This window comes from Sceloporus occidentalis, unplaced genomic scaffold (assembly GCF_023333645.1).
Source record: "Sceloporus occidentalis isolate IW3139 unplaced genomic scaffold, rSceOcc1.0.p SCAF_49, whole genome shotgun sequence".
Classification (NCBI taxonomy): domain Eukaryota; kingdom Metazoa; phylum Chordata; class Lepidosauria; order Squamata; family Phrynosomatidae; genus Sceloporus; species Sceloporus occidentalis.
Genome location: NW_028317029.1, coordinates 3,198,154 through 3,342,332, shown reverse-complemented (window position 1 = coordinate 3,342,332; position 144,179 = coordinate 3,198,154). Strand labels below are relative to the sequence as shown.

General features: G+C 40.5%; 2 protein-coding genes across 2 annotated transcripts; both read left to right on the top strand.

Moving 5' to 3' along the window:
- Window positions 1-10,020: 10,020 nt before the first annotated feature.
- LOC149288911 (tRNA (carboxymethyluridine(34)-5-O)-methyltransferase alkbh8-like) lies at window positions 10,021-27,346 on the top strand. The gene is made up of 11 exons (XM_089491177.1): window positions 10,021-10,149; window positions 11,059-11,299; window positions 11,867-11,989; window positions 13,270-13,365; window positions 13,689-13,793; window positions 15,586-15,656; window positions 21,549-21,655; window positions 23,684-23,835; window positions 24,509-24,768; window positions 26,412-26,561; window positions 26,894-27,346. Exons 1-11 carry the CDS (start codon window positions 10,021-10,023, stop codon window positions 27,344-27,346), a joined length of 1,887 nt encoding a protein of 628 aa, XP_089347303.1.
- A 16,225-nt stretch (window positions 27,347-43,571) lies between these two features.
- On the top strand, window positions 43,572-114,155 carry LOC149288910 (pre-mRNA splicing factor cwf19l2-like). The gene is made up of 18 exons (XM_089491176.1): window positions 43,572-43,664; window positions 44,263-44,373; window positions 45,242-45,355; window positions 45,619-45,726; window positions 54,264-54,383; window positions 57,938-58,031; window positions 59,078-59,193; window positions 59,984-60,588; window positions 66,581-66,680; window positions 71,711-71,812; window positions 81,645-81,770; window positions 88,909-89,046; window positions 99,984-100,196; window positions 107,209-107,325; window positions 110,351-110,506; window positions 111,679-111,759; window positions 113,516-113,617; window positions 114,021-114,155. The coding sequence occupies exons 1-18, from the start codon at window positions 43,572-43,574 to the stop codon at window positions 114,153-114,155; spliced, it is 2,631 nt and encodes an 876-aa protein (XP_089347302.1).
- The last annotated feature ends 30,024 nt before the right edge of the window (window positions 114,156-144,179 follow it).

Below are 144,179 nucleotides of genomic sequence, written 5' to 3'. Positions count from 1 at the left end.
AGGTGCCAGATGACACAGACTTTCATTTTTATAAAGATTGACAGATTAAAAAGTCTCACTTAGGACTGAAATTGCCAACCACTCAGACGGCCACTTTCATGAGCAAAGTGATTGAAGCTACTTAGTTCTACGCAATATTTCAGGGCACCTCATTCTTCCCATTATTAATTTAGGCATCTAAAATGTCCTTCTTCTCTGTTGCTAAGATAAGTTTAATCTCCTTTGTATTAAAGTGGGTTTTCTTTTTTTCTTATGCTCACAAAATGTGTAATTTTTTTCAAGGAATCGTGAATATCAATATTTGAGCACATATTTTAGTGTTTTTTTTTTTTTATAGATCCTCTGTGTAAAAAGAATTTAAGAGTAAAGCAGGTTTTATTCACTGAACAGAACTGCCACCTCCCGGGCCAGTCCAAAATTCTTCAACAAGCATTGGTCCAACTTGGACCGGCCCACTGACAGAAGGGTTACAGGGTGGGAGTAAGATAGTAAGAGTGTAAGGTGGCTAGTGGTTAAGAAGGGAGTGTGTGTGTGTATGGTAGAGTGAGTGTGTATGTATTAGCATGTATTAGCATGAATGTATAAGTGTGAGTGTGTGTTAAAATGCGTGTATGTGTGTGTTAGTGTAAGTGTGTAAGTTTGTGTGTCAGTATGTGTAAATATGTGTCCAAGTGCGCATGTTAAGTTACCAAAGGTCGAATGAGGCCACTTGCCTTTACCTGCTACCCATGCCAGAAGGTGTTAGCTCTCCACTGCCATGTGAATTTCTGCCTTACAAAGGGCATATTGCATTGTTTAATCCTCAGAATCATCTTACTGATTTATCTAAACATAATGCAGCGCCGGTTCTGTGCTTTTTGCAGGAGAAGCTTACTGTGGGTGGCATAGGTCTCTCCTCTAAAAACAGGGATGCTGCCTTTGAATCTGTACATTAGCAAGCAAATTAACTTGGTTGATGTATAGCTAAAACAGCTGTTTGCTATAAGGCTTTTTGAGTTGTTTTAAACATAATGTGGACCACAATTAAGCAGTAGTGCGTACCAACTGTTTTCCTAAATGTAAGAATGAGTTAAATCATTCTGCACATGGCAACACTCATCTTCCTTAATGGTCTCTATGGAGACTAGGTACGAGATCCTTTAATGTCTATGTTGGATTCAGTGGAAAGATTTTTTACGCTAGACAGGATTTGTATCTCACCTTGTATTCAGCGCCTTTGTCAAAGATGCTCGTAATTAGGCACATAATGGTTCATGACTAGATAAAAATACACATCGCATTATTATATGAGAATGACTTTATGTTTTGAGTACAGTTGTTGAAAATAAGCAAGTGTGTCCAAAAAATATATGTAAAGTAGGGTTTAGGAAAGGACACAGCAAAAAGAAAGAGGGCTGTCTAACGTAACCTTTCCAATTTCAGCTTTCGGTTGGAAAGGGACAGATGGAAAATTGCCTAGAACATACCTTTTGAACAATCAAATCAATGGCTGACAATGTATTCCCTAGATGCTATTCTTATTTCTTAGGATATAAATCTTTTACTAAGACAGTTGTATTTATGTATCAGGTGCGCATGTGTACAGATGTGGCAACACTTTGAAAAAATATTTTCCAGCAGATTGTGTTGCTCCTGTTGAGAGTACATTTTTTGTTAAGCCACTGCCCTAGAATGCTCATGGACAGAAGGTCAAGATCAGAACCAACAGCAAAGCGATAGATAGAAGTTAAGGATTAATACAGGAATTTTAATAATTTTGCTGTTTTTATCTGATTTGAAGAATATATTGTTTGTTTTTTTCATTAAATGGGCTTGTAAAGAATCATAAAATTACCAATTAAATTATTTTTACCTACCTAACATTAACCATCCTTTCCCATGTGTTTCAAATAAGGGAAAATACCACCCAATAAGCTTAATCAATGCAACAACCACTTCTGCCCTTTTAATGAAACAACTGACGGGTTTTCAACGTTTATATAAAACTTTAAGATATTGCAGAATGTATATGTCAATGTATGCAGTACAAATTAAATTTAACATTTAACGCGTTGCACCTATTAGGTGGCTTTGATATAAATGGGAACTTGACTTGGGGAACCTAGGGTCATTTTAAATATGCTCTTACCTGGAAACTGCTGGTTTGAGGGGTCTTATTCCTCAGCACTGGAGCTTAAGCTTCTCATAAAGGTAAGTTACTTTAACAAGTTGAAGAATGCATAATAAAGTACTTACACAATACTTTCAAATACATTCCTTGTTGCCCAGATTGTATGGGCTGCTAGAGTGTCCTTTAAGTTATCTCTTTCTGTTATGGTCTGGCTGCCTTTCTGCATTTCTATAAAGAAAACCTCTAGTCTTGACGGGCCTCTCTTGGGGAAAGATTTCCATCATTACAGAGGCACTCATTGACTCTCGGGCAGCGGGTCTCTTTTTCGAAAGCACCTTCACCCAAAAGCACTCTATTCCATTGTAGCTTTGTACCGCCCCACTTGCCATTGAGGCGATTGATGAGGTGACCCACGAAACAGCTCCTTTGTCTATGGCTCTCCATCATGAAACCATACAACTCCACTCTCCTCATTATCCTGTGATCTTGGGATATCCGTGGTTCTGCAAACACAATCCCATGTTTGATTGGGTAAGGGCCAAGGTCATGGCATGGTCGCCCAACTGTTCCAAGACATGCCTAATGAAAGTGGTGAAGGTGCTAACCGCTTCTCCGGTATCTTCGCTGCCCAAAGAGTACCGGGAGTTTTGAGATTTATTCGATAAGGGCTGGGGAGCTCCTGCATCACTGTCCTTACAATTGCACCACTGAGCTGCAACCTGGTGCCATACCTCCTCGAAGTCGAGTCTACCCTCTATCTGTCGCAGAGAATAAGGCCATGGAGGAGTATTTGCAGATGCCCTGTCCCGGGGGTTCATCCGTAAGTCCTCCTCCCATGCCAGGGCCAGATTCTTCTTCGTGAAGAAAAAGAGCTGAGACCGAGCTATTCGATCTCTTGAAAGGGTCCGAGGTGTTTACTAAGCTCGACTTGCGAGGGGCGTACAATTTGGGAAGGATAAAGGAGGGCCACAAATGGAAAACCACCTTTAACACTATTAGTGGGCACTACGAATACCTTTGTTATGCCCATCGATCTCTGCAATGCTCCCATGGTTTTCCAGGAACTTATAAATAATGTCTCCCGGGACATGCTCCAACAATGCGTGGTGGTATACCTACGACTACATTCTGATCCATTCTGCTTCCATAGAAAGCCATCACACAGATGTTGCCCGAGTCCTGCAAAGGTTACGAGATAATATTCTATTTTGCAAATTGGGGAAGTGTGAGTTTCACCGTAAACAGGCCACCTTCTTGGGGTACATTATTTCAGAGGTCGGTTTCGCTATGGACCCTGAAAAACTCTTGGCTGTTCTCAAGTTGTTCTGTGAACTCTGTGGCCTATGCCCCAGACCTTTCTTCCAATATGTCCACCCACAATGTGTTCCATGTCTCGCTGATAAGACCCCTGGTTTGTAATCATTTCACTACAGACGGCGTCCATTGACAACCATGAGGAGTTTGAGATCCGCTCCATGGTTGACTCTTGTTGGATTCATGGGAAGCTTCAATATTTGGTCCATTGGAAGGCTCCGGCCCGGAAGAGATATCTTGGGTACCAGCCCCAGATGTCCATGCGCTCACCTTCCTCCACGACTTTCACACATGTTTCCCCCCAAAAAACCCAGCCCTGACCCAAGGGGGGGTTGTTGAGGAGGGGGTACTGTTATGGTCTAACTGTCTTTCTGCATACTGCCAGAGTTCCTCTGCCGAAGGCTAATTAACAGCCTGTCAGAGTTACCACGGCTACTCTCCTTTGGACCAGCCCATTATCCAGCCCACAGACAGCCCCTTCAGGCTATTTAAGCAGCAAAGGTTCACTTCCTCCATGCCCTTGTGTTGTTTCCGGCTGCAAGTGCATTATTTTGTGTCCCTGAATACCTGTGCATGACTTGGGTTTCCTTGACATCGGCCAACATCATGGGACTGCCCACCGATGTCAGCTGCAGTCCTGGCCGCTTCTTGCATGGGAAGGCTCCGGGTAGCTGAAGCTCAGAAGTTCCCAGGTATGCTCCTGGCTTGTTCCTGACTTCGCTGATCTCCATTTTCCTGATCCAGGCTTGTCTGAGTACCTGTCTTGGTTCCTGACCCTGGCTTGTCTTTTGGTTTTGTTCGCTTGGTTTTTACCAAGGCTGGTTGTGTCCATCTGGTTCCTGGTCCCTAACACTTTCCTTTTGTTGTTGATTGTTTATTGGTTCAGACAATGTTTGAAAGGGTATGGGAGAAGAGGAAGAGAACTTTAGAACCGGATATTGAAAGGATAATGCTGAGTTCCGCTAGGGTGGATGTTAAAAACTATTTTTTAATAAAAGCTGTCATGGTCATAGTTACCTTTAAGACTTCGGTGTCCCTCACCCCAGGGACACAGTTGAATACATCAAACAGTTTTGGCAATGACACTGTGCTGTTACCAGCCTATATTCTGCACATCTGGAGATGCTTAACTTATCTGCTGTCCATTGTCCACCTGTAGTTGGCTGAGGAGTTCTTGGAGGCCACAAAAATGGGATGTATGCTCTCCAATTATTTTATAACGTTCTTCTACGTTGCACTCCCAGTTTGCTTTTATTGTGTTGGGATTTTATTTCCCCAAAAGAAAAAACTGTATTTTGCTTATTTGTAATATTTTAAAAGCACTGCACACCTGGAGTTTTTAACTTCTTGTCCTAGCAACATGGTTCCATAAATATCCTGTGTCTATTCTAGTCCTGTAGTCTGTACTTTAGTTCTCACCCTTTCGTGCTCTGTTAATTTGTATCTATCCTACACAAACTCCTCTGACAGTAAACATTGTGCTATCTTTATCCAGCATTAGCTCTGTGTGGGGAGCATTCAGATAAATATCACCAGTGGAAGTCAGATAAATATCACAAGAGACGATCAAAGTGGAACCTTTTGCTAATATGTTAAGGCTAATAAAAAAATATTACGATAACTGAAAAATCCTGCTATAGCCATTGCTAGTTCAGCTTGCCAGAAACTAGAGGAATTACTAATAAATGTAATGTATGTAATAACCCTATAATTCCTACCTTATATTAAGTATAAAAACAGACTTCACACTTCTCACTTTCTACAATGAAATCAATATTATTTTACATCATAAATTTAGATTTCACAATCAATATTACACATTTGGTGTAATACCGTCTGAGTGGCAAAGAGGTCACTGACAATGTGTTTGAGCCCAAAAATAGCACTGGCAAGCTGGCACTGGTAAGTTTTTTGGTACAAAATGGCTCTAGTAAGATGTTTGGGGGCAAAACTGGCACTGTGGGAATTGAGTGACGTGTTACATAGTGAAGTCAGGGGCCCCAAAGAGGTGGAGTGGTCGCCATAGAAAATGGGTGTGGTTAGGGGGTTATATCAGTTAAGGAGAGGGGTTAAAAATATAGCCACACCCACCTGGGGGGCACAAAATTGTATCCAGGCATTAGTAAACCTAGACTCGACCCTGCTTGCATGACGTACATGAACATGATTAGCACACTCAGGAAGTAAAGCCAGGAGAGAGAGAGAGAGATAGCTATAATTATTAGCCATTTGGAAGCACCGTCATATCTTCCACTTGATACATATGGGATATATCTTCCCATTTCAGGACATGGTTATGCATGATACCACCCATAATGCATCATGTCAGGCTCCACCCACATTACCTAATTTTTCATTTTCCAATCTTGAGACTGTTGGCAGCTATATAAGGGTGGTGTTTAACTGAAGATAAAATATGAATTAGAATTTCTTAAATACATAAACCTTAGCATGATAGTGTAATATCTAAATTAAATATATCCATTTAATTAATTAAAACTTGCTTTTATCTGAACACAAGAGATGTTTCTTAATTAAATATGATTCCATATTGTTTGTGACTGTAAGGCAATGTGAGATAAAAATTATTTCACGTGTCTAAATGTCATTGTGAGAACACATTTATCAAGATTAGAGACATTACAATTGGTGAACACTTATTTTATGACCTACAATTTTTCTCTAAGGTTAACAAACCATAGATGTCCCAAAAGCTTTAAAATTAAAGATGAAACATAGCACGCTTTCTCTGAAAATTGTGGATTAAATGAAAAGTGCTTCTGAAACTATAACAGGGCTGCATGGATTAATTGTACCTGATGTGAATGAATTATTTGGGGCAGAAGATATCCCAACATCCCCAATAACATCGTTATTTAAAAGAAAAAATGTTCAAAATTGTAATATCACTTTTCTGCTTTTATTATGATTTACCCTGTTTACCCTAATCTCTGTATCCCGGTGCAAGGCAAGTACCCATCCCTGGGAAATTTGTAAATGAGCCCATCTTGAGGCTACCAATGAGAAAGGCACCACTTGTTTAGAAGTCATTAACTCTTTTAGTGCCAACAAATCTCTAAATCTAAAATTCATTTCAGAAAACCGTGTCTTGTAGTGCAGATGAGCTGCCAAGTAGCTTCTGAGCCAACTAGCAGCTGCTTCCCCACTCTTGGGTGATGTCTCACGTGTTTACGTATGCATCTACGCCAACTATAAGAAAAAATTCCATAGTTACGATAATATTCTTTTCCTAGCTAAGAACCATGGTAACATATGGGTAGCTCCTCCCCCCTCAGATGATAGGACGGCATGCACTGTCATGCTGGAATAGAAAAGGGTCTTCTCCAAACTGTTCCCACAAAGTTGGAAGCATAGCATTGTCCAAAATGCCTTGGTATGTCCCCTTCAGCACACCAATGACAAGGCTATGTCTCCAGCTTTGTGGGAACAGTTTAGGGAAGACCCTTTTCTATTTCAGCATGACTGTGCCCCAGCGCACAAATCAAGGTCCATAAAGACATTGTTGGATCAGTTTAGTGTGGAAGAACTTGACCGGCTACACAGAGCCCTGACCTCAACCCCATCAAATACCTTTGGGATGAACTGGAATGGAGAATGCTCCACTGGGTGAATGGGGTCAAATTCCCACAGAAACACTAAAACTCCAAAAATCTTGTGGAAATCATTCCCAGAAGAAAGGAAGTTGTTATGGCTGCAAAGGGTGGACCAACTACATATTAATGTCTATGTATTTAGAATGCAATGTCATAAAAGTCCCTATTGGTGTAATGGTCAGGTGTGCCAATAGGAAACACAAAACTGGACAGCTACAGATAACAATTCCTTATGATGCAAGTTCAATTGGTACACAGCACCGCCTGCTGGTTAAAAAGCATATCGCATATAGAGACAGGCATAAAATCCTGGATAGAGGTTTCGTATGCGCATAGCACCCAAGAATCAATTCCCCTTTACTCCACAAAGTCCCTTATTTCTAGGACCTCAAAAAAATTAAGTGACAATAATCTAATAATCTTCCAATAATAATGTAATGATTGATAATAAATAAAATTAATAAGGTAATATATAAATAACAGGAGATGTTGTAAATAGGAAACATTCTTTTTCCAAATGCTGTTGTTGCTTAAATGCACCTGTCAATGGGTCTCAGATTCCGTATACTTTTGGTAAGTAGAAAAGGTGACAAAAGCCTTGCACGTCTGAAACAACTCTGCTCTGAATTACAATATGTAATTTCCAACAGATTTTAAGCATATCAGTATCTTTCTGATCCCTAAACCCGCTGCTAAACCGGGAGCTCATGGAACAGCGGGTCTGGAACCGTAAAGTATCCTTAGCTTCATCTATTCTAGAATCCTCAAACAAGCGCGTTCCATCTAAAGAAGAGCAACAAGTGACACGCGTTTGGGAATTAAATCTCAGAAATAAATCAAAAGAAAAAAAAAGGACAGGAGAAAAAGAAAATACATTAATAAATAAAAAAGAAATTAAAGTAAATTGTAAGCAGTCAGTTCATATAGTTTGAATGTGACGAGCAGTTTTGATTCTCGGTTTAATGCTGGTGGCATTTAAATAATGAGAAGCCGCGCTTAGCTGGTGCACGGGGACCCGGAAGGCTCATTGCAGGACGCTTTCTCGCTTGGAATCACGGGAGATGTAGTCCTGCGCTTCCCAGTAATGGCGGGCTGCAGTGAGGTAACGTGAGTTGGGCTGTGTTTCTCAGCTGTCATTTACGTTTTAGATACTAACGTCTTCAGTACCTGATCCTGTGCAGTAAAATGTTTGAATTGCGACATTAATTTATCATTTTGTAAGCAGTATCGCTTGTGTTTTTATATATATATTTCATACAGTGCGTTTGGTAACAGGCACCAGATAAGTGTAAACGGCATTTGAGGCCCGCAAACAGTTGTCTGTGCAGTATGTGTCATTAAATAACATGTTTGTTAAAACATTTTAATGGAACACTGCAGTACATATCTGCACATGGGAATTATCAGGGTTTTTACCCCTATCTCTGGGTGAAGGAGGAGGTTCTCTGGATCTTGGAGTGAAGGAGCAGATTCTCTGGGTCTTGGGGCGAAGGAGCAGATTCTCTGGGTGAAGGGGCAGATTCTCTGGGTCTTGGGGTGAAGGAGCACATTCTCTGGGTGAAGGGGCAGATTCTCTGGATCTTGGGGTGAAGGAGCAGATTCTCTGGGTCTTGGGGTGAAGGAGCAGATTCTCTGGGTCTTGGGGTGAAGGAGCAGATTCTCTGGGTCTTGGGGTGAAGGAGCACATTCTCTGGGTGAAGGGGCAGATTCTCTGGATCTTGGGGTGAAGGAGCAGATTCTCTGGGTCTTGGGGCGAAGGAGCAGATTCTCTGGGTCTTGGGGTGAAGGAGCAGATTCTCTGGGTGAAGGGGCAGATTCTCTGGGTCTTGGGGTGAAGGAGCACATTCTCTGGGTGAAGGGGCAGATTCTCTGGATCTTGGGGTGAAGGAGCAGATTCTCTGGGTCTTGGGGCGAAGGAGCAGATTCTCTGGGTGAAGGGGCAGATTCTCTGGGTCTTGGGGTGAAGGAGCACATTCTCTGGGTGAAGGGGCAGATTCTCTGGGTCTTGGGGTGAAGGAGCACATTCTCTGGGTGAAGGGGCAGATTCTCTGGATCTTGGGGTGAAGGAGCACATTCTCTGGGTGAAGGGGCAGATTCTCTGGGTCTTGGGGTGAAGGAGCAGATTCTCTGGGTCTTGGGGTGAAGGAGCACATTCTCTGGGTGAAGGGGCAGATTCTCTGGATCTTGGGGTGAAGGAGCACATTCTCTGGGTGAAGGGGCAGATTCTCTGGGTCTTGGGGTGAAGGAGCAGATTCTCTGGGTCTTGGGGTGAAGGAGCAGATTCTCTGGGTCTTGGGGTGAAGGAGCAGATTCTCTGGGTCTTGGGGTGAAGGAGCAGATTCTCTGGGTCTTGGGGTGAAGGAGCAGATTCTCTGGGTCTTGGGGTGAAGGGGCAGATTCTCTGGGTCTTGGGGCGAAGGAGCAGATTCTCTGGGTAAGGGGCAGATTCTCTGGGTCTTGGGGCGAAGGAGCAGATTCTCTGGGTGAAGGGGCAGATTGTCTGGGTCTTGGAGTGAAGGAGCAGATTCTCTGGGTCTTGGGGTGAAGGAGCAGATTCTCTGGGTGAAGGGGCAGATTCTTGGGGTCACATGCTCTGGAGCTGACTCCTTCCTATTCTTCGCCGCTGTCATTTTCAGTATCTTTGCTGCCAGTATGTTATGGTTGATATCCCTGCTTGAATGCAGGTGCCCCAATTAAGTGTATCTTCAAATAATAAGTCAAGGTTTCTTTGAGGATTGGCATTACAGCAATTTGATTAACACTTCTGTCAGGCATCTACATAGAATCATCACGATGGGCTATTAAAGAGCTAACATTTCAAGATCACAATGTACTTTGCCTTCTTTAGACACTTTGTGTTCCGTAAATGCCGCTAATTGCCACGTTCGTTGGCTGCTCGGGAGATGTTGTATCTTTTGGTGCTTGTTTCTAATGTGGTGTGTTTGGGATTCTTTTATATAGTGTCCACAATTACCTGCGAGGATGGATGGCATCTGTGAACCAAAGCAGAAGATGACCAAAGAGGAGAAGAAACTAATTAAAAAGCAGGCAAAGGTCAAGCATATATTGCTGAGACATGAAGGGGTTGAAACGGTGTCCCACCCTTCAAAGGTATGGAGAACGGTCACTCGAGGCATAGATACAATGACAGCATGAGATTGTGTATAGCCTAAAAACATCTTCATCGCCTGAGATTCATCATGTGTTCATAAATGCAATACAGTAACCCACTAGATATTTCTGAAGCAAGAGAGGGAAGTGTTATGGTGAGTTTGCAGGTGTAATAAAGCACTACTACTCACACTTTAGAAGGCATTATAAGGGGCAACCAGGGCCGGCCCGACAATGGAGCCGAGTGGGGCAGCCGCTCCAGGCGGCACTTTTGAAGGGGCGGCACTTCGCCGCTCCAAGCCCTTTTTTTTCTTTCTTTCTTTCTAAAGCGAAAGAGAGAGAAAGGGGCGCCGAGTGGTTTTCGCTTACCAAGCTGTCAGTACCCGCTCGGCGCCCCTCTCTCTCTCCTCTGCGGCGAGTCTTCCTGTTCAGTCTCGGTGCCGGCTTGTAATGCTGAGTGCCGGAAGATTTCAAGCCGGCACCGAGACTGAACAGGAAGATTCGCCGCAGGACTGCTGAAAGGTAAGTACAAGGGGGGGGGAAGGGTAGATAATATGGGGGGGGGCGGCAGGGACGGAGGGAGAGGAAGGGTAAAAAAAGGGGGGGGGGCATTTTAAAATTCGCCCCAGGCGGCATTTTGCCTTGGGCCGACCCTGGGGGCAACCCTGACAATTTGAACTTGCAAGTAGGGCCAAGCAGGTCCTTGTCAATACCTAGTTAAAGACTGAGTGTTCTTCAGAATTTTCACTTTACATTGTGCAAGACCAAATTGGCCCTTCCTTTACTCGTTAGCCCTTCAAAATGAATACAGAAGTCAGATAACACATGTTGTCTGCAACTCATAGTTTAGTAAATAAAGCATGATGGCTGTGGAATGGTTCTCTGTGATTTCTCTCCTCTGATATGTAGAGCCTAGTGATTGCCAACGGAGGACTTGGGAATGGAGCGAACAGACAGCAGCTGCTCACTGTCCTGGAGCAATGCGGAGAGGTGGAATCTTTAGTGATGCCCCCCAACAAGCCATATGCATTTGTTACTTACACCTCTATGCAAGAGGCTGCAAATGCCTATAATTCATTAAGCGGTCAAGATATACCATCATCTGACTCAGAAGTGAAAATAACTCTGTACTTCAGCTTTGTGGAAAAGGGTATGTGCTTTTCTTCCTTAATAAGTAACAAATGCCTAATGTATGAGCACTACTGTTTTTATGAAAACTACCATTGTCAGAGGAAACCAAATGTACATCACAGATAATTCTAAGCTTAATTTTTATTTCATACATGGCACTCTTGAAGATGTACCAGGCTAATTAAAAAAGTAACTTGTTTGTAATATACAGTGCCTTGAAAAAGTATTCACCCCCTTTGGCATTTTTCCTATTTTGATGCATTACAACCCGGAATTAAAATGGATTTGTTGGGGGTTTGTAGCATTTGATTGACACAACATGCCTACCACTTTAAAAATGCAAAATATGTTTTATTGTGGAAAAAAAACAAGAGATAAAGCAAAAAAACACAAAACTCGAGCATGTGCGTAACTATTTAGAAGTGTAGGGTTTGCACCAGACATAGTGTTTTCCTTGATGCACCAAAACTTCAATTGTAGTCTCATTTGACCAGAGTATCTTCTTCCATATGTTTGGCAAATAACCTGTGTGACCTGCGTGACATTCCCTTTACATTGGTTCTTCCAATTTTATATTAATCTGCAGTGGAAATAAAAGAGGCTTCACCACCATCATTGCCCCCTGGTCTAGTAGTGGTAGAAGACTTTGTAACACCAGAAGAAGAAGCTACTATGTTAGTAGGCATCAGTTGGGAAACTGAGAGGTCTAGTAAGTATTTTAAACCTCTGATGTGACAAATGTTCTGTCAGTATGGGATGCTTGTTAATGAAAACAACCTTCTGAGCACTTAACAATGTAATATTGTGGTTTTCTGTTTCTCTGGTCTTTGCACATTGTTTTCAGACAGCTCTATATAAGCCATTTAAGGCTCTAGCTCTGTTATCTAAGCTTAGCCTACTACACAAACCCCCTGTCTCCTTATTATCGGTGTAGACGGTAGAATGACTCATTCTTAGTCACCCAGCCAGACAATCTGACTAGTTAAAGTCTATGGAAGAGCTGACTTATTTAGCATTGCCATAAAGAGTCAGGTCAGTGTGGTGCTTGAGCAGGGGAAGTGACCCAAATATCACATGACTCACATAACAATGGCAGCCTTCAGGTCTGCATATAGAGGATTAGAACAGAATGGAAAAAATATTTTATCTTGTCAATGCTAACCTACATTACTGTATACAGCACAAGATTTTATGCTCAATGAGAAAAATATTTTTCCCAAAAGACTTCCCTTTAAGGAGCTTGGGTTTTCTTGTGAAGATCTTAGAAAGAGCCATATTACATATATTTGACAGGGGTCACATGCATACCCCAATGAGTATGATTTGCAGTCAGCATTGGAAGGACTCATAGAGGAAGTATCAAAAAAAATATTAGTATTTATTGATTTAAAATAATATTAAACCCAAAAGGTTTTTAAAGCTGCCCCAGACAGTCATATAAATAATGTATTAAAATGCATGCATGTGCATTAACTTTTGTAAGTTCTTTATTATGCATTCTTTAAGCTTGAAAGAAAAATAAAATTATTACATACATTTTAGTAGAAGCTGCAGCTTCTCACTTCATCCATGGTCCAAGGATTTGTGTCCCGTTCAAAATCAGCGGGAGTCATTACTTTGCATGTGCACAGAGGGGGCCTCGTTGGACCCCCTCGCAGCTAAATGTTGGCGTGTACATCACACGCGTCAGGAGATGTAGGATGATACAGCAGAATGACTTTGCAAGGGGGACACATATATTTAGAGGGGTCGCACAGCTGTCATACGAATTAAAGTGGAGTGTCCCTTTAAGCTCACTTTTCTTAATATAGAAATAGACCAAATTGCAAGGAACCATTTACGCTGGCTGCTGCTAATCTGATGTACTTTAAATGTAAGTGTAAAAATTTTCATATCACAGTGGTATAACAATATATATATATCTTATTCTGATACTTAAATACCACTACATAGGTTTATTTAGTGGTCTTAGCATATCATTTTTTACAGGTCAAAAGTCACTAAAACACAGACGGGTGAAACATTATGGGTATGAGTTCCGATACGACAACAACAATGTAGACAAAGATCAGCCTTTGCCTGGAGGTAGAGTCTTTTTGTTTGCTTACCTTTGCTGTTACAGGTGGTTGTATGTGTGATATCAGCCATTAATACAAGAAGCTTTCCTCTAACACGAGGGCTTCTGGAACGGATGCTAGTTGTCATGGTTTTTGCTGTATCATTGCCACTTCCAGGCTGCCGCAAAAGATAAAAGAATCGATTTATATTAAATATTCATTATATTACTTTTATTTTAGCAAATATGCATACTTGTCATATTAATGTTATGCTATTTGTATAATGTAATACTTTGTACTAGAATAGCTTTTTCTTAGAGGTGTTAATGTTTTGCCTTTGTGTGTTTGCAGGTCTCCCTGAGTTTTGTACTCCTGTGCTGAATAGATGCTGGCAGCAAAAACTGATAAAACATAAACCTGATCAGCTGACAATTAATCAGTATGAGCCGGGCCAGGGTAAGAAAGGAGTAATTGTATTTTCAGAAATGTCCACAGGCCTGGACTGTCTGCACAGGCAAATTGGCCGAACTATACTGTAGGTTTCACAGCTCTGGCAGTCTTGTCCATCTCATAAGTTTATTTCCTTATGTGCATTTCTTAGACATGTTCATTTAAGTGAAGGCAGGTGGCCATAGAACAAGTGGGTTGGGCAAACTTTAACCAACCCTCTAACCTCGATGTATCCTGAAAACGTTCATTACAAGGGGAGGAAATTCTGCAATAGACAGTTGCTTCAGCTGCAAAGATTGATCATCTCAGAGAATACTATGAACTGTATCCAAGCACTAGCTGGCAGTGTCAGGAGGGTGCGCTCCAAGTTATTTTCATTTTATACTTCACTTTTTTAAAAGTCACTCCAAACTATAGCTTGTAAGAATGAAGTCGGTAGGATTCATAGAGGTGCTTAATAAGTATTGAACATGTCCATTGCTATGGCCAAGAATACCTTCAATTGATTTCATAGCATGGAGTGGTTTTGCAGCATCTAATATAGTCTACACAGTAGATGTAAATTCCTGCCCAATGAATACTCCTACGATTTTATTCTTGCAGAGGATCTCCCAGCTCCTGTAAGGTCTTGCGGTGGCTGGACTCAAAAGTGCAGCTCGTAGACGTGCCCTCTGCATTTCACTGCGACTAGCTGTGGTTTAAAGCTAACGAGTACCTGCACAGCTCTTTCAAACCTAGTACCGTATTTGCTCGATTATAAGACAAATGCTCTGAAAAATACCCCTCGTCTTATAATCGGGCCGTCTTATAATCAGACCTCAAATAGGTCTGACTATGAGACGACTAAGATCCAGATCCAGTGCGGCACCGGCACCGGTGCGGGGAACTCTGATCTCTGACAGCCGGGGAAGGTCTGCGCGATGGACGCAGACAACCCCCGCTGCTAGCCACACCTCCTTCCGGCTGCAGCGTAAGTTGTCTACGTTAATTGCGTAGACATCTACACGCTGCCCCGGCTGCATGACAGGGGAGTCAGAAGCACCGGTAAGTTTGGAGGGGGGGGGGGGAGTGTTAAATGGGGGGCATAAGGCATTTCTGGAGGCAGAGTGTTCTATGAAATCCCTTTTAACCCCCTTAATGCCACTCTGCCTCCAGAAATGCCTTTTTAACTCTCTATACGCCACTCTGGCATATAGGGAGGTGTGAGGCATTTCAGGAGGCAGAGTGGCGTATAGAGAGTTAAAAATGCATTTCAGGAGGCAGAGTGGCATTAAGGGGGTTAAAAGGCATATTATGGGGAAGAGTGGCATATAGGGAGGTGTGAGGCATTTCAGGAGGCACTCTTCCCCATAATATGCCTTTTAACCCCCTTAATGCCAGAGTGGCATATAGGGGTATAAGGCATTTCTGGAGGCAGAGTGGCACATAGGGGGTCAAAAGGAATATCATGGGGCACAGTGGCATTTAGAGGGTTAAAAGGCATATCATGGGGCACAGTGGCATATAGGGGGTATAAGGCATTTCTGGGGCAGATGTGCATAACTGGGGGGGCAGGTTCGAAAATAGAAGGAAATAAAAACCAAAATATTTTTCTCAATCATAGCTTTTATTAAAAAAATTGTTTACATGAATTAACATTTACTGGTAACTTTTTTCCTATAGGGTCGGCTTTTTCTTTTTTTCCTAAATTAATATTCAGATTTGGGGGGTCGTCTTATAATCGAGCAAATACGGTAATATTTTTTGTAGAATGTTTAGCTATTTTAGTTAGATTGACAGTTTTTTGTTTGATTCCTAGGAATCCCTCCACATATTGACACCCATTCTGCTTTTGAAGATGAGATTATCTCTCTCAGTTTGGGAGCAGAGGTAAGATTTAAAAGTATACAAAATAATCAAGGGGGGAAAAAGCCAGGTGGATGCTGGTAAAGTATAAGGAACGTTAGCAGAAATGTGCTGTTTAAAAATACTGTATATGTTTTTAAAATATGTAGTTTATCTTATTTAATGTAAAACCTTAACGTTTAACTCTTTGGAATTACCTGGTTTTCTGCATTAATTGTTCATAAAATCTAATCTGATGTACACCAGTACAGACAAATACATTGTGCTTAAGACAAACCGTGATAATTGTTTGAATACACTCATTAAACGTTCACAGTGCTGGTGGAAAAGGTAAGTGAACCCTTGGATATAAGAACTGGTCGAACCTCCTTTGGCAGCAATAACCTCAAACAAGCGCTTCCGGTAGCTGCGGATCAGATCTGCGCAATATTCAGGAGGAATTTTAGACCGTTCTTTCTTACAGAGCTGCTTAAGTTCAGCCATATTCCTAGAATGTCTGGTGTGAACGGCTCTCTTGAGGTCATTTCAAAACCACCCTAACATTGTCCTGTTTGACACCTTGATCAATTTGGGAAGCAGCTTCAAATCATGATGCTCCCTCCACCGTTGTGATGATGTTTTCATGCGAGTGTGCCCTTTTTACATCATACGTAGTGCTGCATGTTCTTCACAAACAATTAAGCCTTAGTTTAAGTTAACAAAACGTTTGCTTAGTAGCATTGTGGCGTATCAAGGTGCTCTTCGGGCACAAAGCAATGTTTTTTAGAAGAGCAGCGGCTTCCTCTGTGGTGTCCTGCCATGGACTCCGTGGCTGTTCAGTGTTTTGCGTACGGTAGACTCATGAACTGAAATGTTAACCAGTTCCAATGATTCCTTCAAGGATTAAGCTCTTACCTTAGTCCTGTTTGCCCTTGGAGTCATGTTGGCTGGGTGCCCACTCCTAGGGAGCGTAGCCTCAGTACTAAATCATCTCCATTTATAAGCAAATTGTCTAACTGTGGACTGATGAATATGCAAACTCTTTATTACTTTGTAACCCTTGCCAGCTTTATGCAAGTCAACAATTTTTTGTTTGTAGGTCTTCTGAGATTTCATTGTTGTTAGACATGGTTCACATCAGCAGATGCTTCTAGAAAACGGCGAACTCAAAATGAGCGTTTTGATAAGTCAAAGTAGCTCTAAAACACATCTCCAATCCTGTTTCATTGATTGGACTTCAGGTTTTCTAACTCCTGACTCCAATTGTTTTTTGTTGAAGTGATTAGCCTAGGGGTTCACATACATTTTCCAACTCGCACTATGAATGCTTGGACAAGAACAATGCAATAATTTGTGTTATTAGTTAAAGCAGATTATGTTTGTTCATTATTGTAACTTAGATGACGATCGTATATATTTTAAGACACATTTATACATAAATGCTGGTAATTCCAGAAAGTTCACTTACTTTTTCGCCACTGCATATACCCACTCGCTAGACACTCACATACATATACATTTATTTTTCTACAATATAAAGTTCCCTATATCACATTTCATATTCTTAGTATTGGCATTGAGATAAGCGTTACATCTGAACCGGTAAACTGTTAAAATTTACATTTCAGGGTATTGGTCCCTAAAATGCATTCAAAAATGTGCATAAGAAAGCGAAACAGGAAAATAGTCTGCATGTAGTTTTTATTTATTATTTCTAAACAGTTATATTTTATCTTAATAAATGATCAAAAAGTATTTAAAGTTTATTTTTGACATGATGTGATGCCAATATATGCAAATAAATTTGATAATTTGCATACAGGACCTAAAGCATACTTTCGTGATGGTGTAGGATAACTCTTCTATAATATGTAAGGACTCTGCTTCCCCAAAAAATGAAATAAAATTAAAAAAATAAAGGATGAATAGCGTTAGGGGAATAAAATTTTAGAAGCTTTGATCTTAAGGTCACTTTTTAACCTCCAATGAGTTTCTTGATTTATTTGGATGGAAGTTTCTAATCAATAATAAGGTTTTCTCCACATCACGTCTTGATTTGGATCCAGTTTGAAGTTTTAATCAATTTGTATGCCCCAGTAAGCACACTTTTCACTGCCAACATGCAAATTAAAGACTAGTGCTGCCTTTGCCAAGTAATTTAAATATTTTAGTAAATACTGCAAAAAAAAAAGCTCAGGAAAACACCAAATATAATTGCAATTCCTCACTTTATGATTACTTATTAAAAATAATTATCATTTATCTAAACTAAAAAGTGTTGGAGTTGCTTGTGGTGTTTAGGGATTAGTATGGATGCTCCTGATAATTCAGATGCACTGATTTCATGCAAATGCACTGACGGGGCTGTATTTGTTGACTATTAGGGCTATTAAAGGTGTATTCGTTTACAACAAATTGTGGTATCGATAAACTTTTTAGAATATTTGAAAAATTTGGATATTTTTCAAGGAATTTTGCTTAACATCTGTGCTGTTTAAGAGAGGGGATCCTAACTAAAAGGGGGATTAAAGCGCCCGTCACTTCAGGAAATCAGAAAAAAAAAGATTGCTGTTTGTGCTGCTGCAGCCAATGAGCTGAGGAACGCACCGATGACCTCAGCATGCGCCGCCATCTTGGTTTGGCAGCCTTGGGAAATACTTTGTGTCTCAGTAGGTAGCCAGCTTTCTTAAAACACTACTGGCTTCTTAAAGGGAAAGCAAACGGGAAGTACTTTATGATTACTCGACGGGAGTGCTCTCCATGCATTCAGTGTATCATTAGACCCCAGCGATGCTTTCCAAGCCGCTGCTTAAACTGACTGCTGGTAAGTATATCACAAGCGAGGAGATGTCTTCTGCAGAAAATAACTGGGGTGGGCAAAGGGGCAAATGCATAGGGAGGGGGATTCTGCAGAATCTCCCATGTGTTGGCAGGGGGGACACACTGGAAGTATAAAGGTAGCACCATATGCATTAAAACACATACGATGGCCGGAGTGTCACTTTGAAATGTCTTCTAGATGAGGAGTTCTCTTTAAACTTTAGTTTAGTCTAGTTTTTGAGGCATGTAAATCCACAGGTGACCACTTGTGATAAGAGAAGGCGCTGTGTGCAGCCTACCTGATGCTATTATAATCCAGTGCTATGGAAGTAATAACTTGCTGTTATGTTGCCCACCTATAGACTGCAAACAAAATGTATATTAATCGATTTAGATCAGTAAAACGTTGTTACCTTTGTACTTTGGACTATATATATATAGAGCTGCTAGTTTGGTCGCACTTTTATACATGTAACTACAAGAAACAATAGTGGAATCTGCTTTGATTTACTGAGGGATTTTCTTGGTCTGTTCCATCTGTTGGAGATGTTTCAAAAGTTATTGTTGTTTCAAAAGCTAAACTCTGTAGCTTTTTCTCTGCTTCTATATTTGATACACTAGAGGGCATCGTAAGCCTCTTATCGGTGACGTTAATAGGTTTTGTGTCCTGCACGACCCAGGAGGCGATGAAGCCTCTACTGCCGGTACTTTAGGGAAAACTCTTCTGTTTGCGGCAGTAAAGCTGTGTTTTTTTGGGGGGGGGGTTGGTTGTTTTTGTTTTTTTTCTCACTTTTTGTTCTAAGTTTTTTTCATTAATTTGTTCGTTTAGTCAACCTTTGTTGTACTCCTCCAAGCTGTGCAACATGGCTAGAGATCACCTTGAGTGAGCAGTATTGGCTAGAGATATGGCTAGTGATCGCCTTGAGTGAGCAGTATTTCTTCTGCGCCCCCACCAGGTAACTAACACACACTCTCACCTAGAAAATTCCATGTAACACCCACTAACTCCTAGGTTTACTCCAGACACGCTATAACCATATGCCGAAACACACAATGCACTGTTTGCACGCAAACTAACACCATACACTAGCACACACACTCTAATGCCTACAGTAGTATGCACTCACACCATACTGACACCATATGCTCACACACACATACGAACACATGCACACTGTACCATTATACAGTAACACACTCACACTAAATTCATATGCTAAATCTATATATATATATATATATAATATATATATACACCTATATATCGAGTTCATCCGATGTCATCAACATTTCATATAAAATTCCTGGTTTATGTTGCAAGGACCTTCCATTTTCTAAAATGGCTCATATTTGACCAGAACGTAGAAGACAGCCGAACACCCTAATTTGCACAATGTTGAATTGCCGAGGGCAGCGTGTTTATCCATTTCTGGAAGACTTTTTTTTTTTTTCTCTGTTTCTAGCTATTTGTGGAAAGTGAACTCGATAAGTGAATATAAAGAAGCTTCCATCCCTTGTCACATTAACAAGGAACAAAATGAACCTTGGGGCATTCTTCAGCCTTTATCTTCCACTTTCCAGCATCAGGGATTCAGTAGAGAATTTAATTTGATCTAAGCCTTGACGTCGGTGTCTGTTGTTGTAAATCTGCCTGCGCTGTGTACGTTCGGGATTAGTTTGCAAGGAAATAACTGAGGATATTCCGGAGTGCGGAAGACGCAGACCCTCAATCTATTTCTGCACAGTGAATGGCTCTGTTGAGGTGAGAAACTGTCCATTGGAAGAAGAGACATCTGCCGACTCAAAGGGACATTTTAGTGTCCCGCGCAGCCCCGTCAATAAAAATGCATATTAAACAACTTTTGTACATTCTGTAATATGCATTTTTTTTCCTGAAGAAAAGAACGTTAGTTTTAAGTGTCAGTGCCTGCGTTTTTAAGTCGCTGACTTTTTATTTGGATTTTAAACTTGTCTATATGGGGCCTGGTGGTTTAGTGATTCGGAGTGATTTTTGTTAGGGACATTAGGTGTTCCTGCCGGTGCATATTTCTTGTTTATATGAAGCACCGGGGAGGGGGTTTTTATTCCTACCTTAGGGTTCGGTTTCCATGTATGATTAGACTCCGCTCCTCTTTCTCATCCTAGTCTTTTTCAGGTTTAGATTGGAGCTGGCCCTGATTTGTATAATGTGTGTTATTAAAGCCATGTTTTCCCCATCTTACTGGTTCGCTACTAATGTTTCAGAGGGTTTTGAGACTTTTTTTTTTTTGTGTGTGTGTGGGTGAATACGTTACTTGGTCACACGCGGATAACTACTTATATAAACCATTATTTAGAAGAATAATGGGACCAAAATCCGAGCCGGTTCTCCTAATCCAGGACATGGAATAGAAATGTCAAGTTTCAGGCTACACAGTATACTTCCCAAGAGCTCGTAATCGCCAGTTTCCAGACGTTACCCATGTAGCAGATATCCGAACCTCCTCTACAGAGAAAGAATAGGCAAAAATGCCAAATCTGTATCAAAATACAGAAGATCAAAATCTTCTTGCATCATCATTAATTAATGGTTGCCGTACTTTTTTAATATATTATGTAGCCCTGTATATTACAAGCAGTGCATCACATAACTGTTTGGACATTCAGAAACAGAAGGTGTGAGCTTACAGGAATAATGCCAGGCCTCTGCTATTTGTATCTACTTGCACCAGACACCAGGTAAAGTCTTGTTCATAGGGTCTTGTTACCAACCATAACTCCCTTTACAATACGCAAGACCGACATGTGATCTTCAAAGTGTCTGCTACCCTAGAGAATAAAGAAATTGGTAAAAACATGATTACCTGGAAATATCTCTCGAACTAAAACTGTCACAAAGGGGGTTGATTTTGCCGTGATATAGTAGCTTCAAAACTGCGAAAAGCATAATGCCATTATACTTCAAAACAATTAGGAGGAGACTATATCATTTTTTCCCCTTATATTTTATACTAATATGTGCTGTAACATTTGTACAGCTGATCTGAAGAATCGGCACTACAACGAACGTGACTTCAACTCGGTCCCGTTTTTTACTTTCTTTCAAATCGTGAACCATAACCAGGTTTTTAATTGTAGATCGTGATGGATTTCAAGCACCCTGATGGCACTAGTGTCCCGGTGATGCTTCCTCGAAGAAGCCTACTGGTAATGAGTGGAGAAGCAAGATATCTCTGGACGCATGGGTAAGTCTCTCAGAAGTAGACTTTCACAATGGTATCCCAGCACCAGGCCTTATTTACCATTGTAGACTGCTTTGGGAATATGTAAATCAATAATAATCTCACAAAATATGGTGCTCTATAGCAGGGCTTGACAAATTTGTTGTGAATCTAGGCGCCAGGTAAAAAAGTTAGGAGCCAGGATTTTTTTAAGCTAACAGTTGGTCAGGCGTGATCGGATCATCATCAGCCCACTTACTAAACTCACAGCATTTGACCTGGAAGCACCCTGGACTTTCAGGTCAGTGCTGTTTTTTTTGTTTTGTTTTTTTTTTTACTCTTTCGATGCTGATGTTCCACTGGAGCACAGCATTGACTGATATTTAGTCCCCACAAGCTTGTGGGGACAAATGTTAACCCCTGCAATGCCACGAATGTGTCATACACAATTGTGGCATTGAAGGGGTTAACGCTGCACTGTCGCTCTCATGGAGCGATCAGGCAGCAGGGGGGTGTTGGGGCTCCACACTCATGTGGAGACCAAAGAACCCTCTCCCCTGTCCCTGAAGCTGCCTCTGGCAGCTGGGAAGCAATTGCTGGTCTATAGAGCAGCCACTGCAGGGGGGAGTCTCTTTGATGACAACTGTAGGCTTCCATGCCTACAGGAATCATCAAAGGGCTTGTGGGGGCTCGTTTTTGCTGTTGCTGGTCTGCCTGGGCTTCCAGGCAGACCACCAGCAGCAGAGTCCCGTACAAAACGGGAATTAACCCCTAAATGCCGCGATCGCGGCATTGAAGGGGTTAACGCTGCACTGTCGCTCTCATGGAGCGATCAGGCAGCAGGGGGGTGTTGGGTCAGGTCCCCGCACTTGTGTGGGGACCCAATCAACACACAACCCCCTTCCCTGAAGCTGCCTGTGGCAGCTGAAAACACGATTGCTGGTTTTGGAGCAACCGTGTTTTCAGCCTACAGGATCACTCCGTGGGAGGGATCTCAGGCTCGGGGTCGGGCTCTGAGTGGCTGTGCTGTCTGCCCAGACTCCTGGGCAGGCAGCAGCAGCGCCCCCGTGTGGTGACTCAGCCTCTTACATCCACAATTATTTCTGGATGTAAGAGGCAAAACCTAGGCGCCTGGGATTTGTCGAGCCCTGCTCTATAGTATGTATCGTCCTGTGTGCCAGGTGACAATATGGGCTTTAGGATTCTAGTTTTTAATAAATGCTTTCATACATGTTATTTGCTAAAAATGCATTGTAAAAGGGTTAGATTTACATTACATTTTGAGCATCTTATATTCATTTATGTCACTTATGGTAAAAAAAAAAAAAAAAGAAATTCGTAAATGGGATAATATTGGGGGAAGGCAAAGTAGCCAACTGCTTGCTTTAACATTACAAATACATGAAGTTGTCTTTTAGGAAGTATGAAATTTTACGTGAAAGTGTATATTATTTGAGCAGTATGACCCAGACACACCCCAACTACTATACAAAAGGAAAAAAGGACAAAGAGGGGTTACCTAGACTGGTATTTAGGAAGGATAATGTCATTGAGGGCTGGGTGGAGGAAAGAAAAGGAAAGGGTAAGTATAAGCGTGGCAACGCAATAGTAGAGTAAGTAAGGGAATAAAATGCCAGAATATTAACATACGATACCTTCACGCAGGTTTCACAAGATTCTGCGAGTGAATCAAGCTTTTCATTATCTGTAACCAGACTCCCAATTTTTGTGAAAAGATCGAGTACCAAAAGAACCCATCCAAAAATCATTATGTGTTGAAGGACACGTCGAGGCTTAAAGTATGGGTTCTTCTATATATTCAGCCCCCGAACTGCGGAATATATTTCTTAGCTGTTGAATGTTTGCACTTAATTTGCTTTTTTCAGCAAAGGAAACCTTCTTTTAGATTAGACCTTTTTAGATAATAGCCATGTTCTTCACTGACAGCTCAACGACTCTAAATGTCTAAAGTATTTCGCTTGGGCACTCCATATCTATTGTTTGAAACCATTTCAATATCTTTCTTACCGTGTGCCATGTAATTATTTTCAGCATCACGCCAAGAAAGTTTGATATAGTTCAAGCCTCAGAGGGACAGAAAGTTGGAACTATCAGCGGGAATGCTGAGGATTTAACCTTAAACAAGAGGGGTACAAGGACTTCGTTCACATTTAGGAAAGTAAGAAGAAGCGCATGTGATTGTGGTGAGTGTAAGAAGGTCAATATTATTATTATTTATAGGCTGAATCTAAGCATATTGTAATGTACTTACTTTATAATGTGTTGGGCTGGAATGAAAGGGTTTAAAGAACTTGTTTTAAAGAGAACTGTCATGGCTTTTAACATCATTAGATTAACCCCTTAATGACAAAGCCCGTACATGTACGGGGTCAAAATGCATTGTTTTCGATGGGTTTAGGGACCGCCGATTGTCCTTAAGGGGTTAACTTTTTAAAGCTAACTACATATATTAGTTTTCAATCAATGTAATCGTTTTGGAGATATTTGATTTAAAGTGCTAGTTTACCTGGAAGCAGAGATCTTTGGCAAAAGGGGCTACAATTAGTTTACTGTCTGGATGGCATTCACCGATTTCATATATCCACCCTTTCTAAAGCAACCGCAACTGATCAGCTCCCGGTAAAGATGGAACGTAAGGTTAATAACTACTTCTTGGGGAGGAATAATCATTCAGATACTAAGAACAGGAAGATCGGGCATTTGTTCCCATGATATACACAAAATGTGCTTTTCTTATGCACATTTGTTGCTGTTTTTACTGTCTTAACCATTAAATTGATTTATTTCATGTGTTGTGAAAGGAGGATTTGAGGAAGTGGCTAATCTACTTTATTAAAACATTGTGTACCGATCTAGCTTTCCCATCAGCGTGCGATAGCCAGCTAACGCAGAAAAACGGCTTGCCTCCTCGCGCCAGTGACTTGGGTGCCACCGACCTGGAAAAGGAATATGTGCATAAGGTGTATGAAGACATAGCCAGTCATTTCAGCAGCACTAGACACACGCCATGGCCTAAAGTTGTGGACTTTCTATTCTCTTTGCCACATGGCTCTATTGTGGCAGACGTAGGCTGTGGTAACGGGAAGTATCTTGGTCTCAACAAGCATTTGCACATGGTAAGTTTTGCACGGAGCACATATGGTGAGGTCAAGCCTGCCAATGGTCCCAGAAGAGAGTGGCTCTGTCACCTTCCGGACCTGATTTGTGTGGTTAGTTCCTCCATCGATTCATTCCACCTCACCGGCAGAGGGCCGTTGGTCAGACATGTATCCGCTTTGTATGGTTTGACGGCAACCTACTAGCAGTGCGCACACAGTTGTTGCATTGAGTGCTAGTTAAGCGCTTTGATCGCAGCTTCTACGCACCACGTTTGCTACCGTTGAGTATTTAATGGCGCGAGTATAATTGCCAGTGAGGGCTTCCTAAAGTGAGGTAGAACTATAGAAGTTGTCAAGCGAGCAAATCTGCACGGCTCAGTAAAGCAGACAGGTGCCTGAAGGCACAAATACACTTTATGGGTGCATTTTATGTCTATTGAGGACAATTTGCAATATTGGTTGTAAAGAACACAGGAAAAGTAGCCGTGTTCAGCTAATGAGTGACACGGAAATGGGAGCAAGTAACTGGTAATTAACAGCTCCCGTGAACTGTAATTGAAGCCCATAACTCGCCCCCTTCCTCTTTATTATTATCTTTATTTGGATGGAGGCAAAAACCGAAAAGCTAGTCTGAGCCGAAATGTATGTCATGCAATTTAGATGCAAATTACAAGCTAATATGCTTTGTTCCTTTCAATTAGTTTACAATTCATTAAAGTTTCTTGGTGTGTTAAGATCACCCTCAAGGTCGTTATTCTTTCTTTACTCAGTTCCCGTAATAAGAATATTTCTACATGAGTGTCTTGTTAAATGTTTTAGATTGTCTGCATTATGTAACATTATCTTTCTGTAAATATAGCTTGAAGGATTCCTATTCTGGCTCGCCAAAAATACACATTGTCATCTTCCCGGGGGGGGGGGGGGGACAAAGGACCCTCTGCCACTAGCGAGCAACCTTGAAATGTTGTTTGATTAAAATTCATCTGATTCTACAATTTTTATTATGAAAAGCATTAAGGTCCCTACCAAAGCGTCACAACTCAATGTGTTAATTGTACTTGCAACCCTGTCTGTGTATGAATAGTGTTGCACTTGTACTGAGCCTTGTAGGCCCCAAAGGTCACTCCAGCAATGGGTATTGAATCCCAGGTTGCGGTTATTAATACAGTATGTTTGCCCCAAAAAGGGGCTCTTATGATGAGATGTTGGAAACGTAAGGATGTCTAATAGAAAAATACAGAGCATGCCTTAACAAGGGCAGTGGCGTAACTACAGGGACCGCTTGTTCATGTCTCCTCGTACCGGTTTAAAATAATTTCGGAAGTTTTGAACCAGCACCGGGAGACAGGATCATGTCAGGTCACGTTGCGTAGCGTCGCGTGAAACAGAGTGTGCGGGCAGCCGGACAGAAAGCTGCAGGAAAGGTGAGAGGTAAGGGCGAGAGCGGGTATGTGTGTATGTTTGTATGTATTTATGCGAGCATGAATGTGCATCGCGTAAGTGTGTGTGAGCATGAATGTCTATGTACAGGTTCAGCATATAGTTTTACTTGGGATGGAGCTGGCAGAGATTAGTGTGAGATGTCGCCGTTAAGGCTGCTGTTAAATCAGTTTGGATGTTTCTTGGGCAGTTAAGATTTTTTTTCTTCTTTCTCCTGACAGATTGGATGCGACCGCAGTAAAAATCTTGTGGACATTTGTGGAGACCGAAGATTTGAAGCATCTGTTTGCGATGCCTTAGCAGTGCCGTTCCGAACCGGCTCGTTTGATGCGTGCATCTCCATAGCTGTGATCCACCATTTGGCGACCGAAGTAAGTTGAATATTTTGTTAATTGAATGTCTACTATATAGGATGACTTATCTATTATCTATAAATCTATCCCCCCAAGCTCTCCAATCTATTAACTACATCATGACTTTTATTGCTTGCATATATTCACATTATTTGTTTTTTAACTGGTCCTATTTTATGTATGATTTATTCTGTGCTGCATTTAAGATGAACCAGCTAGACCCTATCATATCTACCACAAAAAGTTTTTTTATTGAGCGTTTACATCGCATCTATAATTTAAAACATTTTCACATTCATGTTATTTATCTATTTTTAAAGCTTTTTTTTTTTTTTGGTAATTCATCAAAGGAAAGAAGATTGAACGCAATACAGGAATTAACCCGTCTCCTTAGACCTGGAGGAAAGGCACTCATTTATGTCTGGGCAATGGAGCAAGAATACAAACAGAAAAAGTCCAAGTACCTCAAGGAAAATAAAACAAGTGCGGAACCCCAAACAGTCAACGGCCCAGATATAGAACTCAAGGCCACGTTGAGCATTCACACCAACAGGACCTCATTCAATTCCCAAGACCTGCTGGTTCCTTGGCATCTGAAACAACCAAACGAAACTAAAAACGGCACATCAAAGCCTTTAGAGTGTACAGAAAACCAGCAGAGTCCCAGTTCTGTCTATCACCGGTATTATCACGTGTTCTGTGAAGGGGAGCTGGAAACATTGTGCAGAAAGCTCCAGAACATTGCCATTCTTCATTCCTACTATGACCAAGGAAACTGGTGCGTGATTTTAGAAAAGTCGTGAAGAACACAGGACATTCTTTGGGACTTCTTTCCACATTTGAGTCCTTTAAATATTTTAAATGAAGACAGTTATTTTAATATCTGCAAAGAATAAAGGTAATAAGCGGTATATACTCTGCAGCCTCTTATGTGCTTTGAAAACTTTTACTAAATCTTTTAATGACATTTTATTTATATAGGTTCAGCAGATGCCATAGCTCTGTTACAGAAGTAAAATGAAAACCAACACCAGTAAAGATGACAATATAAAAGGTCTTTACATTTATTAGATAAATAAGATCATCTATTAAATATGGTATATTATAAATAATATAATTATGTAACTAATTATAAATAAATTAAATAAATAGGTAAATATATGAAAATACCATTCAAATGCTTTGGGTCACCTAACTTGCTAATGATCGATTAGCCTTTTAAATTTAAACGTAGATCAGCGAACACAACGTGCCATTGGAAGATGGGAGTGATAAAGGGACTCTGTAAGCCTATAAAGATAATTACATTAAAGATCCAGCTACAAGAGTCATTTACAACAGTAACACCGTCTGCGCTGTATTTATTAATGGCCAAAATTTGCCTTTCTTTAAAAAACAAACAAGCAAACCCCCCCCCCCCAACACTAGGACATTTCTAAGTGACCCCAAACTTTTGAAGAGTAGATTATACATAATCCAGGAAAAATCAGGTTTTAATCTGTGCTGTAATGTAATCTTAAAAAAGATGGCCAAACTACACAGTTGTGTAATCTAGGGTAACCTGTATTTAAAGTAATTCTAAATGAACGTTAAGGGCCTCTTCTCTTTCAGCAAACGGGGAAGGAATCCATCCATAGGGAACCATATAAGCGATTTTCCAGCGAAACGCCTTCAGCAAGAATCTTGCGCGTTGGTGAATTTCCTTCGCATGCATTTTAATTCCGCACATCTTCCCACTGAATTTCAGCAATAATGGGGAGAAATCCACTGATTTCTACTAATCCATTTTGGTAGTGCAGCATTTCCCCATGCTTTTCATACATGAAAAAAAAATGCTCTGAAGTAGCATTCAGTTGTGTCTCCCAAATACAGACAGGAAACCCTAATCATAGACTAAAGAACAAAACGATGCTGAATGGATTTATCTAATGTGTCTTTGAGTAAAGGCTGGCTGGTATTTTTTTGTAAACTTTTCTTTAGATGCGATTTCAGCTCCTGATATATATTTTAGTGAGAGTGTTGCGAGACGTGTCTTGGTTCTCGTTCTTCAGCGCTTAGATCGTCCGGATACGTCCAGCAGCACTTCAGATGTAACGTGTGCTTCTCTTCATTACACGCGGTAACCAAAAATATACAAGCGCTTGGTAGAAGCCTATTTCGGGGTGAAATGTGCTTGCATGTGAGATGCTACTTTTAATTCCAAGTTTGTTAAAGTTTACTTTGGGGCTGCTGTTACAATCTTTTGGTTTAAGTTGGAACATTTGCAAAGCTTTCTGTTATTGAAATGTAACATCACATATAAGAGCTGCCTTTTGATTACACTGTGGAAGGAATACGCCACAACGTTTTCAAGTTCCTTCTTTTGTTATTCTGCAAACGCGAGTGCATCGCCGAAGTGAAATAATTTATATGTTGAAGACAATATTACGCTATGTATGTTTTCTATTTCTTCCGCGTATCTACAGCTTGTTGAAGTTTAAGCCTCATCATCCGGGGATATCAGGTTATTGTATATTTTATCCTGTTCATAGATTTATAATAGAGCACAGATCACCTTTTGCTTACATATTCTGATAGCTGTGTTCTGTGTTCCTGCAACTTTTCTCATTTAGTCTCACATTATCAGTCAATCCGGTATTATAACAAGTTAATAAAGGTGTGTGTGTGTGTGTGTGTGTCAGGTCCTTCTTCCGGGAAGGGCAGCAGTGTATGCACTCCCCACCCGCTTCCCACAGTGCCCACTCACTAAAAGCTGTCTGTAGCAAACAGTTCCCAAAGCCACTCCGTCAGAAGAGTGAGCGTTCTGGAAGTTCCCAGGTATGCTTATCACCATTCTGATTGAAAGCAATGCCATTGCTGTGAAATCTGTAAGTGAATTTGGTAATAAGCTAAATGACTGCAGGTGCACGGGAGATCAGAACTCACAGCCTGGTCTCCACAATTTGTTGTCCTGAGGTGGCAGATTAAGTATAACAATGCTGTAGCTGAGCACTGTTACATGAAAAGGGATTAAAATGCCTGAATGGAAGTTTGGGCATTTCCCACCGTTTCATGCAGCGGGGGCTCAGGAGTTCTGTAGAGATCCCGATTGGGTGTTCTGTACAGGGGCTTGCTGAGGAGGTGCCGTGGGTGTTAGTTACTGGGGAGTCTACAAAATACTGCACCCAGGCACCATTAACCCTAGGCTCACCCCTGCTTCTGCCTTACTACCTCGCTGAAACCTCACAGGAATTCCTCTGTGCCAATTTAGATCCCTGGAGTCATTTAAGGAGATCTCTAATAGAGAGAGAAGGAAGAGGCAGAGAAATAAAGGAAGGAAATGAAAGAAAGTGAGGTGAGTGAGAGAGAAAAAAAATAAAGAAGGGAAATGGGAGAGAGAGAAAGTATACATTGTTTACTTTTGAAGATTTTTATTGAGTTTTCAAAGATAAAAACAAGGAAATCGGGGTACAACATAATAGAAAACACTGATACGTGGAGGCTAGCAAGAAAACTCTAACCCCCCCCCAATCCGTAGTGTATGTCGTTTAATGACGGGTATATAAGGTAGTGCCTATATATTTAGTTTTGCAACACGTCCATGCATTGCTGTATATTTACACGGAAATCTTTAATTAAAGGAGGAGTCTGATTTTTTTTTTTTTTTTTTTTATTTGGAGCACATTTTGCATGATGTATTTTCCTGCATGCAAGCAGGTGCAGCCGTTCTTTAGTTATTGGGATTACAACTGCCTTTAGTGAAACAAAGTGCAAGCAAGAAGCGCATTAAATGAAATTCGGTGTGCATTTAACATAAAGATAGAAAGATTTAAGGGTATGTTTATGGAGAAGATCTGGTGCAGTCACCATGGCAACCAGTAACTGTTCTTGTTAAATGCTCCAATTTTTCCAGAATTGCTCTTTGCACCGAACTACTTTTTTCCTTGTCATAGATGAAATACTGTATTGCCGGATTTTCACCTTGCAGTGTTCTACTCAAAGAAACGTGCCAAGATCTCTGCGTTAACACCATGGTACATCAGCCTTTCACTCCTATAGGGTATGTAATTATATACCGATAAGGTATAGTTTCCGACATGCGCTGTTTGATCTGTAGCTCCTCTCCCTCCGCCGCCTGTCATATTACTGTCGTGTTAGGTCTTCCCCGCTGAGTCTTTTGTAACCAGTTTGTAGCTGGAATTGCATTAAGATGAGGCAGGTGAGGTCGCTTTCAGCAGAGCGGAGGTCACGCGTTTCTGGTATAATAGTGTGTGATGGTGCGACCGCCACAATATAAACTACAGCCAGTCTTTCACCGGCTTCAGTTATTTTTACGTCACTGGCCTGAACATAAACGTTTTACCTACGATTTGGCCGTGTTTTCCAGGACACATCAGTTTCACGTGTTGTCGACCAGGAGCAGGAGACAGCACTCTACATGTGCCGGTCAGCAACACGCGAAATGTATGTGGGTCCTGGAGGCAGAGTGGCATAAAGGCGGATAAAACGCATATCATAGAGCACTCTGCCTACAGAACTCTCCTTTTGCCTGGAGACTCCAGGTAAAGCGCTGGTTCTCCGGGTCACCGCGGAGAAACTCTGGGTGGCGAGAGTGGCGATGCTATGTCTCCCGTGACATCAGCGGGACCTCCTACCCGTATCCCACGAGGGGGGCCTCTGAGTAGCTAGTGAGATAAAAAGGTTTATTCACTAAAGGGAGGACTGATAGGAGAGTTGTGTTGTGTTACCTCCTTCACTTCACTATACATTATGAAGGGCCAACACAAGTGAGATTCTGCTGCAGGGAGCACATGGCTGGCCCTGTATAATTAATAGTTAAATCAGTGACAGTTCTCCAGTCTCCTTTCATATTAAATTATACATTATACAGGGCCAGCTCAGTGCGTTATGCTGGACATGCTTGCCAGTGTTGGCCCTTCATAATGATTAGTGATATGCAGGTGTTAAAAGCACAACTCTCCCCCTTAGTGTCTACTAACAGACTGTGAGGGGCAGTAGTGAGATCTGTGCATTTTCTCATTCACATGCTGTCTGGCGAAGGAATGAGAAATGGGATGGAAGCCCCTTCGCTGCAGAACAAGTTAATGCTGTGGCTTATTAGAGATACAGATACTTAACTAGTCAGCGGAAGAAAACAGACAATTATTGATTACCTGATGCTCCGTACTCATCCCGGGTCTCTCGGGTTTTATAGATGGATTCCAGGAGAATGGGTTGATCTACACCAGGCTCTGATGTCTAAATTGACTTTGCTTTTTTTTACACTTCCAAATTCAGCGTAATCTTTTGTAATTCCCCGCTAAATCCTGCAAACAGAACCTGCCATTCTTCCCGAAGCAGACTCTCGCAGAGAAGAGGAAAGATGTGAAAAACAAGTCTCAATAGCCTCTGGAGAGATTGATTACAGAGCGAAGCCCAGAAACCCGCTGTTACAAGTGATCGGAAAACGACACAATATATTGCCCTATTTAGCCGTCTTTCCTTGCTGAGTTGAAGTCACCGAGGGTCCAATCAAGAAACCCAGAGCACAGCGCTGGTTCAGTAAAAGGGTTCATTAGCAGAACGGCTCCGAACACGATGAAGGTTGAGGAATGTCAGCATTGGCTGTTATTTTCCTTTTATTTAGTGAAACGGTATTTTTAACCCTTCCCAGGCTGTCACATTTTGGGCACATTTTGATACGAAAGAAGCATCCTTTTCACGCAGCGTGATGATAGCTAATGAATTCCGCGGCACTGAGGGGTTTATTCACTAAAGACAAGCTGCTGGTGATTAACAGTTTCAATCACCGACACTATGTATATACTAGAAAATGGCCAACTCCGCTGAGTCTCTCCTGCAAGAAGCACTTTGATGCCGTATAATGTCACGAATTTGCGTCACCTGCATTCAAGCAGGGATATCTGCCAAATATACTTGTAGTAGAAGCACTAATAAGGAGTCTAATATACACTATATGGACAAAAGTATTGGGACAGCCGACCATTACACCAACAGGGACTTTTATGACATTGCATTCTAATTGCATAAACATTAATATTTAGTTGGCCCCCTTTGCAGCTATAACAATTTACACAAGATTTTGGGGAGTTTCTGTGGGAATTTTTGCTCATTCATCCAGTAGAGCATTTGTGAGGTCTGACACTGATGTTGGACGAGACGCCCAGGTCACAATCTCTGTATCCCAAAGGTGTTCGATGGGGTTTAGGTCAGGGCTCTGTGTGGCCGGTCAAGTTCTTCCACCCCAAACTCATCCAACCATGTTTTGTGCGCTGGGGCATGCTGGAATAGAAAGGGGTCTTCCCTAAACTGTTCCCACAACGTTAGAAGCATAGCATTGTCCAAAATGCCTTGGTGTGCTGAAGGGGACATACAAAGACAGAAACATGGCAAGAGTTTGTGGAAATCCTTCCCAGAAGAGTGGGAGCTGTTATAGCTGCAAAGAGGGGACCAACTTCATATTAAAGGATGCAATGTCATGTAAGTCTCTGTAATGGTCAAGTGTCTCGATACTTTTGTCCATATAGTTTATGATCACAGCAGTGTAGAATAGTAAGGAGTCCACTCCAGACCCAGTGACGCTGGGATTTTCACCCTTCACTCCGAGACTGAGTCTCAGGGACTGGGAAAAAACCAAGGTATGTATAAATGTTTGAGCAATTTCAGCTTCAAATGTACAGCAGGCCTGAAGAAGTTACCTAGATAGTCTCCAAAGCTTGTATTCTTCAGTTAAATAAAGATACCATCTTTAACAAATTTGCTAATTGTTTTGTGGATATCTGGTTTATAAGGAACTATTTTACCAACGAGAAGCTGAGATCCATGCCAAAGGAGCAAACCCTCAGCCCTTCCTCATCTCCGTAATCCATTATTCCATGGAAGGGCCACCAACTCATAAACCAAGAACAATGCCCGGTAATTAAACGTTTCAAGCTTTTCTTAATATTTCTCAATCCACTCAACCACTCACTTCTCACGCAATTTCGCAGTCATTATGACTCTAATATGTCAAAATATTCCGTCTGCCAGCAAGCGGATGCAGTCGAGTTCATCTTCATCAAGTATCCAGTAATAAGTTGGATCTCTTCCAGTCCTATTTCTTCGCTTTTGCTGGAATTTTCCTCAGCTAAATAACAAGGTGTCATCATGTTTTCAAAAACATTCAGTCGTGTTGTAGAAAACCAACGTATGATTGAGAAAAATTGCTCACTTAATCGGAGTGTTTTGCTGCCACGGGAGTCAATTGCAGGTCGAGGCAATAGTCCCGGAGGTTGTTGTTCCGTTCACCTAGACGGAGATAGTTTCTCTGATGATATTTGTCTCCCCAAACAAGGATGATTATTTTGATGAGTGGTCTATGTTCTGTTTCATTCTATCATTTTTTCCCCAAGACAAATTGGCAGCTTACGTCGGGATTTACAGGCATTAACTGGAGGAAACGTAGAAAACATTTTAGATAAACCTGTGGCTTGGTGAATATTGGTTTCCTTTTACGATAAAATGTATTTATAGAGTACAGTCCTTTATACTCCTTTCCAGCATCAAAAACAAGAACATTACGTTTGACTCCGTTAGCTGACCCTTAAAGGGGAACTGTTGACCATCTGTGAATCCAGTGCTTATTCCCATCGGCCGCTTTCCTTTTTTATTTGTCACTTAATTTTCTGACTTTGTGAAATTTATATTTTTCAGCATGATCATCCACCCCGGCCAGGGTATTTTAACGCCAGGCTTATTATACGCACATTTTCTTACCTATCCGTAACCGAGAACTCTCTAAATGAGTTGACCCTGAGACTCTTGAAATATTAACCCGTTAAGGTACTGACTCTCCAAATGCATTACCCAAATGGCTGTAATACTGATAGAAACTTTGACTCATCATTATTTAAAGATACACTTAATTGAGTCACCTGTGTTACGTCGGATCAGGCACCACGGGTGATGGACCCACGATGCAGGAATGGCGAGAATATCCGATAAACAAGCTGGGATCGAGGCAGGCAGCACAGGAGCGTAGTCAAAGAACAATAGCCGAGGTCGGGGCAGGCAGCACAGGAACGAAGTCAAAGAACAGTAGCCGAGGTCGGGACGGGCAGCGCAGGATCAAGGTCAGAAGAACGAAAGCCGAGGTCTGGTACACGTGGATATCAATCACAAAGCAAGAGCAACACAAACACCCTGAGAACAATAACATGGACTCGTTGAACGGGCAAGGAAACATAGGACCAGGAAGTTTAAATAGAGCCATTGGCGGGAGAGCAGGTAAGATGACGTCATCGCGACCGGCGCAATAATAGTGTCGTCGCGATGGCAACCAAACAAAACCTCCTGCCTGTGTTACTTCCGCGAATGACGCGGAAGAGCCACACAGGCAGGGGAGGTAATGTAAACAGCCTCCGTGGACATGCAGCGGGTTGCCTCCGGCATGCCTGCGGCGGCTCAACCACAAAGTCCTCTCTGCTTGTGTTGCCGCCGCGAGCGACGCGGAAGCGCCACACAGGCAGAAGAGGCACTGGTCGGGTGCCGCGAGCATGTAGCGGCGGATCGTTTCTCCGATCGCTGCTGATATGCTGCGGCAGCCCGATCAGGGCTGTCAGTGGCTGGGAGGCGTGCCTGCTCGATACGCATGCCCCCTCGTGTGCGTGTAGAGCGCACGTCAGTACACGAGGGGGACGTGCGCGAGGGACGCTGTGGGACCCCGGCCGGACAGGTAGGTATGACAACCTGCATGCTGGGAGCAAAAACACCAACCGGGAGTTACATAGTTATACAGGCTGAAAAAAGACATGCGTCCATCAAGTTCAGCCTTTCCTATATCAGTTAACTTGTTGCTGTTGATCCAAAAGAAGGCAAAAAAACCCCGGTTTCGCTCTTTCCAATTTTGCACTAACCAGGGAAAAAATTCCTTCTTGACCCCAAAATGGCAGTCAGATTTCTCCTTGGATCAATAAGCTGTTTCCCCATAATTAAAGATTACATCCCCGAATATTATGTTTTTCCAGGTATCCATCCAGTTGCTGTTTAACCCCTTGATGACAATTGCCGGTCCGGGCACGTCACGGAAAAACATGTCGTTAACGACAAATGACGTGCCAGGACCGTCATTTGTTAAAACGGGTAAAAAAAAATCGATCCGTGATCGATTTTTTTTACCCAAACGGCGTTGCTGTAATGCCTCGACCTCGAGGCATTCAGCAACGCCATGATCGGAATCAGGGGCCATGTCTGGCCCCTCCCCGGGGCGTCAACATCCGCCATACAATGTATGGCGGCGGACGCCCGTTTTAAAAGCGTTTAGGAGGCGATCAACGATCACCTCCTAAACTTAAATGGTGTCGCTGGAATGCCTCGATCAGGAGGCATCCAGCGACACCAAACACTTACCTCTTGATGGACTGTGACCGCTCCGGAGAGCGGTCACAGCCGCAGCTGCCGGTGATCTTCGCCATCAGCAAGATGGCGGCGGCCCGGGAAAAAAAAAAATAAAGATGAAAAGGTTCGCTAGACGGTCTCCTGACCCTCTAGAGAACTCTGGCTCCACTTGCAGGTTGATTACAGGTACTGCATTCAACCATGCAAGTCAATGGAGCCCAGCTTTCTAATCACAGTGTGATTAGAAAAAATAAATTAAAAATAAAATAAAATTAATAATAATTAGAAAAAAAATAGTAAAAAACCAGTAAAATGTAAAAATAATTTCCCTCTGATGTCACTATCAGGGGAACCTTCAAGTTGAAAACATTTTTTAAAAATGTTTTAAAAAAGGCAAAAAAAAAAATTAAAATATATATATAAAAAATATATTTTTGTGAGCAAGTCCTAAAATTAGCACATTAGCTTAAAACAATTCTCGCATGGAAAGAGTTAAAATACTGGCATATTAAATGCCCATGGGGTGTCTACTTTTAAAAAATTTATGATTTGATGGGGTAAATTGAATTGGCCGGGTTCAACAAGGTCCCAATTAACACGGGGGGGAAAGGATGGCCACACATCTAATTTCCAATTAGAAAAAGGCACACGTATCAAATGTGGCCTTTTAGTTCCCCCCAAAAATGACAAACCCATGCATGTGGGATATCACTGTACTCAGGAGATGTTGTGGTTGTCGTGTGACAGCGGCATATACCAGGAGCTGTAAATTCATAATTAAAGTAGGTGTGTGTGGGAAAAATACACACACAAAAATACTACTGCAAACTTTGAAAAAATGCTGGTGGTAAAATGTGTGCATGCAAAAAGTTAAAATACCAGCATTTAAAATACTCTGGGGTGTCTAGTTTTCAAAAATATATGGTTTTCTTGGGCACACTGAAATGGCCCGGCTCAAAGATGTACCAAATAGGGCATGGGCAGTGGATCCCCAAATGCCAAAGTTCAATATTGAAAATGCGCATGCCCCAAATGTGGCCCTTTTGCCCCCAAACAGCCAGGCAAAATCATTCATGTGAGGTATCGCTGTACTCAGGAGATGTTGCTGAACACATATTGGGGTGTTTTGTGATAGTGACATATACCAGAACCTGTTTATTCATACCTAAAGTAAAATGTGTGTGAAAAAACAAATGCAAAAAAAATGACTACCATAAAGTTTGACAAAGGCTGATGGTAGAATTAGTGCTTGGAAAGGGTTAAAATACTAGCATTTGGAATACCCTGGGCTGTCTAGTTTTCAAAAATATATGACTTGATGGGGTAAATTGCATTGGCCGGGTTCAAAGATACCCGAAATGGCACATGGGGGGAAGAATTACCAGATTTGGAAAAAATGGCTTTGAAATAGCAAAACGCTACCTGTACTTTTTGCCCCATAATGTGTAGAAAAAAGCAAAAAAACATAAAAACATTGGGTATTTCTAAACTCAGGACAAATAGTAGAATCTATTTAGCAGGTTTTTTCATTACCTTTTATAGATGAGTAAAAGATTTTTCAACTAAAAGTTAGAAACAGTCATTTTTTTCTAAATTTTTCACCATATTTTATACTTTTTTTAATAGTAAATAATATGATACAATCAAAACAATGTCATCTAAAGAAAGCCCTTCTTGTCCTGAAAAAAACCATATCTAATGTGTGTGGGTTCAGTAAACGGGAAAGAAGAAAATTACAACTAAATTACAACGAGCAGCGCAGAAATGTTAAAACGGCCATTGTCACGAAGGGTACAAAAAGTAAAATCAGCCTTTGTCACGAAGGGGTTAAACATCTGTACAGACTCCGATAAAACTACCTCTGCAGGCAGAGAATTCCACATCCTTATTGTCCTTACTGTAAAAAACCCTTTCCTCTGCCTTAGACGAAATCTCCTTTCTTCCAGTCTGAACGCATGACCACATGTCCTATATATGATCACAGCTCCAGACTGTGTGGCCCTGACCCTTCACCCCGAGATTGGGGTAAAAACCCTGAGACTTGCGTCGTATGAATCTATCCCACAATCTTTTAATGAAATGCACTAGAATCCTACAGCGCTCCAAGTTGCATCATGTTCCCCGCTGACGAGCTCGAGCTTCCGCGAGATTGTTTATTACCCGTGCGGTTTGTCTGTAACATGTTATTTTAAATATCTTTGGGCGAGGTAGGTATTAGGTGTTTAATTTCACCATAATCACAGTTTAGCGGATAAAACTTAAATGCATTTGTAACATGTTTCAGGGTTATAGCCTTCCTATTATGCTGTGTCCATTTACATTATAGGAAATCATTATACAAATCACTTCTTGGCCGTTTGGCTAACATTGAGCACCTGTGACCGCAGAAAACGTCATCCTCTGGCCTCAAGGTGGGGAATAAATGAAGCCCGGGGCTTTCAGAGACCCCAGAGAAAGGGGGAAGCACCAACAGACCCTTCCCTGCACATTTTTACTTTTCATCATCAAACTTTTGGCTGGCAGGTGAAGGTATTTTTTTTTAATATATAATTCCAGCCCTTATGAGCACTTTTTTATGTACCGTCTGGCTTTTTGGCGGGGAAGGTGGGCTACCTGGACCAGTGACAAAATGCGAAAGTCTGGGTTCCCCTCCCCATGCGTCTGTCTGGTTAGAAGTCATTAGTAAATTAACAAACCTTTTTATCTTTTTTTAATGGTGTAAAACATATATATATGCATCAAAAAGCTGAAATATCGGTTCTGTGTTTTTGGGAAGGCATATAAGACAAGGTGGCTTCGCCCTGAACAACGGGATTGCGAATGACCGTTTCATTTGGCTTTCTGACAGATATACCCAGAAGGTGGGGAAAAAGATCACAAAAAAATAAGGCGAGTGATGCGTTGGAATAAAGAATGTCTCCGCGCTGACGGTAATATTGATTGTGTGGAACCGATTCAGCCATAAAAGTGATGTATTAAGTCGAAACTCCCTTTATCAGCTGACGGTGTTTTATCTGCATTTCCAGCTTACAACCACCTTGAATCCTTCAATTGTCCACAAGCAAAGACATCACATTTAACGCGGTTCAATACGCCAACGATCTTGTATAAAAATAACAGTTTTGCACGAATTAACGAGATATATTTGATTTTTAAAGGAAATAATAACGCCGTTGGCCTCATTGTTCTCCAATGTAATGCGAGCTTTTCCCTGGCGAATTCTTTTATTTCTGTGATAATCTATAGCGAATAAAGCGTGTCTCGGTTAATGGGGAGCGCGGGTGCATCGGAGGCCACCAACGATTTCATGGATTAGTTGAAAATGTAATGAGATTCCTGGTCGAGGCGCTGAGACATTGATCGCACGCCGATACGGTTTGAATATTAAGAGGCCGAACACGGCAAAGAATAGTAATTTATTCTGTCATCTAATACGCCTGTCATCAAAGGGCTAATGAGCGCATTACACAAGCGAATGCCAATCTCAGGTATTCCTATTGTTTTCTGTCACAGCTGTAAGAACACAATTAAGCCGGGCTTGTACGGTGCGTTGGAACTCACAAATGGAGCTCATCAGACCCCAGAGCACAAGACCCCAGCCCCTCCGAGTGGAATATCCACATTACCTTCTGCTTGTTCCAATCGGGCATCCTAATAGTCTTGATATATACAGCACATTTTTCTTTAACCTCTTGTTAACACACATTTGAGCCGTCTCCTTCAGGCGACCTTGGGAGCAAACTATGGCTTTGTCTGTGTGCAGCCCCCCCCCCCCCCCCGTGTACCACACATCAAGTGCTAGAATATTCTAGGTCGGGGAAGAGGAATGGAAACAACTTTTGATCAAGAAGGATTTTAACAGTGATCAGAGTTCTGTTTTGATTGGGGTTGCACTGCACTTTAACCCCGAATGACATTAACACATACTATTTTGTCTTAAAAGAAGCGTCCTAAATAACCACGAGGACGTGATGGGGAAACGTCAGCCAGCGTCAAAGCCTCTGACCTGACTGGTCTCTCTGCGTGAGATACACTTATCTGCTGTCTGAATGACCAAAGAAATGTTCAGACGTCAGATGCTGACACCTCCAGAAATACCGTAAAAAAGAAAAAATCGTTCTGCACTCAACTCCCAGGAAGCTGGGTGCTAGCAGGAAAAAAAGGGACAGCAAAAACCCTCTTGAGGCACACAAACAAAGAAAAGGAATCCCAAACAGCTTGATAAAGGCCCTGTTTGGCCGAAACGTTGCTTTTTTTTTTTGCTTTCTCTTAAATAAATTATCCTAAAGATTGGAAGCTGTTTGGAGTGCTGGGATTCCTTTTCTTTGTTTGTGTACCTCCAGAAATACCGACCAAAATAGAAGACTCACAAGATCCTGCAGGGATCTAGGACGTCACCCCCATGCTGGCTGATCTCGTGTAAAACTACAGGGTCAAAGGGTTAGACAAGGAAGTTTTAATTTACTGAGTGAGTGGTAGGTAGATACGTGTGAAAGCCACCCAGCAGAAGCATGGGATAGGCAAGTGGGTATCCTTAACCATGACCGGGGTTTCAGTCTTTACATCAGGAGAAATGGGCAGTGTAGAACGCCTGAATGGTTCTTATCTGTTGTCGAGTTTCTATGTTAGCAGAGTAAATACAATACCGTATTTAAAAAAAAAAGTAGTAACCCCCCCTCAAAAAAAACCAAAAACACTTAATGAAATACAATCAATTTAAACAGACCCTGGTGATGCCTATCTGGTTATAAAAGAGATCCCAAATGTCTATAAAGACCCCAAAGGCATCTCCAGGAAAAAAAGGTAATCCCTGCAAGGAGACATCTCAGCCCCCGATATCCGTTTTCCAAACAGTTTTTTGATAACTGCCTTCCTCCGGCCATTATTTGTGATTCGCTCGGGGAGGACATCACGCTGCAAAAGAAGAAATCATTTCTGGTGTGGCTACTTTTTCTAAAAAATCTTTCAACATGTTGTAACTACCAAGAATTTAGCAATTCTTTTTAGGACGTCTACGGTGTTTTAATTAAAATACATAAAAAACAGAATATTTCGTTTATTTTATATATCTGTTTGAAAGCACATACCATATAACCATTTTCTTATGCGTATGAATCCTACATGCTGCAGGGCTGCCCAGCGCTATGCAGGGATCGCTCATATTCATTTAACCCGCTACATACCTTATAGAATAACGTCTGATACCCCGATATGATGATAGCATGTAGTTGTAAGGGATATTGTAACCATATAATGTAACCTTATAACCAAATATTTGAAATAAAGACAAAAACACATTTATCTTGGAATAACCAGGCCGTGGACTTTTATTAAGCTTTACAACTCTTGTATAACCATAACATATTTATTCAATGAAACTCTTGGCCCAAACCCAGAGTCTCACCTTCATATAATATACACCAAAAAAGAAATATACATATACTAAGCCGACCGCCCTAAAAGCCGGAAGGCAAACCAACTCTGTACCAGTTCATCCCTATAAGGGATAACTATAACTCTAATAAAAGCACACGACAAAACATTTTTTTTTTTTTTATATATAAATAAGGGGTAGGGTGGGTGGGAGCTTTTCCAGCAGAAGTTCCATCTTCTTCGCCCGCGGCTCTCCTGCGCAACTAAGATCACCAGCCTTCAACAGGTTAGTACCTCAGTCTGCAGTTCGCCTTGTGGCATGAAGCGCTGCCCCTCACTCCACTTCTATTTATAGTGCAATTTCGCGCCCTTAGCGCTGCGCGAGGCGCCTCGCGGTGTCTCGCGACGGAGGCGGCAAACCACTCAGCAGCGCGAGCGCACCCCAGAAAATTCTAGTTATATAACTCATCCATATTTTTTTTTTTTTTTTATATAAACCTTTGACTTGAACTTTTGACCTGCCATAGACTTTAATAGGTGACCTTTATTTGAACTCAATCTCCTATCCCCACAACTACATGTCGCCCTGCGCTATTCAGGCAACAGGGCTTTTCATAACTGATGGCTTCTTTACATGAACCAGATCAGAGACCCTACTGTGATTTATTTCTGTAAATAATGTATATTTTATTTTTCTGTTTCTTTACACATTATTGTGACTTTTGGGGCTCCAGGCCGCTGAGATACTAGACGCTGAAACGCGTCCCCCATAAAACATAACTTTTAATTATAACACAAATTAAAAAGCGTCTGTAACACGGAGGCTGGTTATGTATTTCCCCTCCTCCGAATATTTTTCCTACACATTTATTGTAGACTTTTTTTCCTCATTTCCTTTGGGCAATTTACAGTCACTTTGTAATTTTCACTATAATTAAAAGTTATGTTTTATGGGGACGCAGTTCAGCTTCTAGTGCTAAGTTTGGGTTAACCCTTGGAGTGGCCCCGTTGGGCAGACCCCCCTGGTATCAGACCACTGAGATACCCTTATACCCAGCAAACATTCTGAGCCATCGAGAAGAGGGACTGTGTCTCCTAAATAAGGACACTTGGTAAGCATGGTATGTGTGAGGGGTAGAGTGAACTATAGGACACCACCAGTAAAATGGCATAATGTATATCCCTATAGGATTATCCTCGCCTTACAGCTCAGATATTATACAATCCTTCCCATAGCGACGCACAGCCGCCGCAACCCTGCATCCTTCACAGAGGAGCAATCGTCTATCACCTGACTACACCTACTTCCGGGGGCAGCAATATGGCGGCGCTCCGGCGCATTCTAAGCGTGCTAGTGCGTGTCAGCAGACCGATTCCTCTGCCCTCGGTTACCGGAATAGCGGGTGTTAATGGGTACACTGACCGCGAGACCACAACAGATAAGTAGGGGTCAACCCATCGCTCCATGATAGGTTGCTTGCGAGTGACGTCATATCGGCGCGACCTGGGCTAGCTTTGAGCGCGACATCAGTAACAGGAACTGTTGTTGAGTTACAAGAGTTGTGCAGAGCTGCCGGTGACGCGTTTTAAGTAAGTAAAAAAGGTTGGATTTAAAATACATATCCCCCCACCCCTCCCTGGTTTATTGATTGCAAGCTGCGGTGGGTTCAAAGAGCTCGCAATCTATATGCAAACCCATCCATAGTGGTGACAGCGGAAGGCTGTCTTATTCTCTCCTTAACACTCGGTTTATGGAGTCAGCATAATTGGTATAATCCGGGGGTCTAGCAGCTTGAAGTGTCTCGAGTGCTTCCTTGTGTGTGTATGGAGTGTGTGTGTGTATGGAGTGTGTGTGTGTGTATGGAGTGTGTGTGTGTGTATGGAGTGTGTGTGTGTATGGAGTGTGTGTGTGTATGGAGTGTGTGTGTATGTTTAATTTTAATGTAAGTTAGGTTAGGGTTATTCAGACTGACTGTTTTGTGTGGGGGAGGGGATTTGAAAAGCTAGTCCCAGATGCTTTTCTGTAACTTCAATCAGCTTCTAAAAGGGCATAATAACAAAAAAAAAACACTTAAATGGAATGGAGGGGCGAAGCAGGTAGTTCTGGCGACAGGTGATTTTGTTGTGTTAGATGCGCGTCTCACAGATAAAGTGTACATTACGGCTACGGATAAAACAGTCGGATCAGTAATGGCTGCCATCGCTTTGGGTTGCTCCTTGTGACCTTTCATTGAGTGGCACCGCAGCTTTATACTCACTGTGTCTTTAAACCTGAAGGTGATGTCGGCGTACGAGGGCAGTTTTGAAAGCTCCAGGAGCATCGATGAGAAGAAGGAAAGTAGGAGGAAAGCGCGGGAGCAGCTGCTGCGCCAGGTACGGGTTCTGCAGAGGAATGGGGGGCACACATCCTACTGATGCCCGTGTCGTCCCGCGGGCCCCCCAGTTATACCCTCTATAACACCAACCTATCTGCGGCTGCCACAAAGCAGTGCTCACCAGCCTTTTAATTATACTCTCTGTAATGCCAGTGTTTTCATTACCAGCAGCCTCTCCCCGTCAGCCACCACGAGGCAATGCAGTAAAACCTACTTGTTTTCTTACGCAGCATTGCCAATCATACCGAGCTAATAATAACCACGTTTTCCCGCCATTGTCTGTCTGTTGTATTCACTAACTCTGCTCTCTGATATCGCTATGAAACCAGTGAGTTTCCCCTGCAAGAAGAGCTGCGTAATGCACAGCGATATGAGGGAGTTGAAAATTCAATTCTGAAACCTAGGCTGGTGAATACAAATTATTCCAACTATGTGCCAAAGAACACCAAACTATCTGTTCTTGCCAATACATACCTACCTATAATCAAGTTATCTGTTTAGATAGGGTATTCGTTCGACGTAGTATTTTATTTGGATTCTTACTGAATTATTATATTACTGAATATTGATCTTTTTGCAACTGCCTCTTCATATAGGCTCAAGAAGAGTATGAAAAGGAAGAGAGATGTAAGGAGCAAAGACGGCTACGAGGGGAGGACACCTGGATGCTGAATGATGTTAATGAACGGTTAGAGGAATTACAACAGGTGAGGACTCGTTCACCCGAATGCTGCTTATATTAAACGTGGCACGATAGGGAAATTGCCATCAGCTATCCACGCGGATTTGGCAAAGAAAATCGAATGCCGCGTTATGTCTTAGAAAACCTGGTCACGGATGGTATAGCCGTCTACAAACTTTTTTTGTTTGTGCTGAGCCTTTTATAAAGGGAAAACATTCCAGTTGCACTAGTAAGATAAGGGAACCACGAGTAAGGGTATCCAGATCTGACATTTTACGGCAATATTTGTGTATCGGAAACCAGCTTGCTGTGTATTCCCCTCCCAACCGTCTTAAATACCTGTGCTCAGGATCTGCATTAAAAAATCCCCGCTTTTGTTACGCTGCCCCTCTGCTGTAAAGTTGGGTTGGGGATAATGGAGAAGACATCAGAACAGAATACGGATTCGTTATGCTTATTTTGCCACTTAGATTGTCTTCAGTGATGTTGATTATATGTTCAGTTTAAAACTGGACAACACCGGAGAAGGAGACTGATGCTGTCCTCTATCCAGCGTCCAGACAGGAAGGTATTAAAATTATTTCACGGGGAAAATCTTTTTTGAATCGCTGGCAACCTCATAGTGTCACAGGCACTGTATGCCTTTTGCTTGCCTGTGTGCTTGCTTTTGATGATACAAATGTGTCTGGCCCCACTAGGTGTTTACATAATGTAACCAAGGCCATGTCCGGTTTCTTACAGCTTTTCTTTGTGTACTTTTTATTTTTTTATTATTATTTTTATATATATATAATTTATTTTTTCTCATCTGTACGCTTCTGAGTATCTCACCTCCAAATATGTGGTTTCCTTGTGTGGCGTTGCTGAATTTGAGATGTGTGGTTTTTCTTTAGGAACATTCTGGAAAAAAGAAGAAAAAAGATAAGCATAAAAAGTCAAAGAAAGAAAAGAAAAAAAACAAGAAGCAGAAAGCAGAGAAGAATGAAGATTTGGATGACAGTTCCCAGGTACTCCGTTCGGAAGATATTATGACTGCACTGGAAAGTGTTTCAGGCGGACAAAAATCCTCATGCTGTAATTAAATTTAAATTCTATAGAAATAAATTGTGCTGAGCTGTGATGTTTATTTTCAGCCGAGAGCGTCATTATTTTGGTATCTGCTATCGCTTTGTGGTAAACAGTAGAATGACTAAGTCTCAATCACCCAGTAATGAAAGTCTGCGGAGGGGAAAAAAGACCAAACTACTAAATGATGTGTCTCATATTCCAGGATTCGGAGGAGGAATGGGTGGAGGCAAACCCGTCTCAATTAGACAACTCGGAAAAAGCTTGGAAAGTGAAGAGCTCTGCCGAAAAAGAAAGTGATCCCGCTGTAAAGGTGCGTTACCGTTATTTTTCATAGTTTTCTCTTATGTTTTTGTCTTTTTTTCCCCTCTGGCTTTTACCTAGTCAATATGTCGTCTGTATTATAATAATAAAATATTAGCACATTTAGCACAGGTATAGTTGAAAAGGTTTTTTTTTTGTAGTTTTAATCCGTTTCCATTCATATATATTGAAATAAAGCAGTAATATTTTATGATGCTCTTAAAGCATCATGCAGACGGTTCATGCCGTTAAATCCTTGTGATACAAATTCAATTATGTTTTCACCATCTGTTGTAGTAAATCACTCAAAATATGCTCAATTTTCAGCTGGGATTTATAATAATTAAAGGGACGTGTGAAGGCTTAGATTGCAAGCCTTTAAATTACTTCAGTCCCAAGGAGAACTTTGCGTGGCTTTTGGTTTTCTTTTCCTGACTATATTTTTGTCCCTGGCTGTATATATATATATATATATATTTTTTGTCTCCGTGCTGCTTCTTCACGCTGTTTGTCACTGTGCCATCTGCACGCAGCGGCAGCCAGGTTTAAAAGTCCCTGTGAACGCAGGGCCACAGATGCTCGATGTCGTCATGGCTTTGCTTGCTGCATCCAGAATTAATTCTTTAATTTTATAAATGGAAACAGTATCCACCTCCCACCATAAGTTGCCTGCATTTTCTTATGGCAAAGTCTGCATGATAACGTGAAGACATTGGGAGATTTTTATTTTATTTTTTTTTTAATTGAATTTTCCAAGTTTTTCAAAGAACATAAGAAAAGATAATACATATTGACAGTGGCGACTCTAGAAACAATATATAGGGGGGGCACACAAGATATCACATTCAAACTGGGGGGGGCATTCATAATTTCCAAAAATAATGTGCTATGGAATTATACTTTTGTTATTGGGCTAAAATAATACTTGATCATTCAACATGGGAAGCCTGAAGCCACAATTGAGTGCAACTAATCCTTGAAATAAATATTATAACACAATAAATAACTTTTCCACTAAATGATTTCAGGGCCTTGAACGTTTTGTCCCCTGAAGTCACTACAACTTCAGGAGGGCATTTTATCTCTGGATAAATATAAATTAAATAATTCCTACTGTAAGTTAAGTGCCAGGAACAGATGACCAAACACACACACACCAACACAGGCTCTGTCACACCAACACCCAGGCACACACACCAGGACAGGCTCTGTCACACCAACACCCAGACACACACACCAGGACAGGCTCTGCCACACCGACAACCAAAAACACACACACACACACACATCAGGACAGGCTCTGCCACACCCACATCCAAACACACACACACACACACCAACGCAGGCTCTGTCACACCAACACTCAGACACACACACCAACACAGGCTCTGTCACACCAACACTCAGACACACACATATCAGGACAGGCTCTGCGACACCGACAACCAAACATACACACACACACCAGGACAGGCTCTGCCACACAGACACCCACACACATCAGGACAGGCTCTGCCACACCCACATCCAAACACACACACACACACCAGGACAGGCTCTGCCACACAGACAACCACACACATCAGGACAGGCTTTGCCACATCCAAACACACACACACACACACCAGGACAGGCTCTGCCACACAGACACCCACACACACCAGGACAGGCTCTGCCACACTGACAACTGAACACACACATCAGGGCAGGCTCTTCGACACCCACATCCAAACACACACACACACACACACACACAGACAGGCTCTGACACACTGACACCCAAACACACACCCTAGGACAGGCTCTGCCACACTGACAACTAAACACACACCAGGACAGGCTCTGCCACACCAACACCTATACACACACACCCGAGGACAGGCTCTGCTACACTGATAACCAAAAACACACAAACAGCAGGACACAATCCACGTCACAGACGTCTGCATCAGTATGGATTTTTCACACTGCATTGTCGTTTATACCCCCCTTAGTGTTTTTGCCCCTGCTGCCCATATATATTAATATTAGCCCCAGTTGCCGATAGCAGGTATAGATCAACACATTAACACACAAACCAAGCTTTGCATGGATAGATCAACTGAAATTCACCTGTGATCTCAGCACTGAAGATATATATCAAATATAAGCAGGTATAGATCAAATAAATACATGGAAACAGCATTGCAGGTATTAATCAACTGAATAGGACATACAAACACTGTATTTGCAGGTATACATAAATAATGTATGGAAATATATAGATATGGATCTACAGAATAACGCAAAAACCCAGCTTTGCAGGTAAAGATCAATTGGAATTCACATAAAAACACGTCATTAAAAGGTATATTTAAAACCCCGTAAATTACATGCATAGATCACAGGTTGCGCACCCCAAAGCCGGCCCTGCCGTCCACACTGCCCACACAGCAATCACACTCCTATCATACCCAGGCAACCAGTAAATGCTGGTACCTAGGCATGATGGGACTGTGCTTGCTGTGATTGCTGTTAGCAATCACACTCCTATCATGCCAGGTCAGCCAGTACATGCTGGTACAGGGTGGCTGTAAGTGATGTGCAGACCCCATACTGCTGGCAGCATCCATAGACAAAGGGGGGCAGCTAGCTAGGTTTCAGCATGTACTGGCTGACTTGGCATGATAGGAGTTTGATTGCTAACAGCAATCAAAGTCCCATCATGCCTAGGTTCCAGCACTTACACATCCAACCAGTAAATGCTGAAACCTAGGGATGATGGGACTGTGATTGCTGTTAGCAATCACACTCCTATCATGCCAAGTCAGCCAGTACATGCTGGTACAGGATGGCTGTAAGTGATGTGCAGACCCCATACTGCTGGCAGCATCCATAGACAAGGGGGGCAGCTAGCTAGGTTTCAGCATGTACTGGCTGACTTGGCATGATAGGAGTGTGATTGCTAACAGCAATCACAGTCCCATCATGCCTAGGTTCCAGCACTTACACATCCAACCAGTAAATGCTGAAACCTAGGGATGATGGGACTGTGATTGCTGTTAGCAATCACACTCCTATCATGCCAAGTCAGCCAGTACATGCTGGTACAGGATGGCTGTAAGTGATGTGCAGACCCCATACTGCTGGCAGCATCCATAGACAAGGGGGGCAGCTAGCTAGGTTTCAGCATGTACTGGCTGACTTGGCATGATAGGAGTGTGATTGCTAACAGCAATCACAGTCCCATCATGCCTAGGTTCCAGCACTTACACATCCATGCTATCACACACTTCATTCACAGATTCATTCCCTCAATCATACATTCTCATTCAAACTCCCTCCCCACCCCCTTACCTGCACTGCAGCTCCTTGATGCCGCTCACAGACTTCAGCAGAGGGCGCGGCCTCCCTCTGCGATCTCTGGTAAAGCACAGAGGAAGCGGGACTGGAGCAGAGTCATGTGATGTCACGTGAACTCTGCTAGGTTCCGCTTCCTCTTTGCAGTACAGAAGACCCTCCCACAGGTAAGTAGCCGGGCTCGAGGTGCGGCCCGCGTAAGATCGGTTGCCTTGGCTGCCGATCTTACTCGGGCCGCACCCTCTCTCTCCTCCGCGTTTAAAAATAAATTAAAAAAAAGAAAGAAAGACGGGATCCAAATTTAGCAGGGGGGCAACAGGGGGGGGCAAAGATTAACCTAGGGGGGGGCAATTGCCCCCCCTTGCCCCCCTGTAGCGACGCCACTGCATATTGATAATCATATTATAGACATGTATACCATATGACACTATTAAAAGTAAAAGAAAAGAGTACATGTATGGATATTAATATTCATATCACAAGCATGTGAGAATTATATAATGTTGTCAACATTTTATTATAAGAATAAGAAAGTCGTTTAATTATGTGTCATGAGAATGTAAATAGTGCCGTTTTTTTTAGAATCAAAAAGTGCAACTTTGGGAGATTTTTAAAGGGACATGCATATGATAACTGGGTGTTCTCTTTTAATTAGCACTACCCCCCCCCCCCTCCTTGCATATGAATGGAGGGATTCAGCAGAATACCCCTATATATCACCCCTCCCAATCTTATTGGTTTGCCTAAGATGTTTTAGCTACTAAATGGTTAAGGGTGTCTAGTTAAAGGGGAACTTCAGTTCACTAAAATATTTTTATTGCTAGTATCGTATTATTCCCATTTTCAGACAGCTTCTATTGTGTTTTCTAGCTCTGTTTTAATCCAATCTGCTAGATAAACACACTGAGGTCTACAGATAAAGGAAGCCGATTAGGGCAGCAGCTCACGATTACGTTCATAATTACATTACATCTCTATTGGCGTTTCTCTAATCGCCTTCTTATTTTACTGACATGATAATAAAAGCTATTTTTTACAAGATCCCAAACACAATATTTCTCAAACTAGGTTTTAATACCTAAAAAAGTTTTACTAGTCTGTTAATTTGTATGTAAACTATTTTTTCATATTTAATAAAAACTATGATTGAGAAAAATGACACTCTGCCCCCCTGATATGCCTTATACCCCCCTGATATGCCACTCTGACATCTGCGCTGGCTGGCACTTTCGTTGGAGCTTCTATGCCTAAGCACCGGAATGTCTATTTTAAAAAAGGGGAACTTTCGCTGAAAAAAACCCCTCATCTTATATTCAATAAAATCCATTCAACTAATCCATAATGAGATTCGTTGACAATGATTCTCATAATCGAATTTATCGATTAGTTGTTGTAGCCCTAAAGTTTATTGGAGCAAAATTAAATAAAACCAGGTTTACTTCAATTCTAACCCACCCTATGGAGTATTAATAATAATACCGTATTTGCTCGATTATAAGACGACCCCCCCAAAATCTAAATATTAATTTAGGAAAAAAAACAAAGCCTGAATATAAGACTGCCCTATAGGAAAAAAGTTTTACTAGTAAATATTAATTCATGTAAACAATATTTTCATATTTAATAAAAGCTATGATTGAGAAAAATATATTTTTTTTATTTGCCAACCTGCCCCCCAGTTATGCACATCTGCCCCCAGGGTTGCCACTCTGCCCCCAGAAATGCCTTATACCCCCTATTTGCCACTCTGCCCCATGATGTGCCTTTTAACCCTCTATATGCCACTCTGCACAGAGAAAGGTGAGAGGTAGTGTGGTGGTTGTATCGATGACAAGGAGGTTCTAGCAGCTAACATGGCGCGGCTTCTCTGAAGAAGTGAGTTTTGAGAAGTTTCTTGAATGTTGGGAGGGAGGGTGAATGCTGAAGGTTAGTTGGGGGTAGACTCCAGAGATATGGGGCAGCCGAGTGAAATCTTGTAGACGGGAAAAGGAAGAGGTGATAAGCGAGGAGGAGAGCCTTAGCCCATGGGAAGAACATAGGGATCGAGTAGGAGAGTATTTGCTTATGAGGGCAGAAATGTATGGAGGAGCAGCGTTATGGAGGGCCTTATATGTCAGTACAAGGATTTTAAATTTAATTCTAAAGGTAATAGGGAGCCAGCGAAGGATTTCACAGAGTGGGGAAGCAGAAGAGGAGCGACGTGCAAGGAAGATAAGCCTAGCAGCAGCATTTAGGGCAGACTGTAGAGGAGAGACAGTGGAATGCCAACCAGAAGAATGTTACAGTAGTCAAGACGGGAAATGGTAAGTGAATGAACCAAAGTTTTTGTGGATTCTTGGGTGAGGAATGGGCAGATGGGAGAGATGTTTTTTAGGTGCAAGTGGCAGGATCTGGCAATGGACTGAATGTGAGGCATCAGGCCTGGTTAGTAGGAGAGATAGTCGTGTTGTTAATGGTGATAGAGAATTCAGGTAGTGGAGTGGAGATGGAAGGAGGGAAGATAATGAGTTCAGTTTTAGAAAGATTAAGCTTCAGGTAGCGTTGTGACATCCATGAAGAAATAGCAGACAAGCAACTGGTAATACGGGACATGAGAGATCAGGAGAAGACGGGGAGATTTGGGTATCTTCTGCATATAGATGATACTGGAGGCCAAATGAGTTGATTAGTTTGCCAAGAGATGAAATATAAAGAGAGAACAGCAGAGGGCCAAGGACTGAACGTTGGGGGACGCCAACTGAAAGTGGAAGGGGTGATGATGTCTTGACAGAGAAGCTGACAGAAGGAACGGTTAGTCAGATATGAGGACTGACGTGGTCAAAGAAAATATATTCATAAAGGTGACTTGCCTTTGATCTGCTCAACTAGCCTTGGTAAAGACCCGTGCTGCTTTCTCGAGGCTCGCTTCCGGTCTGTCCGAGCAAGCGGCTTCTCTCACTGCTGTGTGGACATTAGAGATAGACGTAAATTATAAGTCTTAGTGGCACTTTAATGCATAGAAGATCTACGAGCAAGCAGAGAATCTGGAATTAATTCTGTGCTTAATTTATGATGGACCTCCAGACAAATGCGTCCCATTGATTACCTTTTTGTAGATGAAAATAGCAGCAGTTTGTAGATGGCCTTTAGTGGGCACAGCATGGAGGCTGTAAAAGGTAAGCATTCAAAAATGTATAATGTTTATAACGTATACATTTGCCCTCCGAATGGCTTGTAAATACCTTTTTTTTTTTTTTGAATTGGCTGATAAATTTGTGGTTTGTAAGTCTGGCACGGCAGCTCCACTTTAACAAAAAACTTCCCTTGACTCCATTAAACGTTTCCCCGCAACGCATTCAAACGTTCCGATCGTACTGTTCAAGATAAGTTGGTCATTATGACGGAGTATGAACGTTGACGCCAAGCACATTTTGTTCTGGAATCAAACTTTTTTTCATATCATTTATTTAAGATATTGCGCCTTTATTATGTTTGTCATGTAAGCCGTTTGTTTTGAAATTTGAAAACGGAACAAATTAATTTCACACTGAGCTCAAAATTGAATTTAGGACTTTATTACCGGTCTCGGGGAGTAAATCTTACAAGTGATTCACTTAATCCGAACGCTTAGCCTACATCTTCATAAAGGATTTCCGCTCCTCCTGGTCTGAAGTATTACTAATTAAACTAGAACGTGTAGGCTTGATCCTGCGCACTATGGTGCAAAAACAGCCAAATCTTTTTGTTGTTAAATGCATTTGAGCGACGAGGTTTCTTCTTATGTCCTATATGTGCTGGTGAACTTAATGGCATTATGTATATAATATGTTTGATGTGACCATAAGGTGCAATTCTATACGTTATTATATGCCGGTTACTTTCTCCAGACACCAGAGGTGTGCGATGCTGCTCCGTTAACACTCGGCGCTGGTGTCTATATACCTTTTAAAAGGAATTGCGAGTTTATTTGGACTACAATGCTTTTTACTGCAATTGGAGTGTACTGTTTATTCTCGAGTCTTTTTGGAAATGGGACTTCTGTGTCATTTTAGTTCTCCCCTGAAACCAGTTGCACGTTCTAGTTTAATTAGTAATAAATGTCCGTGTTCTACATGTGATTGGCAGCTGCTGCCCCCCCTCCCCAGCTTCCATTGATTAGAATGGGGGTCCTGGGCATGTTTAGAATGCATATTAAGGTATGCTTCCTGTGTACAGTAGAGGCAGCCGGGGGAAGACTTAATTGAGACACACATTTTTTTTTCTAGCTCCAGCAACTAAAGAACCCTCGCACCAAGTTCCAGTAAGTCAAATATTCTGGAGTCCATGTAACATAAACTCCGGTACGCCTTTAAAGGGACTCTCCAGCCCCCCATACAGCCCCATCAATTACAAATGCGGCGTCTCTTTGGAAGTGTAGCCTGTGCTGGAATGTTGAACCTGTCTCGTTGTTTTTGGAAGAGTGTTCATGTGTGAAGGCGTAAAAATAAATGTTTTTGAGCACTCCATACCTCAGTTTGATGGTGAACCTCCGGTTCTAACCTGTTATGCGTTGTAAATAGGGATGTCCTATGACCAAAAAATATTTTTCAACTTGAGTATAAACCCCAGTTCTGTATACAATAATGTAGGTCCGCATGGATACAAGTCTGTATTTCATTTTGCTCCAATAAACTCCCTTTTTCTGGAGGCGGCCATTGTTCTCAGTCATGTGATATTTTGGGGGTTCGTTCCATGCTCAGACACCGCACTGAGCTGAGTCCTTCTGGCAATGCTAATGAAGTCCCTTCCTACTTTCAAAGTGATTACGACTGAGCCGTTCTGTTAACGCAAATAATTAATATGTAGTAGCTTGAAAACGGCTTAAAAAAATGCAAATGATGGAAGTTCTCCTTTAATTAGTTTTAAGGCAGAGATTGTGGAAATATTGTTTATACTACTTATTATAATACTTTATAATCTCTTTATTATTGCAGTATATGAATATGTTGCAATTTATCTGAATTGTATAATAAAGTATGCCTCTGCCTCGTCTCCTACCAAAAACATGGAAGAACTATAGCTGAAGAGCGGCTCGCGCATGGTGTAAATGCAGGCGCCGTGCTCCTGACACAGTAATCGGCTATGTGTCAACGCGTTTCATGTATGGACTCCCGAAGCTTTTTATCTATAAATGCTCGGCAGTGGCCATGTTATTTTTTAATGTTAAACGACTCTGTGTTTCCATTACAGAGGGACGACTGGATGACCTTAGACTTCATGTCTTTGAAAGCGACGTCGTCTGCGGCATTAAGAGAGGAGAAGCAGAGAGAGAAAACACTGGAGCGTGAACAAGCCGAAGCCCTGGAAAAGGTGGGAGAGCCAGCGGACTGGAAGCTGTGCGCGCCGTCATGCGAATGGCAATTAGTATTTATGGCCTGGCTACTGGATTTCCTCCTCTTGTTGGCGTGGCGGACATTTAATTCTCGTTTTGTCATAAGTTGGTTATGGAGTTTAACCAGCAGTCTCGAAGCTAGCTTTTTGCAGAATAAGGCAAAAAATGCTTGTACTGGTATTTCATGCCTGTTTGTGGACAGTATGCCAGGGCACGTGCCATGCGATTTATGAAAGCGCGCTCTCCACGTGCCTCGTGTTATGACACGGAACCCGGTGGAGGATCATGGGTGTTGTAGCAAGAGCGTTTTGGGGCTTGTTGCCTTTTTCTCCTGTGAGTGGACTTATTTGTGGCATCTATATAACCAGAGAAGCAGGTAGGGTAATTTACACGCAGAAGATAGCCTTTTCAAGTGACATTCACTGGATCATTCCAGCCAATAGACTTGATACGTACGCGTGTGTGTGTGTGTGTATGTATGTATATATATATTTATATGTGTGTATGTGTATATATATATATATATATATATATATATATATATATATATATTATATATGTGTATATAATATATATATATATTTACTCACAGAGTCCATTGCACACCATTCCAAATATTCCAAGCCCGGTGCTAGTAACCAGCAGTTTCCATGTAAAACACTTTCAAAAAGATGGTCAGCACTCCAGGTCTTTAAATAGACAATTTCATTTTATTCAATTTAAAGACCTGGAGTGCTGACCATCTTTTTGAACGTGTTGTCTGTGTGTGTGTGTGTATATATATATATATGTGTGTATATATATATATATGTGTGTATATATATATATATATGTGTGTATATATATATATATGTGTGTATATATATATATGTGTGTATATATATATATACATATACATATACAATCACCATTATCTGCCCACTTCAGAGTGAATGCCTTTCCAACAGCTTTGTTTCTGTGCTTTTATTTATTTATTTATTTATTTATTTTGATGAGGTCATCAAGCCGTCTTGCCTCTGGTCTTCTTGGGTATTTAGTGTTGAGTGGGTATTCAATCCAAGATTTGTGTTATAAATTCCTCCGTTTTAGGCGCTTGACTCTTTTAACCCTTTGACCCGTCGTGACCTTTAAGCATAATCTGTAATGCCTCGATGGTGCGCACATACACACAGTTTATAGGTTAACTTTTTAAACCATTCATTTTTTTAAGCAGATTTTCATTACTATTTATAATGTACATTCATTTTTGCATTAATTATATTTTCCTTACCATCCACATAACTTTAGATTCAGGCAATTTATCCCTGCCCCACGAAACCACAAACATCTTGTTTAAGAAGTTTTCTCTGTTGAGTCTCCTTTTCCTTAAAAACACATTCATTGTTCCATTGTTTGTTCAACCTGCTGGATGCTCGTCCAGGCTGACCTTTAGGGAAAAAACAAATACTACTTTTTAAATAGTGGCTTTTTTTTCCTGTGGCTGCCCGGCGAGTTTAGTTTAGCCCTAAAATTTTGTTTGTCATAAGTAGAAGATTATCATTTTACGAATTACGAATGTTTTGGACCTGATTGCACAATGAGGTGTAGTGCAGTGTTTTCACCTTAGAGCAAAAAAACACGCAAGCATGTACTCACGCGCGCGCACTCTCTCACGCGCGCACTCTCTCACGCGCGCACACTCTCATACAAACATACACACACTCTCATACACACTCTCATACACACACACACACACTCACTCACTCACTCACTCACTCACTCACTCACTCACTCACTCACTCATACACACACACACACACACACACACACACACTCTCTCACTCATACACACATACACACACACACACTCTCTCACTCATACACACACACATTCACACTCCAGGCTAACCTTTAGGGAAAAAACAAATACTACTTTTTAATTAGTGGCTTTTTTTTTTTCCTGTGGCTGCCTGGCGAGTTTAGTTTTAGCCCTAAAATTTAGTTTGTCATAAGTAGAAGATTCTCATTCCAAAAAATAAAATCGTATAGCAGTAATTACGAATGTTTTGGACCTGATTGCACAATGAGGTGTAGTGCAGTGTTTTCACCTTACAGCAAAAAAACACGCAAGCATGCACACTCTCACACGCTCACACGCACACTCTCACTCATACACATACTCTCTCTCACTCATACACATACTCTCTCACTCATACACACACACACATTCTCTCTCACTCATACACACACACACACACGCTCTCACTCATACACACACACACCTTGGCAGATAGCTGATTTACAACATATACAATATGACATCATATCTCAGCATTAACATCCGGCAGGCTTTGTGCGGAAGCAGTAAAACTGAGCTCCTTTTATTTTGCGAGCCGATTTAAAAAAAAAAATAAAAAATGTACTGGTCGGCAACCTGGCCACGTGCCGTCACCGTCATATAGTTATAGTGTTCTCTGCTCACAATCCTCTCCGTGGCTTATAACCATGGCGTTCACAGTCAGACAATACGTTACAAGTGTGATTCCTGGTCATTCTATACCACGCTTAGTCCTTTATTAGCTGCCACGTATTTGGTCCTCTGTCTCCTAAGTGAATGTATTAAGGGAATATTGTACTGCAAGTGTTTGGCGCGTGCAGGTTTTATCTCGTATCGGCCTTTAGAAAATGCATTCATATACTGCTTCAGAGCACGTTTTTATACATTTATATATATTCTGTTTTCTCTACCGTCCAGTATTCCTGTTGCCAGGAATTGAAAGAGCTGCAGAGATGAAAAAGAATATTGAGCTCTGATCTTAATATTCCCGCTGATAATTATGTTAGAGGGACGGATGTTTTTACCATATTAATTCAGATCGACCGCGAAGTAAACATTTTCTCCACTCCTCGCTTCAAAGGAGAACCTTAAACTCTCTCGACTGTTCATATACATCAAGAATTACGAAAGTCTAGCGTTGTAGAAACAACGTATGTTTTTCTATTTGACGTGTAATTTTTTGCTTTCTTTTGACTAATCATGAGGGGGATGCTTAAGTTTGTGGCTCAGCTTCATCAGAGGTTTTATACAGATTACCTCAGCTTGGTCGCTCCCTGCTTTTGGGGCTGAGACGTCTTTAAAGATCGCCCCGGGGGATTTCTGTAGATCTGATTGAAGCAAATCGGTATTTTAAAAACCTCTTTTATTGATTTTACAAAAGTTTAAAACATAATATTGTTTTAAGTGACTTTATAAAAGAACATTTCTAACGACTTTCTTCTCAAAGATAGTCTTATGGTTGTGATGAGCCCTGCTTCCTTATAATGGATGTTAAGAAGCTTTTTGAGGGAAAATAAATGTATTCAACTTTTATTAATATATTAAGCTGTAAATATACATTTGATTGCATTTTTTCAGTATTTTTTTCTTAATCAGATTTTGGAAACCTTATTGCTAGATATTCGCAAACTTTATGCCTTTCGTATGAATGTCCATAATATTTTTGAAATGTTCTAGATTATTAAGTTATATTGATCTGGATATTCTTGTTTTCAGGAAAAAATACAAGCAAGGGAATTAAACCCTTTCTGGAAAGATGGTGGGTTGGGGCTGCCTCCAGAAGAGGGCGATGTGACCTCAGTCAAAAAAGGTAAAAATCCAATCTTTTTGGTAGATTTCCATCTTCATGAATTATGTCTCCGTATACGAGAGCCCAAAAGCTCTGGAAAGAATAGAAATTGCTGCTTTGCTGCAGCAACCGTCATCGTTTCCCCCAAATTCATAACTTTTCTTGTATCGTATTCCGCATTTGGTTGCTTTTGTTTAGATTAGGAACGACGACAAATTTTTTGGATTGAAAAAAAAATAAAAATAAAAAATGACGGTTTAACTCCTTTGGTGCTAAATGCGTTATTTATTCATTCTATTATTGAAAGAAAAGCTACAGCTTAAAGATAGTTGGTAATTCCACAGTTAAAGATAGACTGGGATAGAGGGTGGGGGGGCTACGCATATATCTGTCTTCTGTGTTTATCTATAACTCGGAGATCAAGTTTTCGAGCAGTCCTTATCTAAAGGAAGCCGGGGTCATTTCTCAAATCAAATATGTTGAGTCAGACTTGAGTCAGGGGATCAAGTTCCAGCAGGTCAGAAAAATGTGTAATCCTAGGCATTGTCTAGAAAGTGTGACCCACCTGGTGTGTGTGTGTGTGTGTGTGTGTGTGTGTATATATATAATATATATAATAAATCGTTTTAAGGCATTGCATGTAACCTTGCATGCATATTACGTTAAACATCATGGAATGTATGAATTCTTTATGCCGTTTAGTGATATTTCAGACTGAACACTCATTTTTGAATTGATCTTTCATGTGGGAAATATGTAGTTTTTCAATTTTCATTCACTTTAGCGACCCATCTGTTCTAGTAAAGCAGCTTGCATATTGTGCCCTTGTGGTATCTCTTATTCAGTGGAGTAGTCATCCTTAATATTGTATATAATAATACAATCGGTAAACAAGAGTAGTAGCTGCAATGGTCAAAGTAATGCAGGACTTTTACCTTACCCGAATTAAATAGTTCAGTAAACCATGTCTGCCCGCAGTGTTTGGGCAACAAGGCACGTACGATATATAAGATGCTGCTGGCTGAGTCTTGGTATGCAATAAAAAAGGATTTTTTTGACTGTTCCAGCTGCTCCTGTTGAAGATGGAGGCTTGAGCTGGTTAAGAAAATCATATCAAAGGATGAAAGAACAATCTGAACGGGAGAAAAGAAGCCTCGAGGACATTGTCTCTGAGCGATACGGGGTAAGAGGGATTTAGTACTTTTATTATCATTGCATTCTGGGCTATTTTATATACAAACCGATCTACTGTTAGGATGGCGCGGAATCACTGAGATCATAAACCCATCACAGTGTAGTATATTAATCAATAGAAAATAAATGTACATTTTATCCATAATGCACTCGCAAACAGTGTGGTCAGGAAGCATTTTAAAGTTAGGAATTGGATTCAAATATTCATAGAAAAATGATTTTAATAAAATCTAAACAAATATATAAGCCAAAAACCCATATATATATATATATATATATATATATATATATATATATATATATATATATATATATATATATATATATCTCTATCAAGTTTAACAGTCCTTTTTAATTGTTGATTTACACAAGTCAAATAAAAATTTCAATGAAGGTATATTTTTGGGTTCCTTTTGGTTTCCCACCACCGGCCTTTATGTATTTTTTGTGTCTATACACAGCTTTACAAGCAATGTTGCACATTTATATAACTTAAATTGCGAATCCTACACCACAAAGGTCAGTTTTTTATATCAATATTGAGCTATCCACAACTAAAGATATACTTGGATGCAGGATATTAATTATTTAGCTGGCCTGCTTCTTGTTGTGTCGATGTTAACCTAGAACGTTTATCATAGCAAACACACAGCATGTACCTTCTGTAAACGATACGCGTTTATTGAACTGCCGAGAAGACATTTGTAAAGCGGTTGGCCGGTCCTTTCTGGCCTATGTAAGTAAGTTGTTCTTGTTTTAATTTTATTTTACATGTGCAGTCAATGGAGATATTCGAAAGCAAAATGGAAGCCGCCGAAAAAGCTGCAACCCAGAATTCCAGAAGAGAACATGCTGGAGAAAAAGGAAGGTGGAGAAAATACCAAGATAATGAACCTCGAAGATTTGAAAAACCAGATGGCAGAAGTCGTGACCCGCTTCCTACTTATTCAATGCATGAGAAATCCACCCATCGTGAAACTGGGGAGCGAGGTGAAGACAAAGCTAGGTGGGAAAGAAGAGAATTTGATAAAAACAGAACAGAATCCGACCGTAGAAGATACCAGGATAGAGGAGGTGATGTTTTGGCCTCAAAATCAAAGCCCAAGTTCTTAAAACCCACAGAACATGACAATGCGGTCGGTTTTAAGCCACAGACCAGTAAGCCTGTAGTGACTCCACCAGAATTACGTAAAGGCTTCCAAAAACCAGTAAATGATGACCCCGAACCATGGAGAAAACCATCTTCCAAAGGATATAGAGAAGAGACTCAACAACACAAACAGGAGGACAGCCATGGCGATGAAAAAATAGATATGGAAGAAAAACCTGACCAGGATGTAAGCCCAAGAGATCCGCTCCAATCTCAACAAAAGCCATCACTGTGGTAAGTAGCCAGACCCATCAATAACGCCGGTACAATGCAATCATTCCTGGGTTATTATTTTTTAATAACTGATTTTTACATACCCGCCATGGATCTAATACGCTTATAGCATTCTCTGAACATCACTCCTTTCGCAAGTCCTGCATCGGTTCTAAAATATAACATTATTAAAGTGAAGTGTCTGGTTGGTTTGAGATTAGATTTATCGCGTTGGAACATGGATTGAGAAGAGCTATAACCTTCAGAGCCTATATAGTAACTGGACGTGTTTTATGAGGTCTATTTTATTATTTACAGAGCAGGTGTTTAAAGGAACTGTCTACATACTGCATGCTAAGTTGCCTTTTTTGCCTATAAATTTTAATTTAGAACATCAGCAAAATATGGTTTGCACAACTACCACCATTACAGGATTGTTCTAAGAATGTTTTTTTTTTTTTTTTATGTGATCGTGTAATACTTCTCATTAAGTGTTTTAGATTAGTGTTTTTAATTTCCAGCCCCGAGATGTGCGAGTTGAGTTTCATTTTTCTTTTTTTGGATGTAAGGCATCGGTGAAAGCACAGATACCGGCAGCTGACTCGTTCTGTTGATTTCATTATGTCAGATGGTGCTTTTGGCATTGGGTCAGAGAGGCTCCTTGGCTCAGGCTGGTGCGGCACTGATAAAAATCAGCACTATGTGGAAGTACCACCAAACTACTGTCGTTGGGTGACAGCCACCTATCGATCTGTCCATTAAAGGTACACTCCAGCCATCACAGGCTTTTTATGTGTATGAAGGCTGAGAGGTCCCTTTTAAATGTCCCTGTGGTCCCTCTTACAAATGTGTTTGAAGGATTCTCCATAATTCTCCCATATGCATTTGGCTTTTTTTTTTTTTACCACCCAACTGCAGCTTCGCCATGACCCCCATGCCAAAGCATAGAAGCCATCCCATTGATTTCAGTGGGAGAGCCTTCCTACTGCTGATTGGCTGCTTTAAAAAAGAAATCAGTGGCGTGAGAACAGGGCCGTGGATGGGTCTTTGGGCTGCAGCTTCTCCTAAAGTTAGAGTTTTATATTGTTTAACGTTTTTTGTTGCGGAGTCTGCATGGGACACTAGAGTGTCCCTATAAGATGTTACCTTATTGAATATAAGCCCACTATTTCCCCTGATTTATCATTCGTATTGGGCAGCCTAACATTAGAAAGTAACGTCCATTAATATTTCATCAGTTTTAAAATTTTATTTACGAATGCGTGAGTCTGCATACATTATATGTCATGTCCATAGTAATAGTGCCAACATGCTACACGTGATTTTTGTGGATATGGATTGCAGAGGATGCAAGGTGACCATCAGGGACCCTGTTACTTTTTAAACAATATGTAGCTTTCTAATGCACTGATCTGTAACCCAAGAGTATCTTATTTTTATTAATATTGTTGGTGCGAATTCTGTTCTCTGCTCTTATATCATCTTTATGATAGAATAGTGATGTCCTTGTCTAACATTGATAACTATTGCCAAATATTTTATCTAAAATCACTCGTAAATCCTCCAAAATTGTCCCTGAAGAAGTTCAATTAAGCTTAAAAGATAGAATGCTTATAGATTTCACCTCTCGGTTTGCTGACGTTAATAACTGTACTGAACTTCACCTGGCGTTTCTTACTCCCGTTTTGGATCTGGGAGAGAGAAGCGTTCTGCTGTAAGTCTATAACTCCAGGTAATGTCTTTACTTTAATCCAAGGTCACCCAGGAGTGCGATCACCGGTGAAATCCAAAAAAACAACCAAAGTGGTAAAACTCAGTTTTTTGGGGGGTTTTTTTAGCAATTTTTTTCGAATAGTCTGAAATGATGTGCGGCCCGTGAAGTCATTTCCTTTAATCAGGTTTAGGAGACAACTTGAAAACAGGACATGTGACCAGCAACCTTCAACCACCAGTCTTGGTCCTACATTCGAGGTAACTGTAGATCTTCTCAAGCAGATATTGTGGTTTTGGAGTTTCCTGGCCCTTTCTAAATCTGAGTTTTCCTGTAGTTAACCCCTTACGGACAATGGGCAGTCCCTAAACCCAATGAAAATAATGCATTTTGAGCCCGTACATGTACGGGCTGTCATTAAGAGGTTAAGCATGTCATTGATTTATTATTCCCTAGCCTCTTATCACCCTGCCAGATACAAAGGAAGCCGGTTTTCTGAATGATAGGCGGCCAGTTTCACGGAAAGACATTCGTCGGCATGGGGAAAAAAAAATTAAATCACTAATTTGGGGAAACCAATTGTGTTCCTTTTAAGATTAAATTTCTCATTATTGCCACAATTTGAATTTGTTTCAATGTTGGTGGGATTGGTTTAGAGGTGCTAAGGTCCTGCATGAAAATTCTGACCACCTGATTTCATGTATTCTCAGCAGTACAAAAAGCCTGGCTTTTATTTGTACTCCCTTCGTGTCAGGAATGGGATTATATTTATTAGTGGCCATCCCTGACTAGTAGCCTCCTGCCTTATATTTTCCTTTATTCTATTAATTATTTTAGCCCTGCTGCGCTCATTTACCCTTTGTCAAAAAAAAACAAAAAACCCTGCTGTGAAAAAAAAACACTATACGAAGAAAATAATTGGAAAAGAAAATACTAAACGATAAGTGTTTAAAAAAAAAAGACGAGTAAATAGTCAACCAGCTGCTGTTTACAGCAAAAAATATAATGCAAATAATGTTTGCATCAACTTATTAAAAAAACAAACAATTCATCTATGTGTTTTATGTCTGTTTTAAAAGTGTTTAAGATATAGTCCCAGCTGCTAGTAACGCTGGGCTTTCATATCATAGTTGTGGGACCCTGGAAACATCAATTTAAGTGGTTGTGATATCGTTGGTGAATGTCCTTGCGCAGTCACCACACTGAGCCGATGCTTTATGGCAGTGCTAATGAAGTCTGCTCCTCTATACACTGTTTTGTCAGCCTGAATCTTGCCGAGTCATTCTATTGTTTACCACAGGTAGCATACAAGGAGTCCGGGTGTTTGTCTTGTAAGTTGGGATAACAGAGCTAGAATGTATGCAAATAATTAAATGCAGCTGTCTGAAAACCTAAAAAATTGTTTGGTTTTTTTCTTGTTTTTTTTCCTAATCACAATATTTCTGAAAGCTCAAATTATTATAAAACATTAGTGCCTCTTCCTCTTTAAAAATATGTGACCTGACATATTAGAAAGATAGATTATTGTGAGGGTTTTAAAAAATAATAGAAAAATGCTACATTCTGCCCCGTAAGCCTTCAGGGGAAAAACAGTGTATCTGCAGGCAGTTACATCACATGCATTGCAACGTGATGTGCTGTGATGTCACCACGTGGTTATTCACTATTTCCGCACTCCATTAGCATATATTAGAACAATATCCCCTGCGAAAAGGGGTGAAATCGTACAAACTGTCTCAACTCCCGTGGGATCAGAACCTTACCCCAGCGCTAAGTATACTTTCTGATTGCTTGTGAGAAATATGAACATGTTGGGCCCTCACAGGTACTCTGCAAATCAGTAACTTAAATGGATCCATCACTTTTCCCATGTTTTGCTTTTTGCAGTAAAGTATGTATTCAAAATAAACCGTGAGCAGAGTTACTTCTAAAAAGCACCCTTCGTAACTTCTCACAACTTGCGGGATCTTCTCCTCCGCCTTTCAGTTGTCCATCTTTGGCGGCAGCTAAAGACCGAGGTAGGACAAGGAGATATAACATCATGATAACATTGAACAGGCTTGTGACCCAAGCTGCCACTCATCTCATAAAGATAAGAGCGATTGGCAGACAAGGCACAAGCTATAGATCATTGTATATCAATGAATGTATGTTAAAAGCTAAGATGACTACCTGTCCCTTCGAAGCGACCACCACTCATTTGTATGCCGAAGGTTGTGGGCATTTGAGACATGTCTTCTCCTCCTCTTCTTTCCGTTTCGGAATATGCCGCCAATAACGTTTGTAGAAGGAGCTCTACTTAAGTGGTAGGATATGCTAGAAAATCTAAAGTCACGGCAGCGTCCCTGTATGCCCCGATTTCCAAGCGGCGGCTTCCCGTGCCGCTATTATAAATTCTTATCACTATTTTAAGCGATGTCTAATGGTTTCGAAATGCTCGATAGATGATTGAATCTTAGGCAGAAATAATGGGATTCTGCTCAGAACGTTCAATAGTATTTGTATCTCGAATCTGTCCTGTTTCGCCGAGTGATTTCTTGGCTTTTATTATAGATTAACTACATCTCGTAACGTCGCCGGCTACCGGGGTAGGTAAGAAAGTCCGTTTCAAAGCACCTACCTAGAGTGTGCTGAATGGCTAAAGAAAGCAATATCCCGGCAGAATGTAGCTGAAAGCCTTCCTAATTGATAACCACCTGCTGCCGCCGACACTTTTGCAAGCTGAAATCCAAGGCACCAGCAGAGAGCAAATATCTTTTTTTCCCTTATTCCTCTCAAACCGCATGGTTTCTGTGCCTTTGCGCTTCCTGCGGCTTAGCCGGGCAAATCTATTAGGTTTTATCTTCCCTTCTCCATGTGCGCTGAGCAGACGCGGCTAGAATGCTCTCCTCTGACATTAGAGCCGGACACCTTGTCGGCGTCTGCGTAACAAACCTCTTTGTCTTTAAATACAATATATGAGTACAAAGCACAATTGTTACGTGACTGTTTGGCGTTAATTTGCCTGCTTTGTACGCAATATTCTCAGTTTGTGGGAATAAAGTTTGAATCTGTGCCGGGCGCTCCAAATCTGGGCATCGCAAGCATGTCAAGTGCTCCCAGCAGGCAGGGTTTGACGCTTTCATGGACATAAATGTGGCTTGGGTAGTTAATAGGCCAACTGGCCCTTGTCTGGAGTCGGATTAAGCCGCGTACTGTAGGCAGGCAAAGCCTTAAGGCAATCTTTTCGAACACAAAACAATCCTAGGCTCCTAAGTTATTGGAAGTCAAGAGAGAGCGCTCTGCGGAGATGGAAGTCCCAGGATACATGGCACTGACAAAAATAAAGGGGGTTAAAGTGCTTCTGGGTGCTATGTCTTAGAGTAGCTAGATGCCTTCTCCACATGATCCACCTTCTTGGGTCATCCCACAGCTCCTGTGGATGTGGCTGGCCGTGGTGGGCAAAAGACCACTCTAGCACATATTGCTTCTTTTGTGTCTTCGGAGTGTTGGCAGATAAGTAAACAGGGACTGGGGGGTGTTCTCTTAATCTCTTAAGGAAACGTCTGTGCAAAGCAAGTCATTCATCCGGCATGTCCCCCCTATACCCCAACTCCAGTCCTGGGAAGGAGATGTGCCGGCCAGTAGCAGTATGAGTTACTTGCCTCCATTCAGTGCCCACCAGTCTTTTTTGTTCTGGAACAGGCAAATGTTTTTGTTGTTGTTCAGGTTTGGTTTATTCGGTGTGGAAGACGCACAGGAATGTTGTAGTGGGAGTTGTGACCAGTGGTGCATGTGGCATCAAACCTTATGTATTCGACCTTCTATCTATAAAAAGCAACATGCTGCTTCCGTTTTTTTTTTAGTGTCTTGCTCATTGGCTGCCATCTGTATGCCATCAGGTGTATTTATGGGGGTTACGATCCCCCCGCAGACCCAGAACCTACCTCAACAGGGGTCTTCTCCTTGTCCTCTGTGCTGGTGAAGGACACATAGGTAAATAATTACTACCCCCTCGGCACAGACCTCCACAGGGTAAATGAGCCAGTGGGAAGAAATGCTTTTCCCAACAGCCCCATTGAGCATCCGCTTACCAGTGAGTCTGATCTGCCGCTGGTGATGCAGCGCTGGGGTTGCCATCCCCCAGGACCCTGCTGCCTTGGACCTAGACTCCATGAGTGTGTCATCTGGCACTAACTAGCCCAACATCTTGCACTTAATGTTTTCTTCAGACAGGTTAGCAGTATTCATTTAACAATAAGCGATATGCGCTCTTCATCTGCTTTACATTTGCCCCCTTTGTTTTGTTTTTTTCTTCTTTAGCCCTGAAACCTTTAAACCTCCACAAGTACAAATCCTTAGCGAGGAGGAAATGAACAAGCTGGGAGCCAAGATTGTAAAGGCTGAGCTGCTGGGTAATATGGTAAGTGAGCCGGACTGAGTATTTTTCCTAAAACCAGCAGCAACAATATGTACAGTATGGCTTATTAAGTATCCATTTATATGATGTACATTAGGCTAGGAGCGTCGCGTTACATTTACTTATAGAGCACCGGCAGATTTCATAGCGCTAACTATAGTGCTAATGTTACCAGTAACATTAAAATTGACAAAATACACTTTAACAATAAGATTAACCCACGTTATGAATGGTACAGACGCCGAAGAGGGCCCTGCTTATAGTCTGCTACATAAATTGTTATACCTCCTGCTAGCCAAATCGGTTATCGTACAGCCTTTCCTGATATCGGTTTCCTCTGTTGGGTGTTGGACGCTTGAACATGTCACAATGCGGTTAGAGCAGCATTGATTTATTACATGTTGGTATCTATAGAGATGGAAGACTTGAACTCCATCACTAGGACCATTATGATATATCTGTCCGCATCCTCCGACGTCTATGTTGTTTGTTAGTGATGCTGCAGACATATGATGTATTAAAGGGACTGGCTCTGCAAAATGGAAATTAACACTGAGTATTCACATGTTAACTATTTTTTTATTTCCTTTATTTACCAATCTGCTCCCCCCAGATATACCTTATACTCCCCCTATATGCCAGCCATATACCTTATTAGGGCTGAAACAACTAATCGATAAAATCGATAATAATCGATAATGAAAATCGTCAACGATTTTCATTATCGATTAATCGAATCGATTTTTATCGATTTATAAAAATTATAATCCGACCTCAAACAGAGATCGGATTATAACACTAGAATCCAAAACCCCCTGCAACGCTGCAGGGGACCTGGATTCTCCTCACTGTCGGCCGGTCTCTCACTTCCGTCTCTCTCCCCCTCCCATCTGCCTCCTCCCCCTCCCATACATCACTCTGCCTCTCTACCCGGCTCCGTTACTGACTTTATAGAAGCCTCAGCGTAAGTGAAGGTGAGTAACGGAGGCTGTCTGTGCGCATCGTTTAGACCCCCACCGGCTGACAGAGGATCATCCTCTCTGTCAGCCGGTGGGGGTGCATCGCACAGACAGCCTCCGTTACTCACCTTCACTTACGCTGAGGCTTCTATGAAGCAGCAGTGAAAGTTCCTGTCAGTAACGCAGCCGGGTAGAGAGGCAGAGCGGTGTATGGGAGGGGGGAGGAGTCAGAGGGGTGTATGGGAGCCACCCTCCCATACACCACTCTGGCTCCTCCCCCTCCCATACACCACTCTGGCTCCTCCCCCTCCCATACACCACTCTGGCTCCTCCCCCTCCCATACACCACTCTGGCTCCTCCCCCTCCCATACTCCACTCTGGCTCCTCCCCCTCCCATACTCCACTCTGCCTCTCTACCCGGCTCCCTGGTGTATTGTGAACCTCCGTGGCTGACAGGAGGCAGAGTGGAGTTTGGGAGGGGGGAGGAGGCAGAGTGATGTATGGGAGGAGGAGGAGCCAAAGTTGTGTATGGGAGAGAGAGGAGGCAGAGTGGTGTATGGGAGGGGGAGGAGGCAGAGTGGTGTATGGGAGGGGGAGGAGGCAGAGTGGAGTATGGGAGGGGGAGGAGGCAGAGTGGAGTATGGGAGGGGGAGGAGCCAAAGTGATGTATGGGAGGGGGAGGAGGCAGAGTGGTGTATGGGAGGGGGAGGAGCCAGAGTTGTGTATGGGAGGGGAAGGAGCCAGAGTGGTGTATGGGAGGGGGAGGAGCCAGAGTGGTGAGGGGGAGGAGCCAGAATGGTGTATGGGTGAGTTATAGTGGTGTATGGGGGGTATTATAAATTTCAGGGCATATAGGGGGTATAAGGCATATCAGGGGGGCATAAAACATATCTGGGGGTAAAAGGTATATCAGGGGGCTCAGTGGCATATAGGGGGTATAAGGTATATCGATATTAGGCATATCAGGTGGGCATAAAACATATCTGGGGGTAAAAGGTATATCAGGGGGCTCAGTTGCATATCACTGGCATATAAGAGGTATAAGGCATATATGGGGTCAGATGTGCATAACCGGGGGCAGTTTGGTAAATAAAAAAAATTTAAACAAGGCTTTTTTCTCATAGTTTTTATTAAATATGAAAAATAGTTGACATATGAATTAATATTTACTAATAACTTTGTATTAAAACCTAGTTTAAGAAACACTGTGTTTGGGTTCTTTTATTATTATGTCAGTAAAATAAGAAGGTGAATAGAGAGAGAGAGGCCATTGTGATAAAGAGATGAAAGTGTAAATTGTACGTTTTTTATTACATTATTTTAAATTGAAAAAAAATTTAATTTTTTTATCCGATTAATCGAAAAAATAATCGGCCAACTAATCGATTATTAAAATAATTGTTAGTTGCAGCCCGATACCTTATACCCCCTAATATGCCACCTGGCCTCCCTAGACTTACCAATGCACCCCCATACTTGCCCTCGTGCTCTAGACTCCCTGGTGTCTAGCCGGGCAGCTGGTGGAGGTCTGCACGATGCGCGTAGACAACCTCCGCTGCGGCCCGGCACTTCCGCCAGGGCTTCTATGATGGAGCACCAGAAGGTCATGTCACGTCGGCGCTCCATCGTAGAACCCCAGGAGAAAGCACCGGGCAGCAGCGGAGGTTGTGTGCGTGCATCATGCAGGCGTCCACGGGCTGCCAGAGAGGAGGATCCGGGTCCCCTGCAGCGCTGCGGGTGGTCTGGATCTTAGTCTTATAGTCAGACCTCTATTTGAGGTCGGATTATAAGACGACTTCTAATATAAGACAAGGGGTGTTTTTTCAGAGCATTTGAAAGAAACTTGTCTTATATTTGACTAAATATGCTAAATCGATCATTTAACTAATCTGTAATGAAAATTGTCTGATTTTTGTTATCGATTATTATTGATTTTAGCGATGAGTTGTAGCCCTAGATAAGAGGAACAGCCTTCCAGCAGAAATAGTAGAGGTTAATTTCAACATTCATGGAATAGACTTAAAGCTAACTTGAATCTAAGACGAGACCAACGACTGATAAAGGTCGGAGTCTTTACATCATGAAAAATGGGCAGACTAGATGTGCTCAATAGTTCTTATCTGCTGTCAAATTCTATGCTTATATTCCAAGAAACGTCATCCTTTAGGGACTTGCTACATTTAGATTTGGTATCTAAACCTTAAAGCACTGGGAAACTCATCTTAGCGTTCCCTCTGTAATTATAAAATGGTAAATAAATTCCCGAAATGCCAAAAACCTGTGCTTTTCTGTCTTAAATCAATGGGAACGCAGGATCATACCTTAATGTATGCTGGACTCGGCCGATGCCGCTGCACCGCGGTGAGATATACAACATGAAATAGGGAAAGTGCACGATAGACGTGGAGGAACGAGCGAGAACATCTCCCTTCCCCTGATTATGGTTATTAAAGTTGTTTGTTTCTGCAGTAATAAAATCTCACTGGGGTGCTGTATAAGCAATAAATGTACGCTCCTGGATGCGTACGTATAATTCAGCCATGCGTTTATTGCAAAACCTGCCGCGCCAGAGAAAATGGTCTACGTTAGCGCAAAGGATCCCGTTATTGGCTAAGAAATCCCACGTTCCTTTTCTTGTCAATTTACGTCTTTCTGTAGGTAATGTCCATGGCTATATGCTTTAAACACGCAATACTCTGTGTATTTACTCCTGTAAAATTCCAAATATATAGAACATTTAAAGAAAACTTCATATTTTTGGGCTCCTGAACAAAAAAAAAACTAGTTCTGAAATAAGTGTGAAATACCCAATACTCTTCACTTTAAAAGACACTTTAAAATATTAAAACTTTTAATTTTATATCTTACATACAACCATCAAAAGTAGCTTTCTAAATGGTAAAAATCTTTAAGTGAAAATTGAAATCTTAACGTACTGAATTAGTCTTGTTTTCTCCCCCCCCCATCGTCTCGGGAGTTAATGTTGTCCTGATCACGTTTTTCTTGTAGTTTGTCTGCTAAAGCACTTAGCAGGCTCCATTATACATCTCAACACGCTGCTTGCCTATCCGTTTTAGCTGCCCCCTTAACTCTGGGAAGATAATGTGTTGGTTGATTGAATTTTTATTGGATTTCTTGAATGTGCCTGACGGTGTTTCTGTTAAACAGATCTATTTCGTTTTAAGATCGAACGTTAGTCTGTTGATTGGTACTATAAAGGACCCTCGGAAATAGACCTTCTCTTCTGTAGGTCGGCACCTGTGTTTGTACTTAAATGTGAAGACCCACCGTATTTTATTTTTTTATGGCCAGAAATACAATGTTTTTAATTGTTTGCTATATGAATGTGTTTTGTCTTAGTTACCTTAGCCCAATCTATTAGAAAAACACTCTTGGTTAGTCTTCAACTTGTGAAACTGTATAGAGGAGAGGACTTCCCTAGGATTGCCATAAGCTCAATGCCATGTTTGAGCAGCGAAAGTCACTCAAAATATCACACAGATCACAACGGCAGCCTTCGGATCTGCAGATAAAAGGAAGTTTGTTGGAAAAAGATGGATTAAAACTCACTTTCCTTCAGTGTAATGGTAGATAACTGTATATAACGCTGTTAATGCACAAAAAAATTTAACTTTTAGGCAAAAGTATCTCGGTGCCTTGAAGAAGAGCTTTCTTTCTATCCCATGGAACTGCATTCCGAAGTTGAAATTGGCAATATGTATTGTTGGCAGGTCTCGGGGTGGCTTAGATTTGCTCTCTGGTGGCTTTCTGGTAGGACTAGAGAAATAAGATGTCTTTTGGTGGTCACAATGACAAACTACACTATTTACACTACATATTCAGTGTATTTTATCCAACTTTAAGGTCATGAAGGCAGGAAGTGTAAAGTCCATGAGGCTCGCCGTGCTCCCCAGCTTCCATTTTATTTCTTATTAACCAGATTCAGTGAGAACAATGCCTAACTGTTGCTTAAAATGGATGAGAAGCAAATAATACAAAGATTGTGAAATGTAGACGGTTTCTTATACATTGTCCGGGGCTCTGGTATAGAACATGTTTTTGCTCTTTTGAAGGAATTGGCGTCAAAGCTTCGCAGCCAGCTGGAAGAAGCCCGGCAGCAGAGTAAGGACAGAACCCTACGACAGACAACTACTGATGTGAAATCGGATAGAGAGGTAAGAATTAAAGAGGAACTCCCACCAAATTGCTTTTCTGGTTAAAAACATGTATTCAGAAATGTTGTGCATTCTAGTTTTTGTTCAGACTGCTGCGTATTAGTGACTTGTATCTTCGCCCAATCCTCTAGACCAGGCTCCTTATCATACTGCCTGTTGGTAAATAATAGAATGGCTCAGCCTTAATCACTTCTGATGAATGGACAGGAAGTCTATTGGGGCAAAATGAGGTAAAAACTGGTTTGTTTTCTTTTCGTCAAGAGTTTTTACTCCATTTAACCCATGTGCTGTCGGTGGTGCTGAAGGGTTCTGCCATGATTTCCAGTTCCAACCCGGCTTGGGTTGAAATAAGTGAAGGGGGGATGTCTGTGCACTTTTTTTGGTATTACTTTCTAAAGTATCCCTAACAATAACCTTGTTAGTTTGTTATAGTGCTGTTCTTCTGTTTTTACCTCTCTCCATCTAAGAACCAACGTCACGTTTCTCGGTCACCTCTAATTTCTTACTTTGTGGGTTTTAGAGGAGCAGCAAAGCTGATCGTTTGAAATCCTGTTTCAGGGCCCAACCAAGCATGTCTACCGAGATTGCAATTGATTTTTACATTACACTGCTAAACAGAATGAATAATGTATATACACTCACTCTGCTTTCAGCTCAACATATCGCTAGAACACCCCCCGAATTAGCCGGTCTAGATTTTAATAAATATAAATATCCCTGGGAGTCGTTACAATACTTCCAATAACTGGGTGTTATCTGCTGTGAATAAACTTGCTTTAATGTAAAGTATAGGTATAGTAACATATGTGATCCCAAGTTTTCTGCCTCTAGAAGAACTTGGCTGGTCCTGTATAATGTATAGTTAAATAAGCAACATTTCAGTCTCCTTACACATTGAATTATACATTAGACAGGGCCAGCTGAGACCTTTCTGCTGGAGAAACTCGCTAGTATTCGCTCTTCATAAAAATAAAAAAATAGTGAAGTGAGAGAGTTAATTATTTTAGTTTTAACCAAAAAGTAGCAGAAGTTTGAACTCGTATTTTGTATTTCAAAGTTATAAAGTATCCGTGCGGAAAATATGACTCACTCATTACTTTTTTTTTTTAAATTAGATTTTGGAATAATTACCTTGAGGGATAATCTTGTTGAATTATTAATGTACTAATTAAAGTTGTCTTTTTTTCCTTTTAATTATTTATCAGCCATTTAAAGTATTGTTCTGGCTGTCTTATTACTTTTTGAAAAGTTTTTGGATGCCTTATGTGTATAGGATAGCAAATACAAATATTTCCCCTCATTAAACACACATGTGTTCCAGGTAATATGAGGAAAAAATGTGATCCGTAACGACGGTCATGGCGAACTGCAAAAATATTTAATAATATCCCTCCTTAAAATAGTAATAGATTTTTGAAGGAAGGGCATAAATAGTGGACAACATAAAAAAAAAACAAAAAACCAAGACCACAGGCAGGCCGGATGGATCGCATGGATCTGCCATCACCTTCTTTACAAAAAGGTGATTAGAGAAATTACCCCAAATGCTTAGGATTTCCATCGGTTTTGGGAATACCCGAAAAAACTCTAGTTGATTTGTGCCTCAAATTGGGGGAAAACGCCTTCTTAATAATCTTTGAAAATGTTTCTTTGGGATCACATGGACCGCCGCCATTCCTTTTGGCTTTCAGAGGTCTACCCCTTTTGCCTCTGGTTCGAGCATCCTCTCTGAGAAGGACGTTCCGTGCAGTCCTTGTGGTTCTTAAATCCCAGCGTTTTTAGGATGGCATAGAATGTCCAGATGCATCAAGAGGTTAACAATGTATGGATTCAGCAAGTGTTGTGAATGAATTCCTATCGGGAAAGACATAACCTGCACTTTAATAAAGCAGTGAGAATGTCCCCCTGGTCAAAGTGTTGGGTTATCGAGCAGCTCAGTGTGTCTATCAGCAGCTTTAGAGGAATCTCGTTGCTTCGATTCATAATCCTCTTGGCTTTGCGAGGTTGGGCCAATCAATTACCCCGATTAGAGCTTTGCCGTAGGCATAAGTAGTATTTTCTTTTTTAAATAGGCAGTTGGCTCCCCAACCTGTCATTGGAATGGCTACATGTCCTGTCCGCACTCGGCCCATGCTACGTCTGTCTCCTCAAGCATTGTGAACGTTTAGTCATGGGGTGAGACTCTTTGGAATGCTTTTTGCAACCCCAGGGGACACTTAACCAATTTTAACTTTTTTTGTTTTTGTTTCTAAAAGGTATAAACGGTAGTTACCATAGAAACATAGAATCTCACAGCAGATAACCATTCGGCCCATCTAGTCTGCCCATTTTTCCTGATGTAGAGACTCCGACCTTTATTGGTCCTTGGTCTTGTCTTCGGTTCAGGATAGTTCATGCCATACATCCCATTCACGCTTAAATTCTCCAATCGTTACACAAATACAACGAGCGCGGTATTTAGAATAACCCCAGTGTTTGTATTGCTGTTTCACAAGGGGTTAGAGAGCTTTGCTGCTAGGATTTATCTGTCCGAACGCCATATTGTGAATGCAGGAAAACGCAAAAAAAAGGATTTGCAGTCAGGAAAAGTTTCCTAATGAAAAGCCGATGTCTGTGAAATATGCACTTTGACAGAACTGCTTCCAGCTTCATTAGAGGACATCTGTAGCGTCTCGGCACAGTTGATACCTTTCTGAGTCACCTGAAAATTGATTTTTTTCCCCCCTCTATCCCCCGCATACGGCTCCTTGAAGTAAATTCCACCGGCTGCCGCGACATTGCTTCACGTCTGTAATTTTTGTCATTCGCTTTCTTGGTTTGTTAAGTGCCTTATCACTTCGAGCCGCAGAAGAATCTAGAAATAAGCCTTCTCTTTGGTTCTTTTTTAGACAGATTGTATATCCCCGCGTTTTTTCTTCTTGCATGCTGGAAGGCAAGGATGAACAGGTGGGCAGGCGTCGGGATTAGCCGAGATTCATTTTGTGTGGCACGGGGCACATGTCCAAGAGGGTTTGTCTTCAATTTGGAATGATTTCATCTGGACTCGGTTGAACCTTGAATCGGATCAGGAGAATTATATATATATTTTTTTTATATAATATATACGTTTTTTTTATAAGTCAGACAAGTCGCCTGCATTAAAACAAAATCTCTCTCCACCAAGCCCCCCAATACTTGAATAAATCTAATTTAATAAACTAATTTAATGCTGAGATATGCAAACCTACTCCCTTCCAGCGACAGATTTCCTGGACCTTGGAATACAGAAAACTGAATTATGTATATATTATAACACCAACATTCTGCCTCCCATAGGATCTAACTTCTAATACTGACAAATGCTCTTATAAGAAAAGAAAAATATTCCCAAAATGGGACCGCACTAGTGTAGATGTACGTGGTTTGGGGTCTCCTCTTGAATAGGTAAATTATTTCTTTTTTTTTTTTTCCAAATCAAATTTTTATTGGTTTTGGTTGAAAAACGGGGGGGGGGGGGATACAGAAGGAAAGAGGGGAAGGGGGAAGGGAGGAGGGCAGCACCAGTAACAGTATGCATGGACAAAACATGACAATCAAAAACCGCAAAAGGTCATACATAAAGGAGACACAAAATAGCCGGGTAAATTATTTCTTTACGTACACGGTGAGCTGGAGCTGCGTCATGCGTACGGCCAGAGGATCTCTTCCAACCGGAACCTTTTGACTTGGCCGCCTTAAGGCAAATCGCATGCAGCTCATCGGTGAAGATGTCGGGTCCTAGTTCTCAGATAGGAGATGTCGCATACCAAACAAGGGAATTTACATGATTTAGTACCAAAATTGTTCTGTGATTAAAATTATATTTCTGTTAACATGTAAGCTGCAAATGCATATGTTTTGTAAGATCGTGTCTGTATGTATAATTTAACAGGATCTGATAAAACTTATGGCGGGTAAAGGTGATGGAAAACCCTTCCACTTAAAATTAAGGGGGTGGTAGAAGTCTTATTAAACACTCATCTACAGATACCAGACACGCCAGAAGGCTTGTTTTTCCCTCAGAAATCTCATGGTGCTGCCACAACCACAAGGGATTCTGGGTAGGCGAATGCAAAGAAGGTCAACAATTATCACCTTTTGCCTCTATAGCCACTTTATACACGGATCCCTTGAAAGTAATTGCCCGCTGTACAGGACAGCCTTTAGACAAAATTCGGGTAAGAGGTGCGGTAGACAGATTAACAGGATCTAGACCGCTTCAATATATGGTCTTTGATTGCATAATATGCTCCTTCTTTGATCTCAGCCCACCTGTTTTCAAGCATACTTCATAAATACTTCTTTTTAGCTTCCTGTCACTTCCCAAATCCCACATTATGCAGTCTGTACACCGAAAGTACAGTATGTGTTATAAATATATATTAGATGTATGTATTAGAAACGCTTCTTGGGTGTACACTATGGAAGCTGTCAGTACCACTTATAGTTTTTCACTTAATTCGTCCCATACTTTTATTTTATTATATTCTGGCTTAATCGTTAACCTACCGTATTGGGTCGAATATAGGCCGCACTTTTTCCCCCCGCTTTAAGTCTTTAAAGTGGGGGTGCGGAATATATTCGGGGGCTAGCGCCCGACGCCTGGGACATGCAGTCCCGGGCGCCGGGCAGGCAGCGGGGTTAGGATACAGATCCCCCGCAGCGGTGCAGGGGATCTACATCCTACTCCCGATACGCTCAGACAGCCTCCCCTGCCAGCACTTCCCACGGGGGGGGGGGGGGGGGGGCCGGCACGGGAGGTTGTCTAAGCGCATCGTGCGGATGGTCACCGGTTGCAGAGGTTGTTTACCTGCATCGCCGCAGCCGGTGACTGTCCGCACGATGCGTTTTACCTCTGCCCCCAAGACTTACCAGAGGAGACTCCCGGGTGTCTTGTGGGCCTGCGGGGGATATCTACGCAATACGCGTATACATCAGCTGAGTGCCGTCACCGGAAGTTGTGTACGCGTATTGCGTAGATGTCCCCCGCCGGCCCCGCAAGACACCTGGGAGTCTCCTCTGGTAAGTCGGGGGGGGGGGGCAGAGTGGCAGCATATCTCGGGGGGGGGGGGCAGTGGCAGCATATCTCGGGGGGGGAGGAGGGGGACAGTGGCAGCATATCTCGGGGGGGGAGAGGGGCAGTGGCAGCATATTTCGAGGTCGGGGGAGGAGGAGGACAGTGGCAGCATATCTCGTGGGGGGAGAGACAGAGTGGCAGCATATCTTGGGGGGGGGAGACAGACAGAGTGGCAGCATGTTTTTTTGGTGCTTTTTTAAAGAAACTTTTTCTTTAAAAAAGCACCAAACTTTTAGGGTGCGGCCTATATACGGGGGCGGCCTATATCCGAGCCAATACGGTATTTTAAAAGCCGTTCCTTTTTGTTCTCTGTGCTAGTGTCCCTTTTACACTGTAATTCTATCTGCTGATGTGAAAAATGTATTCCAAATAATATTGAAATATTAATAGACAGTCAGTGGGTGAAGTTTCTGGAAGGTTATCACTGAAGCATATTCTGATTTAAAGCTATTTTTAGATTTGGTATAATTATACGTCGCTTCCAAGGGCTGTTTTGTTCAAGCGTGAATATTTGGCAATGAATCGGCTTCTTATAAATCTGTATATACTGTGTGTATTTATATATATATGTGTGTGTGTGTATGTACATGCATGCATGTGTGTGTGTGTATATATAATATATACCGTATTGGCTCGAATATACGCCGCACTTTTTTCTCCTACTTTAAAGTGGGGGTGCGGCCTATATTCGGGGTCTAGCGCCCGACGCCCGGGACATGCAGTTCCGGGCACCGGGCAGGCAGCGGGGTTAGGATACAGATCCCCCGCAGCGGTGCAGGGGACCCGTATCCTACTCTCCGATACGCTCAGACAGCCTCCCCTGCCAGCACATTCCACGGGGGGAGTCCCGGCAAGGGAGGTTGTTAAAGCACATCGTGCAGATGTCCCGGCAGCGGAGGTTGTTTACCCGCATCGCCGCAGCCGGTGAACAGTGGCAGCATATCTCGGGGTGGGGGAGACAGAGTGGCAGCATGTTTTTTTTGGTGCTTTTTTTAAAGAAAAAACTTTTTCTTTAAAAAAGCACCAAACTTTTAGGGTGTGGCCTATATACGGGGACGGCCTATATCCGAGCCAATACGGTATATAATGTGGCTGCAGATATATAAATTAAGATCCCGTTTATTCATCTCATGTATAATTATCCCTGTAGAAACCGATGGATTTAGGAGTCCGAATGGGATGCTTTCGTAGAGATTTATGTAAAATTGCTCCAAGTCCGCATGACTGCCTGCCATATTACTGGAGGCGTTTGAATAAATTGACCTGTACCTGTTAGGATGTTTCATCTTGGCCAATATGGCTTCTTTGTGACAAGATGAAACATTTAATCTCGCCATAATAACATAAAAGATCACCCCTGGGGCAGTTCTTCCCAGGGGCTGGCGCATGATGCATTATTCATCTAGGGTGTTTGTGTTAGCCTAGGGCGACAGTCCATGGCCGTAGAGGCACGTCGCTCTCTGGGGTGATCTGATGTGTATAATCTATCAAGTCCCCAACATCTGATCTCCTCAACAAGCCCGTTTCCATTATGGATGACTGTGCTGAGCCGTCACAGCCTCCAGAGAATGCGGTAAAAGATGGTGCGCATCTTTAAGACGTGGAGCTCTAGGATATCGCGCTCCTTGGTGAAGACAGTGACCCCCATATGGGGCAGTTGGGGCACTGCATTGGGTCAGCACCTGAGGTAAATAAGCCACAGCGAGTAATGATCAAATAGCCCTCCATTCCCTTAAGGAAAAGTTGGCAGGAGAGTTTGCAGGACAGCTGTGGTTTCAGCTCTCTGACTTCAATATTATGTTAGGGATATTAATGGATATTAATGAGACAAAATAGGCAAAACCAATATTTCGTCACACACACAAAATAACGATGCTACCAAATATTGCAGTACCACATCCACAATATTAATTTAAGGAGATACCCTATATTTTATCTCCGATCCTAAATTCTTTCAGATCGCCGAAAATTATAATTCAAATTAGATAGATATCGCCACGATAGTCAATCAAAAATATTTATTTATTGTGAATACAATTTATAAAATCTATGTATGAGTCACACAGTGCATAATGTAAAACACAACGTTCTTAAAACATGTCAAAATAAATCAATTCAAATACAATATATTATCGATAGTTATCAATATGAATTAGTACTATATGAGTCTAACACACAATTAATTTCCAGTCCACTCAGCAACCAAAAATTTATAATAATCCGGGCAGTAATAAAGATATCACTATTTCTCTTATATTAGTTTAACTAATATGACAAATTAAAAAGTAATTTAATAATGTCTACGAGTATTAGTGAAATTTCTAATAGATGCAAATGATGTCAAACTTCATCTACAGGTAAAAATACCTTTTCATTATTGTTATTATCACGGGTTATAAGCTGCAGTCTCACAAGCCGACATATACAATAATGCAATATATTATTTCCCAGAAACAGGGAATTCTATATGAAGAAGACAAAATTCATCTCTATTCAGAGTAATAAAACAATTATAATTACCACCACTTGTTGCTGTTGTCCAACTGGTCCTTGTAGAAGTTAATCCAGGTTCAGTGGCAAGAAATTAAGTGGGAAAGAATATAACTTTCTAAAAGGTATATAGGTTAGAACTCAAAGTAACTCCAAGAGTGAAATATGGTGCCAGAATCTTAAGATTCCAATTCTCTGGGGTAAATTTGGTGAATCAGTCCGTCCTTTTCCTTTTTCTTTATTTTTTTTTTTTTTTTTTTAAATTATCCAAGACATAAGCTTAAAAACAGAGCTTATTATCATAGCCTCCACCTCTTGTTTGGAATTCTCCAATCATAACGGTGGGTTTTACCCATTAAAATTAGGATTTCTACTCATATTTACACCGTTGTAATTTCTTAATTTACCTGTGAGAGACGCTCTGGTCTAAGAATTAATTTAAAACCATTACATATGTGTTTGGAATTTATCCTTGGTCACCCTAATCGCCAGGTGTTACCTCCTAGATAGTAACTCAGGCCTTGGTAGTCTTACGACGTATCCCCCATTCCAATTTACATTCCTAAGGATATGCAGCGTCTACTCCTTAACTTTCTCATGGAAGATAACATTAATTGTATCATACATACTGAAACATCATTATACATGAATACTCCTTTGTTCTCAATTATAGAGGGAACAAGGACAAAAAGAAATCATCACTACATGATTAAGTAAAATAAAATGGATCTGACTCCATTTTGATTTCATGTAAAATAAAGAATATGTGAAATACATGTTTTCTATGATAAAATATCTGACAATACGTCATGACGGTCAAACCCCGGCGTGCTTCTGCTGCTGGCCCTGTATACTGTATAGTTAAATCAGTGAGATGTCATTGGTCTCCCTACACATTGAATTATGCATTACTTATAAAGTACTTTAACATGCATTCTTGATTGGTGGGGCCGCGAAGGATCCCTGGAGTGACCTATTAATTATTTGTAACGCTTGTGGCACTTCTGTCTGCTTAAATATAATATGGAAGATGTGAAAGTGTATAGCGAAGCAAGTCCCAGATGGAAATGTCTTTTTTTTTTTTTTAAATGATGTTTGTAAACATTAATAAATCGGTTAACCTGTTGTGTGGCCTGTATTCTGTCTCCAAGATTACAATTAATGTAAAGTAAAGAAATATTTAGCGCCTCGTTTGGACAGAAATACATCATTAGTGCTTGCCTTTGGCGGTAATGCTGATTTTTCCTTTTTGTGATATATATATATATATATTATATATAATTATATATGAGAGCCATGTGCAGCCAATTTCAAAGGATCAGAAAATAATGCCCATTGGCTGCCCACATTCATCTTAATTATCTAGAACATTCTGTTGCTTCTATCAAACTAGGGTATGGCCAAGCACCATTACAAATGGGTTCTAGGTCTAGGTCTCATTTTTAAAGGGCCCATGGAAAAAAATGTGATCGAGTGCAAAATCCAAGGCCATGTACAGAGCCATAGTTTAGCGCTGACCATACCTAGTTTGACTAGTAGATTGTGCTGAGACCGCAGAGCTAGAATACATAAAAATGGCTAATATGCAGCGGTCTGAAAACATCATATTATGCAAAAACTAGAAAGAGTTCAAAGACATGTTTTTCAAACGTTTAATCTGATACAAGTAATAAGAAAATAGTGTGACTTCCTATTTAAATGGTTCATGTATATTGATTGTATACGAATAAAATATATTAATTATTGAGCGTGCACGGAACCCAGGGATTATTTTCTCATTCCACATTGGTTCTAGATCCATACCTTGATATTTAATTCAATTGTTCTCTCGGCTGCTTAATACACACACGCATGGCTTTTTTTTGTCCAGGTTTTCCTGTAGAAGTCTTTCAAAAGAACCGATTCCACTTCATTTGTTCCGTGTTCATTTCCTAGCTCACAAATCCCATTATCAAGGACACCCAATCAATTTGCCGAAGGAAACAAGAACGGAGGGCACTTCGTTAACAGTAGACGCTAAAAACCTTTCTGTACGTCTCAATAATTTAAAGATAACACAAAAAATAAGGGGTAGCCAGCTTTCGGAGGACGTATGTTCCAGAAATGTTTCGTTCCAGGCAGCCTGTCTCTATAAAGGCTTGGTTGAGACTTCAATGAGATGAATATTTTATTTCAAAGCCAAGCTGATACTGGTTTTTAGCCTCAGCACATTGTTTTTTTTTATAACCTATTCTGTTTTATTTGTAGGGGGCTGCTCCGAAAGAAGAAAACGAAATCCTCCTTGTGAGAACCGATCAGTCGGGCCGGTCTTGGCCAGTGAATGCCACGGCAGAGGAGGCTGAGTCTAAGGGCGGCGGGAGGAAGAGACAGATGGTATGTGTGTTTTATTTAACTTTAGTTATTGTGTTAACATTGTCGCTACATATATACATACAATCAAAATCACCCACAAAGGTATGTGGTCACCCCTCCTGGTTGTTGAGTTTAGATCTCGATAGGCAGACATTGGCAGTAGAACGGGTCATACTGAAGAGCTCAGAGACTTTAGACGTGGCACTTATAGGATGCAGCCTTTCCCACAAGTCAGTTTGTGAAACTTTCTGCCCCGCTCTATTGTAAGAGCCATGATTTATCTACTCGGCCACGAAGCAGTTGACTGCACACACTCTTCGAGCAAGGCTGCTGAGATCGAAAACACAGTGCATAAAATCATTGTCTTCTGTGGCATCTCACACTACAGAGGTCTAATTTCCCACACTCCAAAACCTTGTTTAAAGCCTTTACAAAAGGGTGGAAGCTGGGCAAAGGGGGGAGAGGTAACTCCGTATCGATGCCTATGGTTTTGGAATGGGGTGCCCAACAAGCTTATATAAGTGTGATGATCAGGTGTCCACGTACTTTTGGTCATGTAATGTACATTATATTGTGAAGTGCATCCAAAAAGACATGTCTAAGTGACCTTTTTCAATGTTTGCTCATTTACAAGTTCTGTCAAATCATTGCGTTTTCAGTGGGGTGTCAGAATTGCAGATGGCAGGCACAGAAATATGGCGGGGACTGCGTTTTCTAAATATAGTACTTATCCGTAGCACATGTGTACGGAGTTACAGCCGCCGTTACGTATTGTGATGTGGTTTTTGGGTGCGAAAACGCTCCAAAAACCTGTACCAATGTATTATGCAGCTTGTCTGTTTTTGCCAGTTATTGGAGCTATCCCCATTGCCAAGATGTCCTCCATGTTTGACAATGCGGTCAGGTGTACATCCTGCTCAATGTATGCAATCCTTGAGCAGCGCTTCGAGGGTGCATATTGCTGTGCGAGATGTGTGCGGGTTGCTCATTTGGAAGCACAAATCCTGAGTCTAGAGGAGCAACTGGCAACACTGAGATCTATTGACAACTTGGAGAGGAGTCTGCTGCTCACTGAGCAAGCTCTCTCGCAGGTAGAGGTGGGGGAGGATAGTGGGATGGAGGTACAGGACAGTCAGGCAGCTAGCTGGGTTACAGTTAGAAGGCGGGGTAGGGGGAAAAGCGCCAGGGAGGCTAGTCCTGATCTAGCACACCCCAACAAGTTTGCCCGGTTGGCAGATGAGGGGGATGTTAGTTCAGAGTTAGCAGTACTGCAGCAAGTCACTGCCTCTGACCACCAGAGGGGTGTCTGCTCCAGTAAGGAGGGAAGGAGGAGCGCAGGGCAGGCCAGACAGGTGCTGGTAGTGGGGGACTCAATTATTAGGGGGACAGACAGGGCGATCTGTCACAAAGACCGGGATCGCCGAACAGTGTGTTGTCTGCCTGGCGCTCGAGTTCGGCACATCGCGGATCGGGTTGACAGATTACTGGGAGGGGCTGGAGAAGACCCAGCAGTCATGGTGCACATTGGCACCAATGACAAAGTGAGAGGGAGGCGGAGTGTCCTTAAAAATGATTTCAGGGACTTAGGTAGCAAGCTTAAGGCAAGGACCTCCAAGGTAGTATTTTCTGAAATATTACCTGTGCCACACCAGAGAGGCAGCGGGAGATTAGGGAGCTAAACAAGTGGCTCAGAAGCTGGTGTAGGAAGGAGGGGTTTGGGTTCATGGAGAACTGGGCCGACTTCTCTGTCGGATACAGGCTCTACGGTAGGGACGGGCTGCACCTCAATGGGGAGGGTGCAGCTGTGCTTGGGGAGAAGATGGTCAGAAGGGTGGAGGAGTGTTTAAACTAGGGAAAGGGGGGGAGGGAAACTACAATATAGAAGGGGAAGATAGTGTAGATAGAGAGCTGGGGCTTATAAATGTACCTGGGGGTGGAGCGGAGGGAGGGGTTAGAATAGTCAATAGGGATAGGCTTCATAGGGGAAAAAAACATACACCTCTAAATTGTATGCTTACTAATGCCAGAAGTCTGACCAATAAAACTGACGAACTGGAGTTAATAATGTCTGAAGAAAATTATGACATAGTGGGTATAACAGAGACATGGTTGGATGATAGCTATGACTGGGCGGTTAACATACAGGGTTATAGTCTATTCAGGAAGGATCGGAAAAAACGAAAAGGGGGAGGAGTTTGCCTTTATGTAAAGTCCAGCCTAAAGGCCACACTGCGGGAGAATATATGTGAGGGAAATGATAATGTGGAGTCATTATGGGTAGAAATATATGGAAAGAAAAATAATAAAATACTGATCGGGGTTTGCTATAAGCCACCAAATATAATGGAAGCAGCAGAAGATCAATTATTAAAGCAAATAAACAAGGCAGCTAATCACAATGAGGTGGTTATTATGGGGGACTTTAACTATCCCGACATAAACTGGGAAACCGAGACCTGTGAATCTCATAAAGGAAACCGGTTTCTGACTATAAGTAAGGATAATTATCTGTCCCAAATGGTACAGGACCCGACCAGAGGGGGCGCCCTACTGGACTTAATATTAACCAACAGACCTGACAGAGTAACTAATGTGCAGGTCAGGGGACATCTAGGAAATAGTGATCACAATATGATACATTATAACTTGTCCTTCAATAAGGGAACTCTTAGAGGAGCCACAAGAACTATGCACTTTAGGAGGGCAAAGTTTGATCAACTAAGAGAAGCCCTTAACACTGTAAATTGGGAAAATGTCCTCAAAAACAAGAGTACAGACGCTCAATGGGAGATTTTTAAGAATATCTTAAATTCTCACTGTGAAAGGTACATACCGTATGGGAATAAAAGAGTCAGGAACAAGAGAAAACCAATGTGGATAAATAAAAATGTAAAGGGGGCAATAAATGGCAAAAAAAAGGCATTTAAGCTACTAAAACAGGAAGGCAGTGAGGAAGCACTAAAAAGCTATCGGGAAAAAAATAAAATATGTAAAAATCAGATAAAAGCAGCAAAATTGGAGACAGAAAGACTCATTGCCAAAGAGAGTAAAACAAACCCCAAAATGTTCTTTAACTATATAAATAGTAAAAAGGTTAACAATGAAAGCGTTGGCCCCTTAAAAAGTAATGAGGGCGAAGTTATAGACGGGGATCAGGAAAAAGCTAATCTATTAAATATATTCTTCTCTGCTGTATTCACAGAGGAAAATGAAATGCCAGGTAATATACAGCAGGATGAGATAACTGCCCCAGTACATGTCGCCTGTCTAACCCAGGAAGAAGTGCAGTGCCGCCTAAAAAAAATCAAAATAGACAAATCACCAGGTCCAGATGGCATTCACCCCCGCGTTCTAAGGGAGTTAAGTAATGTAATAGACAGACCCCTATTTCTAATATTCAAGGACTCTATAGTGACAGGGTCTGTTCCCCAGGACTGGCGCATAGCAAATGTTGTGCCAATATTCAAAAAGGGGACAAAAAGTGACCCGGGGAATTATAGGCCTGTTAGTTTAACTTCTGTTGTGTGTAAACTGTTTGAGGGTTTCCTAAGAGATGCTATTTTGGAGTATCTCAATGAAAATAAGTGTATGACTCCATATCAGCATGGGTTTACAAGGGATCGGTCCTGTCAAACTAACCTGATCAGCTTTTATGAGGAGGTGAGCTCAAGACTGGATCGGGGTGAATCGCTGGATGTCGTATATCTTGATTTTTCCAAAGCATTTGATACGGTGCCACATAAAAGGCTGGTACATAAAATGAGAATGCTTGGGCTGGGGGAGAATGTGTGTATGTGGGTAAGTAACTGGCTCAGTGATAGGAAACAGAGGGTGGTTATTAATGGTACATACTCTGAGTGGGTGACTGTTGCTAGTGGGGTACCACAGGGGTCAGTTTTGGGTCCTATTCTTTTTAATATATTTATTAATGACCTTGTAGAGGGATTGTATAGTAAAGTATCAATCTTTGCAGACGATACTAAGCTCTGTAACGTGGTTAACACAATAGAGGACAGCGCACGATTACAAATGGATCTGCATAGGTTGGAGGCTTGGGCTGGGATGTGGCAGATGAGGTTCAACACAGATAAATGTAAGGTTATGCACATGGGGAAGAAAAATCCAGGCTGGGAATATGTATTAAATGGGAAAACACTGGGGACGACTGACATGGAAAAGGACTTAGGAGTTTTAGTTAACAGTAAATTTACCTGTAGCGACCAGTGTCAGGCAGCTGCTGCTAAGGCAAATAAAATCATGGGGTGCATCAAAAGGGGCATAGATGCCCACGACAAGGAAATAATTCTACCCCTGTACAAGTCACTAGTCAGACCACACATGGAATACTGTGTACAGTACTGGGCACCAGTGTACAAGAAAGATATAGTGGAGCTGGAGAGGGTTCAAAGACGGGCAACCAGAGTAATAAGGGGAATGGGAGGACTACAGTACCCAGAAAGATTATCAGAATTGGGGTTATTTAGTTTGGAAAAAAGACGGCTTAGGGGGGACTTAATAACTATGTATAAATATATAAGGGGACAGTACAGAGATCACTCCCAGGACCTATTTATACCCAGGACTGTATCTATAACAAGGGGACATCCTCTACGGCTGGAGGAAAGAAGGTTTCTACACCAGCACAGACGGGGGTTCTTTACAGTACGAGCGGTGAGATTATGGAACTCTCTGCCAGAGGAAGTGGTAATGGTAAACTCAATAAAAGAGTTCAAAAGGAGCCTGGACGTGTTTCTTGAAAGCAATAATATTACAAGTTATGGATATTAGATTAATAGGGACAGAACGTTGATCCAGGGATTTATTCTGATTGCCATATTTGGAGTCGGGAAGGAATTTTCCCCCTGGTATGGGGCAATTGGCATCTGCTTCATAAGGGTTTTTTGCCTTCCTCTGGATCAACACAGTAGGGACACAATATGTATATAGGTTGAACTTGATGGACTTTGGTCTTTTTTCAACCTTATGAACTATGTTACTATGTTACTATTGCTTCTGCCTCGGGGAGGATAAAGCATCATCTGTAGCGTTCCTCGCAGCAACATGAATGAGGCTTGCTGTTTTTATTACAGATCAAATACTAACAGACAATAGTTTCATACATTATGCCACACAATTTAGTCTATGGGAGAATTGCAGTTTGAGCAAGAAAAAAAAAATCTTAGTGATGGTGGTAACCGCCTCCCAGCAGAAGTGGTAGAGACTAGATCAGAGGTGTCCAACCTGCAGCCCTGTAGCTGCTGCTGGACTACATCTCCCATACTCCTCAGCCAGCTCCTTAGCTGAAAGAGCATTATGGGCTGGTCACCCCTGGACTAATTATAAAACCAGACCAAGGACTGATTATTAGGGCTGCAACAACTAATCGATAAAATCGATGATAATCGATAATGAAATTCGTTGGCAACGAATTTCATTATCGATTATAAAATGAGGGTTTTTTCAGAGCAAATGGCTGCTGAGAAAGAAAGGGGCGGGGCCAATCGGCAGTGACTGCAGGGATGGACAGGGAGGAAGAAAGGGGCGGAGCCAAACGGCTGATTGGCTCCGCCCATTTATTTAGCATCGCCATGGCTGTGACACTCATCTAACTGTGAGTATAAAATTAATATTTGGGCTGCTGAAAGTTAGGGGAGGTGGGGGTTAACTTAGGGGCAGGTATAGTTAATGGGGTGTTTAGGGTTAACTTAGGGGCAGTTATAGTTAATGGGGTGTTTAGGGTTAACTTAGGGGCAGGTATAGTTAATGGGGTGTTTAGGGTTAACTTAGGGGCAGTTATAGTTAATGGGGTGTTTAGGGTTAACTTAGGGGCAGTTATAGTTAATGGGGTGTTTAGGGTTAATTTAGGGGCAGTTATAGTTAATGGGGTGTTTAGGGTTAATTTAGGGGCAGTTGTGTTGATGGGATGTTTAGGGTTAATTTAGGGGCAGTTATAGTTAATGGGTTAATTTAGGGGCAGTTGTGGTTAATGGGGTGTTTAGTGTTAATTTAATGCTGAGGACTGAGGGTTAATTTCATTAATTTAATAAAGTTAACTTAAGGTGCAGTTAGAGGTAAAGGGGGGCAAACTGAGGGGAATCTAAATCCTGGGGGCAGTGAAGATTAACCCTGTATTTATTTATAAAAGTATTGTGTCTGTGAACGAGTCTGCAAATCCTATGAGGGCACTATGGCATATCGGGAGTATACGGCATACCTGGGGAGGGCAGTGTGGCATGTCGGGGAGGGCAGTGTGGCAAGCCTGGGCTCAAATATGCATAACTGGGGGGCAGGTTGGGGAAATAAAAACAAGAAAAAAATTTTATTCTGCCGTTTGTTTTTAACATCTTATGTTACTTTATTAAATAATACTGATTATGGTTTGAGTCTTTATGTAAAGAAAATGGTCAGACTAGACGGGACAAATGGGTCTTATCAGCCATCAAGTTCTATAAACTGATTTATTTTTATGTGCTAGTCGTGTTTTCAGTACACTGACTTAACATTCTTGCTTGTGCAATACAGAACACACGCGCATCGTGCTATAAGATTGTGCTCCAGGCTTGATTGCATTTATTTTATTTAAGGGGGAAAGAAATGAACTTTTCCATTGTGCAGTCTATATTCATGCGCATAGAGCACGATAATGTTCATTTTTATGCAAGGGCTTTTTTTTTTATTCTGATGTTTTCTCTTGGGAAATATTGGCTTTGGCTCGACTAGAATGCAAAAGATGCATAAAATATTCAGTGATTTCAACCACCACCATATATCAGTGTGTGTATATATATATATGTATATGTATATGTATATGTACATGTGTGTATATATATATATGTATATGTATATTAGGCAGCAAGTGAACATTTCATCCCAAATGTCCCAAAAGTTTCATCCCAAAAGTTGCTGGAAAAATGGGCAAGCGTAAGAATCTGAGCGACTTTCACAAGGGCCAATATCTGATGGCTGGACGACTGGGTCAGCATCTCCAAAACTGCAGCTCTTGTGGGGTGTTCCCTGTCTGCAGCGGTCATCTTACGTTTTCTTGGGATGTCCATGATTATTCATCCCCATAAAGTGTACTTTACTTATACTAACTGTTATTGACTCATCACTCATCACATTGTTTTATCTTTGATACAATACTTCTTCTGCATCTTAGGTCCCTACGCATGTTGATAAAGAGAGGGTGAGATATTTCCATGACGATGACAACCAAAGCCTCCGTGATTTGGTGAAGAGAGAAAAGATGGGAACAGCTGAGGATCAAAACAGAATGTTCATGCGGATGGCATCCAAGGTATCCTGCAATATCATACACGTTTTCTTTGTGAATGAACGTGTTTTACGGGTCATTTAACGACTTTTTGGGGAATTTTTTACAGCCCAATCTATAATTTTGCTACTAGTTTATAGATACAATGGAAATATAGCTATATATATATATATATATATATATATATATATATATATATATATATATATATATATACATACACATTTATAGTTATCTTTAAATACGATTGTCTTTTTTCCCCCTTGCTTCTTATGTCTTCTTTATCTATGACACTATTTTGTTTGTCCTTCATTGTGTTTTTCATGAGTATTATAGAATGAAATTGTGGAGATTAGGGATATAATACGTTAAAACAAATGGTTTTGAAGCCTGAACAGTCTCTTTATTCAGTGGCGTGCTTCTCGGTTATTGCTTATGATCAGTGCTGGGTTTTGCTAATCACTTCTGACTGAGATCAAATGCGTGAAGTCATTACCAGCTACAGATGTCTGCGGCGCCGTACATTACTGCAGTCACTGAAATGTGTCGCGGGTTTTATCTATGGTTTTTAGTTAATTAAATTTCCTGTGCGGCAACATGTTCGTGTCTAGTTTGGATATAATCAAATTATAGAAATTTCCCTTTTTCTATATATATATATATATATATATATATATATATATACCTTTGTTTCTTTACAAAAAGACTTGCAAAGGTTCCTGCATGTTGCCATTTCTTCTTCACTTGCAGTTCCAGACCCTTCCTTTTGGGCTCTCTTCTGCTCCATGGACCTTTACCAAGCTCCTGTTGGAAGTGACAGCTTTCTTAGGAAAGGAAGGGATAAAGGTGGTCCTCCATCTGGATGATTGGCTACCAGCAGCAAGCTCTCCTCCTCGGAAGAAGATTTCTGGCAAGGACTGTGGTCAGCACAAGAAGTGCTCACACATCAATATGTTGACTGTCTCTCCTGACTGTCTGAAAATACCTTGGGACTTTGGTTAAGAAGAATTCTTAATGGTAAAAATCCTGTCAGACAATTGTACGTTTGTGGCATTTCTAAACTAGCAGGGAGACACGAGGAGTGTTCAACTAGGAGAACTTCTGCAAAAAAATAGGGAGATGAGTCCTACCTGGCTGCACTGTTTGTTTGTGGAAAATGTTACTGTAGACTTCTTCATTAGGAGAATGGAGTCTGGACCACTCTACCTTACTTCAGATTACAGAAGAGTGGGGTATACTGGACCTCAACCTTATGGGTACAGTAGTCATCAAGAATTTGGATTGTTTCTACTCCCTGTTGGCGGCCGTCGTCCTCTAGCCCTGTACACACTTCCCCCCCCTTTCCCATAAGTGGGTCTACAGCCTGGCTTACATTTTTCCTCCCATGCCTCTCATTTCTAGATTTAAATGAAATATCAAGAAAGAGAAATGTCTGCTGTTACTGATAGCTCCAGTTTGGCCCCAGAGGATTCAGTACCTGGAGCTCATTTGTGGAGAGTCACAGAAGACTAGAAATCAAGCCAGAACTACCATGAAAGGGGCCTGTTCTCCACCAGACCCTTCATACCTAAAGTTCTGAAAGGGAGAGATTAGTCCAGGCTGGTCAGATACAGCAGATACCTTAAGTAGTATGAAGTACGCTACTTATATAAGATTTGGTGGAATCTCTGGTCCTGGAACTCCATCAGTCCCGTCTGCTGGATTCCATTCCTATAAGCCATGTCTTAGACTTCTTATACTCTGGATTTTGTAAAGGGTTATCTCCTACCACCTTGAAAGTCTGTATTGCAACCCTAAGTTCACTCCTGAACACTCAATTGGCATTTCACCCTTGGGTCAAATGTTTCATGAAGGCTGTCTGCAGACTATGGCGTTTCAAACAATCACTGATGCAATCCTGGGATCTGAACTTGGTCTTCTCCTGTCTGACTTTACCTCCATTTAAGCCTTTACAAGACTTGCATCAGGATACTTGCCCTGAAGATCGCTCTGTTGGTAGCCTTGACATACGGGTAGCAGAGATCCAGTGTCTCTCTATTTATAAACCTACCTTCTATTTGTTTGAGGATAAGTTGGTAATGGGTACTCCTCCTGAGTTTCTGCCAAAGGTATTTTCGCCTTTCCACCTAAACTAGGCAATTGTGTTACTGTTTTTTATTTGTCCAGAGCCGAAGTATGACGAGGAATGCCTACTCCGTAGGAAGTCCTTTCACTTACTTGTTTCTTTCTTCCGGATCCAACAAAAGAGCTAGCGGTTTCCAGGATATCCATAGCCCGGTGGCTAGTCTTGGCCGTTTCCAAACCTTACAAGGCCATTGGTGAAGAACCTCTCTCCCTTGAGCCGTAGCGACATCTTAGGCTGAGGCAGCCAGGGTTCCTATCAACCAGATGTGCAGGGCTGCTGCGTGGAAGAGTGTTCACGTCTTTGTGAGATGTTATTAGCTAGAGATCAAGAGTCCAAGTTCGGAAGAAGAATTTTGGAGGCGGTCGTTCTTTGACCCTCCTTATAAGCTTTGTTATATCTCCTGTGCTACCGGGAGTGACTAGGGAAACATTTTTACCTTCTTTTAGTTGTCACTTCCCAGTATCAATTTGCCCTCCCCAATTAAGATTTTTTTTTTTTTCTCTAATTACAAAAGTTTTTTGTATTCACAGAGGGTAAGGGGGGGTTCTGGGGGTTTATTTTTGGCTATGGTTTCACCGCGGCTGCTTGTGATGTACGATTCGATGAGGTTATTTTGTAAGAACTTATTGTGAACACACACAGAATAAATGCCTCCTTACAGTCAAACTGTCGCTTTTGTTTCTTCATCTTGATCCATACCTGTGGGTGTTCAGACAATCTAATCGTTGCAATCCTGGTAAATTGGATTCACTCTGTCAAATACACTATAGACCTAAATGTATCTTTAGTGCTTTTATTCACCCCCTCGATTGAGATTCAAATAACATCATCATTTTCTCTGACACGAGTGACAGTTTCTACACGGAAGGTCATTTGCTATATGTTGCTGCATTAATGTAAGAGTAAATGTTTCTCCTGAGGAGATTTGCTGTTTTGTCACAGCCTGATTTTCATTCCCAGGTAAAAACACCCTTTTTTTTGTTTTTCTTTAAAATCCATACAAGAACATGCAAAAAAAAAAATGATTAAAAAGGTATAGTTGGTATACTGCTCCACTATGGCAATAGTGTTTCTAAAGTCCATTCGCTTATTCTGGGCCCTTTGCTGGAAAAAAATTAAACTAGAATTTTCCTGATTATTTATTATAATTTTTTTTAATTACTATAATTTTGGAAATTTTTTTTTTTATGGTCCGATAGTTTTAAAAATATTTTGAATGATGACAATTTCACATAGATAAATTGTCTTCTGCCTCGCGATAGTAATGTACATTTTTATATAAATTGCTGCCTGTCCATGATGTAATTATAATTTTACATAAGCTAGGCGTGGTTGTTAGCAGCCCGAAATTTAGGCAAGATTTCCTAAATTTCTGTTTTCAAATCTTCTATGGAATACAGCCCTATATTTTCACATTAATGTATGGATATAGAGGCTGTGACTCCATATAGGACATTCTATTAGGCATCAATCAAACCAGATTACAGTACGTTTGGCACAAATTATGTTTGTTAGATTTTTTGTAACCCCAGACATCCATTTTTTTTATTTTATGAATTTACTTTTTTTTTTATCATTGATATCATACAAAATATTCCCGTCTTAATCGTCCATTATGAGCAGGCAGAGTCCATCTTAGTAAAGAGAGACAGAGGGTTCCTATGAGTGTCCCGTAGTGTTCAACAGCCCTAAAAGTAACACTTATAGAAATGTATATTGCTGCTGTAACACTTCTAAAAGTAACACTTATAGAAATGTATAGAGCTCCAGGATTCTATTGCGCTATTACAATAGGGGATAGTGAAAATTTACAATAGTTAAATTTGACAGATTAACACCTATTAAAGGCCGAAGGGAACATTTTCAATTTATTGATGAAATACAATTAGCCTACTTCTAAGTAGTCATTTACATAAAGAGCTGTCGATGGGTCACAGTGCCATAAACGTCATGTTTTTTTTCATGCTTCTTCTTTATGTGCTAAAAATATACAAATGCCCAAAATATTAATACCTGTAGACCTTAAAATCCAGACAGACAGACAGACGCAACAAATCCAGCCTGGGGGAACTATATTTAGTACAGCGAGGCGCGTAACGTGATTGCAGACGCCCGGCGCTTGCCGATATATGCCGCCTCCGTGAGATAAAGGCCAACTCTTGATCGGAAGCTCTAGGGTACTAAAGCTGCGTGTTTGGTATTAATGCCCAATTTCCCACGGAGATCACTCTGTCCTGACCGCACGCTGAACCTCTGTTATTGATACAAAGAAGGCTTTGGGGATCGTTTACATTTAACAATATGTTCTTTTGCAAAGCTCATATGTGTCAGGATTCTTAATTATTAACCGATATCGCTTATTAGCTGTTAACTGTTGGGCAAAATGTAGAAACATAGCGTTTGACGGCAGATAAGAACCATTTGCCCCGTCTAGTCTTCCCGTTTCCTGATGGAAAACCTCAGACCTTGATTGCGTCTTAGAGTCGCGATATCTTTATGCGTATCTCAAGCATGTTCTTATTCCCAAACTGTATTAGCCCCTACCACTTCTACTGGGAGGCTGTTCCGTTTATCTGCTTCCCTCTCAGTAAAGTCTCTGACCCTGTGGTTTTAAAATGATTAAATATGATGAAATAGACTGCCAAGTGAACCCACAGGGGTATCGTTTTAGTACTGAGCAATGGCCTTTGATCCTCAATGCTGTAGACTGTGGGGTCATTAGCCACCAGGAAAATACAGAAGAAATCATGCAGCTTTTAATTATTTATTGCTTTCTTTTTTTGTCCAAAGATCAAAATATTTGATTTAGTTGTCATCGGTAAAGACCCTTTTTTAACATTTCCCTTTTTTTGGCATTTGGCTTGAAATCTCCAAGTTTGCCACTTTTGACTAGTTTTCATGGGCTCACGGGGGTAACCAATATACTTAATACTATATAAAAAAAAAAAAGTCCAGTATTAATGGGTATAATCTATTGGATTATAAGAGACTGAGGGAAATGAAATCTGTTCCGTTATTTAGTGAGCATGGCCTTAGCGTCCCTTCTTTCACTTATAATGGAAGGCTTTATACAATGTGACGTGTAGTGTAAATATTACATATGTTTTGGTTTGATGCTACATGCTAAGACGACTACGCACATTAGTTCAGAGACCCCCTGCCTTGAGATGCTGTCACTGGTTCGGAGAGTAATGTAGTCCATTTTTAGAAGCGGAGAGATTGGAAATGTGTTTTCTTCAGCAGGCAGAAAATATCTGTCTAAAAAAAAAAATAAAAAAAAATGTGGAAATGATGAACGAGAAAAGTGCAACCCCCTTTTGTCTGCAGAAATCCCGCTTCCCGTGTGATCTTTTATGATCTTTTATGACTTTTACAGCCCATGTATGTCTGAGTTACATTACTTAAGCTGCTATGGGACTTAGCTGCTGCAGCTTTCCATCTTTTATTGACTTTTTATCTTCCAGTGGCTTCTTCTCCGGTATACAATTACGGGGCTTGGGTCTGGATTACTACCTAATCCAGTGCACACTATCAGGACTCGTAAGTAAAACGTAAACGGTGTGCATTTATAGACTTAAAGGTCTGTTTTATGGATCTCCACTGTAAAATAGTAGTAGTGGATACTGGACTAACTCCGTTATAAACTCAGCCACCTAGGCAACGTCCTATAATCTGGAAACTCTCACAGTTTGAACCCGAGTCTTAGGGTTTTTGCCCCAATCTCAGGGTGAAAGGCCAAAATCTATGGGGCATCCAGTCTGGAGCTGACTTTTCTCTTCTATGCTGCTTTAATATATGACTCCTAATTGGTTCTTTTGCTACCAATATGTTATGGTTGATATCGCTGCTTGAACGCAGGTGACTCAAGTAAGTGTTGACAAGTGAAGGTCTCCATGAGGATCAGCATTAAAGCCATTTGGGTATCATATTTGTCTAGTCACCATGTAGAATCTTCACGGCTGGCTATTTAAGGGTTAATATTTGAAGTGTATTGGGGTCAGCTCAGTTAGAATGTTCCCGGGTATGACTGCAAGCACGTGTATGTAAGTGTGTTCGTATGTACTCAACCGGCCAACCTTACTGGGTTCAGTCATGGACTCTTTTAAGGTTGTTTCCCTTCTGTGTATATCTACCTAAAAGCAGTTCACGCTTCTGTGTCCCGCTTGGCGAGGTTGCTTGTCTGACCCACGGATAAATCCGTACATAGGCATGGGGCAAATGGACATGGGGGTGACTACAGAATTTGTAGGGAGTGGGCTTTAATGGCTTAAGTGCTTTAAAACAAAAAGCACCTGCGGTGGTGGTTGGAAAATATGTCTGGAAAACATCTGTAGGTCTTTATTAAAACACCGTGCAGTCGGAGGAATGAATTTAATTGGAAATAAAGACTCTTTAATTTAAAAGTGAGTGAATATGGAACCGGTTCCGATGCAGTGGGTGAGTAGTCGCTACTCCTGAGTAAAGTCTGAGGATATTCTCTATCATGAGAAGGGATTCCACGTTAAAGCCCCTTCTCTGCCGTGTTACCCCCCCAGTGCCAAAAGGGTTAAATTATTAATTATACCGGCATTCTGTCTGACTGCCCCGCCACACAACGTTAACGAGGGCAGCCGTGATTTCTGAAAACTAAGGCAAAGTCATCTCAATCTAATTAAGTCCGGTAATTGGTGTTCGCTGCGAACCTCTTGTCTTTCAGCAGAATCCTAATTACTTTTCTTTTCACTTTCACTCGCGATGATAAAACGGTGGCATTAGAATACCGAGTTCTCTGCTTATCTCGTGTAGCTGCACAATACTTTCTTATAAATGCCGTTTAGCACCCAGAACCAGCAGATGACCTTGTAGAGGTTATTCACTTAGTGCATAGTCCATCGAGTTCCCCAAGAAGTGAGCTCCGGAGCTTGGTCACCTCTTTGAAGATGCTCGTGGACCTTGTGAATTCACTAAGAGTTACATCCATGTTCGGCTGGCGTGTTTGATAAAAACAAAAAGTCAAGCTCGGCTTGAAGTTTGAAGAAATGTGCCTGATCAATTATTTGTTACATTAATTGCTATGAAAGTAGGACCCCCCATTTTTCAACAGTATTGGCTTGTTAAACACGTACAGCCTACAGACAGTTCTACTCCCTATTACTGACCCGCTACTGGAGAGGAAAAGAGAAAAGGACGAGCTACCGCTCTCCATCCATCCATGGAGTCATAGGCTGGCAGAAGGAGGTCCTGAGCAAAGGAGTTCTCAATGGATCTCCCCTGCTTAGGTTTTTTTGCATAATTATAAGATTTTGTATATTCTTGAGATGCAGGGATGGGGGTGAGGTAAGCGCCAAAGTGAAATTTCTCTTTTCTCTTAGCACAACTCAAGAGGCAGAACATGACCAAAGTCTGCCATAGGTGAGGTGCAGAGCGCAGGGGCTATAACTACCAGCATTAATACATCCATGATGGATTAGGACATTGCTGGCATCACAAAGCATTAAGCAGGTGCGAGGCTGCGGCAAGTGACTGACTGCCAGATGGAGTTGTTACATCGATCCCATCTATTAAGCAGTCTTCAGATGTGCCGTGTATGTTGTGTACACGCGGTGCGTGACATGTTTTTATCCTCTCTGGGCGCTCTAGAATGAATGGAGAAATGAGGGCTCCTAATTTAGTCTCCTTCCTAGGATGTCTTAATATGCCTCTGCCCATCATCCCTGCATGTTATTTTTAACTTGAGTTTTGAAATTCTCTGTGAAGTTCACATGAGTTGGATAAAAAATGTTACTTATCCTGCTATATAATAGAGCTCAAGTTCATGGGAAGAACAGCCTTTTATGTATTACTTCCAACCCAACCAAGCTTCTCCTGCAAGGAACAGCTCAACTGGCCAAAGATAGTGTGTAGTTACACCTATGATATGGAAAATTACCCATGTTAATAATTATAAAGCATCAGCACAGCCCTTCTTGTAGGAGAAGCTTGCTGGGGTTGGCCCTTTGTATTGGATAGCGAAGTCAGGGAGGTTTAATGATGATATATATCTGTCCATGGTTCTTTATATCCCTACTTAGTCTTTGTGTATCATCTATCTGTCCATATTTGTATGTATTACTTTCTCGCTTAAGCTTCCCTCCCTTCTCCTTAGAAAGAGCCTCTGTCCTTCCTGGATCTGTTATGATGTCATCAAAAGGGGCTTACTGGAGCTTCCTCTTTAAGCCCCCCCCTTCTGGTTTGAGGATTCCATACTGCGTTAAAAGGTGTTGTTGACCCGAGAGGGGGAAGAATTGCCTTTTATTTTTTTTTATTTTAAAGCATTATCTGTAAACTTGCCTGGTAACCCATATTGATTTATCATCCGCCTTTAGCATTCCGGTTGTCTCGGTCACAAACAGTTACTACAGTACAGCACATACAGGGGTGCCGCTCACACCATATGTACCTAAACATCTCTCCATCATCGATTCATATATCTGTGTTAGGTTTAGGAAATGAGTAGGCAAGCCGCAGGGAGATGCGCTCATCCTGATTGATTGGCACTGTCGTTTTGAGACAGGTGCCGGGAGGGTTGCCATATGATCAACTGAACAAACTAATGGTTTACAGCCCACAGACCGTGTAGCAATCACCCCATATTCTATACGTAGTTACACTAACCTCACCAAAATATTTTGCATGATATTGCGTACAATGTCCTTCATGTTTTAAAATAACAAAAATTTAAACAAATCTGCTTAATACCAAGTTTGCAGTCACTTGCTCCCATGGCGTCTTAACATTTTTTATCTATGCCTTTTTTTCTAGTTTTCTAGCATTTCCAAAAATTCATTTAAAAAAATAAAAATCTCAAGCAATAAATAGTTTTAATAATGACGTGATGATACTGATTTTTCTTTATCCTGCCCAAAATCTTTAAAGCATTTGGATTCCGCCTTTACTTTTTTAAAAAATATATAGAAATTCTGATTTGCAAGCCTAGAACATACGTCATCTAGATGGGTTATATGATTGAGGAACCTGGCTACGTGCTTTGGGACATATAAATACTGTATAACTGCACTGAGCATTTTATTTTTAGATTTTCAGGATTATTTTTTTTCTGGGTGATAAAAATGCATATTTTTTTTTTCTTCGCTCATTTTTAGGCAAATTGTGATTATGATGATTTCAACATTTCCTGTTTTGAAGTTGACCCCAGCCTTTTAATATATGTATATATTTTTATTTTTTTTTTGTTTTTACTGTATTTTAGCATTTCTTAAGTAAAAGTTCTGTAAAAGGACATAAACATCCATATTTGTCCCCGATGCCTTAGCAAACTGAAGCAGGGTTGGAGTTCCCGCGAGTGCCACGGTCAGTTGGTTCCATCTGCGGGGGGGCCCTTGTGAATTTCGGGTCTACGTGAGCACTTACTCAGAAATGCCAGGGCTGTCAAACTTGTCTTCTACGGAGACAGAGATGCAGCGCTGGGCCCGGCATCGCTCTCAGGTGCGGGATTCTATTACTGTGTTTTGCAGTCTAGCTCATCCGCCCCGTTATTTGAAACACGGATTGTTTCCCACTATTTTGTGATTTTCTTTGTTTCTGTTGCTGATGGCCGTGTGTAATATTTTGTGTCTGTATTTGAATATAAATATAGTCTGTCGGCCAAAAAAATGATGGGGTTCTTCACAATCAAATCTGTGTTTTGCCAGCAAGATTATTAACACATTCGTACATTGAGAAAGATCTCAGTTTCTTCCCCTGAAGTCTATATATAAAAGCTGGTGAGCAGAGAGAACACGTATTAAAGTTCTTTAATATCATTCGGATCTCACAAGTAATACCTCTGTTTGCTAGTTTTTGTTTTTTTTTTCTTTTTCTTTTTGCTGTTATACATTTTTTTCTTTTATTTTTCTTAATATTACAACTAATCTGACAAGCGTCACATCTATTCTTACTATGGATGTAGGCCCGGCTCACGCTCAACACTACATACCTCCAACGCTCTAAACATCACGCGCATTCTCTACCCATATCACATAATACTGATGTCGAGCACCTAAAGACTCTGCAATCACTCAGAAGGCGCCTCTCGTATATGAAGGTGACCACGGGGGGAAGCTACAAAGCATGATAAAGCCCGTCCTACGCTGTCTTCTCTTTCTGCTAAAATGTCTTGTTCAATACAACGTTGGTCTGATTATCTTTGTGCTATATATAATACATGCACTCAAAGCCAATACCCTATGCATCCATAATGGGGCTAGAATACTATAGCCTTTTTCGTGTTTTTTTTTCTATTTTCCGCTCTTTCACTTTCATCCCGTAGTATCTCCCAACTGCCAGCCCCAGTTTTCACATTCATTTCAGCAATCCCGGGAAGAGAATTAAATCCATCCAGAAGATGAGGGGAAATAAGGGCAAAACAGCCCCCTGGGGTTTAGCCTTTAATGAAGGTTACAAAATGGCACAGAGGTTCTCTGACTTCATAAGGATCGGGCTTCAAATGTATTTTTGTTTTTTATTAAAACCTCTTTGGTCTCTTCTGTATCCTCACGCTGTACTGAAATGAATGTAACCTATAACACAGATATATCTTAATGTAATGCTTTGCGGGCCCTTCCTAACACATTGGTTTTTTTTCTCTCCTATGCAGCCAATGGCTATTTTGGCTGCGTATTTTATTTTTTATATCTAATATTTGCCTTTATAAATTGTATTTTTATCTAGAGAGTCTCCCGATAAAGACGTCTGTTTGTTGAAGTAGAACTCTATACATAGGAGATCTGCTCCATTACTACGTATCAGCAATCCATTAAAGTACAGTCCTTCATATCTGTGCACTTAATTTTATCCTTTTTTTTTGTTTGTTTTACAGTTTATGGAGAAAACTGACCAAGATTATTACACTTTGGATGACATGTTTGTCTCCAAAGCCGCAAAGAAGGAACGTCTTGGTGAAGAAGATGAGCGAGAAAGGCAACAGGCGATATCGGAGCATCGGAGACTGGCTGCTCGGATGGAGAAGTGTGCGTATTGCTTTGATAATGCCGAACTTCCAAAGCATCTCATCATAGCCATTGGTGCCAAGGTAGGTGAAGGTCAAATACAGGCATTGTTTGACACCAAAAACACCCATGCATTACCATGACCTCTAGTTTGAGAGAATGCCACCTGAAATTTGTCATACATATCCCCCGCAGTTTACACCATATTTTCCATCATTTTATTCATCCATATTGGAAGCGAGAATACTTTAGTTAGTTAATAGTTTGGTTAGCTTGACTCCAGGTTGTTATATTAAATGAACTTGACCATGGAAATGACATAATCTCTTTGCATTCAGCGTAAAGAAGTGAGTGGTGGAGGGCAGATATGTCACTCTTTATATATGATGAGTTAAACTATCCTCACTTAAAAATACGTTATCTGTGTTAAAGCAGTAAACATAATAGTTGGTGAACAGAAAGTAAAGTTCTACCTTTGAAACATAGAAAAGATTGTATAAGATATAAATGTAATTTCAATAAAACACTGCTCGTGACTTCTAAGGCTTTCTGCTGTGAACGTGTTAAAGCTCCATTAAACTTCCAGATCATGAAGCAGCCCCCCCCCTCCAATTCTGCTTTTTTTTTTTTCATTAAGTTTTGCGGATAAAGAAAACGGCAGTTTATGGTAAGTGCGCTATAGGCTTCCAGCAGACTTGAGACAATAGCTGGGAACGGATGAATCACAGAGCAGGCATCTTAACGTAATGTATTCTTCTCAAGCATAAATACCAGCTCACTTGGGCATCGTTGGAGGACATTTTTCTAAACAAACTAAGTTTGCATTGCTTTATAATGTTCCTTTTCTGCTGTGTAGCATACGAAAATGCGAGTGTCTCCAGGCGGGGGTACAATCCTTACAAAATTATGGGAAAAAACAGTGGACATTTTGGGAGATCGATTTTGGGAGAGCGAGCTCTTACTGACATAATATGTTACCCTGGAGCCCAAAGCTGCGAGTTTGTAAAATGACAGTTCACCCGATTATTCTGAAACCACGAATAGTCTGGAAGTTTGCCATGTGAAATTAAATGGGTTTTAATGTCTACCAGAGCACTTTGTGTTTGAACTAAAGTACAAACAGATGAACGTGACATTGAATTTTAACTTTTGGGTTGTTTTTTTTTTGGTATTTGTGCAAATAATTGATGGTGGAAAAGTCATCAAATGGAAAGCTAAGTGCACATCAAAGTAAATGTGAAATATTTAATTTTTATAAGGGAAAATTAACTCTTAACAAATAACAAGGGCCTTTTGAAGATTGGCTTGATGAGCTGCAATGATTGTAAGCATATATTTGTGTTGTCTCTCACATCGCTGTTTGCTTTTATATACGGAGATCTAGGAAAATATTCAACAGTTTCGTATTCCAGCCTCCACTGTCTGTCCGGGATAATTATACAGACTTCTGTCTATCCAGTGATTTAAATACCAGGATTCACCATTAACTAGATTGGCTGGCAGTGGTTGAAGGCTAGAACAAGCAGACAAGTGAAGTGAAACCACTTTGATTTGTGGTTTCATGTAAATATTAACCAAAACTGAAAATGCCCCTCCCCACCTTTAATTAAAAAAAAATAATAATAATAAAAAAAATCACCAACTGTCATCCGTGTCATCACACACACAAATTCATTTATTTACTCATTCACAAACATTCATTCACTCATTCATTCCCTCAATCACGCATACTCGTTCATACACCCACCTCTTTACCCGAACTGCAGATTTCCCGGTGCTGCTTGCAGTCTTCCGCAGGGGCAGCTGCTTCCTTCTGTGTTGCTCACGCTGTGCGAACAACTTCTCCCAGGGGAAGCGGGAACGGAACAGAGTCATGTGACGTGACGTAAATTCATGTGACTCCACTGGGTTCCTACTTCCCCTGGGCGGACCAAGCAACTCACAGGTGAGCAGCAGCAATTGCCCCCCCGGCCCAGCCCGCCCCTGGATTTTCAGCCGTTTTTAATTTTTTTTTATTTTCGGCCGATATGTTTTGGCCACTGATATATCGGTGGATCCCAGGTAAATATGGAGGAAGAGATGATCGAGACAAAGCCAGCTATGGGTTGGTGGTGAACATGCACCATTTCGTTCAGCTCGTATCTCTTTTAAAACCTGACTGGATTCAGGTCAGGAAAAGGTTAAAACTTTGGATGGGGTGAAAATTGGATTCTGCTTTTCTTTTTCCTCTAATGTTCGTTACTTTCCCCTTTTCACTGTTTGCACTTTTTGACTGTTTAAAGCGATGCTCTGTCTATATTACACTTGTGGCATACAAACCTCCGGGCGAAGGTTTTATGTAAAACAAAAAACCCTGACTGAGCATGTTACTAGCATCATCCAGCATCTCAGCTATGGGGCCATGCACCCATCCATCAATTCGATACATTGCTTCCATCACAGTCACCAAAGGTATTGAAGAGGTTAAACACACACAGAAGATTTGCACTACAGCAATGGAGACGTGAGCTACACATAAGTTAAAGTTTTGTTTTGCAGCATTAAACTGCAATGCTCCAGCATTGAAGAGGTTAACTCCACACAGGCGTGGACGGCAAAGGCACAGGTTAGTGCGTGGCTGGCCCCGAGCTTTAGTTTTAATGTTTTATTGTATGCAGTCTCCCGAGTAGACGAGGCTGTCCGCCCTCCGCATTCCCTTTAATCTGTGACAGTGTTCAGTGCGAGCGCCGTTACATTGTGTCTGTCAGGGAGGATAACCATCCACACGGCAACTGTAGTTTATGGGAGTTTTAGTCTACATGTAGCATGGGTTGAAGAACAATCCACATTTGCCATGTAATTTGTGCTAGAATTCACAATCAACAATTGTTATCCAAAGCACCTAAACATTCACTGAGGTTAACGGGAGTCGTTAACTCAGCGTGGCTCTTTTATTCATACTCAAAAGTAAGTAAACAGTATGTAAATAATTCATGTTTTTGCTTTATATGATCTGATTACATAGTGGAGCTTCTGCTTCCCCAGCCTTATCTCTCTTGCCAGCAAGCCTTGGGATTTCAAGAATCGTGTCTGTTTTCGTCCTAATAATCCTGTGCTTCGTTTAGGTTGTAAAACGGAGAGTCATAACCTCAGCGTAATTGAGAATGATTTTTACTCTTCCGGCCCCGAGAACACCATAATCTGAAGCCATGAAAACTGTCGTTAAATATTTTGTAAATATTTCTATTTAAGGCTCCATATTTATATTTTCCAACGCTGCAATTTACCGGAGGTATAACCGGATTAGTGTCCGACCTTTGTGATATAGTTTGAGACCACAAAAATATACCCGTGACTCTACTGCAGAGGCTGAGCAGTCGCTTTCCCTTGAAATGTAACCGGTGTCTTGCCTCTGGCACTTACACAGTTAAGTAGATTTCTGCTTTTTTAGAATACCCATAGTGGATTGACGTGGGTAGTTTTGACAGTACGCGTCCCTCTAAGGAATGGCTTTTTTCCTACTATACAGTTCTTTGAAATCTTACAGCTGAACCAGACGAGTCAATGCGGAGAATCAACAAACCACCTAACTAAGGGCAATTTAACAAAAATACACGGCACTTAATTTCAGCAAGTAGTTTAAGCTGGTTGAAATTGTTATGGTGAAGCTTTACTTGCCTTGGCTTCAGAGCCTCAGGTGCCAGCCGGTGCTAGCCAAAAAGCTGATATAAATCATAAATAATGAAACCGCTTGTAATACTTGGCATGGACCCTCTTCCCCCTTTTCAGTGCTTTATGACAGGTGTCCTTCTGACCCTCGTGTTCTAGGCTTCGGTATGTTTGACGGCTGTGAGCGGATCACAGAGCTCTAACAATGCTTCACAGAACAAAATTGTTGCTTTATGGACATTTGACATGTTGGGCAGTCTCATATGTATAGGTTCAATATATATGTAACCCTATTTCCTCCATTTTTTCACCAAGAGCGCTATTCTTGATGCAGGGGCCCTTTATTTTACATTAATAGCACTACGCTGTACTAACTGACTGGCTTTGGGGGGAAAAAAGAAAACATGGCTATCCTCCTGCAGTGTTCTTGTATAGCTAAACCTGCGTATGTTGAACCAAAACCACAATATCAGACCCAAGGTTAACGCTGTACCTAAAAGTATCATTAATGAAACAAGTTTTAATAATTCCATCTCTATAATTTGTACTTGTTTTCTACATCTATATTGAAGAAAAATATTAAATACAAAAGTCCATGCGCTTAAGTATTGGGCCCTAAAAGGGTTCGATTAACGCGCCCTCGATGACTTTGTTGCGGACCGAGACAAAATGCATCCTGGCCGTCTCGGCGCGTGTTTCCTCCATGTGCTGGAATAAGCGTATTTTTCTATTTGGCCATCGCGCTGACCTTTTCCAAAAGCAGACGTAACTCCGCTCGCTATAATTATCTGTCCCTCATGTTTGTTTGAGCAGATTTGGTGGGATGTGAGATTGCGAATCAAAATTAATTATGGTGGAATGGAAGCAGGTGTTATTTAGATATGTGATGCTCTGTGGGTTGCCGCGTCTGCTGTTGTCTTATTTGATAATAATTGCAATGCCTATCTAATAGTGGATGGTTCAGGGGCGTTTGAAGGTCATGCTTACTGAGATGAGTGCTCCAGGAGCTCTCACGGAGTGCTTTGAATTGTGGCTTAAACGATATGTCACATTTCTCATCAGAGACCTGTGTTACGAATTAACCTTTTCAGTGTACCTTTCGTAAAGTGGGCTTTTTTGTGGGACATTTCTGGGTTTCTGGCAGTGTGGAATAAACATGGAAAGGAGGAGAGCAAACATTGGAATAGATCAGTGGTGTCATCGGTCTAATGGAAAAAGGGTACAGGCTTAGAACAGATCAGATACGTTCTTCCCCAGCGTGTCAGCGGTGGCCTGATTGCATGCCTCTTTCAGGACAGGACAGCAGTACAATTGTCTGCTTTAATCCCTTTCTTAAAAAAAAATAGTTACATTTATTACATTGTCAGGACGACAATGTAATACATTTATATAAAGTTACATTTACAAGTTATGGTGGGTAAAGGTGATGGAAAACCCTTCCACTTAAAATTAAGGGAGGTAGTAGAAGCATTATTACACACTCATCTACATACACCAGACAAGCCAGAAGTCAGAAATCTCATGGTGCTGCCACAACCACAAGGGATTCTGGGTAGGCGCATCCCAAAAAAATAAAAAAAAAAGAGAGAGAGAGAGTGATGATACAAGGGTGGCTTGTAGGTGCCGATGTAACATTAAAATACAGAAGGGTTTGGTACCAACACTCAACTGAATATCAGAGGTGAGAGCCACATCACGACTTAGCATGTTTAGTTGGATATCTGGAGGGGTAGAAAGTTGGTACCAGATGGACATTGGAAAAAAGACTTGGTCTCATGTCAATATTTCATTAAGGGAAGAACAGATGATACCACCGGGGGCCACTCAAACTGTTGCTTGGAAAAGCTAAGGGATCATTGGCATTACTGGACAGAGGAGGAGAATGTTGAAATGGAAATTTAAAATGATAAATTCATAAAAAAAAGAACTTGGGTTTCTGTGAGAAGTTTCAGTGAAACACACAATCGCTCTTGCGACAAATCTCCGAACGTGACATATCCCCCCAGGTTTTCAAAACTACTGTGAGATGTGTTATTGAGAGAGGTAATTTGGTTCAAATGGTTTTACAGCTTTTCACTAAGAAATGAAAGGGTATGAAGAGACCAACTGCACATCTAGCAACAGCTACTACAGTTCTGTTTCATCAGGTTACAGCAAGATTGGTTTGTAGCTCGCAGCCGCGAGATGAATCAGGTTAGCATGAAATTGCTGTCCTGATGCAATTCGGCTCCAGTAGTCATGCCAGTATGTGACACTGGGCCATGGCTGCCATGTTCTAGAACTGACATTGTGTTTCTGAAGAAAGGCTTTGTACGTTAATAGATGTTGTAACAGCATGTTGTGATAACGACTCCTATTTCCCTTAGTGCAAGGTAGATGTCTGGGACTCTTCTGCTTTAAGATTTTCTGTTGCACACAAACTCCAGGTTCTGATTCAGTGTTTTCAGAACTATAGAAACATGTTGATCTTATACATATACAACATTTTTTTTTCTAGTAATGTACTTTCCTAAATAAAAACATCTTTGAAATATACGGATATGTTTCTTTCCAAAATTTGGTAGCGTTTATTTATTTTATGTGTAGTTGAAGAACGTTTAAGAACAACTTAAAGATGACATCAACAAGATACTTCAATTAAGTATTGAAGTATCTTGTCAATTATGTCATCTTTATCTTATATAGTTGTATGATTGTTATTAAATGCAATAGTGTCTACATACTGTAGAGCAAGCTATGTTTGCCTTACGTGTGCATGTGAAAGCCCCTTCTTTAAGTACCTGAAGAAGACTTGACACATCTGATGTCGGCTTTTACACTTTTTATTGTTCTGGATAAAAGTTATTTTGCTTTTCCCATCTGCCACTGCTTAGTTATATCTGTCTCTATATCATCATATCAATATGTTTTATCTCCAAGATAGAACTTCTAGGCTATTGTATTCCAACACGCTGATTAAATATTTTACAGCATTTTGTGCTCTTTTGTGGGCGTGATGTTCTTATCAGCCGTGATCCTTGGTCCCTTGAAGTCGCACCTCCATGTGTAGATTGTATAACACCTCAGAATTGTGTTCAGCTTCAAATAATTATCTGTCCCTCTCTGCTGATGCTGTTGACAGATGGGCACCACAAAGTTCTTATTATAGCACCTAAATTAAGCTCCATTGTGTTTTGTTCATTGTTGTCTTCATATGACCGTCCATCTTGTCGCTTCAAACTATTGTTTAGTGTGACACAGCTCTTCTTCAATTCTACATTCATCAAGATTGTTCCGTGTTCATCAAGTCGTCCTAACAAATATGATGTGTGTGTATATATGTCCCTCTCTCCTGATACTATGCACAGATTAGAGCACACTGTCCTTTCCTTAAAAGTAGATCTTATTGTGTGTTAGGATTTTGCGAAGCATAATGTGTATAATGTAATCTTTGCTATCTCTCCGTAGGTATATTTGTGTCTTCCCAATCATGTCTCGCTCACAGAGGGCCATTGCTTGATTGTCCCCTGCCAGCATTACACTGCTACCACTTTGCTGGACGAAGACATATGGAACGAAATTCAGGTTTGACATTTCCCTTTATCATACTTTATTGCAAATCTGTTCATATCTATCAATTGTGGTTATACTTTCCTACTGTTTATATTAAATTCCTTAATTGGATGCATTTCTAAAAAAAAAAAAAGAAAAAAAAAAAAAAGTCCTGTCAGAATAATGCATTAGTAAAGGAAGGACATTGTGCTATATAGACACTTAAGAGTATTTCAAATGCTAATATTTTAACTCTTTAAAATTTACACTGCTATACATGATTGGCAACTTCCCCATATGCATTTAAGAGCATCTCCTGTGTACAGCGGTAAGTTTATTGGGTTGTTTGGGGACTAAAAGAGCACATTTGGGACATGTGCGTTTCAGTTTTTCAAAGACTAATTTTTACATCTGACTATCCTGCCCCCTTGACTTATTTGGAACGTCTTGGAATCCAGACAATTCCATTAACCCCATCAAACCATATATTTTTGAAAACTAGACACCTCAAAGAGATTGCTAGTATTTTAACTCTTTCCATGCACTAAATCTAACACCCACCAAAGTTTTTTTTTTTTGTGTGTACGACCCCCCCACACACACATTGCTCCCTTCAATTAAATTGTCTTATTAGAAAGCTATATTTCTAGGGAACCCAGAGCGTCTGATTCTTTACTGGTTATCAGGGAGACTGGTGATATGCAGAGCTATTTGAGTTACTTTCATCTTAAAGCATTGCTCCCTGTGTTTGCGAACCATGTTCTCTGCACCTATTTCTCATTCTAATAATTTTCCAGAAGGGCAAGCAGACCTCAAAAGGTTTGTAACAAAGTGGCTGTGTAACCATTCATAGTTCAGTGTCATAACCACTTGTGATACTTTGATATAATAGCAGGTTAATTACAGTTGTTCGCAGGCTCATCTTCATCGCAGTTCATATCCCTTTCTGAAACTAAAACTTCTGTGCAGATCGTATATGTACTGCTATAATAAAAATAATAAAATATATATACTATATCAGTGGTTCTTAACCTTCCTAATGCCGCGACCCTTTAATACAGTTCCTCATGTTGTGGGGACCCCCAACCATAAAATTATGTAATTATATATTGTGAAATGTGTTTTTCCGATGGTCTTAGGCGACCCCTGTGAAAGGGTCGTTCGACCCCCAAAGGGGTCGTGACCCACAGGTTGAGAACCGCTGCACTATATGGTAATACATATGTATACAAACGTATTGGGACGCCTGACCATTACACCAACAGGGACGTTTGACATTGCTCTCAGAGACAGTTTGGAACTCTCTACTGAGTGACGCTACAGTGCACAGGCACTTTTCACTCTCTTCGGTACTCTAATGCTTTGTGGCTGAGCTGCTGTTATTCCCAGGCGCTTCCACTTCACAATAGTAGCAGTGGACATGGGCAGAGCAAAAATGTCACAAACTGACTGGGGCAAAGATGGAATCCCATGACCGTGCCACCTATAGAGTCAATGAGCTCCTCCGTACGACCCGTTCTACTGCCAATGTTTGTCTATGGAGATCAGCATGATTTTATACACCTGTTGGCAATAGGTGTGGCTGAAACATCTAAACTCAATAATTAATTATGAGGGGTGTCCATATACTTTTGTCCATACAATGTATATACATGAATACACACACATACACACATACACACACACATACATACAGGCTTGGAAAAGTATTCAAACTCCATTTTCTCAAATTATTAAATTGCAAATTGTACCCTGAAATCAAACAAAAAGAGAAACTTAATTATTGTAAAGTGCTATGGGTTTATTTTGGAATCTTATGTTGCTTGTGTAAGTATTCAGCTCCTAGTTTGCAAAAATGAAAGGAATTGCTCTGTGGACACTTATTAAATTATAGTTTATTATAATTAATATTTGTAATTAATACGTAAGGGCTGTGCAAAGCACTGATGTAGCTTTACCTTGCGTGCATGTACGTGTAGAGTACACGTGATAAGTACATCTTAATTAGACACGCCAGACCATCCATGGAAATGTAAAACAGGAGAGTCCCCTGAGCAGCCATAAGACGAGTCCCAACTCATTCAGCAGGATAGAACCACCGAACTCTGACAGTGAACACTCCAGTAGGGAAATGTGACACTATGCGTGATGGGAGAATGGACACTTCGTATGAAGATGCATCGTCACTCTAGAGACTTGCGATTTTACCTGAGAATATTTTACTCTGAAGCTGGAAGGCTTGAGGAAAGTTTAAATGTATCGTGATTAGCATCGGTCATGATTTTGGTGTTCGTGTTGGGTGGAAGAGTGTTTGAGACAAGCCTTTATACTGATCAGTAAGATCTCACGTCATAAATATTAAGTGAAACGTTTGCTCTTGTTGTCGTTCAGACATTTTCCATGCTTTGCGGTATTTTAAGTCCTAAGTCCATTGAGGCAGCTCACTGAAGCAGATGCTTGTCTAATAATGGATTTCTTGGAAAACAGAATTTGATGGCGAATAAGAGCCATTTAACCCCCTCTACTCTGCCTCTGCTGTAAAAACCTCAAACCTTTATATTTGGTCCCTGTGTTATTCCGGAGAGCCTTACGCCTGTCCCAGGCACTATCCTTCACATCTTAAGCTTCCTGGACAATTCTACCTCTTTCTGAAGGCACCAGACCTGAAACTTTGTGACTTCACCCTACGACTCCATGGATGAGGCGTGCTGCGTAGTCGGAGGGGATCAAACTTTCAAACTCTCTATGCTTGTGTTCAGACTATTTAGTGGCTGTGTGAATCATCAGCATTGGTCTAATTCCCAGGATTTTTTTAGTCCAAGATATTTCTGTACACAAATTGTTTTCAGCTCCCATCACAGCAGCTCAAGGATATCTCATGTTGGTATGTTAGACCTGTAATCCTAAATTACATCAAGCTAAAGTAAAGCTGGATAATTGGAGATTAGAATGTAGGTAGGCGGCACTCAATCAATTTCAATCAATTTATAATCAATAAGCTTAGCCTGGGGTCTTGCTAGGCTCATGTAAGATCTGTATTTTGTTTTTTTCTTTCTAGATGTTCCGCAAAGCGTTGGTCAAAATGTTTGAAGCCAGAGATTTAGACTGTGTCTTCCTTGAGTCCAACATAAGTATGAAGAAGCGTTTCCATTTGGTCTATGAATGCATCCCTCTCCCTAAAGAAGTGGGTGACATGGCACCTATATATTTTAAGGTATGAGCATGTGAAATAGCCATCAGTTTCATTCTGTGATCTGTCGGTGGCATTCTCTGTTTTACTACTTTTTTTTAAGGATGCTATAAATACGTGCATATATATAATATTTTATATACACGTATGTCATTGTCTAGATCGTTGTAAAAAAAGTTACATATTTTGCATGCAGTTCACTAGTTTGGGTGCCGAAGTTTAGTTTAACGTAGATGTCATTGTAAATGAACTTTGTAATCCACCATTAACCATTTAAATTGTTCAGCCTTCGCACTGTCCCTTTGGCTCCATGAGTCACTGCCGTCATATCCGAGCGCAAGGAAGCTCTTTTGGGGAGCTCTGGTGTATTGGGGGGGGCATAGGGGAGCTTGCCCAGAGCCCCATTAGATATAAAGACGGCCCTAGTGACAACCTTCACAACATCAAAAGACCTTCCTTGTATAGCGGATTCCGGGGTAAAATTGTAACTGAAGTCCTATAACGCGCAGGGTAAAGATCAGCTTGTTTCAATCAGGCAACAATTCTCTGTACAGAAGTATTTCCTGCGGGCCAACTAAAATCTCATTATCAAAGATTTATGGATGGATATTGCAGCTATAAATCATGTCTTAACATATTCAGCGGTTAACCTGAAATACATTGCAAATGCAACCCTGCTGAGTGACAGGGAGTGTTAGAGAATCTCTCTTATTTATATGTTTGAATCTCTTTTCCATCTTAGTAAGTAAAACCAGTTATTCCTGTCAACGCGGTTATTAGGTTTTGTTTATTTCCCAAAACTGCCACATTACTGCAGAAAGAGAAACACTCATACCTTTTTCTCTCAAAAACCTAAAATTTCTCTTAAGGCTGCTGTTCCACCTACACTGCTGCATATAATGCTATTACTATTGCTTTTAAATGCCCAGATTGGTGCTGAATTATTTAATTGGATTGGATTCCACCCCCGAATTTCTCAGGGACTGCATGATGCTTGGAAGAGAAGTCCCATGGATAGACGCAAATTATTTATGTAAAGTAAATCCAATTTTGAATCACCTGGGGAAAAACCTGGAGGGCTACATTGGGCTTATAAAACACTAATTGACAGCGGAGGATAACCCAACAGACAAGTTGGACGTGTTCATAAAACGGAAATGTCGGGTATATTGACGCATTTTCTTTACATATTACAGAAAGCCATCATGGAGAGTGATGAGGAGTGGTCCATGAATAAAAAGCTCATAGACCTGTCTTCAAAGGACATTAGAAAATCTGTAAGTAGCGTGAAGTGGAAGCTTCATCAGATGTTGGCCTGAACTTGCTGCCATAATGACTATTTGTAGTCATTTTGTCTCAACGAGTTCTGTACCTATTGATGTATTTCATCCATGCATCGTTTTGCTTCATTACCTGTAGATTATTAAAAAATAAATAAAATTCTTGGAAACCATGCGCTCGGTAAGAAGATACTACATTTCGCTATTCCAAACGATGGTCATGTTTGAGACATTTGCCTCTATTTAGTAAATTGCAAGTTCTTGGCAGTTGGCTACAAATGAGTTGAAACTTGGTTCCGACTTGCCAAATTCACCTTGAATTCCATGAGGTTTCAGGGCAGATAGCGTTCTGTATGTATGCAGTAATAGAATTTTAGGTGGTCTTTATTTCATTTCGTTCCAATTAGCTTCCTTTATTTGTAGGCCTGTAGGCGGCTGTTGTAGCCAGCGGCATGATACTTTAGGAGACATTTCATGCCGAAACACCCCACGGAGCCGATACGTCATTAGATAACCTGGACTTCTGTCACATTATCATAAAGTCCTTTCCTCCATAACCCCTTTGAGTCTGTATCAGTGTCAAGGCAGTATGGTAAGGATTTTGTGTGTTTCCTAGTAAATCAGAGCTAGAGCACGTCTACGTGATTAATATGCAGCCGAAATATATGTGAAAACAGGAATTGTTTGAAAACTAAAAAAATATTTGTAAAAATTTGGTTTTTTTTAGTAATACAAAAATGAACAGAGTTCCCCATTGAATCAATGGTTTTGGTATATTTTAAAATATTTTTCCAAACTAATCAACTGATGAATGGTATCATATCAGTTGTGCCTTGTGAAAAACTCTATCTTGATCATAGCCACCATCTGAAGCTGCCATGAGATAAACTATTAAATAGGAAAAATGTGTAAATCAAGATGTGTTCCCCAAAGATCATAATTATCTTTTATTCATATAGTCCCTACTGTACTTTAAATATTACATTATTGTGTATAGATCCCATTGTAAACAGACAAAGGGCACGGTGGGACTTAAAATTTAAATATAATAATAATATTTATTATTATTATTTTTTTATTTTATGGCCACTCCACTACAGGTGGTTGTAGATATTTCTCTCCATATCAAGAAAGCTTTGGAAACCCATTTTCATTGGATTTTTATAATATTTAAACATTAATCTACATATCACATTGCATGCAATACTTTTTATGCTGGATTAACGTAGATTTTCAAGGTAGATTAATATGTATTTCCCTAATGTTATGCCTCATCTACATTGATTTATTCTTTTATGTGTAATTAAATGTTCGGTTGCGGAAGTTAATGCACATTTTTGGTTGAGCAAAAGTCTCCGAACCCTTTAAGTGCCAGAGCACTGACCGCTTAAGTCTGTGCTTCTCGGTGAGCTGCCCTTTGCCCTTACGACATGCGTAATGCAGACTTGTAAATACCATTACATATATCAAGTATACTGAGCTGTAAACTATAGGATTTGGGTATTTTGCAGTTCAGTTTCAATTACTTAACTGAAAATATTGCATAAGTACATCTGGAATTGGAGATATTTCAAAACCTATTTTTTAGTTCATATTTTGGGGATCTGTTTAAAGGGGTACTTGCTAAAGTAAAATTAACAATTGGGTAACCTTATTGAAGGAATATATTTTTTTAGAAGATATACTGCATATGGTACTTGAAAGATGTAGTATTTTATTTTATGATCTAATTGTATTTTATTTGTTTGCCTAGGTTCCGAAAGGGTTGCCATATTTTTCGGTGGACTTTGGGCTCCAAGGTGGCTTTGCTCACGTCGTTGAGAATGAACACAAATTCCCACATTACTTCGGCAAGGTATGACATTGTCTTCATATCATGAAACGTAGACATAAAGGGATCTATTCACTAAAGGCACAGTTGGCCGGAGAGTTGTCTTTCTGCTCCTTGGCTTTATTATATCGTATGGAGGGCCAACCACAGCAAGGTTCTGTTGTAGGGAGAGCTTAGCTGGCCTTGTATAATATATATAGTTATCCAGTTTCCTCAACCCTTGAATTAGACATTAAGCAAGGCCAGCCCAGTCCTTATTGTTGGAGAAGCTTCCAAGCGTTTGCATTTCTTAATAGGGGAGAGAGTTAAAAGCATAAATAATTTGCACCCCCCCTTTAGTGGATAAACCCCTAAGTGGAATATTTAAACATATTATATAATTTACTATTAGGCATTCACTTTTAATCAGGTATTTTTTTATAAATAGGAAATTATTGGTGGAATGTTGGACCTGGAGCCAAGGGTATGGAGAAAAGCCCTCCGGGAAAACTTTGAGGATCAGAGGAAAAAAGTTTTACAGTTTGCCCAGTGGTGGAAACCCTTTGACTTCAATAGAAATTAGTATTTTATTTCCATACTTTTTTTTTTTTTTTTTTTAAACACAAAATAGTGGCGTGCCTCTGGTACCTTCTTCTGGTGTACAGAGCACAGGACTGCGAGATGCCGTCTCCTCAACCCTGGTGAAGGTGAAGTGGATGCTTTGGGTCGAGTAATATTCAAAGCGTTGGTTATATACCGTTGGAAGAGGAAAGGGCCAGCAAGGAGTATCTGGGAATACGATACACCAGTTACGCTCCGGTTTCATAGGGCTTGTTGTGTTGTTGATCAGATAACTGTGGTCCCTGTGCATGATCGTATTCCAAAACACAGAAATGTAACTTCTACATTTTTTAATAAAACGTCTTTCTTAAAAAAAAAAATATATATAAATATTTTATTGTGTTCTCTACTTTGCTAAGAAGCTGTTTCGCGGGTGCCTATTTATAGCTAAAGCTTGTGCTTTATATTGCGCAATCAGTGGAATCATTTTGGTTATTTTTAATAGTAAAAAGGGACTATTTTACCTTGTAAAGCAGGGGTTTGTATAAAAAAAAAATAAAAAATAACCTAACCTTTTCTTCCTCCAAATCTTCAACCAATTCACAACTGTGCTACTTACCCGCAGAAGAGAGAGGACCTAACTAGTAAAATAATCAGGCAGACCCTGAAAACATTAAGCGAAGATGGTTATTCCCGGGGCTATTTACATGCTGGTATTATAAGGGTTTTTATTTAACCCCTTCGTGACAAAGGCTGATTTTACTTTTTGTACCCTTCGTGACAATGGCCGTTTTAACATTTCTGCGCTACTCGTGTTTAGCTGTAATTTTCTTCTTTCCCGTTTACTGAACCCACACACATTAGATACTGTTTTTTTTCAGGACAAGAAGGGCTTTCTTTGGATGACATTGTTTTGATTGTATCATATTATTTACTATTAAAAAAAGTATAAAATATGGTGAAAAATTTAGAAGAAAATGGCTGTTTCTAACTTTTAGTTGAAAAATCTTTTACTCATCTATAAAAGGTAATGAAAAAACCTGCTAAATAGATTCTACTATTTGTCCTGAGTTTAGAAATACCCAATGTTTTTATGTTTTTTTGCTTTTTTCTACACATTATTGGGCAATAAGTACAGGTAGCGTTTTGCTATTTCAAAGCCATTTTTTCCAAATCTGGTAATTCTTCCCCCCATGTGCCATTTCGGGTATCTTTGAAGCCGGCCAATGCAATTTACCCCATCAAGTCATATATTTTTGAAAACTAGACAGCCCAGGGTATTCCAAATGCTAGTATTTTAACCCTTTCCAAGCACTAATTCTACCATTAGCCTTTAGCAAACTTTATGGTAGTAATTTTTTTTGCATTTGTTTTTTCACACACATTTTACTTTAGGTATAAATAAACAGGTTCTGGTATATGTCACTATCACAAAACACCCCAATATGTGTTCAGCAACATCTCCTGAGTACAGCGATACCTCACATGAATGATTTTGCCTGGCTGGGGGCAAAAGGGCCACATTTGGGGCATGCGCATTATTAATGTTGAACTTTGGCGTTTGGCGATCAACTGCCCATGTCCTATTTGGAACATCTTTGAGCCGGGCCATTTCAGTGTGCCCAATAAAGCCATATATTTTTGATAACTAGACACCCCAGGGTATTTCAAATGTTAGTATTTTAACTCTTTCCATGCACCATATCTAACACCAGTCTTTGTCAAACTTTGTGGAAGTCATTTTTTTGCATTTGTTTTGTCACACACATTTTACTTCAGGTATGAATTAAAAGGTTCTGGTATATGTCACTATCACAAAACACCCCAATATGTGTTCAGCAACATCTCCTGAGTACAGCGATACCTCACATGAATGATTTAGCCTGGCTGTTTGGGGGCAAAAGGGCCACATTTGGGGCATGCGCATTTTTCAATGTTGAACTTTGGCATTTGGGGATCCACTGCCCATGCCCTATTTGGTACATCTTTGAGCCGGGCCATTTCAGTATGCCCAATAAAGCCATATATTTTTGAAAACTAGACATCCCAGGGTATTTTAAATGCTGGTATTTTAACTCTTTGCATGCACACATTTTACCACCAGAATTTTTTCAAAGTCTGCAGTAGTATTCTTTTGTGTGTATTTTTCCCCCACACACCTATGTTATGTATGAATTTACAGCTCCTGGTATATGCCGCTGTCACATGACACCCCAATATGTGTTCAGCAACATCTCCTGAGTACAGTGATACCCCACATGCATGGGTTTGTCATTTTTTGGGGGAACTAAAAGGCCACATTTGGTACGTGTGCATTTTTCTAATTGGAAATTAGATGTGTGGCCATCCTTCCCCCGTGTTAATTGGGACATTGTTGAACCCGGCCAATTCAATTTACCCCATCAAATCATACATTTTTTAAAAGTAGACACCCCATGGGCATTTAATATGCCAGTATTTTAACTCTTTCCATGCGAGAATTGTTTTAAGCTAATATGCTAATTTTAGGACTTGCTCACAAAAATATATTTTTTATATATATATTTTATTTTTTTTGCCTTTTTAAAAAAAAAAAAAAAAATTTTACATTTTTTTCAACTTGAAGTTTCCCCTGATAGTGACATCAGTGGGAAATTATTTTTACATTTTACTGTTTTTTTTACTATTTTTTTCTAATTATTAATTTTATTTTATTTTTTAATTTATTTTTACTAATCACACTGATTAGAAAGCTGGACTCCATTTACTTGCATGGTTGAATGCAGTACCTGTATTCAACCTGCAAGTGGAGCCAGAGTTCTCTAGAGGGTCTGGCGACCATCTAGCGAACTTTTTCATCTTTATTGTTTTTTTTCCCGGAGCTCTCCGGAGCGGTCACAGTCCATCCCGAGGTAAGTGTTTCTTCCAGCGACACCATTTAAGTAAACGCTTTTAAAACGGGTGTCCGCCGACTATACAATGTATGGCGGATGTTGACGCCACCGGGAGGGGCCATAGATGGCCCCTTAGTGCCGATCGTGGCGTTGCTGAATGCCTTGAGGTCGAGGCATTACACCAACGCCGTTTGGGTGCAGAAAGCGAAAGTAGATCGCTTTCTGCACCCGTTTAAAGGCGTGCCGGTCCTGGCACGTCAATTGTTGTGAAAGACATGTTTTTCCGTGACGTGCCCGGACCGGCAATTGTCATCAAGGGGTTAAAAACTATTTTGGGCTGTGAAGCCTAAAATGGTCTTTTCCCTGAGTAAGTTCTTAATTAAATTCCTTTCATTCGGGTTTCACCACTGCAGATTGATACAAAAGACAATTAGGGAAAAACATTAATTGTTGGCTGAAGAAAATTAATTTAGAATAAAAAATACAAGTGACCTGCATAAAGGTCTTTAATTTTTGCATAAAGCGGTGGGAAATTGTAAATATGTTTTTATTTTGAAATCTCTTCCAGTAATTTAAGTATTTTGAACTTAGATACAATTCTTAATTAGGACGTAGCCAAGCAGCATTACTTTTTAGCTATCAAACGTTGCCAAGTAACACATTCCACGTATTTATTTTTAATGTCTATCCCATGCAGCAAACTGTGGGAAAATGGATCAGAGCTGGTTATTAGTGTCATAAATATGTTATGAGAATATTAAGTAGTGGTAAAAAAGGGAATTTGTGAATAAATAAATACCTTATGGATTTCTCACTATTTTTTCATATTTTTTGGAAATAGGCCATGACTGTTAAATCGAAAAATATAATCAAATATATTTACATATTATGTACTAGGAGGTTATATGAAGAACATCATTATTTTGTATTATGCATGTAATCATTACTGGCGCTAAACCAGAGTTGAGATGTCTTCTCCTGGAAGGAGGACTGAGCTTGTCCCGTAAAATGCACAGTTCATTCGGGTACCTATGTGCGGGTGTAGAGAGAACAAGCCTGTTTAGAGGCCAGAAATGGAGACCAAGGTAAAGAACACAAGAGACTATTGTAATTTGCGCAAATGGGCAAAGGTTATAATACCCCCCGAGTACGGTGATTTATTGTGAACGTAACTGTATATTTGGTGGCACATATAGCCATCTAGGTGAACAGTGTCTTCAGAGATATTGCCCTACATGTGCTTGCCTGCTAACATAGGAAGGAGCTTCATAGCAGAACCCCAGACTTTCCCTGAAAGGGAGCGGAAGTCTTGTCAATACAGAGCACTGCCTTGTGTTGTGTCAGCGATTGACGCTGAGGGCAGGGTTATGATGTCATACCCCACTACTCGGTACTCACGCCGCACACAACGCGTGGGGAGCGCTGAAGCAGAGGTCTGTAGGGACGTGTTGTATATATGCATGCTGCGAACAAGGGCATGGGGCAGGATGAGCCAGTGTATGCATGCCACCAAAGTCTGATGAATCATATAAGCCAAATTTCAACTTACTAACATGCAGCTGCACTGGAAAACTTGGGTTTTCAGGGATCAGCTCCTATAGTGGAGTGGTATCGTTATTATTGCCAACACAGTTATGTTTATAGTACACATCCCATTTTTTTGCCTTAATGTACTACCTAATCATTTTTCTGTGTTAATAAACCTTGCTGTATTAAGACATTTTAGAAACACATTACCAAACAATCCTTGAATATGCGATGGTCCTGATAGAGGGCCGCCTTATGTGAAAACATGTTTACTGACTCGATGAAAAAACAGCTTGTTGATTACAGTAGCAGATGCTACGGGTAACATGATATTTTAAGGTTTATTCCCAAAACTAGGCTGTCATAAATGGCAAATAGGATGAAATGACCTCCAACTACTCTACAAGATTTTTATTTTTCTAGTAAAATGGCAATTAAGATTGTGTAATACAAAATGTTTGTGGCTGTTGGATGGTTAAAAATTGTCACAAATAAGGAATGTGCGTACATCACATTGTGTTAGGTATGTTGTCATATATCCCTCATCTTATATTCGAAGTCATCTTATAGTCAAACCTTTATTTGAGGTCTGATTATAAGACTAAGATCCAGATGCGCCGCAAGGGACCTAGCTCCTTCTCCCTGGCAGCCGGTGAACGTTTGTGGGATGCGCGCAGGGGGTTCTATGACGGAACGCCGGCGTGGCGTGACCTTCTGGGAGTCAGTCGTAGAAGCCCCGGCCAGAAGTACCGGCCAGCAGCAGCCGAGGTTGTCTGCGTACATTACAAAGACCTCCACCGGCTGCCCCCGCTAGACACCAAGCAGTCTGAAGCTCGGGGGACAAGTCTATGGATGCACTGGTAAGTCGGTGGCGGGGGGTGTATAATGGTTTTCTGGAGGCAGAGTGGCAAATAGGGGGTTAAAAGGCATGTCAGGGAGACAGAGTGGCATATAGGGGGTATAAGGCATTTCTGGGGGGCAGATGTGCATAACAGGGCAAAGTGGCAAATGAAAATAAAAACCAAAACAATCATTTTTCTCAATCATAGTTTTTATTAAATATGAAAAGTTTACATGAGAATTAATATTTGCAAGTAAAACTTTTCTTATAGAGTAGTCTTATATTCAGGCTTTTTTAACTAATATTCAGATTTTGGGGGGTGGTCTTATAATTAAATAAGCAAATTATAATTCTATAGGGGATGAGCATACTTGGGGGCTTTCTAATGTTAGCTGACATCCAAGGGGCAGTGCTATCTGCATGTAGTGGAGGGGCTAGCCCCAGACGTTGTAGGAAGTAGGCAAAAGAGTGCATGAGAACGAGCGTGACCAAATACTACTTCCTTACACAGAAAGCTAACACAACACGTAACATTTGGAATTACTGCAGACCCCCCTTGGCCTGCAAGTGTGGAATTGAAAATGCTTTTAGGCTTTTGCGGCAGGGATCCTACTTCTGCCTCCAAAACCAATACCCAGAAGCAGTGCAAAGTATGTGCGTGAGCAAACAATGCTCCAAGTTACTGCAGGCAAGTCATTGGGGCTAGCAAAACAAAAGGAAAAATGTAGTACTTTGAATAGGCGTATAATCTGCACAAAAAATCTAAAAATGCTTTTCTCTGTTATTCATAGACAATGCGTGTAAAAATAGTATTAAAAAGCCCCATCTGTTCTTGGGATAAACATATAATTTTGGTAAAAGTTATTTTTATAAGAAAAGGGAATTGTGGTTGAAGATGGCAACAAATCCCTGGTCACTTTATTTTGCTATCGTGGCAAATCTTGATCATAAAAGGGTTATTTATCTCAATTCAGGGATCTCCTGATACCAAGCCAAGGCCAGGTAGACCAAGAAAGATTTCAGCCACAACTGCCAGAAGAATTGTTCCGGATACAAAGAAAACTCCGCTCTGGATAAAGACAGTATGGTTGGTTCAAGAAGCACATTCCGATACTGGAACAAAAATTAGCTGCATCGTTGAGTTAACAGAAAGAAGCCAACACAACAAAAAAGCCCGATATAATATGCCCCGAAAACACTTTGAGACACCCCTCAGATTCTGGCACACTGTAATTTGGAGTGAGGAGACCAAAATAGAGCTTTATGGTCACAACCACAAGCGCTATGTTTGAGGTCAACAAGGCCTATAGCGAAAAGAATACCCTCCCCACTGTGAAGCATGGTGGCTCACTGATTGTGTGTGTGTGTGACATGCTGCATTCATCTTGCCATCGATGTCCACAAAATACTGGCAGACAATTTGCATTATTTCGCACCTAAGCAGCGTATGGGACTCTCTTGGAGTTTCCAGCACGACAATGACCTGAATCACAAGGAAACCAAGTTGCCCCTCCAGTGGTTACAGCAGAAAAAGGTGAAGGTTCTGGAGTGGCCATCACCGTCTCCTGACCTTAATATCATCGAGCCACTCAGTAGAGATATCACGCGTGTTGTTCATGCAAGGCAACCAAAGATTTTGCATGACCTGGAGGCATTTTGCCATGACGAATTGGCAGCGATTCCACCTGCTAGATTTTGGGTCTCGTAGACAACTAATTACAAAAGGCTGCGCGCTGTCATTGATGCTAAAGGTAGCAATACACAGATTAAGAACTGAGGGTATGCAGACTTTTGAACAGGGGTCAATTCATTTTTTTTGTTGCCACGTTTTGTTTTATGATTGTCCCATTCTGTTATAACTTGCAGTTGAATATGAATCCCATAATAAATAAAAGAAACATGGTTTGCCTGCTCACTTGGTGCATATATTACCAATTCTCCAAGAGCATGCAAACTTTTCATCACAACTGTATAGCATTCACTCATAAAGGGCTCCGTTGCAGCCCATGAAGGATTTTTTCCACTGAAAACTAAGATATATTTAGATTTAGATGACCATATTTCTTTAAACAGATCTGAGCAGCCCCGAGCTAAATAGAAACCATACTCCATTCTATGTTGGTATTGTATTTAGTTCAGAACATCAGGCCATTGTTTATCCTCCAGTTCCTGGCAATACAGATTCTGGTTGCCATAAAGATACAAATTTGTTTACTTTTTAGAATTCTATTACAAGAGGGAAAGTCTATGTGAAACAAAAACATCTGTGACAAGAGAGAGTTTGAACAGAAAAATGATATCTAAAAGTTTACATAATTGAAACTTAAGATCTTCAGAGTTCCACCAGAAACATAGAACCACCAGGTGAGGGGTATCTCCAGCAGCAGTCCAAGTGAGACCTTTTCATTTTATAAAGTCTAATAGAAACCAGATACTTTAGGGTGGTAATTGTGTAATAAAGTTAAAATAAATTTATGGAATATATATTTTATTTGAGTATTAGAGTACCCTGCCCCCATTCTTCCGGAGAAACCAGTTATTCAAATCATTTCCCCGTTTCAACTGATGGTCATCTTTCTCATCGATAACGAATCCTTGCTGCAGTTTCTGATGTCTGCTAATCTGGCCAGTTTTTTGTGTATATTAAAAAAAAAATAATCTATACCATTATTATCTACTATTTCTTTGCAATTTTGAATATGAGAATTTGAATGTGAGGGAAAAGCATAGATTCATAATAAAGTTGGGAAATTCCTTTATCTTGCCAATCATTTAACTTAATATTCTTTATGTTATATTGTAAGTTTTTAATAGGGGAAGCTGTGATTAACTCATCTAGTACATTAAACTTCCTTTTTATATATAGTTGTTAAAGTATCATGTATTATTGACATGGTTTTATAGTCTTTTATAGTTGTTGGCCCAAAATAGTAAGAAAAAAGTTCAATTTCTAACCAGGAAGGAAAGTTTTGATTAAATTTATCCCAGGCCAGAAAGTGTGAAATCATGGAAGCTTGACGGCGGGTAAGAATATCCGGAAATAAGACTCCTTCTTTTATTGTTCTTTTTTTCAGTATATTTTGAGAAATTCTTTTTATTTTGCAAAAATGTAATCTACTATTGTTCTGTAAAGCTGACGCAGGATATTTATATATACTAATAAAGTGGAATTGTTCTAAAAGATACAGAATTTAAGGAATTACATAAGCATTTATCACATTTATAAATCCAAGCCAGGATATATCAGAGCCTTTCCAAGCAATCAGATGTTTTTCAATACCTTTAAGTAGGTATAGATGATTAAATGTAATCATATTTTTCATATCAGATATGATTATACCCAGCAAATATTTTCCCCCAACTTAATCATAAGTAGAACCAATTTGTGCTTTATTAAGACTTATTTTATATTTGGAATACTTGCTGGATGACGTTTAATACAGTTGGAATTGACTGGTGTGGATTTATGTTAAAGATAGAAAAACATCATCAGAATAAAGAGTAATTTTTAAGATTTGGGGGCCCATGCTTACTCCATAAATGTCCAAGAGTTGCCCAATCATTTTAGCTAGTGGTTCTATAGTCAAGATATATGGCAGCAGGACCAGCGGACATCCCTGTAGGGGGCCAACTACCTTTGTTTGGGATTTCAGTATAGTAGCATTATTATTATTGTCTCGAAATAAACCCACAATTCCAAAGTTATCTAAAACCGCATCTATAAACTTCGAGCTCGCTCTGTTTTCAGCATCTAATGCCAAAAAGATGTTGAGAAGTAAATTTATGGATAAAGTAAAATATCTTGCGGGCATTGTCTGATGCGTCTGTACCCGGAACAAATTCAGACGGGTCCTCATGGATAATATCTAGAATAATAATTAATTTGTGTTTTTCTGCCAAGATTTTGGGAAAAAAATTCAATATAACTCGATGGTCGACTGGGATCCTTACCTGTTTTTAAAATAGGAGAGATCGTGGCTTGAAGCGTCTCTTGTTGTAAATACTTATAATCCGTGAAATAATCCGTTCAAATTAAGAAAAAAAAGGATGGTTAAAAGCAATCTGGACCCGGGTATTTCCCAATTTTTTAATAGTATTTCTAATCTCAAATTGCGAAATAGATCGATTCGGGATTGTCTTTTATCATCAGATATTTCAGGTAAATTCAGTTTGTATAAGAAGGCTCTAATATCCTGGGTTGGCGTATCAGTGTCATGCAAATTATACAGAAATTTATACTATACATTTTTCATCTCCCACCTCTAAGATAACCCAATATATATATATATATATATAGATATATATATAATCAATTCAAGTCATACCATAACAACTTAACTCTAAAATTTCAGTCACTACTAAGAGAGAACATCAAATTCTGCGAAAATTAGTGCAATATCCATATCGAACAGTTACGACAAGTCATGCTGGTATAAATGCATTTATTATTTCCCAAAATTTCAATATAATTAAAAAAACAGCTTTAGAGACTCTTCCCTTGCTTTTGTTTAATATAAGCAAACCCCATAGAGGCATTTTTTTCCGAAGCTGGCAGGGGTCTGTAAGGTGACATGAGTTGTTGTGGGATAGTATTAATGCAGTTGGAAGCCTCCATTTGTAGGGTGTTCGGTTGTTTTTTGAATTAGATCTCACGATCTTCTTCTGTTGTTGCTAAAAATATAATGTTTTTAAAAGGATCTTCTCTTATAGAATATTATTTCTAGCCTCTTGCATGATAGCATTTTATTATATAATGGTTTATAGTCTGTGGAATCTGTCAAACGGACATGGGCCTAAAGCCTGAGATGAAATATATATGTTCCGAGTTGACTGTCTGAACAGTTTCTGGTATACCTTTAACTCTGATATTTTTCTTCCTATACAATCTACGTCAGGTTTTTATATTCAAGGTTTTGGTTTTTTTTTGGGGGGGTTTCCAGAGCCCTGTTTATTATTTTATTATTTGAACACTTTTCTAATCTTCCTGTATTTCCAAGAGTGCAGTTGCTTGAGTAGACTAGCTATCTGAAATCCGGAACATTGGTTTCAAGGTCCATCTTAAGGCTCATGTTATTTATTGTTTTATATAGCACCATCCTATTCTGCAGAGCTGTAGAATGGATAAGCAGGGCACAATAAATAGTATATAACATAACAATTCGACTTACAGAAACAAAGGGTCAGGAGAACCCTGCTTAACCAAGCATAAAATGTAAATGGAGTTAGATATGTAACTTATCGATCGTTTGAGAGATAAATTCTTGTGTTAATCATTGTTGATTATTGCCTTTTTCATCCAGTGAATTTGAGATTTAAATTGCGTTATAATGTTTATAATTTGAAATTAGACATTTCCATTGATCTTGCGTAAAATGTTGTGCCTTCTTATCTGAATTGTAGTTTTTCGCCTTATCTTTTTTTTGGGAGCCGTGATGTTATTCCAAATGAAATAGGAACAGATACAGTATGTCAACCGAAACTGAAACAGTTAGCTATTAAATAAGGTTTTGATCCCGTAAACTCCTTTACTTTTTCTTTCTTTCTTTTTCTCTTTCTCCTTTCTCTTCCTTCCTCCTCCAGCCTCCACCTTTTATGATATCTTGGTGTCTACGAAAACACTCTCAGGAATGGGACAAGTTAAGGCTTTCAGTCGCATCTCCAATAATTGGTCTTAAGTCCATAGAGTTTAGGAGTCCAGAATTTCATTGATTAGTGATTATATAATCCCAGAAATAATATGACATGATTGAATTGCTTTGCCCTATTAAGCCAAATAAACATAATCCTTTGAGTCTGTAAATCAAATGGTCCAAAATTAATGGGATAGCAATGTACATAGTCAAAATGATCATAGATAAAAGATCAATTGTTATTGTCCAGAATTGATCCCGTATGATTTAATGTTAAGTTAAATAATAAAATTTAATTAAAGTTTGCCCAATAACGCAGATAGACACAATTCCTATAAACATGATTCACACAAAAAAGGGATAAAAAAAAGTTGATATTTATGTTTCCTACAAAATTCATCAAAGAGTCTCCCTGTAAATAGTTGGTCACTTACCACCGGAGAGATATCCTGAAAGATATCCTGAGTTTATCAGTATATTAACATCGAAGGGAAGTTACATTTAATTGATTTGTAAGTTTAAGTATAAAAAAGAAGATCCTAGGTCCAGCAGACGATCACGCAGTGGAGGTGACCAGGGTTCATTCAAACTCTCAAAATGAATTCCATTATTCGTTGCTCTCTCCGTCACTCTGCCTGTGAGTGAGCAAACGTGCTTATGTGTGTGCGTCCATCACACGCCCCCCCCTGCAAATATCAGATTTTAAAATAATGCCCTTTTAAGAAATCTTGTCATTTTGTGGTGTAGCTCTCTGCTCAACCAGTGAGCATATGCTAAGACTATTAACTATTTAAGTAAATATTGACTTTATTTGTTTCCACTAATAAATTACAATAGGAGTTTATTCTTGGACCACAATATTTCCTCGGTTGTCAGTCTGCAGGAAATTAGAATGTCTTGTAAATACATGTCCTTAAACATTTGGCATTAAAGCAGAGCTTATGTTCACAGCAGATTGACCATAAAACACAAACCCACAGCCATATTTGCTGGCAACAGACACTTGGAAGAGGAATCTGAATTCAGCTTCCATCTGCATTGTCAACAGAATGATGAAGCAAGCCTAATCTTGAGCCAGTTATATATTCTATTTCCTTCTCACCTTTTCTCTATTCTTTCTTGGCTCTCTCTATCGTTTCTTTCCTTTTCACCTTACCGTTGCTCTTTTCTTTCTTGTCCATCTTCCATCTCATCTCATTCATCCTTTCTTTTATATCCTTTTTGTAAATGTCTTTATTAAGAGGATAGAGCACAGTCGAGCAGTTTCACAGCAGATCCGCATCATGACATATAAATGAACACATTCAAATAGCTATAACAGCATTATAACAACGTTATTATGAATGGTAGTGCAATAAAACACATTTGAAACATCCGAATGCAGTTCAATACGACAGAAAGATTAACTATTGCATTATAATAATACAAGAAAAGGGGGAGGCAGATCGTTATCTCCTTCTTTAATCTTGTCTATCATTCATTCCCTTTCCTTTTTTATTTTTATCTCTTTTTCTTTTTATCTCTTTCTTTTCTATTGTTTTTCAGTTCCGTTTTTCTCTCTTTTGTCTCAAATGAAGAAAACTGTTTTTTGTAACTCTGCAAAATATAGCACGTGCAGGGCCAGGAACCTGGATACTCTTTTTTGATGTGATAACCTGGTGTTCCCCAACAACACATGGGATGAAGAAGCAATAGAGGAGAAATATTTATCTATTAGAACACCAATCTACCCCAACACAATCCCACGTTTTAGGACGTGTGTATTGATGGGAAGACCGTATTTACCTGGGGGGGGTTCCAGGTAAGTTTGTAGGTTTGACCCAGAGTCTCTGCATGAAGCCTTGTTTCCCCCTTGCTGCCTACACCACACCCACTTTCCGCCTACTTCCTACCCACTGAAGACTGTCTGGGCATAGCGCCGTTCCTGAAAATTGCTGTTTTGGCAGAACTTGGCTTACAATTTCTTATTTAACACGCACAACATAATAACCACACTATGATAAATATTTCACTTTGGCATTTACAAATTACTGAAATTTTTACAACATTCTAGATGTTCCATACCGAAAGTTTTAGGTATTTTGTCAATGTGACGAGTAAGTAACATCATTAAAAAAATCTCACTCTGTGAATGTAGGTCACACATAACTGCAGTAACTTGAAAATCAATATAAACATTACATATATTTTAATTATTAGAGCCAGAGGACCCACAGACACCAAAATGGTTAATTAGAATTAATTTTGGCATTTTTTTTTTTTTACTTGCAAATTTTAATAAAATGTAACTTTTTTTAATGTTGTACAAGTTTAGCGTTTGCAGACTTTTCTTTTTAATAAGCTGGTAACAGTTTTATAAATATGTATGTAGCAGCGCACAGAATTTTGTGACTCATTCTTCTATCACTTATTCACAGACTATAAATAAAAATATAAGGGCATAATGTTCCACCATAAATAATGTTTTGTCTTAACCTTTTGACTTTTCACACACTGTAACTGGACCTAACTCGTCGTCTCCAGGATTTTATTTTAATTAAAACATCAGGGTCATGGGAATCTGTTTACCTCCATGTATTTGCTCAACACTTGGGCAAAGCAATGACATTTTGGGATGAATTTACAAAAAGAAATGTTCCTTAACCCTTCTTGTTCTAGAAGGCTGGCAACTTTGAGTAAAAAATAAAGCATCTGTGGTCATTTAATTTTTAGAAGACTTATTTAATGAATACAGGAATCAATAAACCAGGACAGTAGAAAACCACACTAATAGAGTAAAAAGCGCAAATTATAAAAACATAAAGGTTTACCAAAAAAAATTGTAGAAGTTTTCTTAAAACCGAGTATTCCTTATTTTTTTATTGAAATGGACATAATATGTTTGCTTGCCTTGTAGAAGTGATGACTATTTTTGTTTCAAATATCATGTGGATTTATATGGGGATAACATACTAAAGTCTAAGTTCTGCCATAAAACAGAAGAATGGCATTTTCTATGAGTGCCCAGATATTAAATGATATCCTTAGTGTCAGGGTCCATTCAGGCTGCGGAGCTGCATATCTCTGTTCTTCCCTGCCTTGCCTCAGTACCCATGTTTTGCTGTAATCTGTTCCTGCATTTCCATATGCTCTGTCCTGAACCTCTGATTCCTGGATTCCAGTCCTGCTCTTTGCGTTAGCTCTGTTTCCTTTATAAGGTTTGCCCCACCCATTTGTTATGTCTGTCTCAGTCTTCAGTCTAAAGGTATGTCCTTGGTTTTGTGTTTAGATTCATTGTTTGGTTTCAGCTTATTAGTGATTCAGTAGGCAGGGTTTAGCGTTAGGACCCACCAAATATTGGAGTACTTTGCGTAGCGGTGAGCTAAGCATATTATGGCCATATGATGTGACGGAATCTCCAATGGTTATTACATAGTCCTAGGCTAGTTCCTGTATTCATGTTTGTCTGTCTCTTATGTGCATTTGCCCTCTATTCCCTGAATCATCTGAGGATTTCGGTTCCTTTCTCCTCTCCCCATGTCCCAGTTTAGTTGTCCTATTCTTGCTTAAAGGAGAAGCGTCTGAGGATTCCAGCTCCTCACTCCTTCCCCTGTGTTTCTTGCCTTGTTCCCTGTCCTCTGTTGTGCCCTGTATTATGTACGTCTTGTCTGGTTATGTTTCTTGCTCTGTCCTCCTTGCTTGCTACGTTTCTGTTGATACTCTGCTTAGTTTTGTTTAGTTCTGGTTAACGTCAGCTGCTGTGTCAGGGTGCGGGTATGTGGCTGCACAACCCTAGATGCTCGAGCATGTGAGATAACACAGCATTTCACCGGGGCCTCTGGATCTGTTTTCTCTAGTCAGAGAAGCAGTGTTTTACCACCCCCATTACCTTCCTACTCTCAGCCCATTTAAGGCTGTCTAGGGCTAGCTCTTCCAGAAGAGGAAGATCTCCTTGTAGCTTACCATGAGAAGATCCTGGGTATGGAGATGTATAACCATAACTGACTTTTGAGGTTGTACATCCTATGTACTGTAGAGGCAGTGCTTTACATGAGCTGGTCAGCACTGTGTAAAATGTATCTGTGTTCTGAAAAAAATGCTAAATGTGGTAACCCTAATCTTCTCCAGTAAAAACAAGTCTACATCCGCATCCTGGTGCAAGCTCTCAAAGAGTATCAAGGCAAAAGGAGGCAATCCTTACTCTGTACTGGTTTCTTAGAAATATGATTTAAGAGTGAAGGACTATCTAATGTCAGGAAAGGTGCAATTACATTACATTTAATTATACAGAGACAACAGTTTCCACGGTGCTGTTACAATACGAGACCGTGAAAATAATTAACCAATAATTAATGAGGAAACATTCCACCACGTTACAAAAGGTAGGGGATCATTTAATAAGGGAGGTTAATAATGATTTTGTAGGTAGGGAAGTAGAGAAGAACAAAGCATGGGATAGATTAAAACCCCTCAACTAGTTCAGAGTGCTACTGTTGCATCAGAAAAATAAAAAATACCTATTACATATTTAAAGAAAAAAACAATCCACAGATATGCACCCCTCCATACTGAGAATTTATTGTATTGTAAGATTTTATCCACAGGCAGTTATAGTATAAATAATGCCCCATATGCCCCAAAGGATCACAGAGGTGAGCAAGTCCTTCTGAAGCACCAAGGACAAAGTGAAGTGTACTCCTTAGAGAGGAAGAAAATACATTTTTTTGCATTTTTAGAGGATATTTTTCAGCTAAAACCATAAGGTGGTGAAGGAGAAAGCCTGATGCTTTATTAGTAAGATTCTATAATGTTATGTGTCTTGTTCCTTAAAAGTACTAGTGACCTCCAGTCCTACTGCACGAGACTTCAGCTATTGATCTATGAAACCATAAGGGGGGTGAAAAAACATCTGACAATAACCGAGTGTTCGGGGGTGAAAATCCCTTCTACCAGAATAGAAAGTATGTCTGTCAAAAGGATTCATGGCCTCATACTCACACAGCAGTTTAAAAGGAAATAATTGGCCTCGGATGACACTTTTATATACTGCTGGCTCGGTAGCAGACCACATTGAAGTAGCACAATATTGGATCTATTACCTGATGGTTAATATATAGTCAGCTGCCTTGGATGCAACTTAGCTCTTGATAAAGTGTGAGTAGCAAAGCAATGATTGCTAATGATAAAGCATGATTTAACCAGGCATGTAAACCTAGACACTTTTACAAAAGGAAAGTTATAAGAATTTAAAGCAACAATACATACTAAACTCGAATGCAATTCATACTTTTTTTGTGACTTTTAAATAAAGGAAAAATAAACATTTCTTGAGTGACATTTTATTTGAGGACATTGTGAGAGGCACAGATACGGTTGTCCCCATTTTCAAGAGACAGTCCTCTAATGAAGACTTTTGCCTCTGGCAATTATAGATTGATAGATGACGAAGACAGAATATAAAAAAGATGTAAAAGAGAAGATGAAAGAGACACGATAGTAGATGAAGATGTGGAAGTGGTCGGCAGAAGCGGGAATGATTGGCAGAGAACATATGGAAACATTTAGAGAGCGTGAGAGTGAACGAGAATGAGAGTGTGAGAAAGTGAATGAGGATGTGAGCGTAAAAGTGAATGAGCAGCGAGCAAGGAATTAAAAAGGCCCCCCGATTTTCATCCAAACTGAATGGGCAGGGAACATAATTCCCTTTTGCACATGTCATATATATATATATATATATATATATATATATATATATGTAGATGCAGACCAGCCTGTACTTATGGTAGCGTCCTTAGAGCAGCTGGTGGATGAGTTTTTCCAAACTAGCCAGCTTAAGATGAATGTAATGTCACTGATTAATAAAGATTCATATTCAATTCACAAAAAGAAAGTATCGCAAGGCCCCAGTAAAAAGCAGCTTTTTTTAGTGGAGACCTGTAAGAGTTTCTCCAGGGTTGCGGGAGGTGGTTTGGAAAGGCTGGATCACTACTTGATCCCTGCATGATGGCAAGAATCAGCCAATTTTTCCTACAGTCAGACATAACATTTTTGTAACTACTCATGGTAGCAAGCAGCCATACTAGGTTTCCTACTCCATGTACAAAATACTACCTTTATATAGTTTTAGAAACTGCTAATTATCGTAGTCAACATCAGGACCAGAATGGCCATCTGGCACAATGGGAAATGCCTGGTGAGCTGCTGCCCAACATACCCCAATACCCATACCCTGTAAGCATAAAAACATAACATGCGGCCGGTCATATTCAGCAGTTGGGCACTCTTTTGACATAAGTGGCCTTATGGCTTTCGTAGTTAAAAGAAGTCTTGTATCCACGCAAAATCATGCACGACTTCCAAAGATAGTGGACTACCCTTGCTGTGAGGTGGCCCCCTGCACCAGGAACCATCTTATTCTCTGCAACAGATTAGAGAAGGATTTTATTACAGCATACCATGCTGCTGTTCGGGGTTTAAAGCTCACTATTTTCATGATAGCATGGTATGTCATTGATGGTGAAAGGGCTAAAAGGGACTGAGACCTTTGCATTAATATAGTGACAAGCTTAGGAACTGCTAAGCAGGCAAGAGTGACCTCACTATAAAGGTCCAACCCAACTGAGCGTCTACTGCGGAAAGAGCTTTGCTGGCGCTGTATAATGTGTAGTTAAAACAGGTCCTATATTATGCATAATTCCACTGTTTTCTTTAGAAATGTATGAGTGTTTGTCCTCCGTAATGCATTGTGATGAAATCACAACTCTCCTTTCCCTTTAGTGAATAAACCCCAAAGAGGATGATCAGAAATTATTGTTATTAATACTGACAGTATAATACTATCGTAGCAAGAAGATTCTGAGGAATACAGCTATAAATATGGGTTAAGAAGCATTTTACTGAAATAATCTATTCTGCTATACTCTATACACAAGCTATTCGGTTAGTAGAGCACAACATAAAATAGGTTGGATTTAACAGATACTTTCCTCTGACAGCAGTGAACAATATAGTTAGAAAAAAGGGGCAAACAAGCTGGGTCTCAGTCTAGGCCCCACCGCTGAGGATGCACAGGAGCTCTGGGTATTATCATGCCGTGTTTTCCATAGCGCTTCATCAGTCATTCCACCAATGGCTGGTATGGGAATTTAGAAAACTATGGTCCAAGAGGAGCAGGGAGTTTGCACTCTTCTACCCTTGAACAAACACTTGTTTTCCAGAAAACCTCCTTATAAGAGCCTGGGTAATCGATGAATAACCTCTTATGCTTCTAAGGGTCACCTCTTGGTTTGGATACAGCTTTGAATATTCCTTCCAAGGTCACCTACTAATGTGTGTCTAATGAATGGGGCTAATCTTCTTGTGGTGGATCATCTCAGTTTCATTTATGATTGAATTAACTTTTTTAATAGAAAACTCTTCTTTGTTTACTATTACATTGTACAGTACAGAGAATCCAATTATATATTTTGCTATATTATTTCTTTCTGGCTTCATTTCTGAATAACCCCATTATATAATTATACTCGAATGTATAAATACTGCTGCCTTTTCATATCTATAAGATATGTGTTTTCTTGGTTTTTCAGTCTCCTTTCCTTCAACATAAGTGAAGATGACATCACTAACGAATGGCTCCATAGTGTGAGATTCATGGGTTGACTCAGCCATATAATAATAAAAAGGTCAGCTCTTTCTTACAGCAAATGTCTACGATGAATGCATATCCTATCGTTTCCATTTGAGGATTCAAAGACAAATGGAAGCATTTGTAACATGACTTATAGTATCTATTAAAAGCAACAGTTCACACCGGCAACAAAAAAGATATAAAAATCAGACAGCTAAGGAAACAAAGAGTTCTTAATAGAACTGAGACACATAAAGGTATAAATAGAAATTCTAGGCTGTGGCACCAAAAATAGTACTGACCCGACTACTCATGTTAAATGTTTTGTGTGTCAGGTTGTAACTGGATTTGAAAAAAGAAGGCAGCATTTACTAATGAAGCCTTTGGAAGCAATTTTCACTGCTTCCTAGATATATCTGAAGATTGCTGTGTTGGTAGCAGGTCAACACTTTAACCCTATGAATGCCAGAGGTCTGGTAAAAATTTTCGCCCATGGGAGGCCAAGAGATTTTCAACAATTACTGCATTCTTTTGCACGAAAAGATTTCACTTTACCCATGAAAAACTATATATTGTTTTCTTATCGGCAGGACTTCAGGGTATTGGTAGCTGTCTTGAGGCAAATTTTGCATTATGGGACAAGATATGAGGCCTTAAGTACACCTTGTGATTTGTAAACACTCTCCCAACAAATTAAGAGAGTGCAAAGCAGTTTCGTCTTTTTTACAGAACGAGAAAGGATCTTTACACCAAAATAACCTCATTATATATATATATATATTAGTCTGAAAGCACATGGCCCAAGAGCCTCATACATACCACTTACTTTTCTAAGTAAACTGCCATAACCACAAATCTAATGGGAAGACAGGATAATGAGTCTACCTTTTCATATTTTTGTACATAGATGGATGCTATACTTTTGGAGTCTTTCCTTTCCTTTTTTGACGAAATTCCTTCCTTGGGTTTGGGGCAGTTTTTACATTTTTGTGTGTCTCTATCTTGGGAAAAATTTAGATTTTTTTTAGTGTCTCAAAGCCAACTAGCACAAAAATAACTAACAGCTTAAGGGTTATATCTTAACACTTAGATGATAGTGTAAGGGGTACTGTTAATAGATAGTAAAAGTGTTAGGTATGGTTAGATGTTAGGTTACAGACAGTTTCTTTTATAGCAAATCATTGGTTGATTTTTGAAGATGCTTGGTATGTCTATATAACCCCATGGTTTTACTTTAAATTTATACTTAAATTACCTGTTTTACACGTTTGTACTGAATTCACAAACGGTCAATATAAAACCCTCTTGTAATCGATATTCCAATTAAAAGATAATAACCCCAAGAGGTAGGCTGACAAAGTGCAACATAAAAATTGACATAGGACAAATATATTAATCGTATTAAAACCATTATCCACATTTTGTAGAACGGCGATCATTTTAGAGGATTTAAGATTTTTTGAATAAAGGATTTTAAAATCAAGAATTAATGTAGAATCAAGAATCTGCGTTAAATAAATATTTGCGAACATAAATTTGTGAAATACTCAAAACTCAATATTAGTAAGTAAACACTGCTTTACAAACCCAATTAAGTTAAAAGGATTATGATAATGCCTTACAACTCAACGATAAACACTTGGATAAACTGCAGACTCCACTGAAAATTTAAATCTGATAATACCTTTAAACGAATGAAAATAAATGATAAACAACAAAGTTCTATTTGTAAGCGATCTAAAAGGAACCCCAGTCACAATCAAACATAAAAATACAGGACTGAATAATTACCCTTTTAGGGTTTATTTACGGAGAGGTTTATGAGCGGTATGATACGATTAAGGATTTCACTTAACCATATTTACTATGTGTTAGTACAACCCTGGAGAGTTTATTTTGCAAATTAGTACTTCATATCGCATAGTTAATGTGGTGAAATAGCATTTTTTCACATTGCTTGTATTAACGTACAACTTTGAAGGAGTTGGCAAAAGTCATGTTTTTTTTAAAGGCCCTGTCACATGGTGACCTTATCTTATCTGTCTATTCAGCAAAAATACTTTCTCTACTACAATCAAATGGTTTATCCAGACCTTATCTTATCTGTCTATTCAGCAAAAATACTTTCTCTACTACAATCAAATGGTTTATCCAGACCTATATACATATTTAATCTAGGAAAGCTATGCTACTTGACATTTCCACACAATACATGGCTACCTGAAAGTGTTGTACTAGCCTTAAGTACAACCAACCTAGCCCAATGAGGAGGCAGTTGCTTGATGCCACCCAAGAGATCTCCTCACTAAACACTAAAGTAGTTGAGGAGCTGAGATCCTCTTATCCTTATGCTTAAGGCTAGCCATCTGGCACACTAGCGATTGATTGGGCGATGTAGTGTGCGTCCCAGCCGCATGGTATGATATCATAAAAACGTAGTGTGCTGCATCGCATATCCAGCCATCGGCTGTCCATATGTCATCAGGCAGCCACTGGCCTTAAAGTGCCAGGGCCACCTTGTCATTGCCAGTCAAGCCATGCTCTGCTATGATCACTTGCAGATAAAGGCAGGCTGACATATCAATGCCAAGATTCCATTACATCCGTAATATTGTGCTTCTTTTTAAATGATACTCATATTGATTTCTTTTGTTTAATAAAATGTTTGTCCACACAGTTAAAAGGTATAACACATATATTTTATTTAGTTTTTTTTTCATGCAGCCTAATGTTTTATCATTTCCGCTAAGCCCCTACCATCTAGATAACGTTGAATGTGCTCCCATAATTGAGTTATATTTTATTTGGATTGTTTTCCTTAAATTCCCTAAATCATTTGGAGGTAATGGGATTGGAACATTTTATATCAGGCCAACATATAAAAAATCCACAGCAAGCTCATAAACCACTATTTAACATATGAGGTTTGCATAATTAATAAACTAGAGATTTGTCCAATTTGGAGTGTCACAGCTGGTGGCACATAGAAATCGGATGGGGGAACTTGTCTGTGAAATTATTAATATGTAGAGCTTACATATGTCAGGACCAGAGCCGGCCTTAGGCGTTGTGGCGCCCTGTGCGGACTACTCCTCTGGCGCCCCCCTCACTGCCCCTTCAAACTACCCCCCCATGCCCCTCAAACTACCCCTCCCCTCTGCCCCTTCAAACTACCCCCCCTGTCCATTCAAACTACACCCCCCCTGTCCCTTCAAACTACACCCCCCCTGCCCCTTCAAACTACACCCCCCCCTCTGCCCCTTCAAACTACACCCCCCCCTCTGCCCCTTCAAACTACACCCCCCCCTCTGCCCCTTCAAACTACACCCTTCAAACTACACCCCCCCCCACTTACCTTGTTGCCGGAGTCCTGCGGTGAGAGCGGGAGGCATCCGTCTTCTCTCTCTGCCGCGGTGCCGGCATTTCATGTTGAGAGCCGGAATAGTCCGGCGCTCAACATGAGATGCCGGCACAGCGACGGAGTCACGGAGAGTAAGGGGCGCCGAGCGGTTGCCGAGAACTTCACGAGCAACCGCTCGGCGCCCCTGACCGGGACTTAGATTTAAGCATCATTTTTTTTTTAAACTTTATTTAACATGAATGATGTTAAATAAAGTTTTAAAAAAAACACAAAAAAAACCAAAACGATGCTTTAATCTAAGTCCCAGTCAGGCGCCCCTGCAACCATGGCGCCCTGTGCGGTCGCACAGGTCGCACACCCCTAAGGCCGGCCCTGGTCAGGACCCGGGCGAGCAGGTCGTGTAGGAGCCCATGTGCAGGGGATACTGGAGAGTCTGTCTGTACCCCTTTATGCAAATTGACGGATAGGTAGGTACAGACAGAGTAGCAGAACTGGAAAATGGATAGAAGGGAGCTGAAGCAGAGACAGGGGAGCTGAGGTACAGGTACAGGCACAGGCACACTGGCAGGTAAGCCCACTGGCAGGTAAGCCCACTGGCAGGGCGGATGGCAGGTTCAGCCTCAGGTAAGTCCACTGGAAGGGCGGACGGGAACAGAACAATACAGGGCCAGGCACGGTTACAGGCTCGGGCACGGTTACAGGCTCGGGCACGGTTACAGGCTCGGGCACGGTTACAGGCTCGGGCACGGTTACAGGCTCGGGCACGGTTACAGGCTCGGGCACGGTTACAGGCTCGGGCATGGTTACAGGCTCAGGCACGGTTACAGGCTCGGGAGGAGGGTGGCCACTAGTGGTAGCAGATGGATATGCCTGATGTATAATTCAGCCATGGTTCAGGCAGCAAAAAGTGGACCCTGACAACATATTTGTTTTTTCCCCATAAATTATTTCTTTAACAAAGTATTGCCATGTACGATATCATTCACTTTTATTAAAATGTATTCCAAGATTATCCTGTAACAAATCACACACACTGCTATATAACCTTACAATTTGACATGCTTTGCATATTCAGGTGCTTTGAATCTATTTAATCTGAATGTGAAGACTGAATCATCATAGGCCCTTACAAAGGTTTGTGCATATATTTTATTCACTAAAGAGAACATTTTGAGGGAGCCATAGTTCTTACACAAAATTTTTTTACTATAGGTTATAAAAGGTCAACCATGGTGAGCTCCTTCTGCAAGAGGAGCTTGGTTAGCCCTTTTTAATGTCTAAATCAATTAGCTTTCTTCAGTAAGCTCACTTATTAAACTATGCATCATGAAAGGCCAGCTAATTATTTCTTGTCTCCAAAATCCTGCTTTAAAGAATATGCATGAATGCCTACAAAGAATGAGATGGTGGGTAACCCATCCCTTGTCTTGGTACATCATATAGTTTCCCTCATTTCTCCTTTCAGTTAATACTGTTATTAATACCCCTGTTCATTTCACCTTGATCATTTCTTAATTCTTCCCTCCTTTCATTGGATTCACCAAACTGCTCACGACCTCTGATTGCTCCACCAAACCCTTATTTCTGCTGTATAGAAAAGACATATGGAAAGACAGAGTAGACCTTCTGTTGGCCAATGTCCATGCCTGTGGACAATCATCCCGAGATGAAACTTATTCTAAATGTTCTGTGTGGATTTATGGTTTGGTGGGTTTAGCTTTTCGGTCCAAAATGTATGCAAATGTATGAAAAGAGGCCAACGTAAAATCCAGGCAGTATATCGACCGGTGAGTGGCTAATAGATTACAAAAATACTGTTTTAGAACCTAATGGCTTTTCCCCTTTACATTATTATCACATATTTTATTTGCAAAACCTATGTGATTGCATTCGCATGTCCAATAAAATCAATCGGCAATTTAACTTGGCTGAGTAATGTGTGGAATAATGGTGATCAGCTAGACATTTTGACAGAAATGATTTGCAAAAAGTTATAACTTTAAAGAAAAATATTTTTTGTAATGTTTGTAGTAATCATTAAATGCAGTGTTGTCTACAGACCTGTAGTTATATTTTTTTGGATGGCTTTCCTTGCTTATCACCATAAATATGATTTATCTAAAGAAGTAATTTTCTTTGTAGACTTTTGTAAGATGGAGGGTCCCACGGGTGATTACGACCAAGCCATTCTATGTTTACCAGATACACATACTGTTTACACAGTTGTTTGAAAACATGTTATTACTTTAAACTAGACTTGTTTTAAAAGAGAAAATATTACAATGTTTTTGAAAACGATTTTTCTAATGTGATAAGAAATAATGGAGATAAAACATTCTGAAACGGCACAATAGAGTAAACATAGCAACCTGTTAGAAGACACCTGTATCTACTGTAAAGAATTAAGCACTTACGGATCTTTGAAGATTTTCTTTCTATAGATTTTTAATTCTCTTGAGTGATAATAATTCAAGATCAAACTTTGTTTGCGGGCAGCAGATCTGGAAAGGTTAGAGTCTTAATTTAGTTTTAACTGAATATTTGTTTAAACTAACAAATATTGTGAGATATTTTTTTATTTTATTTTAGAAAATTACAAAAATACAAATGTTTCTTGGTGTATTTGTTAGTTGATATTGTCAGTTCTATTGTGAGATATTATTATATAATATTATAATATTGAACCATTTTACTCCCTAACAAAAAATAAGTATTCAACATAGGAATCTGTTTTTTATATATTCCTGTGTGTTTTTTACAGCTTGCCAATTGTTTAATTGTTTTAGGATTTATTATTATTAACCTTTATTTATAGAGCGCTTGCAATTTATGCAATACATATATTCAAGGGGTATGACAAGACGAGAATTGACAGCCTAAGACAAACCGTTACATTAGGTGGAGAGAGCCCGGCTCGCAAGCTTACAATCTTGAGGGAATGGGGTGACAAACATAAGGCACAGAGAAAGGTGAGAGGTAGTGTGGGGTTGTATCAATGACATGGAAGCTTCTCTGAAGAAGTGGGTTTTAAGATTTGGACAATGACACTTTTGTCTCATGTTCCTGCCCCCCCCGCTTACCTCTACTAAAGCAGGTGGCATAGCTAAATATCATTCTGGAGCATGCTCAGTAGCACACATGAGCTCAATTAGCCGGTTTACAAGCTGAGCTAACTTTGAAGTCAATGGGAGTTAAGATTACAACCTTGCTAGCTATGCCGCAGACATCTGCCATGTTGCACTATGATGAATTAAATAATTCTTTTAATGCTAAACAGACATACAAACAAACATCTGCAACCATCACAGTACTTGACATTGGCTTTCATGAGCTTCTAGTGTGGCAACAGGCAAAGGCCACCTTACCTTTTGTTTCTGTGAGTCCAAACTGTTAATTGATGGTCTATTTGTTACGTACAGCGCTGCGAAATATGATGACGCTATATAATACAATAAATACTAACAATAATTATAATAATGCTAGGTTGAAGTCTTGAATTGATCTCATTATAAATACAGCGGTACGGATGTAGAAATAGCCCAGTTGTGCAGTGATTATGAGATACACTTTCTAAATCAAGCCCAGAGGACCCTACTAAAGGTTCGGAGGCAAAGGCAAACTGAGGGGTGAGAAGAGTCAATAGATTTTGCCTTTGGCAGATTTACTAATAAGGTAGAGATAGGCAGTTACCGGTAGTTTATGTCATGGAAACCTGCATCATGTTGTGATGGGCAAGTTCAAGCTTTACCCAAATGAGAGGACTTCCTTGGCACCGGCATTCATGGTTTCCATGCAGGCAGACTTTCTAAGGGTGGGCGTTGAGGAAAGAGAGAACTTCACGAAGGAAATTGTTTAAATTCTGTTAGTTCTGCCAGACTAATCTATTTTAAACATAGTATCTCCAAAACAATAGGTAGCTTTGATAAATTTACTAGAATCTAAATATTAAAATCTTTGACGGCGACCGTTCCTCTTTACTCAATTAAAATATTCTTGTATTTACAGGGGGAATGGACTTGGACTGTAAACAGCTCTCTATTGCTTTAAACTATAATTACCACAACCACATGAACAGCCAATGACAATCGTTTTGGAGTCTACATGAAATGTAATTAATTTAAATATCACAGTAAAAGGCAGAGCTAAATGCAGACTTATGTTTAGGGAGTAACATTATATAAGTTGTAATAATGGTCCAAATGTATTATTTATTACTTGACATCCCAAGGTAATGAGCTTTTTAACGTGTACTGCATCAATGTAGAGGGAATTACTTTTGTAAATCCATTATGTCTGTCGCCATGGAAACAATACATTAACAATGTAATGAAATGCACCGATACCCACAGGCGTGCGTTGTATAAGACCTTTTGATGAAAAATTACATTATCCTTTTTTACTCAAGATCTTCAAATTGACTTGGCAAATTATCTTATTCTATACCTAGCGTTTATTTTTAAATGTAAAATTCTTCAATTCAGAGAATGTATATATTCCCAAAACACACAGCGTATTTATATAAAGTTCACATGGTCAACAAACAAAAACAAGCCTAAACAAACACAAAATAGAACCAAATTCTATGTGTTATATTATTCTATAAATATTTAAAATGCCCATACTGCGAGGCTTGATACGATTCTGAGCCTCATTCAGGGTCTATTCCCTAAACCAGGAGTATGCAGAAGAGTTGATTGAGTGTTTCTACTCCACGGCTTCATGTGACTACATCAGTAATAAGAAATGTATACATTTTTTTTAAAAATGTATCTGTTATTTTCTTTCTTCCTTTTTTTTTGGGGGGGGGTAGTTACTTTTTACTTCCCTATCAGTAGGGGCTCGGTAAATACATATCCTATTCCTGAGCCTCCTCACCGTTGGGATCACCAATGCCCCTGTCCACCAATCTTGAGGCTTAACCCTTTGCTAGGTGCTTCAAGGCGTAGAAGAACTTTTGCAATGTGCACTCCCGGCTAAGTGGTGTGAGCAGGGCTGTTTAGTGGCAACTATGGCACAGACAAGCTGTTTGGGGACAAAGATGACACGGAGTTAGAATCAAATAAAAGTGGTTATCTTATCTCCAAGTCACATATTGCACGTTTTTGGGGATGCAAAGGGTACCATTCCTGCTTATAATCCACATAGTTGGCAAGAATAATGAGAAAATACAGAAAAAAGCAGAAGCCTCAGGGTCACCTTGCTACACAAAGCATGGCATTGCAGGCACATCATTAAAATTTTGTTACCAGCGTTGGATTTGCATTTACTGTACATTCCTGATTTAATGATTTGATGCATTTAGTGCGCTGCATTTTACAAAATGTCCCTGACCTCTATATGCCAGTTTGGAGAATTGATTACATCTAATGTTAGCGATATCAGTGCCAGAGGGCTGTATAATACATTAACTCACAAGTCTGCAGGCATAAACATCTAACACTCAAACTGCTGAAGAATACAAAGCCATCAAACTAAGACAATGAATGACAAGGGAATGATGAGAATTATAGTCCACGGCCTCTAAAGGGCTAGGGGATGCCTACATCTGCCTCGGTAGCTTTGTATGAAATAATGCACTAATGACCAAAAACGAAAGGTATTAGTCTTGTGTCTTAGAAAATATAGCTAGATGTGAAAGCCCGATGTACTGCAAACAATGATTATAAAATAAGGACTGCAAACTTTATCAAGTAATTTTTTCCCATTAAATAAAAAAAGAAAAAAAATATTTCCATGGCATTAACATTTTCCATGCTTTTTTTCTATTATCTGGCAGGGACAATAACATGAGAATAGATTTTACAATGAACCTTTTGACGTATTATTTCTCTGGGCTTTTGAAGACTAGAATGCCATCATTCTTTAAAAAAATGCAGATTATTCTAAGGCAAATTATTAATGTTTGCGGGGGATTTTTACCTACAAAACTAGAACTGTCATTATCAGTCATCCGCCAAACCAGACAAATGCCTAGTTGGAAAGTACCAAACATCACTAGACAATCATGGTCGCTTGTGTGGCAGAGGAGACTGACTCTCAGGCCTATCCAGCAGCCCCAGTGATGGAGGGTTCCGTCACATTTCTCCCCCTTCTGAGTGGGACTGACCCAGGAGGAGACCCCGAATGGGTTGACTCCATAGTCAGTCAGTTCATTTGGAGCATCAATGCACTCCCAAAACTGGTGCTCCCATTGTGTTAATACCAACATGTTGATGTGTCTGGCGTGTTCGTTTCGAGGTGGGTATGTGTCTGGATATGTTAGCGAGTGTGACTGTTTGTGCCTGGGTATGCTAGTGCTTGTGCATGTGAGTTCCTAGTCATCAGCGCTGGCCCTACCATGGGTCGCGGAGGGTCCATGGGACCCAGGAGGCCCTTTGACAGGGGCAACAAGTTCCTCCAATTGGGGGAGAGGGTGTGCCCAGAAGCTCAATCCTTTTGCGGAAGTGCAAAGAGGGAATGTGGCAGAATCGAGTTGAGTGAGGAATGGAGGGAGAGGGTAAAGGACTAGGAATATACATATATGGATGTGTGTGTGAGAATGAATGTGTTTGAATAAGTGTGTGTGACCATGAATGTGTGTTTGTATGTGAGCATGGATACGTAAGTGTTTGTGTGAGAGCATGGATGCATGTTTGTGTGAGATCATGGATGTGTGTTTCTGTGAGAGCATGGCTGTGTATGTTTGTGTGGATGTGTGGTGAGCATGGATATGTAAGTGTTTGTATGTGAGTATGGATGTGTAAGTGTTTGTATGTGAGTATGGATGTGTAAGTGTTACTATATTTGTTTGTGTGAGAGCATAGTTGTGTATGTTTGTGTGGATGTGCGTGCGAGCATGGATGTGTAAGTGTTTCTGTGTGACCATAGATGTGTGTTTGTGTGCTGCAGGGAATGAAACAGAAAACTGTCGGTGGAAGACAGTAGGAGTGTCTGGTTGTGTTAGTGTGAGTGCCAATTCCGAGATCAGGCTCTGGCTCTGCCCAAGCCCCACCTACTTCTAGACTATAAGCTCCTTTGAGCAGAGCTCTTTTGGGACACTTTTGTTTCATTTATTTCATATTGCTATGTGATTCACTACTTGTTATGTAACACTACTATTTTGTTCTAAAAAGTCATGATCGTATTTGGTTTTGATGTGTTAGTTATTCTTGTATGCCACTAATAGCAATGGAGTAGAAACATGGTTAATTGTAGACATGTGTCCATATGTGCCAATTAGTAGTAATGAGTTGCCACACTATCTAACCAAGTAATTTATTAAATCTCATCCACATGAAAACATGACATCTGTGAAACTAATAGTACTAAATAAACAATTCTGCAGAACTGCAGAATTAAAATTAATAGTCTTTGGTTAACATAAATAAGGAATAATATTTATTATAGTTAAATCTAAATGTTATCTGGTTTGTGTAAAAAGGTCTTGTTAGTCTACTGCAGGATCCCAACAGGATATCAAGGGAGGAGAGAAAGCATAAAGACCTCTTTTGAAGAAATTGGTGAAATTCAGGTGAAAATGGAAAAAAAGGATTAAAGGAGAGATATATACATAACTCCCAACTTTGCTGGGAGCCATAGTGGGACAGGGGATTCTGCTACAAAAATAGGGTTAAGGCAAAGCATTAAATTTCCACCCAACCTACTGAAGCAGTGCCCATTATATAACGTCAACCTGGCCAGGATTGGGCATCTGGCACATCGGGTAAATGCCTGGTGGGCTGATGGCCCTCAGCGCCGTATACTTTACAGTAGCCTGATATGCCCAGCCACACGTTATGGGAGCATATTCAGACGCTGGCTGCACTTATGACATCTGGTGACGGCTGGTCTTAAAGTGCCAGGGCTGCCCCGTCACTGCCAATCCGGACTTGATTGCAGGGCTCCGTGTCATTAAGTCGCAAGGTGTCAGAACGGGAGCAGTGATTTAGGTCTTTCAACATTTATTAATCACTTTCTTTTTAGACGTTTTCTTCTTCATTTACCTGTCTTCCCATGAGAAGAAATACCTTTCTAAGAATTCCTCTTTCCGATGTTATGAACGCATTCTCTTAATTACGTTTTTTTTAGGCTCATGAGCCCCTTGCCTGATTATGAAGGTACTGATTACATGGGATTCCAGGTCCCAGGTGCCTTCCTTCAACCATTTTCCCTGTAATGCTTGCACACAACTTAACTGTATTACACAATAAATTATCTTCATATTCAGAC

What these genes read in the sequence shown, in the direction of transcription:
- LOC149288911 (XM_089491177.1), top strand. Translation starts at nt 10,021, where the DNA reads ATGGATGGCATCTGTGAACCAAAGCAGAAGATGACCAAAGAGGAGAAG. An exon ending in AGATCAGCCTTTGCCTGGAG is followed by an intron (nt 13,366 to 13,688) that starts GTAGAGTCTTTT and finishes GTGTGTTTGCAG; the next exon opens with GTCTCCCTGAGTTTTGTACT. An exon ending in TCAACAAGCATTTGCACATG is followed by an intron (nt 24,769 to 26,411) that starts GTAAGTTTTGCA and finishes TTCTCCTGACAG; the next exon opens with ATTGGATGCGACCGCAGTAA.
- LOC149288910 (XM_089491176.1), top strand. Translation starts at nt 43,572, where the DNA reads ATGTCGGCGTACGAGGGCAGTTTTGAAAGCTCCAGGAGCATCGATGAG. An exon ending in GCGGGAGGAAGAGACAGATG is followed by an intron (nt 81,771 to 88,908) that starts GTATGTGTGTTT and finishes TCTGCATCTTAG; the next exon opens with GTCCCTACGCATGTTGATAA. An exon ending in TGGCACCTATATATTTTAAG is followed by an intron (nt 110,507 to 111,678) that starts GTATGAGCATGT and finishes TACATATTACAG; the next exon opens with AAAGCCATCATGGAGAGTGA.